The sequence below is a fragment of the Cavia porcellus genome, unplaced genomic scaffold (assembly GCF_034190915.1).
Source record: "Cavia porcellus strain 051 isolate PalLab524CR breed Dunkin Hartley unplaced genomic scaffold, mCavPor4.1 scaffold_15, whole genome shotgun sequence".
Taxonomy (NCBI): Eukaryota; Metazoa; Chordata; class Mammalia; order Rodentia; family Caviidae; genus Cavia; species Cavia porcellus.
Genome location: NW_026947498.1, coordinates 54,228,865 through 54,350,760, shown reverse-complemented (window position 1 = coordinate 54,350,760; position 121,896 = coordinate 54,228,865). Strand labels below are relative to the sequence as shown.

The 121,896-nt window shown below is 37.0% G+C and overlaps 1 protein-coding gene, 2 long non-coding RNA genes and 1 other non-coding gene across 6 annotated transcripts; 2 read left to right on the top strand and 2 right to left on the bottom strand.

Moving 5' to 3' along the window:
* Nucleotides 1-6,818: 6,818 nt before the first annotated feature.
* On the bottom strand, nucleotides 6,819-9,933 carry LOC134470485 (uncharacterized). Of its 2 annotated transcripts, none has more exons than XR_010039410.1 (2): nucleotides 9,800-9,933; nucleotides 6,819-9,111 (listed from the first exon to the last, which is right to left on the bottom strand). It is a non-coding gene; the product is annotated as an uncharacterized LOC134470485 (long non-coding RNA). The 2 variants fall into 2 exon arrangements; XR_010039411.1 differs by lacking the exon at nucleotides 9,800-9,933 and adding an exon at nucleotides 9,225-9,748.
* On the top strand, nucleotides 9,882-78,429 carry Ift57 (intraflagellar transport 57). 2 transcript variants are annotated; one of them, XM_003469255.5, is made up of 11 exons: nucleotides 9,885-10,238; nucleotides 12,894-13,056; nucleotides 14,355-14,473; nucleotides 17,062-17,152; nucleotides 23,254-23,322; nucleotides 35,482-35,604; nucleotides 72,967-73,038; nucleotides 73,873-74,004; nucleotides 75,311-75,373; nucleotides 77,007-77,073; nucleotides 78,037-78,429. In XM_003469255.5, the coding sequence occupies exons 1-11, from the start codon at nucleotides 10,027-10,029 to the stop codon at nucleotides 78,213-78,215; spliced, it is 1,290 nt and encodes a 429-aa protein (XP_003469303.1). In that variant the 5' UTR covers nucleotides 9,885-10,026; the 3' UTR covers nucleotides 78,216-78,429. The 2 variants fall into 2 exon arrangements, with proteins under 2 accessions (XP_063080974.1, XP_003469303.1); XM_063224904.1 differs by lacking the exon at nucleotides 75,311-75,373 and having other exon boundaries at nucleotides 9,882-10,238.
* On the top strand, nucleotides 51,541-51,642 carry LOC111756668 (small nucleolar RNA U13). Its single transcript, XR_002791090.1, has one exon. It is a non-coding gene; the product is annotated as a small nucleolar RNA U13 (small nucleolar RNA).
* On the bottom strand, nucleotides 66,170-76,508 carry LOC134470484 (uncharacterized). Its single transcript, XR_010039409.1, has 3 exons — nucleotides 76,149-76,508; nucleotides 71,635-71,774; nucleotides 66,170-66,668 (listed from the first exon to the last, which is right to left on the bottom strand). It is a non-coding gene; the product is annotated as an uncharacterized LOC134470484 (long non-coding RNA).
* Nucleotides 78,430-121,896: the final 43,467 nt, after the last annotated feature.

Below are 121,896 nucleotides of genomic sequence, written 5' to 3'. Positions count from 1 at the left end.
ACAAAAATATTTTCACAGGAATAAGGATAAGCCCAAAGAGTCACTGCCATCAATTTGAAGTTTGAAATCTGGAAATGGACTCAACAAGTATAAACACTTCACAATGATAGAAAAAGAATGAGCTGGCAGATGGCTAGCTATTTTTTCACAATTATGGAATTAAGGGAAACCTTCCCTCTCTAGTTTGTAGACAGACATAGAGAAGAGTTTCCCTTCTTCATGAGCACTTAGCAACCACACAGTCCATGTACACTTAATTGTTCACTTTTCCTTAGAAAATTACTTCACCTGAAGGTGCTGGGGAGAAAAAAATTCTTATGGAGAGATTATGAGTACTCCTCTGAAGTCCGTTGTTACAATTATTTTTAAAAATTACATACTGGGTATATATCTCAAACAAAAGACCTAGGGAAAATGAGAAGTTGTTACAAAGTTCTACTTTATGGTTTTGGTTGAGGACTATTTTGCAGAGTTCTTTAGGAATGCACACAAAAATTCTTAGCAGTGGGGCGTATTGTTTCTAGAGTCTGGAAATATCTGACTAGATATGGAAGAGCTCTTATTAAAGTTTCTAGGCAAACAGAGTCAACTCATGCCATGCACTTGTAAGCCAAAACTTAAAAGACATCACCACACACTGGACACAATGGACGGAAGCAATCATTTTTGCTTGGAAGTTTGGCTCTCAAGGCAAGCAAGCTGCCTCCAGCACATGCTTCTCTTCCTAATTTCCTCTCCCTAATTCTTCCTGACCCTTTGGGTCCTGGGAGTGTAGGGGCACAATTATATGACTAGTAAAGGAACAGTTATAGACTAACAAACTTACAGACATTTTACAGCAAGTTAAAAATCAAGTAATAGTCTCTGCCTATACTCCTGCTGCCTGTCACGTAAACATCCTGCCAAATTCAGTCAGCCTTGACTGTCTGGGTGCAGCTGCTTTTCTTCTGATAATGCGCTGGGCCAATTTGACTATTCTGAGAGTATGTTTCCCTTAATTAAGAAAATATATTGCTTCTAACTGTCTTCAAGGACTTTGATAGGGGCAAAGTAACCCAGTCAAAAATACTCTATATTCTGCTTTCTCTACTTGAATTCCCTCTCCTCCTCCCAGGATGTTGCTATGCTATGACAAACAATTACTTTTAAGCAAATATATTTAGAGTTAGTTTTCCTGACAATATATGACTTAATTTAATCCATGTAAACAATCATGTAACACATTGTACTTCCTCTTTAAACTATATTTAAACTAGATTGAAAGGTGAGTCTTGGCCAGTGATTGGAGTTAGTTCCACTAGGCCATTAGCATAATGAAGAGTTGTAGTTCTTCTAATTCCTCAGTGCAGAGTCTTGCCTTCAGTTTGATGTTGGTTTTTCTGCAACAAGAGGAAAATAATGTGCCTGAGAAACATAGTATCAAGAATATGAGGTGCAAAGGAAGAATACTCTGTTGTTTTGTGGAGAGATGCAGGAAAGGAAGTCTAGAGAACTTTTGTTCAAAATTAACTCTGCTTCTGAACCTACTATCATACCTATTTGGTTGGAGAGATCAAGCACATGAATCTTTGTACTAACCAAGACCAGTGCTTACAGTGTTTAACAGATTATTTGCATGCAAATGTTTGCTGTGAAAAAAGAAAGCATAGAAAATTATTCTCTTCCATTGTTAAAGAGCAAAACAATGACTCTTAGACCTATTTGTTTGGGGCTTTCACAACTATATCTTCAAAATAAAAAATAAAACATCTTATTATCAAATTTTATTACAGCCAGGCATGGTGGCACATACCTGTAAACCTAGCACTGGGGAGGCTGAGGCAGGAGAATCTCTGTGAAGTCAAGGCCAGTATGGGCTATACAGTCAGTTCCAATCCAGCCAAACTATATACAAGAGGCTATGTCTCAAAAAAAAAAAAAAAAAAAGATTTTTAAAAATATAAAATAAAACAAAAATTCCACTAAACATAAGGGCATAATAGATTGCATTTTCTGTTCATGAAGTAAAATATGTAAGTAAGGAGTAAGGCTTCTTCACTATAAAGGGGAAACAAAATGAAGTCGTTTGGATTTAACATTTCATTGCTGTGAAATGGTTCAGGCAATAGGTTCCAAAAGCTCAAGACAAGGTGTCAACATCTATCTGTGAAACAGGCAATCAGAAAGTCTGGCATACTGAGCAATTTGCTGAGAGTTGTATCTTAAAGGTATGTGGTAATTTCACCAGAGGTAGCAGCTAGCAGATTTTGTTTTTATTAATCTCTAGAGAGTCTCATTAAGAGAGCTTTCTCCTATGGCATTTATTGTTTACTCTGACTTAAATTTAACTTTTCCTTAGGCGCAAAATGCTGTCTCAGATCGTAAAATAAACTGAATCTCTTTAAATCTAGTCCTTGAAAAATGAACCAATTTCTATTTAACCTTCAAACCTCTGGCAGACCCTTCTTGTTAGTACCCAAAATGTGTCAAATCAAAGTACCAGTAGTCTATGTGATGGAATAAAAGCTTTATCAGAAAGTCAGATCTAATGTTTCAATACTGGTAGAGAGTTACTTATGTGTCATTTTCCCAGTCTCTAACAGTTCATGCAGTTTATACCTATGGCAGCTTTACTTGCTTCCTTTTATTTTTTAATCTACATCTAACTACTTTGGAACACAATCCAAATAAAGAAATTCAGAATCGCTGCATTGTCATGTCAGCTACTGTAATGAAAGTTGCTGAAGCCTGTCCAGCTCTCCTTTCACTAGGCGGAGGCACCCATCTTCTAGCTGTCATGAATAGTTTATGTTCAGTGTTCACAACTGCATCCTCTTCAGAACATTCTCTTGGCCACAAGAGCCTCCTCGCCACAGATGTGTAGAGAAGCTTATAGCTTCCAGTGTGTTAGACAGGGATAGGAAAGCCAGCTTTTTGCCTCCATTTTTACAACTTAGAAAACACTGCATGGTACCAGTAACTAAAACTTCCCCCATTATAATTGCCATCTATCTTGCTTTAGGGCCATCTTTCACTTATCTAAAATGTCTGCTAATTTCATTTTTATTTTCCTATAATCCCTTTACTGTATTACTGCCAAAATACTGGAATGTAAATCTGAGCATATCCTCACCTCCCCAACACATATACCCACTTGAACTCCTTATATAATCATCCCTGTTTCCTGTATTGCAAAGGCTATAAACTCAAGACAGGTTCACACATGCGCTTGATTTTTCTCCCGAGAAAATTAGATCATGAAGCAAATCAAAGCCTTGAAATACATGCATTACAGAAGGACAGTGTTTATCTACCTTGAGAGTCATAGTTAACCGATACACATCACTATAACTCCACTGGGGATAGAAAAAATGGGAAAATGAAGTAAACTCAGAGAAAAAAGTTACAAAACCACTTCCTTTTCTAAGGTAGAGATAGTTATAGCAACTTAGGAGCTAGTGTGTCCCATGGGTGTTGTGGGCGAGAATCTCTTCTATATTTGGCCAGGGAGATCTTGATATATTCATCACAGGCTGCAATGACAAATGTTTCCCAGACTGAGTATATTCTGAAAGCTATAACCCTAAATACAACAGTAATGAAAGTTAATTCTGCAGTAGTGATAGCTACATTAAAGAAAAATTTGTGCATATTTGATATTTAAGTATCTGAGTTTTGAAGATTTGATTTATTTGGTGGAACAGGCTGATTGTGCTTCCAGTTTATAATGTATAATTATCTTAATCTGTTCTGTGCTGCCATAACAGAATCCCCAAACTGGGTAATGCATAGCAAGCAGAGATTTATTTTTTATGCTTCTAGAGGATGGGACCAAGGTCTGGAAGGATTTTCATGCTGCATCATCCTATGGGGAAGACAGAGGGGAAAGAGCACACTTAAAACCACGACATTGAACCGTGAAAGTCATTGAATAACTCAGATTTAGGAGATTTATCATTATCTCCAAAAGTGTCAGAAGACATTAAAACAAACAGTAATTTTATGAGCAATTTATAACCTGCATAAGAATTTAAATTGTAAATCCCCCCTTGTACTCAATTGACTATAACAAATTTACATTAATAAATTGAGTAAAATTTGAATATGGAACTAAAAATTAAGATCAAAGCTTCTCAACCAGATGCAGTAATATACACCTATAATTCTAGCTTAGGAAGGCAGGGCAAGAAGATTACAAGTTCAGTGCCAGCAGGGGTAACTTTTTTTAGACCTTGTCTAAAAAAACAAAAAAGGACTGAAGATGGAGCTCAGTGGCACGTTGCTCACATAGCACGCACAGGCCCCGAGGTTCCATCACCAGTACCATGGTTGGGAAAAGGACTTGTCAATTTAGAACCTTAAATCATTAACAATTCAAATATTTTTAATGACTAAAATAGCCCCTGGAAATTTTCACCCATGAAAGCATTAGGATCTTACATTAACAAACAATGCCAAATTCAGATATTACAAAATTGGAATACATAGCGAAACTAGGTTTCACTCCTGCATACATAGCAAAAATTTCCTCTCCTTGATGGTGAGTTTTCTAGTTACCCATAGTACACACACACACACACACACACACACACACACACACATTACAAGCCTGGCCCTTTTAACATCATTTGCAATTTAAACTCATGCAACATAAGTTTATTAGAACAGTAACTCTGAACCAAGTTATTTACCCCCAAGGCCTAGAAACATTTTTGGTCTAAAGAACGATGCTTTTGGCTTCTAATAGGAGGAGGTCAAGGATACAGATAAACATCCTGCGATGCATTGATCAGCCTCCCTATGCATAAGTGACAAGGAATTCTCCAACCTAAAATATCAGTGGTGCTGAGTCTGAGGAACTCTGACCTAGAAGAACACCTAAAATCCTCTAGCATGGCACAAAAGCTTTATGATGGTCTGTTTGTGCAAATCGTTAGAGGACTCATCCCCTGGCACTGCACGGGTCACAACAATCTTCTTTCTTCACTGCTTACTATATAAGCCTACTTTGTACCTCATCTCCTAACTTTTCATGAAGTTGTTATTTCCTTTAAAATCTTTGTTACTTTCTCTAACATTAATCCTCCCTGGGGACTCCAAAGGAAGGAAAAGGAGACTTGGCAGAAAATCGGTGATGAGAGGGAAGTGAGGGGAACGGATACAGTCAAAGTAGGTTATATGCATAGAAACTCTTTACTATGCTCAATTTCTATGCATTCAAAATTGTAAGAGAAGAAGAACCCTTCCTCCTGGAGGTTAGAGATACTATAATTTGTTTTCTTCTAAGTATACTATAAATATTTCATAATTATGTTTTCAGTCCATCTGGAATTCATGTGGTGGGAATCAAATGTAATTTCACTGCCATATGGATAGCACACAGCTTTAATACCATTTAGTGAACAGTTAATGTCTTTCCATTAATGGGTACTATCGATGTTGCCATATATTGAATTTTTATATAAACACTTACCTCTTTTCAGATTATTTCCTATTTACATTATTAAGACACACTTTCATTAGAAATCTATATATTGGGGCTGGGGGTTTAGCTCAGCGGCATAAGCACCTGCCTTGAAAGCAGGCAGTTGTGAGTTCGATCCCCAATACCGATTAAAAAAAAAAAAAAAAAAAAGAAATCTATGTGCTATCATGACCCCTTCCTTATTTTTCCTCACAATTTACTCTTATGTATTACTTTTACAATCAGCCTTCTTGGAATTGTAGTTGAAATTATGCTGAGTTTATAAATTAGGAAAAGGTATGATTTTCCTATTTGTAAAAATTATATCTCTGTATAGAAGTTTAACAGTTACTTTATAAAGACAGGTAGATTTATTCCTGGGTACTACATGTTGTTTGCTTATTGTTTCCTTTTTTTATATCTTCAGTAACTTTTAATTAGTTTGGATATGATACATGGCAAACTTGTTGAGCTTCTTTAATATCTCTAAATATCCCTGAAATGTTTTATGAATCATGTCACCTATAATAGTTTATCTCTCTGCAATATTTACTTTGCTTGCTTTGTCCCGGTGCACTGACTCTGATCTCTTGTATAATGTTAAAGGTGGATGTTTTCACCTTGCTTTAAAAGGGATCCCTCTAATGTTTTGCATTTTCCTTTTTATTTTGTAGAATTGTATCAAATACTTTTTATTAGATTGAAGGGGTTAATATCCCCATCCAGAATATACTGCTATGGCATACTGCTTGTTTTGAGCTGATAGCACTTGAAAAATAGCAGATGCAGAAGTGACCCTTTCTGAACATGCTCTTTCTACCTGAAAAAGGTCATAAAATTTCCCTTTTGATTCAGAGAGATGCCTTCCAGTATCAGAAAAAAGTAGCGTTTGTATCATGAACACTAGGAGTTGCTGCTGAAATGAGTCTATACAAGTCGACCTATTAAAATAATCCTTGTTATTGCATTAGCATCAAGCATATATTTCCTTATCATTTTTCTACAATTTGTTACCCTTAGAAGTTTAAACATCTTTTCCTTTATATTTCTCTAAACCTGTACTATTCTCTGAATTTATAAATTGTTATGGAGGCTTTTCTGGTTTTATTTTTCCTATGAAGTGTTTTATTTACACATGAAATATTAAATAAATGTTATGTGTTTTATGTTATTAAACTATAACAATAATTCTCAAACCTAGCCCCAGAACTGAAGAGACTAAAAGATTTTTAACTATAAGCTTCAAGGAAGTTTTCTTTTAACTAGGTTTTTCCAAGTTTTTAACATCTCATATGGATAATGCTTGGCCATTCACTGCACAAAGCAGGTATTTTTGCTTGTTTTCTGTTGCTATAACAGAACACTCAAGGCAGGGTAATTTATAAAGAAAAGTTTATTGGGACTTATGATTCTGATGGCTGGGAAATCCAACAGCATGGCCCTGGCATCTTCCCAGGTTCTGGTGAGGACCTCATCTTGTATTGGCTCATGACAGAAAGCAGGAAAGTGGACATATGTGGAAAAAAATTAGCCAAATTTCTACTATCGATAACCTTATTCTTATAAGAAAAATCCATTAATAATTCATGAAAGCTTTGCCCCATCTTCCATATACTCAGATCATATCATCTGACACTCCCAAGCTTCAACATGAGTTTTGGTAGAAACTGACTATACCCAGATGATTGTATCAGTTTATCCTTTAAATCTGCTCAATCTTCTCTTATATTTGGAGATGCAGCTCCTAGAAAGTCTTCCTCTATCTCTAGCTTTGCCCCCCCCCCGCTTTACTCCCAGTAATGCTAAGCACCTTTCCAGAAAATCCATTTAGCCTAAGTCAGCTTTGATTGAGATTCTATTTAATTTTCAGAGATTATCTTGTTTATAGAAAAACCTTAGGGTCTTAAAAACCACCAAACCACTTCAATAATTTTGCCTGTGGTTTGCAAAAAATAAAAGGGGCTCAGCTAGGAAGTGTCAATACAGTATTGCCATGGACAAACTAGGAGTCTTTGCAGAAAGTACGAATATGCCTCAATATTTCATGTGCTTCGAGCTCTAGCTAACTCTTCAAACAATGAATGAACTAGTTCTGCATAAAAATACCATTGCAAATGTATTCCAACGTGGCCAAGTTGTTGAGGCAACTAGAAAAGGATTTAAGTTTGCAACCTCACACATGAAAGAAACTACTTCCACTAAGGAAAAGATCTTTTGGTGTGTTACCAACTGTTATGGCATGTATCTAGATGTTCTCCAAAGCCTCATGTACTCATAGTTGAGTCTTTTCAGATGTGGCTGGATCTAGAGTATGTGATGCTGGGATTGATTCATGATGCAATGCTAGGATTAAAGATGCTGGGAATAAGGGTGTGCAATTACTGTATTAGTCCACTGATTCGTTTGGCACCTGCTCTAAGCTGGGTAGTGTAGATAGAATATAAAAGGAATAGAAAGAAGCTACTATTGCCATTTTGTTACTAGCTTGCTTGCTTTGCTGCCTTCTGCTCCATATGAGCTGTTTCTCTTCTGTGATTCCTGTCTGCAATGCCACCCTGACTTGGAACCAGCCAACTATGGACTGAAACCTCTACAAACTATGAGCTAAATGACCCTTTTCCTCTTTAACTTTCTGTGCCAAGTATTTTGTCTCCACAGTGAAAAAAGTAACTATGAGAGCAACTGTTATGGATAAACAAAGAATCAGCGAAAATTATTTATAAGGCATAGGCCTTATAAAAATGAATGACATGCCGGTGTTCTTTTCTAGTATTTTTTTTCTTTCCTGTGTGAAAATACACAATGTTGAACAGCTGGCTTTTCTTTTTTTTTCATTCTCTTTGTGACAGAGTTTCTAGGGACACTTTATTCTTTGGTCCTCTTTTCTTCTTCCCACTTAAAGGCAAAAATCTCTTTAGACTGCTTCCAAGCCAGGATGAATCAGTATTGTATCTATGAAGAAAATAGCTAGATTCTTGGAGAAGTTTTATTTTCCTTGAAGTCAAAGTACATACATTGCTGGAAGGTTTCCTGTCAGTCAAAAAGCAGTGTTTGACTATTTCTGTGTGTTATATAACTTTCTGAAAATGTCAGAGTGTCTTATGTGGGCTGCAGGAACAGCCACCATCCTTGGTGTAACCAATCCAATTCTTAAATCTGAGAGCCTTTGAGAGTATTTAAAAGCCACGGGTGGCCTGACAGTTAATCAAGTATCTGAAAATATATGTCTAAATTTTCTTTTGTTTTCAATCTTAAAACACATCTGTCTTGTACTCTGCATTTTTTCAGTCTGATATTTCTATTAATATCAGAAACAAGTTACGGGTAATTTAAATGAAAAATGTGCTGCAGAATTTTCTAAAAAAAACAGATTTACAGGTACATTTCAAAATTCCAATTATGCCAACTATGTCTCTTTATAATCTTCAGAGGCAGATTATTAAAAGAGTTCAGAGATCCTCTAAAAGTCACATTATAAACACAATCATATGTTCAACATTTTTCCTTAATCTAGCTTCTTCCAGAAACACTCAGGAACCTACCATTTGTTTTATTTATTATCTGGCTGTTAGAAAAACTGCTTGATGCACAAGTCTTCTGAAAACCGTATAATTGGTTCGCATCTGTGGTCTGTTAGGTTCACTTTCTTGCATTTTCTAGGTCAACAGCTGCAGAATACAGAAATTGTCATTAGTTACACCCAAAGGTAAAGCACAGATAAAGTTCTTGTAAAATAGTCTCTTAGTTGCTTTGGAGAAAGTACTTCAAAACTTTGTCATACCCAAAGGACTTGAAACAGCTTAAGCAGCAGGATGGAAGCTTTGTATTCTTGTTTTTGAAGTAGCACAAAGCCTTCCTAACACTTCAGTTTCTTGAGCATAGTGTGTCTTGTCCCCTATTCTCTCACAACCAAGTACAGTGCTTTTTAACACTGGGGCAATAATAGGCACTGTAATAATGCACAAACCGTATATTGTGAAATACAGCATTACCTAATTAACGGTTAATTTCTTTTTAAAATTTTGTTGGGAAGTTTTAAGGTAAAGTAAAACTAATGATACCGATTATCACTACAATTACAAAACCTTTAGATTTTGAGAAAATAGAAGGACTCAGTGGGCTAGCTTCGGGCCCTATGCAGGGCACCTTCGCTTCCCTTTAACCTTCTATTAACTGCTACCAGCTGGGCAGATATCTGCTCAGTTCTCTGGTTAGCGGGGTTCAGCGTGCCTCCTGCTAGCCTAGTACAGCCGGGCAGTCAACGAGTCTGCTGCCACCCAACCAACTCAGTGAAAGCCGCAGCAGTTTGGCGGCAGGCCACGCCTCTAAAGGGGCGGTGCTGTACCGCAGTCCTACCCTTAAGCGGAGGAGCAAAAAAAAGCGGGCTGGAGTGACGTCACGAAGGTCGCCTGCTCTGATTAGAGGGCCTGTGGAAGCAAGCTGAAGGGCTGGCGGCAGGCGGGGTCTAGTTTCCCTGGTGACTGGTTTCCCGGCGGTCGCTTGGTAACGGGTTGCGGCGGCGTAGGCCGCAGGGCTCTCAAGGCTCCGAGCCACGGAGCCCGCCTCTTGCGGTCCCTGCTGCCATGGCGGCCGCCGCAGCCGTGGTCCCGCCGAGCGGCTTGGAGGATGGTGTGTCTCGGTCTCGCGGCGAGGGGGCCGGGGAGGCGGTGGTGGAGCGCGGGCCCGGCGCGGCCTACCACATGTTCGTAGTGATGGAGGACTTGGTGGAGAAGCTGAAGCTGCTCCGCTACGAGGAGGGACTCCTCCGGAAGAACAACCTGAAGCCCCCGTCCAGGTGGGTGCCCACGTCCCCTGCGCCCAGTGCTGGCCGGGCCCTGGGGAGACGCCGAGCGCGGATTAGCAAACCCTGGCCTCCATCTTCCGTGGCTGGGAAGGCGCTTCGCTGGCAACTCTGCACGGAGTGCCGTGGAGCGCGTGGAGCACGGCTTGGGTCATTTTGTAGAGAAAGTAAACAAGTCTCGAACGGCAGGGCAGACAGTACTGGAAAACAGCCCGCCTACTCTAAAACACGCAAAACACAAACTATGTTGTAAAGATAATAAAAATACCCGTTGCAGAAAACGCAGTAAAACACAAGAAACTGTAGAAAATTAACACCATGCTCCATACTCTCTTCTGTAGGGCTGAATGCAATAATCACTTATATGGGTTTCTGAGGTCCTTGCCCACCCCCACCCCACCAACCCCGGTGCAACGCACCTTCACTGGACATAGTCCCCACCGCGGGCAGCCATGGCACCTGGGACCTCGCTGAGGATCGCCTTGTAGGCACCCTGTGCACTGATTGTGTGAACGACCTCTCTACAGTAACAGCACTCTCAGCAATGGAGAAGTAGAGAAGGCAAATGAGATGACAAAGTTGGAATGGGCTTCTTATAATAGGACAAAGTGGCAGCACTTTGTTGATAGGGGAGAAAAGTTGACAATATTGTAAAGCACGTTGGTTGCCTACTGCGTTAGTGTAGTTGCTGAGGTGATGGACTGCTAGCACTTATTCTTGAAATCACTGTAGCCAGGTCAGTAAGTTTTATTGCTTCCTGTAGATACTAAAGTTTCTTTCACTGTCATAGCTACATTGTTTAATTTATTCTGCCAGAGACAATATTAAGAATCTAGAATACTTTCTTTTAATGTTTACAGGTGGGTTCAGATAATTTTCTTGGCAATTTTGGTCGCATTGCTTTGCTCTGTTCTAATAATTTTAATTGAAAGGTATGTAGGCTTTTTGTGACCTGTACATATTCCATAATAGAAGAAAAGTTACAAGAAGAAGTAGTTCAGCTTGATTGATGATAGAAAAGTTAGAATGAGGATTATTACTTCAAATGAATTGATCATAATATAGACAAGCTCACTTTTTATGTTAATAAAATATATTTTTTCCAAATACATATGTCAAAAACTTTAAGGTTACTGTACTCTTTTCTCAGGGGTTGAAAATGATACTTTTAAGTCTTGGGTTTGTGTGGAGATACCCTACCTAATCTTTTGGTTCTCTTGACTGTGATCATCAGACAGTTTCAGCCTCACTTGGGAATTTAGAAATGAAATTCCTCAGGCCTTTCCCAGGTGTACCTTTTCAGAAATTCGGGGGGGTGGGGCAGCAGTTTGTTTTTTTATCAAACCTTTTGGGTGATTGGGATGTACCATAATGTTTGAGAACTACTGTCTTAGGTCTTCAATATCAGCATCCATTCCTCTGTCCTTGGGAAGTTAGTTGATAGTGAAAAAAATGAATTGTTGGTGGTTGGTGGGTGCCTTGAAAGAGTTGTAAGTATATACCTAGAGAGGGACTTAATGAACTTTTTTTTTTTTTTTTTTTTGGTGTTGGGAATTGAACTTAAGACCTCACGCTTGCCACGCAAGTACTTATGCCACTGAGCTAAAGCCCCAGCATGAATTTTCCTCTTTACAGCATTTTGTTGTCTTCTAGAATGTTTACTCTTATTCTGAAGGAAAAAGTTTGAACAAGAAGTGTAGAGCACTGATTCTTATGGAAGTGGTTTACTAGCAATGTGTATCAAAAACAAAAGTGATAACTATACAAAATAAGATCTTTTATCAAACTGACGAATATTATTGCTAACAAATTTTATTTCTATTACATCTTATTATAAATCACACTGATACTCCAGGCTGTCTCCAGCAGAGCAGGGGGTTTAGCAGAACTTAAGAGTTACTCATCAGACTGGGAATGTGAAAGGGTTCCTTATCCTGACTGTACACTATACCCATGTAGGAAATTTATGAAATCTGCCTGTACTGGGGTTCTACTACCACAAGTAGTAGATTGATGAAATCAATGGATTTCATCCATTGATGAAAGAAGTAGCAGTTTGTCCAGGTAGCATTATTATTATTGTTGTTGTTGTTGGTACCAGAGATTGAACTCACAACCTCATGCTTGCCAGACAGGTACATATAGGTAACATTATTTTTATAAGCTAGTGAGTTATTTTGAATATGCAACCAAGATAAAAGCATCTGTCTAACATAGCAGAAAGGGATGTTAGAAACATTAAAAATGCATACTGAATAATCTTCAAGATCATTTTTAAACTCTGAGATTACTATAATTCCAAGTTATTATTTTCAGAGGGTACTTACTTATGAACTATTACTTACATAAGTGATTTTGGAAAAAGTTTCATATGCTGTATCTTCTAATATGCACTACATTTCCTGAGTATCAGGCTTTTGATTTAATATTTAGCATACAGTAGTAATTGTTCTCCTCCCGTTGATTCAAAACTTTAATGTGAGTGCTGTACATTACTGGAAACTTCAAAGAGTGAATGATCAGTGTCTTTTGGTTTGAAGTCCATGGTTGGAGGATGATTCTTTAGCAATTTTAGACTTGACTCCAGTAGTCACCATAGACTTGTTTGCATTATTTCACATTGCCCCATTCTCCCTTATTTTGAAACAGACACTATTTTGCTCTCCCTACCAACCCTGGAGAACAATTCTACATGTTTTGCACTCTTGCTGCTTGGCTGATTAACAAAGCAGGACGTCCCTTTGAGCAGCCTCAAGAGTATGATGATCCTAATGCAACAATATCTAACATATTATCAGAGCTTCGGTCATTTGTAAGTACAATCACTTTTTTCTACATGTTCTCAACGTATAAATTTTAATATTGGCAATTCAATAACAAATGATAGCCTTTTAGATGACTCTTTGTGTGTCTGTGTATACATGCGTGTGTGTATCTCTGAATTTGTTTGCTGATAAAATGCCACTTCTGAAATACTTTCTATAGGCCAAAGTATTAATACTTTTCTTAATTTTGGTAAGCCTCAGAGGTGAATTTATGGGTAACTAATATGGTAGTTAGTTCTTTTTTTTAAAAGAATGGTAAAGACTGATGTTGATACATTTTGTATTTTGAAAGAGAACTTTGACTTAATAGACCATGATAGCAGTTGTACTTTTCATTCTGACTTTTCCTAGAGAAAAGTAATAAGATGTATTAGTAATTTTTGATAAGTGATTCACTGTGTCCCTCACATAGTTGTTTAAATGATACAAGGGGGCCTGGGGATTTAGCTCAGTGGCATAAGCGCCTGCCTGGTAAGCATGAAGTCGTAAGTTCGATCCCCAGTATAAATAAATAAATAAATGATACAAAGGGTGATCGAATGAACATTACATTTTAAAAATTTACTATAATTAAAGGCATATTGCTATTAATCCCCTCAAAATATTCCCTCTTTCTTCATTCTTGCCACTTTGTGAAATAGTTCTCAAAGTCTTTCATGTCTTTACGAAGTGTGTTAAAAAATACAGCGAATGCTGCTGCCAAGAGCCATCAGCAATCTTGTAAGACCTTTCCTGTGTGTCCTCATCCTCCTGATTCATAGTATCTGGCACTCTGTGACTTCTGGATCTTCCCAAATAAAAGGTAAACATTTTGAATCGGTTCAAGACAGCAGTGCAGCCACAGCAGTGCAACTAAAGATGCTGATGAAAGAGGACCTCAGAAACTGCTTGGGATGAATCTGGTTGAAGTGGAGTTTGGCGGGGAGTAGTTTGAAGGGGACTGCTGACAGTTGTCTTTTACTGAAATAAATTTTTTAATAGTAAGCATTCACTGTAGTTTTTAATCATACCTCATATGTTACTGAGCTAATGGTTTTTATTGATTTTTTTATCCCAACATCTGGTGCTATGATAGAACTAGCTTTTAATTTGGTACTTTTAACAATGAAATGCCTTTATTCTGGTTTTTTAATGTGTCGATGGATTAAAAAGACTTAGATGAATTCCTAAGAATGTAATTAAAGCTATTTTAAGTTATCTGAAAAAGGCATGCATTCATCAGTTCTTTGCTTTAAATATTTTGATGCTTAGAGGATAACTATTTTGTTCGTCTTTTGTTTTTCAGGGGAGAACTGCAGATTTTCCCCCTTCAAAATTAAAGTCAGGTTATGGAGAGCATGTATGCTATGTTCTTGATTGTTTAGCTGAAGAGGCATTAAAATATATTGGTTTCACCTGGAAAAGGTAACTGTTACCTACCCTGACAATAGTGATCACATTTGTATCGCATTTTTCTTGCAGGTACAGAGCTGTTCAATTAAAATGGTAAAAATTGGCTGTTCTAAGCTGAAAATGCCACAGGTGATTAAGAAAAGTTAATAGAGACATCATTGGAATAACTGTCTTCAAAAGCAGTTGTGAAATAATGTTAGATACTCCTTTGCCCCTTCTTTTGCAAAAATCACAACTATTAAAGGTTCAATGAGAGTATGTATCATTATCAAATTTAGGAAAACATTCTTAAAGTCTCTCTGCATATATTTATATACACAAGCATGGTTCATTGATGGAGGTAACTGATAGTTCCAGATTTAAGAAAATTAACATAGAATTTTAAGGGATTTCTCTTTTTTCTTAGTGACGACATAATACTGAAGAAGCCAGGTGATATGGTTCATTAGTTGTTTCTCTAACTTTATAAAGTTCTTTATGATTATATGTATTTGTCCTATGGAATTAAAAGCTTTATTTATGTCTGGTTTTCTTGCTACAAACCCTGCAGTTGTAGGTAGTAGACCACATATTTCATCATACATGATCAAATGCCATAAATTTAGAGCATATAAATGAGCAAATAATATAAACTTCCCATTTATATACATATAGTTAGAAAATATATGAATTCCATCATTTAAAAATTAGTATTTTTGATAGGTTAGAATGTGGAAGACACTGTGAGTAAAATGGTCAAGCAGTAATTTTTGAATTAGAAATAACTTATGTAGAAAGTGCTGTGTGATATTACCTGATGATATTTTAATATCTATTCAGCTATATCATCTCACCTACTTCCTTTTAATAAGCAATTGTAAAAACTTCGAATTAGGTTATTAGGTTGAACCATAGGAAGATATTGGTGTTCATCTATTTTTAAACTAAAACATGGCAACTTCATTTGTGTAGCCCAAGCATTTCCATTTAGAGCAACGTAAGAATGACTAATGATCTATGGTACTTCTTTATTAGATTTCAAGAAAAGGTGAGTTATGAGATGTGCTGCTCTGTTGATCATTTTTTTCAAATAGCTAAATATATATAGCCTAATACATTCTGACTTCCCCAGGAGTTAGTAGTGTTTCAACCACTCTTTCAGTTGCGCTTTGTTTGTTTCTCGCCACATCTTACTCCTCCAAACATTTTTTTTTCTTTTGTGGTACAGAGAATGAACTCACAACCTCACGCTTGCCAGTAAGCTATATTTTCAACCCAGCACATGTTATTCCTGATCTATCCATTGTGACTTGGATAATTTATTAGAACTATATACGTGGGGAAGAATAAAGGAAGAAAGTCAACAAGCAAATACATTAGCAGAAATTTGACAATATCTCAGTTATATAATTACATAGAAGTTATATACTTATCTAATTATACATAATAATTTTTATATCTAAATGTAACAAACATCCTAGAAGAACATTGCTCTTGAGGTATTATCTAATTTTAATTAGTGAAAACTTAGAAAATTTATTTTTTAAGAAGATTGGTTCACAGGGCTTTTGTTCCTTAACAGTGTGTTAATTTTGACAACATATTTAAGGTATGGATTTTCAAAATAAGTTGCCATAAATAAACCCAAATGCATTTGGGTGTTTTTAGTATGAGAAATATGTGGCATTGATCTTTATGGAGAAATGATTATTCAGTAATTAATGTTGGACCACTAATTAGTTCTTGGAAATAAGAATAAAACTCATTTTGTATATAAAAATAAACATCAGAATGAGCAAAGATGTAAAAGTGAAAATAAAACTATAGAAGACCAGATGGGTGCAGGGAGTGTGGTGTGAAGGAAAGATATATAATATGTATGATGTTAAATCAAAGATCTGCACAAGAACAAGTTGCCAAGTCTATCTAATAAAAATCATAGTAGTCTCAATTGCCAAGATTATAAATAATTAAACTATGGAGGATATTTTTACTATAGGTCAAGCAAAGTATTAATTTTCTTAATTTATGAGAAGCCAAAGGATAAAACATTGAATTTATAGAAATGGGGCACCGTTCTTCACTATTGTTGGGAATTAACTTAAGGAAACATTTTAGAAGCCAATTTTGACATTATGTAGCAAAACAGTAACATGTGCAAAGTTGTTGATCCAGCCATTCCATTTGTATAAATGTATTCTAAATGATACACATAAAGATAAATGCACAAAGACAATCCTGGCAATGTTGTTTAGCAAAAAACTGGAAGCAGACTCAATGTTTAGCATAGACTCCCGGTTTAAGCAGGGTACTGCTGTGGAAAGGAGTATAGTGCAGGTGGGTAAAAACATGAGAAAGATGTCTGTTTATTTAAATGTGTTATATTTATAAGTGAGGAAGGTAGGTTGGATGACACTGTGATGGTATCTCATTTTCATAAATGTATTTTTTAGATTTGGAGATAAACATTTTTACTCTTTTACACAGCAAGTTTCTGAAAGGATAAATGAAACATTTAACTGCGATTATAGAAGGAAAGCAAAAAAGACTGGATCCTATTCTTTCCATTGTCCTTTTGTATGACTTTTTTTGAGCTCTCATATTAAGTCTAATTATTTTAGACCATCATACCCAGTGGAAGAAGTAGAAGAAGAAACTGTTCCAGAAGATGATGCAGAATTAACATTAAATAAACTGGATGAAGAATTTGTGGTATGTGTGTTGCTGAACTTTCTGTTCATTTTCACCTTTGAGTTCTCTCCTTTAATTCTTTCTCATATTTCCATTTTCTGGAATTTATTTTATTTAATTGTTTCTAGAGGAGTAAAGCTTTTAAGCACCATGCCAAGTAGCAGTGGTTTTTAGATCTTTGGTTAAGTTCCTGTTCCTGTTCTGTAGTGAGTTTTAACAGAAGTTCTTAAACTGTAGAAGGACATATGTATCAGTAATGATATAAGTAAATATTTTATCACAGCCTCTTGGGATCTTGAATAGTTTTTAACTAACAAAGAATTTATTTATTTATTTTTTAAGAGCAGAAATATTTATTGAGAGAAAGAAAGCTGCTATCTGAGGAACAGAAGGGGTCCCGAGTGGGTTGCCAAAGATCCTGTAGTTTCTAGGGATTTTTATAGAATAAAACCATGCGGTGAGGCGGGTCTAAAGTGAGGAAAACTGGCAGCTCGCAAGGCGGATGGGCATGAGGTGGGACAGAACTGTGGCCAACCAATAAGATTAATTGTTCAGGTAAAATTGACCAAATCGGGACAAATGGGGAAGCGAGTCACATAGCAAGCAAGCATTCTTTATAAATCAGTGGCTCTATAGAGGGTTGAGATGGTGACTATTGGCTTCTCAAGGTGATCCAGATTTAATCCCTAAGGATTATACTTGAGGATGTGTTTGCATTTGTTTTGCCCTCTGTCCCAAGCTCTGGCCCATAGCAAAAGGTGTGTGTCTCCTCCAAGGTTACCAGACATCTGGTCCTCTGTGCCAGCTTTTTTGAGGGCCTGGCCCTGTCTGACTGCCTATAATATTTCTAACTATCTCAGCTGCCTGTAACATTCCCCTTCTGAAGAAATATCCCAAACTGCCGTGAGGGAAAAATGGGTGATGACCGATTTAGCTTTTTCAGGCTGAAAGGGGGCGTAGTTGTTGATTGGCAGTCAGAGATATTCTCCAGAGCGTCTATCTAAAGGGCCTGGATAGACACCAGGCAGTTTCATCTTGGTGGCTGTACAGCTTTAAGTCAGTGAAACATGCTTCTGGACCATCATTGTTCTAGGCGGAGTAGATTTGCAGGTTTGTTGATACTTTTGATACTCCTGCCTTGTAACCGTGTGAATCCTAATGTACATCTTCCTATCCATCCAGGGGCTGGCCAGGGCCACAAATTGGTCCCACAAGACCAGTGAGTGCCACTGGGGGCTTCCCATCTAATCTCAGGGTGATTGAACCAGTGTGTTGCAAACCAGTTATTAGCTGTAAACATGGTTCAAGGGTGTCCATCCCAAGTACTTAGTGGGGTCAGGCCAGTGAGAATAGGAGTGATTCCTCTGTTCCCAACATAAGGGGGCCTTTCTACTGAGATGTCCTATAGTGGGGGCTAACCATAGATACTCATCCCATATTTGAAAATAGCCATCTTTATGTCTGTGGTTGTTGGCACTCACAATAGGACCCTTTCGTTTGTTTAATAAGGGCCTCACTAGTGCTTGTAGAGAGGCTTCAGTGGCCTTGTTAGAAAAGGTTCAATTGTGTCCTGGATCATTAAGACTATAATTTATAGCCACTCTTACTTTATAATGGTGGGCTAAGCTTTGAGTTATTGAACTTTCTCGTATCTCATTAATATAGTCCTGTAATTTATTCCAATAATCACCCTGAAGTGGGGATACCCACCAGGGAAGTCCTGATGTCCTGGACAAGGGAAGTACAGCAGGAAGTTTGTTTGATTGTAATGATTCTGCATCTTCCTGCGCCTGCCTTAGAAAGGAACTGTGTCTTCCTTTAAGTGGGGAAGGGAATAGTAGAAGGGCTAACAGTAGCATCACTTATCTGAAGACTTTGTTTTTTTCTTGAATTGGAATCTTAAGTCTTCTATGGGTGCAGGAGTGTGTAGATGCTTGAATTGGAATCTTAAGTCTTCTATGGGTGCAGGAGTGTGTAGATGGTTGTTCACCTCCAGTTACAAAGAATTTAGAACAGAAGGATAGAATTTAGGATTAATACATTCCACCTCATAAAAATACTATTCATGTCTAAGGAATTCCTTTATGCTTTTCAAATTAGAATGAAATTTTTAAAATGCTTTTAAATAGCCAACAGTATTTAAGTTGTTTAGCAGAATTTAAGTTGTTTATCTTCTATGTCTAACATTTCATCCATGAAGCTAAATAATGACCTGTCTACAACAGATTCATCAAGTAGTTAGGTTGATAAAGAATCTTCTTTTTCAAGATATTCTTTCTCAGAAATAGATTTATAATTCTTTCTCAGAACTAGAAATAAATTTATATTTTTTCTCAGAACTAGTAATAGATTGTAATGTTGTAGAAAATATACTTGTATACAGAATAGTAAAAAAAAAAACAGCTTTCATATTTTGCTGTCATAAACCAATTAAAGTTTTTTGTGATTTTTCTAAATCAACAGATTGTAAATATACTCTGTTTCAGCTTAAAGTTAATATATGCACAAAGGCGTTAATCACTGGATTAATTCTAATATCAAATGATAAAAAACATTCATTAAACTGTATCCAAATAGAATATTATATAACCATTAAAAGTATACAAAGACACATTACTGGCATGAGTGATGATTTATACTATGTGATGACTGAGAAAAAGATAAATTTTATGTCACCCCAAAAGTATAAAACATGTAAAAGAATTCAGTATGTTAAATTAGTTTTAAGTGGGTAAAATATGGATAATTCCTCTCAATAGTTCTTCAGAATTTTAACATCCATGTAAGTATTTGTTGTGTGTGTGTGTGTGCTGGGAACTGAACCCAGGTTTTCTAGGCAAGTGGTCTACCACCAAGCTGTATCCCCAGCCCTCTAACATGTGTTTTATCAGCAATATAAACAACAAAGATGACTGTGCTACTAGCAGAAGGAAAGCAACCACTGTAAAATTAGCCCATTTAAAAAATAATGTTTTAAAGTAATAAACCTTAAAAGTCAAGAGAAAATGTATCTGTCCATTCTGCATGTGTTTCAGGAGCATGGTCACACACCTGGCCTAAGGCCCTGGTGATGCAGCAAGTACACTAACTCTAAGGCCTGAAGGACCTTTGCGTGATCAGGGAACTGAGAGGGAGGGTGTCTTAAGGGAAACTCTGTACTCTCTGAGGGAGAAACCATTTCTAGTTTAGCTCATTGTTATGTCTCCAAGTTATTGTGTAGGGTCTAGTGTATAGCAGATTTTCATTAGTTAACCATAAAACCAGTCGGCACCTTGCTGTTTAAAACTTACAGCTAATTGTTTTCCTAAGAATTCTTTAAAAGCATTATTAGATGAATAATTTTAGAGAAACAAATTAGAAGCAGCCTCTTCACACTTCTTTTTTCACCAACCATGAGGTAACTATCATAAGAACACAGTAAAGACCTTTCTTGGAGTTACATTTCCTTGGGTCATGTCTCTTGGCTTTTTTTCTTTCCTCTCTTCCTTATTATATTATTCTGCAAGCTCATCTTTTATATCTCTCATCCTTTTTGAGAAGGAAGCTGGTTCAGTACTGAAAGGTTTTTAATATTAATCCTGTTGCCAGAGTTAGGTGGCTGAAAGATGGTGAAAGTCATTTCTGATAGTCAAAATTCTGCTGTAATCGTTTAGAAACTAGAAACTTTAATTTTTATATTGACCAAAATAAGATAGGACACATTGATAATTTTTTTTGAAAGTACTGGTCACAGAATATTCTCACTTGCTATAAGTAATCATATCCATAGTAATTAGGTAGTAAGAGAATTGATAAGGCGCAGATTAGTCGAAGAAATGGTAGGAAATTGTTGTGTCTTCTGAAATCCTGAGATTAGAGAAACTTTTAAAATAAATTAGAATTCTAAGCCAGGTTATAGTTGAAGTTCCTTTAAATAATCTCTTAATATTCAGTGAGTTAAATCTTTTTTGTATGTATTGCTCTGGGTTCTCCAGAGAAATAGAACCAAGAGAGGATGCATACACGCACATCTTTATAGAGATAATTGTGAAGAATTGACTCCTGTGGTTATGGAGGCTGAATAATCTCAAGATCTGCGCTTAGCAAGGTACTAACCCAAGAGACCTGGTAGTATAGTACCAGTTAGAATCTGAAAAACAGAAATAGGAGAGCCACGCTGATGTTGTAAATTCAATTTGAGCCTAAAAGAGAAGACTTATGTCTTAGTTCAAAGATAAGCAGAAATGTAAATTATCTCATAGCCTTTTGTTCTAATCTTTACCTTCAATAGATTGGAGGAGTCCTGTCCATATGCAGAAGGACAGTAGTCTACTACAGAAATCTATCATCCACAAGTACCCTCAGACACATCCTGCATAATATTTATCTAAATATCTAGGTATTCCATGCCCAAATTGACACAGAGTTAGTGATCACATACCCACCCATTTCAGTTTGGCACCCGTACACCTCTTCTTAAATCATACTTGATTTTTCAAGTAATGACAATAGTAAAGTCATAACTCTACCTAATTTGATATAGTTATCCTGCATACAACAGATAATGTGCTATCCTCCAAAAGAGGTGGCAAAGACCTTGAATGATATTCTTCTTGACATCTTATAACTTAAATACCATGCTATAAAATAAAATACTTAAACATGACATAATTATATTTGAAAACTATATTAAATAATATTAAGTATTATGGAATAATCATATTCAGTACTTCTCATTTTGCATGATAAACTAACATGCTTAAAAATTAATTATGGGGGCCAAGGGTTTAGCCCAGCGGCGTAAGTGCCTGCTTGGCAAGCACAAGGTCTTGAGTTCAATCCCTGGAACAACAACAAAAAAAAAAAATTGTGACAATTATATTAAATATGTAATGTGACATAACATTAAATATGGTAATCATAAGTACATCTCGTTTTGCATGATAAAGCCATGAAAGAAGAAAACCAAAGTGTTTACATACAAATATATTCATAACAAAATAAAATGAGGAAATAAGAGTGGCAGTGCAACTCTTATTTATAAATAACTCCCTTCTTTCACTATCCATTCCATATTGTCTTTGCCTTTAGCAGGCACCACAGCTCATTGTGCTTCTGTTGGCTGGGGAGACCCAAAGCCTCTTTCCTGAAAGGTAAAGGGTTTGGATCTGAAGTAGTCCTACGTAGGCTGAGTTGTTATAGTTTCCCATTGACCTAATCACAGGGAATGGAAATACCAAGAAACGTTGTACAGTACTACAAGTGAACATGCTTAACAACAAACACTCATTTGTTGGTTGTTTTTTTGCCTGATCTTATGACTAGAGGACCAAACTTTATGCAATATTCTTAATAAATATTTTACCTACCTTGCCAATTATTACCACAAAAGCATTTGAAGAAAAAGGAAAGTTCATGTTTGCATCTACATGCTTGTAGGAATTACTCAGCCTCCATATTTACTATATATTAGGCAGATGATTTCTTCTCAAAGGATCATTTCTTATCCAAACCCCCGCTGCACATTCAGTTGGTCTAATATCAGGGCCAGCATGGAATCCATCTGAACTCCCTTTTAAATAGATTTAAAGGCCAAAGACCATAAACTAAGTAGTATTGGTAACCATTATTTTACCATAATTGTTTACCATATTTTACCGTAACCAGTATTTTACCATATTAAGTTTGAGCATGAAAGACCTATAAAGAGTATGCATCAATGTGATTAGTCCCTGGAGCAAATGGGTCCTTTGTGTCCGGTAGTCTTGTCCATTTCAGTCATGTTACTCAAAATTTCCATAAATGATTTCCACTGTCTGTTTCAGATGTGCAACTGGGAGCTGTTTTCTCCTATTTTTATCTTTATCCACAGTTAGGCATTATGGCTCCTTTCCTTCACTTCCCTTCTTTCTTCAGTGACCCCCCCCCAAAAAAAAGTCCTTAAATGACACCATCAAAACTTGAAAGAACAAATGAACTACTGTTAATGACTCTATTTATGCATTTGTTTATTTGACTTTTGAGTACATTTTGTTGAATTAGTCTTTACATCAAGTTTAGTATAGCTTCATATATTATGTATGTGAAAGCTCGAAATATATCTTTTATACTTTCATAATTTCAATTTTTTTAATTTTCCTAAGGAAGAGGAGACAGACAATGAAGAAAACTTTATTGATCTGAACATTTTAAAGGCACAGACGTATCACTTGGTAAGTTTCATTGGCTACACACAGGACCGACAATATAGCCAAATGGAAATTTAAAGGAATAAAAGGCATTGTTAGATTCTATTTTATGTATTATTTGAAAAATAGCTCTGAAAATTGTTTTCTTTTGTTGAAAATGTTGTGATTATAACAATTAAAAAATCCAGAGGGGGAGAAGCAGCCTCTTGTCTATAGCATTAAAATCAACACAATGCTTCTCATTCAAACCGAAAATAATTAATTTGCATGATAGCATTTTTTATTACAGAAAAACATAAATTATTCTATTTCAAGTTGTTTTCCATTAAAATAGGCCAGAATTGAATGATTTTGATTATAAAATAATACTTAAATTGTAATTCTTCTAAATAAAATGGATTATACTGACTGATGCAAAGTAGGAAGTCAGACATTATTTTAATACAGTTTTTTCCATGTTTTAAAATTATGAAATCCAATTGATAAAACAGTATTCCGAATGAGATACTTCAAATGTGTTGGATTCTTGAATTTTTGTATCATTTTTCAATAAAATATATACCTATGTGCCCTCAAAACCACATATGTAATGTATTATTTGTCCTTTGCTTAACTTTTTGGTCTGAATTCTCAAGTTTGAATCTAGTTTTGGTTTCCTATCATCAAGACTTCTTTGACCACCCTCCCCTAGGCTTATCATTTTATTTATTCACTGGCTTAGTACTAGTAATTTTCATTACCATTATTGGGAAGTGTGTGTGTGTGTGTGTGTGTGTGTGTGTGTGTCTGTCTATCTGTCTATTGTCCAGCTTGAAATACACCATAACATTGTGGCTGACTTGCCCCATGTATGACTTGGTTTTATTATTACTAAAATTCTTCTATTGAGCCAATATCTAAATTTCTTGTGCCTCATCTTCTTCATCTATAAAATGAAATGAAAATGTCACCCTTAAGATTTTTGAAGATTAAAAGAAATAATACATGTAAAGCATTATAACGGTATCTGTCACATACAAAGTGTTCAGTACATATTAGCAGAAAACTAATACCTTTCCCATGTTCCCCTATCCAATCAGATTTGTAAACTTCAAAATGGAGACCGCTATCTCTTCATGTTTCTCGTAATACAAAATGCAGGATGTTGAATAAATACTTCTTGAATGAGGATATTTTTATTCATTAAAAATTACATCAGAATAATAATGTTAACATTTAAATTAAACAAGTAAACTCCAATTAAAACAATTTAACATTTGGAAATAATTTGGAGATAATTTTTGTAGTTTTTAAATTGCTTTAAAATATTTCTGATTTTGTGAGGTAATTGAGTAGATGTTAATTGCTTTTCTATAAATAAACAGTAAAATTTATAACCTTGAGTCAGTTTAATGTTTTATTTTATGTATTTTAATTGTTTACAGAGAGTCTTGCTATTTACTCCAGATGGCCTAGAACTCACTATGTAGCCCAGATTGGCCTCAAACTAATAACCGTGATCCTGTGTCAGCTTCTTTTAGAACTGGGATTACAGGTGTGCTTCACCACACTGGGCAGTTTAATCTTCTAAAAAACTAATAGATTATAGTACATAAATTTGAAATGTTTTTCTAAACTTCAAATCTGTTGTTTGTTTCTTTACCTCATAACAGGAATTCGTCAAGGTAGATATACGGCTTGATTTCCACCTTGAGTGAGATACAACTTAGTGTTGGTACCTATGTAATATATGTGTTAAAGTATGAGAAAAAAAAACTAGCAATGTAGCCACAGTTTTCTCAGAAAGAAACTGTTATTTTGTATTTAAATCTATTGACTACATAGAAATCTATGAAGCCTTTGGATTTCTCCAGGACAAAACAGTTTGAGTTTTGGAAAGAATCATAGTAACTTAATTGGTTTTTACGTTTCTCCCTGTTTCTGTTGGTCCTGATTTTAATTTGTCATCTCAAGTTGTTTGAGTAAGGGTTTTCCTCCTACATGTGCCTTTATCTTAAGTATTAAATACTGTGGACAAAAATTATACAGTATAGTGGTCCACCCTTTATTGTTAAGATTTTGTGTGGTTACATCTTCACAAGAAGAAGAAATTTGAACACCAGATGTTTGTGAATGGTCAACCATGAAGTACTAACGAAAGAGAAAAGCCTTTCATATTTTAAAAAATCTGGCAGGCTTACAGTATTGCCCACGAAAGCCATCTGCCCAAGACATCTGTGTCTGACTCCAGCTTGTGATGACTCATGCTACTTTTTCCTCAAGACAGAACTGTTCTATAGGTTGGTAACCTAGACTTAAGAGGTACTGTTTTATGCAGCAGTGGAACTGCAGATCAGAAGTTATACCACTTTGGTGAAGTTAAATATGAAATGTATTACTAGCATGAGAATGATAATTACTGTCCAGGAAACTAATATAATTGTATAAGTGACTATGCAATCCTAGCAATGTATGGATTGCATAAAACATTCCTTCTCTTTGGCTTTTTAAACAAAAGATACTTCTACATTTACTCAGTAACTACCCTTTCACTGAGATTTACTTTGACAAATTCTGGCATTATATTAATTATTGATCTGTTTATTGTCCATCTCAACCACTAGAATGTGATATCCAAACCAGAAGCTTTTTCCCTGCCTTTTTTTTCTCCTGTGCCTGGTGTATAGAAGCTTTCCAGTAATCAATAATATTTTTTGTTTTGTTTTATTTTTTGAAACAGTCTCACTGTGTAGGTCAGGTTGGCCTTGAATTCACTAGCCCAGGCAGGCCTCAGACTCAGCAGTCCTACCTCAGCCTCCTGTGTTAGGAGTGTTAGGATTATAGGAGTGTTAGGATTATAGGTATATGCCAGCTAATCAATAATATTTGAGAGTATAATCATTTGTATTTGCAATCTGAGAGTCAAAGTATAGTTTAATCTTCACAGAGAAAAGAACTTTACAATGCTTCCTCTTCCATGTATCACATAGGATATGAAGAGACAGGTCTATATACATTCCTTCCTTTCATTAAAGTGAAGTTTAGACCCTGGAAATTGTGTTTTTTAGTATCCCGATATTCTGAGAATTGCAGATATACAAGCATTTTTTCTGAGATGAGGTGAAATAAAGGTACAGAAAGTGCAAACAAAAGAAGTGTCACAGGTTATGCTCTCTGGAAGCAGAGGTGACAGATTTTGGGTTGAAGATATTTACTAGCAATAGATGCCTATGAAAGAAAGTGAGTAAAAGCAGCTTGGCACAAAGGGGGAAATCTAGCTCTGATGCAGGCCTGCCAAAAAGACTTAGCCAGCCAGTCTTGCAAGAGGCTCTGAGCAAATGTTTGCTGCTTGGCTCAGGCTCTGGAGGTAGGCTCTGCTGGGAAGAGCACATTTATAGGTGAAGTGGCTCTTTGCAGGTGAGACAAACGGAGGGAGCTGACTGCAGGAGGCTGTCTGCTGGCCGTGTTCCCTGCATCTGGGCAGCAAATCTTTCCTTCACAGAGGACCTGGCGACCCATTCTCTTTAATACCACAATGCACCTGAAACCCGTTACTGTGAATTTGAAGATTTTATACAGAGATGCTGTTTACCCATTGACTAAACTTTTAAATGACTACCTAAGGAGATTATGACAGAAGAGTAATGTTTCAGAGCACTGAAAAAAGAGAAGGCACTTCCTGTCAAAGAGAGTGCTTACAGTGATGAAATTGGTTTGTTTGGGAAGAAGATGCATTTCAGAACATTTATTTATCCAGAGATTTTAAAAATGTACTCTCTGCCATTCTTATTGCGTGATTTTCCCTGTAATTTCTCTATTTAAATTATGATTTTGCCAAAAATAAAACTTTTTAGCAAGCAACTACAATTAATGATGGAATGTGTCATCTTCCAAAATGTCATCTGTGGCTATTTGAACTTTGAGGTAGTCTCTTTTAGGAGGAATGAATGCTAGGCTGCAAAGGTAGTCCACAAAGTTCCGTGTTCTCTGTGTCTTTCTAATATTTGAATATCTGAGTATCTTAAAAGTCTGGAATTTTCAAAGTTACCCTTAGAGTAGGGGGAGAGCACTAGCGCTGATTAAAGATCCTAATAGGTTAGGGCTATAGTATAATGTTTGGAGCTGAGCAGAATGGAAGCAAAGGAGGCTGTGGTGGCAGTGCATTAGCCAGGTGTGCTGGTCATTTCTGTTTCTTTGTGAAGTGTGTCAATTGGGAAAAGTGCCCACACATTCGTGGTGGCTATACTGTATTATGAGTGGTTTTTGCAGCTCCCTCTCCATTGTGAAACTCAACAGAATCAGAGCAACTGTGTTGTGGCAGCATAATGCAGATGTGTCATTCTCTTCCACTGAAAAAAAGATGAGAGGGAGCTGTATGCTCTCTGAATTCTATTTTTAAATGCCCATCACTTCGTTCCTAAACATTTTTTCAAACATGCCATAGATACTATTCTTCCTTGAGATGCTAAATTTGAGGTTTTAGAAACCAAATCCTGAGCTATACAGCATAAAACCAAGTGTCTCAAAAGGCTTAAACACAATTGGTTTTTTAATTACTGAGCAAAAACTCATTGTACCAAGATTGAGAGACTCTTTAGCTTAAAAAGCAGAAACTGAAAGAAAGTAATAAGTGAACTTAGAATGAAAGCATCATTTCAGTTTTAGAATGTCATTTAGATGTGTCTACACTCTGGTCACCAAATAAGGGAAGTAGGGGGAACTTCTTTCATAAATACCTTAAACACTAAGTTTTCTGCACTTTAAATATAATTTACACCTTCTTTCTGCACGAAAATGTGCTTTCTGAGTCATAAAATCTAGAAAAAACTGTTTCACAACATAGTTTGCTCCATAGATTACCACTGGCTCTGACTCTTGCTTGAGGAAAGTGCTTTTCCTTCTCTTTCCCTGGAGTACTTGCCCAGTAGACCAGAGGCCTGGGTTCTGAGAGGAGTCTAGGTTCCCAGGAGGAATTACTAAAGTGCCTCACATTTGAGTGTGACAGGACACATTATAACTGAGCAAATGCCTTTATTTCTCTGTAACTAATCTGCACCACCTCCATCAATTTTATATCTGCAGTTGAATAGGAAATGTGGGCAGGAAAAATTACTGCAGTCATACCGGGTCTAAGAGACAGTGCCACTTGATCTTTAGTGTAGCTTTTGAATCCACATTTGCAATAAAAGATAACTTATTTCCATCTTGGTTTCACTGGATTTAGCAAGGAATAGGAAGCAAGGGCTTTGAAGGACTCTTAAGACCTTCAAGATAGGCACTACAACCTCAGTTAAATCCTAGCTGAGTGTCACAGGCACATGATCACAATAAGTTAATTAGCCTCTCTGTGACTCTACTTTCTTATCTATAACATGGGGGTACAATTCTTCCCAGGCTCATTCTAAGGTTAATATATTCTAACCTGTGAGACATCACCTGCTGTAGTGCTGTTATATAGAGTATACACTTTATGCATTCTTTATTTTGTATAATTTTCACCTTTCCTAGAGAATGGAATTCATTACAAACATTCTTATGTGTATAGAAAGAAGCCTTAATCCCTCAATATTGAAAGTTCTTTGATTGCCACCAGTATTTTTGAGTAAGAAGCTTACACAGGATGCAGGTTATCAAGAAGCTTGCATTTCCATGTAAATTAGGAGGCCTGGTGATGTCATAGTTTTATTTTCATAATCTATCCCAGGGATTATTACTGAAGGACCATTAGACAAATTTTCTGTCATACAAGATTTCTTCTGTAGAAATGACTGAGTGAAATATGAAAAGTAATAAATCTATGTACATTATGAAATGGTTTTTTTCACGTTATCATTTGAGAAGTGACATTCTGCAAAACAATAGGTTATAGTTCCTGAATCAACAGTAATAGAAGATTTTTGGTTAGTTTGATTTTGAGAATCAAACTCAGGACCTTGTACTTGTCTGGTAGGCAACAGCAGATATTTATTACATAATTAAGTGTATTAGATCGATACCCAGAATGTGTACATATCTTCAGTCCTCTCTAACCCACATTCTTTGACTCTTTCTGCCTCTCATAGCCCCTCATTGCCACCCACCCTGGCAGTGTTAGGGCTTTTAGTCTCATTTTCATCCAGCACAGGTAGGTAATCACCGTGCCCTCTGTATGCTGCCTTTGAAGTGTATGTAATACTCATCCCTTTGGCTGCCTTTCAAGGTCAGATTCTTTGATTGCTATCTTAACAGTAATGCTCTAGACGTGCATAGGTCTTTCATCCTTCAGAGCCCACCTCCACCCTTTTCCAAATACTATTTTAGCTTACTCCTCCCTCTGATTTACTAACACAGGACTTTCATCAGCTTATTCTGAATTCAGTAACTTTTGAGGTTTTTTAGTGCTTTGAGATTCATTTGCATAGATTAAAAAACAAAAAGTTTGGTCAGGTTTTTTCCAGATCCTTAGTAATTTGAAAACTGTCCAACTTGGTTTTCTTCCAACAAACCCTGTAATTCCTTTTAGAGCCCCCTCATAGGCTTCCAAACATCCTGTGAGCACATCTCCTGTCACATTCTTCTCTTTTCTTTACCTTTTATCTAAAACACCATCTCACTGTCTCTCTGGCTGTTAAATGTTCAAAAGTTCAACTTTAATTCTGCCTTCTCAGTGGGAACCTTCCCTTATCACACCAGTCCTGTTTAATTCTACAGACCAGAAATTTACTACCCCAAAATATATATGAAACATGAGTGGATGCTTTTGCATGAAGATTTTGTTTTAGTCATTCTTAGACTAGAGCTGTATGTGGCGTGTCATGGGCACTGAATAAATATGTATGGGATGAATAAATGAAGCCATTGTACTTGCCTCTTCTCTGGCTTGGAGGGGAAAAAAACGATCAATTTCCTTGACCTAGATTTAAGATTTCTCGTGATATATTTAACTCTCTTTCACTCTCCAAAACTCACCTTTTTAAGCCCCAAGTGTCTCGTCTTGTGATTTTCGTAAGCTACATTCATTCTGATTTCAATATTTTGGCTTATGCTATTTTCCTCATTATAAACATTGACTTGTCTGTTTTTTGCCTTTCTATAGATACATTTATGAAACTGAATTTAATCATATTATTGCATTAAAACATGCTTCTTTCTGTTATTCAAACTATTTACCATTTGTACAGCTAGTTTTTGAAAGTTAAACTTGTTTTATCTAATTGAAAACATTTATTCTTTTTAAAAGTGATAAATGTTCCTTTTTAAAAAAAAAAACACAAAAAAGAGTACAAGGAAAAATGTAAGAATGTCTCCAAATCTGAGAATTGTGATATAAACTTTGTATCCCTTCATTGGTAACTATTTTGAGATTGTATAAAGTGCTAAGTACTGGAAACTAGTACTGTTCCTGTTAACTCACCTCGAAAACTTCCTAATGTTGTATACTATTAATACAAGGTTTTCTAAGTCTGACAAAGAGTGATACTGACATAGAAATAGATTCATAAATAAGTTGAGACCATGAAATAATTAAAATATGTGGAGATAGTAATATATGAAGAGTGCTAATCAGTGAGGAAAACTGAACTCTTCAATTAAATGGTGGTGATATGAAGGCTGGTAAAAAATCTGGGGCTCCTTCGTCATATATTATGCCTAAATAAATTCCATATAGATCAATATTTTTTAAAAAATAGACACAAGATAGTAAAACCATGAGTAACAAGTGTTACATTCGTGGATAGAATTATGTGTAGAAATGCATGACAAAACTAAAAACATAAAAATGCTAATAAATTTATATTCTGTATGACAGATGAAGGAATGAGAGCATATATATAGCAGTGTGCTTTGGAGCTGGTGCTCTAGAGTCATGCTGTCCAGAGCTGTGACTTTCTTATGATATGAGATTGGACAATTTAGCTATCTGTCCTGTAGCTGAAGTTTTAAGACTGCCTGATTCATAGTGTTATTACTGGCACTTAACCTTTGTGTGAAACAATCTAATGCCATTTTTGGTGTATACCTAATAGTGATAACAACTACTAAAATATATTGGTTATTTAGTATATACCATATATCATGCAAATCTTTCTAATATATCATCTCATAAGCCTTATGGAAACCTTTCTAATACAGAAGGTTCTATTATTGCCCTCATTATATAGATAGAGACCCTGAAATTTAGAAAGTTTTAGTAACTTGGCCAATAGCTAGGAAATGGTAGAGGTGGAATTTGGCAGATTTAAGAGTCACCTTTTTAACATATATATATATATATATATATATATATATATATATATATATGTTAAAACTCACAAGCCAACTTAACTCTCTTCATTAAGTCTTGGGGTTACTTAATCTTCATATTTAATAATACTTTCAAGTTCATCTTAGGAAGTCTATGACTTAAACATTTCAAAAGAACTTGGGTACTGCTATAGATATGAGATTGCCATATAAATTTATATACACATCTATTATATCTAAGTAACTTACATTTATATGTACATTTTATATACACACACATACAGAATGTACTCTTCCTTTACATATGTAATCATCCTCAGTATTACCTGCTGGAACAAGATTCTGAGCATAATTTTAAAACATTGTATGTTTGATCCTTGAATTGACTTTGATGGCTGACTCACTATTTGAACCCAAGGTTACTTTCTGGGATTGGTTGGAATATTATCTCCAGTTCTTCCTTTGACAGTCTTAGAATCAGTTCTTATCAGTTTATTATGTAAGACCAAATTTTATTCCTGTTAACTCACCTCAAAAACTTCCTAACGTTGTAAACTCTTTGCAGGAAGGTATTAAATCCCTTTATCTTTCCAAGCCAAGCACGGTACCTGGATTCTTACCTTGAATATTGTAGAAGCTTAACAAATAGCTTATTGGTTAAATTAATTAATTAAAAATGAACCTACTAGATATGTCTTACTGAGCTTCAGCAGCAGTAACTGAAAAGTCCAATTTCCCAAAAGCCATGCTTAATCTTAGTTAATGTTGTTTTGTAGAGAAAATTTGTCAGGATGATATAAAAATTTAATTAAGTGGAAATAGCAGTTTATTTCTCTTTTCCTAATAACCCCACATAAAATGCCATTTATTAAATGGATAAACAATTCTGGCTTTCTCAAAGTACCATAACCAAAGCATAATACTGAGTTTTTAAATGATTTGTATTTCATATATAGAGCTTTCTTAGTTAATGTTTCCAGTTAATAGGCATTAAGAAATTTTGAGTGAGGAACAAAATTATGAAATCGATGTGCAAGCCTGAAAGTAGAGACTGCCGAGTTGGAATAAGTTAATACTCTTCTATGAATCCTAACGCCACTTTGCCCTTTCTTCATTTAGTAACTAGGCCATTTTCACCAATATTTTAAATATGGCCTATGATTCAATGAAACTTTTTGAGTTCCTACATTAAATCATTTTAGAGCATGGGAAATAGGAGTTAGCAAATCATTGCTAAATCATTACCAAATAATATGCTGGTAAGGGTAAATGCAACTTAACTGAAAAGCCCAACATAAAAACAAGTAGCTTATGCACTGAGCTGTCATAATGTAGCATTTGAGCTTTTTGTACCCTACTAACTCAAATCCTGGGTCGTATCACACAGGGCAACTGCAAACACATTTTCCCTTGTGCAAAATGAGAGACTCATGCTTTTGCCTGTGTAAAAACTGAGTACACCAACAATTGAACAGTCCTGCCTCTAGGCCTAATGTCTTATGTGTAAATGGAGCCCTTTGGGCCTTGTTCCCTGCTGTTGAAGTGTAATTTCTTGTAAGAGGAGGAAACAAGAAATGGAAATAAGGGGTAGATCAGATATCACTAGCTCTGGTACTTAATAGTACTTAGTTTCAACTCATCTAAATTGTGGCTCCAAAAACCAAACTTATTTTTAAATCAGTATCCAAGACATCTACATTGTGTTAAGAACCACACAAAACTTCTGTTGAGAGGGCAGACTGGTTTAACCCTGGCTCTGTGAGATTGGGACGGGGACAGCCCATGTCCTGATAGGAGCAAGCTGGTGCACATCCATATATGGCCCAATTTTCAAGGTTCATATGTTTACATATATGCATATATTATTGGCAGTGGATGAAGCCTATCACTACCCGCTGTAGTCTTCCCTGCTTGACGCAGAAACTGAACCACTTGTAATTGGGCCTTCTGTCGGTACCAGGTGTGCCAGTGAGCATGTACATGGCCTGACTCTTCAATTATAGATGCCAGTGTGGATGCGTATGAAGCAGAACCTTTCCCATTGTTTTAGGTTCCAATAGAGAAACCCAGTGCTTCCTTTCCTACCATCACACGTGTTTTCATGTCCACTTCATGAATGTTATAATGTCCTCCCCAGCTACATTGCTCTTGTGTTGTTCTGGATTCACCTTGTATAGAAGTGCACAGCTTTCTGTGAAGTACTCAAGACAATTCAGTGTTTCTATATTTAAATGAGTGCTTTAATGCCTAAAATAGACACTTGAACTTTTTTCATTTATATTTTCCACACTTTGGCATAAATTAGTGGTTTCCCTCCTTTATACTTCAATATTTTTCCTAAATGGAATGTCATTTTAAAAACTCAGATCACATAAAGTATAAAACATGTTAATTTTATCTATCCTCAAGTACTATGGTTAGAAATAGATGGTCACTTGAATTTCTGAACAAAAGACAATATATATGCTCCCTTAGATGGGTCTTTAAGGCCTGCTAATATGAGCTAGAACATAGGGAAGTCCTGGTGTCACTGCTGCCCCAGAATCTCAGTCTGGGGTGAATTCAGTTGCTAAAAAGCTCGATCTCCCACCAAAAACACAAATCCCAACATATGTTTAATCTAGTTTTAATTCTCTAACATATGTTAGGCTGAGTTGGAAAGATTAACCTAATTCATTTAAGAAACATTTTAATGATTTTAATGTTTAAATTTGCATTGAGAAATACACACTGAAGTTTACATGGCCTTTTATTTTTTTAATTTTGTATTATGCAATATTTCAAACATAATTAGAAGAGGATAATGACTACTTACACATTATTGGCTGGTATCAGTAGTTATTAATATTTTGTCAGTTATGTTTTATTCAAAGTCTTGCCTCTTTTCCCCATAGTATTTTAAATTTCCAACATCATGTCAATCCATCTGTAATTAATTATTCAGCACTTAATTCTACCTTATAAGGCCTTTTTTACCATACCCTTCATTACATGTCATACCTTAAAATTAATAATTTCCTAATATCTAATACTCCCCATCTTTCCCTTTCCTTGATTGTCTCAGAAATATTTTTTTACAAAATATTCAAATTAAAATTCATGTAAGGCTCATGCATTGTATTTGGCTGTTTATGTCGCTTGGGTTTCTTTTTCTCTATATAAATATTTATATATTTTTCTTTAGATTTGCTTATAGCTCATCAAGGGGATTTCAAGGGAAAAATTGCTATCAAAATGAATGCTTTAGGCCTTGTGTTTAAATCATTAACTTGTACATTCTCTACATTTTTGGATCCATACATGTTTACATATTTAATGCTGAAAATGAAAGGCTGGGAGAAATAGGGGGAAGAAGATACTCTGTTTGTGACTTAAAAACAATCATGAAGTGATTTCATTACTCAAGGGCAGAAACAAAAATAGACATTTTGCCCCCATCCTATTTGAGTTCAAGTATGTCGATATTAAATTACTTTTTAAAGCTATATTGCAATGTGGCCTAACCAAAATATCACTTTATAAATACAAAATTTGTACATAATGAAGCATTTGCTTCTGAGGTTTTATCTTGTCTTTCAAATTTTGAACTTCTTATTTCTGTATAATAAATTTGAATTGAACAGTACTTTCTTATGAAAATGGAGATTTATATTTTTCTGCTGTTAGTGATTAACGTGTCTAAATGGGATATCCATTTCATAGTATTTCCTTTAAATTCAGTCTCATAACTGAGAAGCATTTTCTTTTGTAAAATAGTTAAACCAAATATCTGTTTCTTTTTTAATGTTTATTTTACTCTTCTAACATGTAAGCGCATTATTTTCTTTCAACATGGGTAGGAGAACAGAAAGAATTTATACTACCACCACAGTTTTAACACTACCATCCTCAATGTAAATTGTGCAGTGCTGCTAAAATGCTTCAAGATTTTGCCGTTTCTTTTTATAAACTCTCAGTCTTGTGATATCTTTCCTTTCTTAGGACATGAACAATTCTGCCAAACAAGAAGATATTTTGGAATCTACAACAGATGCTGCGGAATGGAGTCTAGAAGTTGAACGTGTACTACCACAACTAAAAGTCACGATTAGGACTGACAATAAGGTATCAAAGAGGAAACACATTTTGTTTAAAAAAAAATTTAGAAGGCAGTTTTAGTGTGGGAGTACTCCAAATTACACAAATTGAAGAATGGCAGTGGTAAGCTTCAGTTTCCAGTGTTTTGTCTGGAATAGAGATGTTTTAAAATTGTTGAGTGAATAAATAATGTATTACAGTCCAAAACGTACAAAATAGCTCTTTCAAAGAAGGATTTGGAACACATCATGTTTACTATGATTGGAGGATATTTTCTCACTATGTTTAATGTATTTTCTTGCAAATCATACTTTGTTGAGATGAATAGGAATCCTATGACTATACCAATTGATTGGAGTTTAGAACTCTGGTAAATAGTAAAATCAAAGGCAACAAGTTGCCTTAGGTAATCTATTTAGCACATATGACTAAAGGTTGTATGTGAAGAAGACAATAAGAAGCCATATGCAGTAAGATTTAGGATTAAGCCAAATAAGCTAGCCTTTATATCAAATTTCTGCTTCCACTTTCACTTATAATTGTATAAATAATGACTTCAAGACAAGCAAATAGGTGACTAGACAATGCTGTTCTCATTAGTAGAATAATAACCCCTACAAAGATTTTCAAAACTGAAAATAAAGATTCTCATCCTTAGAGGATGGATATTAATCCTGGAATTATGGAAACAATATTCTGGAGAAGTTCATCACTCTGAAAAATGTGTTCTCTCTGACCCCAAAGGAGAAGACTTGTACTGATTAGTATTTTTAGACTGTCTTGAAAGCTAGTTCATTCTTAGCATATATTCCATGGCATATAAGACGTAGCCTATACCGAACAGTCTGAGATGAGGAGAAGGAAGAGGAGCAAAGAGTTCTTACTAGACTGTGAACAGCCATGCCACAAATTGTATCCAAGATGAGTGGACAAATCCTGCAGCCTGTTTACCGTTTATCTACCTGATCATTATGGACACAGCCATTATTTAGCTGTACTTGAGATTTATTCCTTTTTAAATCTCATATGTAAATACATATTAGTAAGAATTCGCTAGTTAGACCTCTGCTAGATGTTTCAATTTATTTAAAAAAGTGATTTACTTTGCCAAAAATATAATTCCTAACTCTTTACCTTTGTCAGAGCAAGTTCTGCTCATAAATTTAAAATCATTTGCTATTGTGATTCTTGTTAGAATAACATATTAAAATAATTCCTCAGTTGGGAACTCTCAAATACAGTTTAATCGCAGAAGGAAGCAAGTGCAATTCGTTTACTAGACACTAAATAACCTGTTAAAATCAGGCATCTCATTTAGAGTCTAGTAGGGATTTTTTTATTTCTGTTTTAACAGTTATTCATTTCTACATAATAGAGTAATTTAAGAAAGCATATACATGTAATTGAAAGCATATACTGCACTGTTTTTACAAAACTAAATATAAATCAGATTTTCTAAGAGACCTATATTGCAATAATTGAGATTCTGAGTTTATGGAGAGTCATGTTCTGATTTGGGGAAGAATTAACTAACGGAAAGTAGGACTCGTTCTCATGCCAGGCCATCAGCTTTAATCTTGTGAGGATATACTCTGCCAAAGGATTTACACAATCAAGTTTATGGGCAGTATTCCAGAGTACCAGAAAATGTTCTTTCTTTCAGTACTTTTTAGAGCATAATGATATCATTTTGAATTTAGATTTTTATGGTAAACATACTGATCTAAAGTCATAACTTTTAAGAATTCTTCTCCAGACCATTGTAAGTCTTTGTACAGGATTTTTGCAAACTTTTTTGAAAGCCTTTCAGGTGAGAAATGAAACCTTATTGTCAGTTCTTTATTCAGCTACTAAAAGAAAATAAAATAAGAGGATTACATATAAAAAATAAGGGGCTAATGAATAGAGAAATGAAAATAAAATAATCTGGTTACATATGAGGCTTCTTGTCATAGACCTACTATGTTCTTTCAGCAGAAGCCAATGTTACACCATAGTAAAACCTCATCCTACTTCAACTCCTGACTTAAAGTCCTTTACTTTTGACCAACACAATAATCTTTAACAGGCTTTGTAGAACATGTAAAAATTTCTACTTTGTGTTTTAGAGAGAAAAAAATAAATTTATCGTTTTGGGATGTTTTGCTGGTCACTGTTGAAAATGCTTTAAATAGTTTAGACACTGTGGGAGATAAACTATAAAGGTCCTTGTTATTTAAATACATACGAATTTCTTAAAAATGATTTTTCATTAGTAGTAAGTAAATCCTACATTTATTTGGCACTCAAGTTTTTTTTTTTTTTTTTTTTGCTTTTTTTCCCCACACCAACTCAGTTTATTTCTTCAGTGCTTCCTAACAGTAAATTACAATAAAGGATAATTTCCTTTCTTTTAACTTATTATAATATATATGCTTTGATAAGATCACATCATATAACAATACTTTATTTTGGATATACTCTACATATTGCAATCAAGTTTTTATTGCTAAACAAGCTTAGTTCTGTTGTCTGGTACCATTTGCTTCTGCTGCCAGTTTGGAAAGAATGTAAACTAATTTTAATATTAGTTTAAACAAAATAGAATTAGAAAGGCAAATATGTTGCCAAAAATACAAATAATATGCTGTACAACTGAAGATAAAAGAGTCTTTGTTATATGCTGATTTCAATGGACTATGTTAGTAATTCCCTTTGTAGTGCTGGTTATAAAGAATGTGCCTGTTGATTACTTCTAAGGTAATTTATACCCAGAGACCAGCTCAGATCTGCCCCAAATTGAAATAATATCTGGAGATGCAGTGAAAATTCTACGAAGAGAGTCAGTATAAAATGAGTTCATGCCACTTTAGTAAGTCCTCCATTATGACCAATTAGGTGAGACTGGAGAGTGAGTTCCTTAGACTGAGAGACTAAACTAAAATCCACATTGGTGCTACTAAAAATCACCTAAGAGGATTGTTAGTATAGTTTAATTCTACATTTTTTATTTGTTGTCCCACCTTCCTTATATTTTTTCTCAATTCTGTTACTCCTTTCTCAATTTTTATATTCTTCTTTATCATTTTTTAAGACAGTGTAATGCTCTGGTAAATTTAAAGCTAAACTAGATCAAATAACACCTGTGATTATGTTCAAATTAAGCCTAGACCTATATCTGGTTAAGAATTATCCTAACATCTGAATCTTTTTAAAATACAGTTTTGCCTTTCTTTAAGTATAAATAAAACTATATAGAACTAGTTTCATGAGTGAAGGGGTCAGGAAGGCTGCTGTGAGTTAGAAGGTAGTGATTGCCCATTTAGTCTATTCTGAGTCTCTGATTTGTTGAGCAAAGAAAATAAGCATATCCCACATATCTTCCTTTGATCTCAGGTTCACATTTACATGACTTATTTACTGTGTAAAAACTTACTGCAAGTTATTTTAATTCACTGTTCAACCTTTCCCTAATCTGTAAAATGCAACTAATTATATTACCTCTCAGAGTTGTGGAATTTCAATAGTATCTGACATGTAGTTAATATCTAGTAAATGCTGGCACCAAACTGCAGAGATGCATCCCAGCTGGTCCTGGAAGTTATGAACTCCAGCCATCCAGGCACGAGACCTGGGTGCCATACTCTGGGGATGCATCCTGGTTAGCTGCCCAGTTCCAGAGGTTTTAAACTCTACCCAACCAAGTGCAAAGCTCTAATGCCATAGTTCGAGGGTGAACCTCTGCTAACCACATGAGTTCTGAGGTTCTGAACTGCACTCAGCCAAGCACAAGGCCCTGCCACCATACTGCAAAGGTGCATCCTACCAAGCTGTGTTGATCCAAGCTCTGCCCAGCCCAGTGTCCCAGAGCAATCCACTGGGGTAGCACCCAGCCAGCCTCACAGGTTACAGAGCTGTGACCCTGCCCAGCCCAGAGCTCCATAACTGTCTATCAGGGAGTGACCAGCCTAGCTGACAGGTCCTAAAGATCTCAAGCTCTGCCCACCACACTGTAAGACTTCCATAGTTCTGGTATAAACCCTGGCTAGCTACATGGATATCAGAGGATTGAAATCCTGCCAAGTCTAGCATCCAGTGCAATCCATTGGAAGGGTGCTTGGCCAGCCACATAGGTCCCAGAGTAAAATGACAACACAGAAGAGCAAGATGCAGTCTCAGTCCTCCAACCCACCAAAAACAAACTGAGAAGATACTGAAAGAGAAGACATTAGAAATTGTACAACTGAACTTTCTGAAATGATAGCAATTGAAGTAAAGAAACAACTCCATGAGGCTATAGAGGAAATCAGATCAGAAATAATCTCCCAGGTTTAAAAAAAGAAATGACAAACATTATGAAAGAAATGTTGAGTATATCGAGACAACATATGGATTTTTTTTTAAAAAAAGAGCAGCATAAGAAAATAAAGGTAAACAATATTGAGTAAACAATAAAAGCCAGAATTAGAATGTATGAAACAGATTGAAAGGGATATTCAAGGAATTAAAAATTCCATTGAAAGCTGGCAGAACCACTTGAATGAAGCTGAAATAGATTGTCAGACCTTGAAGATAGGATGGAAGCTTATGATCACTAAAGAAAGATCTCTTAAAATAACAAGGAACCAGAAAACAGCAATTCAACAGCTGCAAAATGATGCAAAGAGAAATAACATAAGACTGATAGATGTTAATGAAAAAGCAGAGGTCAACACAAATGACATAAGACTATTTACAGAAAGAGTAAAGACAATTATCCAAGCATGGGAAAAGAACCTGATATCTAGATAAGTGAGGCATATACAGCCCCAATAAACCACAACCAAAATAAATCTGCACCCAGATATAATAATTAAGATCCCAGAAATTCAGCACAAGAACAGAATACTAAAAGCTGTCAGAGGGAAGAAACAGATCACCTATGAAGGAAAACCTGTCAGCATCACAGCAGACTTCACAACATAAACCTTTAAGTCAGAAACAGCTTGGAGTGAAGTATTTCAAGTCCTAAAAGAAAATAACTTCCAACCCAGATTGATGTACCCTGCAAAACTATCTTTCAAAATCGATGGAGAAATAGGATACTTCCATAACAGAACAACTTAAAGAAATTCATGACTACAAAATTCAGCACTACAAAATGTACTGAAAGATACTCTAGAAAGAGATAAAGATGACTACAGTTCAAAGAGCAATAGCAGAAGGAAACCATTAAGCGGGAAAACAGTATAACAGAAAAAAGGAGAGAACCAACAACAGAAAGATAACTCACTACGTATCAGTTGTATCCATCAATGTAAATGGGCCTCAACGCACTATCATAAACAAGCAGACTGGCAGAGTGGGTTAAGAAACAAAATCCAACAATATGCTGTATATATGAAACTCAAAAGGAAATCTATAGACTAAAAGTCAAAGGGTAGAAAACAATACTCCATGTGATAGGAACCCAGAAAAAAACAGGGGTAGCTATTCTATTTGCAAACAATGTGAACCTCAAACCAAGAATGATCAAAAGAGATAAAGAAGGTCACTGGTTAGGGGAAAACTTGAAGAGGAAGAAATTACAATCATAAATACATATGCACTGAATAAGGAAGCACTCAACTATGTAAGACAAATCTTTTTTTGTTGTTTTGTTTTAGCATGTGGGTGTGTGCTGTGTGGCTGTGAAGTGTGTCCCTAATAATGCATGCTGGAATCAGACCCACTTCCCCCGAATTCCAGTTAAGCCCCTCCCTGGCTCTGTGACCTTCTCCAAGTTGCTTAACATTGCATAGCACCTGGAAAATGTGGGTAATGAAAGTGACATCCTCCAAGTGGCTGGGAGGCTGACCTCTTGGTGCAGGCAAGGTGGGGCTGGGGGTACACTGCCCTGTCTGCCCCCTTCCCATAGTCTCACCTACCCCGGGAGGAGATCCAGGATGGTAGAAGCAGGGCAACCTGAAGTTGTGCCTGCAACACCTTGGAAGGGTGGAGCCAACCAAAAAAAAGAATTACAGATAATCTCCTTAATGAATATAGATGCAAAAATCCTTCATAAAATACTGGCCAATAAGATTATACACCATGATCAGGTGGGATTCATCCCAGTAATGCAGGGCTGGTTCCACATACACAAATCAGTAAACATAATACACCATATTAACAGAGCCAAAGACACAAATCACATGATAATCTCAGTAGATGTGAAAAAGCTTTTGATAACGTCCAACACTCATTCATAATAAAAATCTTATGAAAAATTGGAACTGATAGTCTTTACTTCAATCTGATAAAAGTCATATATGATAAATCAACAGCTGACATCTTACTAAGTGGACAAAAACTGAAAACTTTCAACTTAAAATCAAGAACCAGACAAGGATTCCATTATCACCAGTTCTGGAAACAGAAAAATTGTTCTGGAAACGGCAGACCAATGAGACATGAGAGATACATAGAAAAATAAGAAGTGAGATTATCATTATTTGTAGATGACATGATACTCTACACAGAATGTCCCCAAAACTCCATTGAAAGACTTCTAGGTGTAATAACCAAATTCAGTAATGTATTAGGATGCCAAGTCAACATTCAGAAATCAATAGCATTTCTGTACACAAACACCAAACTCACTGAAAAACAAGGGAAATCACACCCTTCACAATAGTCTCTAAAAAACTGATAATGTAGGAATTAATATAGCAAAGGCAATAAAGATCTATACAGTGAAAATTACAGTACTCTGAAAAAAATCGAACAGGATGTCAGAAAATGGAAAAATCCTTATTTATGGAGAATAAACATTGTGAAAATGGGTATTCTCCCAAAATTATTATACATATTTTATGCAATTCCAATCAAAATACCATTAGCATACCTCACAGATTTAAAGAAATCATTCCTAAAATTCATCTGAACTAGAAGAGATGTAGAATAGCAAAGACAATTCTGGACAACAAATGCAAGGCAGGAGGCATCACAATCCCTGATTTTTTTTTTTTGGGGGGGGGGTCTTTTTCCTTTTTATCGGTACCAGAGATCGAACTCACGACTGCCTGCTTGCAAGGCAGGTGCTTATGCCGCTGAGCTAAATCCCCAGCCCCAGAATCCCTGATTTGAAGTTACACTACAAAGCTATTGTGATAAAATTAGCATAGTACTGGAATAAAAACAGATCTGAAGATCAATGGAAAAGACTAGAAGATACTGCCACAACTACAGACACAGCCAGTCACCTTGTCTTCAACAAAAGGGCCAAACGTGTTCATTGGAAGAAAGCCTCTTTAATAAGTGGTGTTGGAAAAACTAGAGCTAACCCTATCACCAGGCACTAAAATAAAGTCAAAATGGATCAAAGATCTAAATATTAAAACAGAAACATTAAGTCTTCTGGAAGACATAGTAGGTAGAAATCTTGAAGATATAGTAATATGCAGAGGGTTCATGAACAAAAATCAAACTGCACAGGAAATACTTCCCAGAACAATAAGTAGGATCTTGCCTTACTAAAAACTTTGCATGTCAAAAGAAATCTCCTACAGAATGAAAAGAAAACCCATGAATTGGGAAAATATCTTAGTCAATTTTCTCTCAGAGGATTTCTATCTAGAACATATAAAGCATTTAAAAAAATCAGGTCCCCAATCTAAAAACGGGCATCTAAGATGAATACATACTTCTCAGATGAAGATAGATGAAAAAATGTTCAGCATCATTCGTCATTAGAGAAATGCAATTTAAAACAATGCCGAGATTCTATCTCCACAAAGAAAGGCCAAGATCAAGAAATCAACCAATAACAAATGCTGGAGGGGCTGGGGTGAAAATGGTGGGAGTGTAGATTGGTGCAACCAGTATGGGAATCAATCTGGAGGTTCCTCAGAAAGCTAGGATTAGAGGTCCCTTTTGACTCAGCTATCCCACTTCTGGACATTTTCCAGAAGAATTGAAAACATCATACCACAATAATATATGTACACCCATGTTTGTGACTTCAGAATTTGTAATAGCAAAGTCTTGGGAACAACCCAAGTACCCTTCAAATGAAGAATGCATAAAAAAGATGTGGTATTTTTATACAGTGGAATACTACTCAGCTATTATAGGTAAATGGATGTGACTTGAGACCATACTCATAAGTGAAATAAATCAAATTCACATGTGTAAATACCATATTATTTCCATAGTGTAAGAAAATGAAAGAACAAATAAGATCCAAAATCTACAATAAATATTGTGTAAGAGTAAGAAACTGCTCAAAGGGGAAAAGTAGGTGAGATGAGAGAAAGGAGGAAAAAAGGAAGAGAAAAAGAAAAAAGACATAAATTTGTGTATACCTATATACACATATTTACATGTGTGTGAATGTGTGTGTGTGTGAGAGAGAGAAAAATATAAGATGACTATACCACTAATTGTATTAGTTCTTATAAAATACTCTTAATACAGTTAATACTCGTATAATTAGATCAGTTTTGCATGTCTATATCTGATCATCTAAACAATCGTTTTGAGGATAAGAATATGCAATATAACATCCACTGTTAAATGCCTATTACCTTGTTTTGAAATCCTATACTGTTATTGTTTTGGGTTTGTTGCTATGTGCTTCTTTGGCTTTTTGTTTTTCTTTTCTGTGTCTTTTCTCTTAATACCTAGTAAAAGTTAAATATTGTCGTGTTCCCTTATTACTGTATTCTATTATAATGCTTTAATATTGTGTGCCTATATCAAAATTCAGGAAGAATTCATAAAATTTCTGCGGTAATGCTTCTATCATTTAAGGAACATTTATAAGCATCAGCTTTATGTGCTTAATGGGGCTGTAATCAGATTCATAGAACTATCACTTTGATAAATCTTTACAATTTTTCCCTAGTAAATGTATACATAATATAATAACTGAAATTTACCTATGTGTTAAGTACTGATCTTAGCATTTCGCTTGTATCAACTTACTTAATCCTTTCTTCTGCCCTGTGAAATGCAGGCACCTCTTACCACAAATGAGGAATCTGAAACCCAGAGACATCAAGGAACTTGTGTTTGCCTTACTTTCATAAGTGATACAGTGTTTGAGATGACATCTCAGGCTTTTGCCTAATCAACTTGAGACAGGATAGCAGATGATTAAAATTCAAACTTTGGACCTATGCTGTTTGTGTAAAACTGGCTATAGCATTAAATAGCTATTGAATTCTGAGGACAAGTTACTAAACTGCTCTGTACCTTAGTTTTCCCATTAGTAAAATGGAATTTATTAAAATATCTCTCACACTGAGTTTCTAAAGGATTAAATGACTGAATATATCTAAAGCACTTAGAATGGATTCAGAGGAATCACTTAGGATATATGACCTCATGTGTACTTTTATTTATACCGTGAGATTATGCCAGATCAAAGCATGTTATATAAATGTAGAAGTCCATCAAAATGAAACTTATTAATCTGTATAACCTATAAAAAGGGGGAAAATCAGTTCATAAGTATTTCCATACACTTAAAAATTATAAATAGTAACTTAAGTGGCTCTCTGTAGTTCTTGAAGGTTGCATCAGTACCCAGCTGATTGCCAGACAGAAGAACTGGCTGGGCCAAGCTAAGCAGGTTCGAATCAGACCAGTAGGCCTAGGAAGAAGCTGAAGGGGGAAGACAGAGTTACACCAGAGCCAGAGGCTAAAACCTGGGCAAGCATAAGAATCAGAAGGTCTGACAGCAGAAACCAATAGCAGGAAATTGATCGTATCGGTGAGTCAGTTTAGAGAAACAAGTGGTGATTGAAAGTAAAAGTCCCTCTGAAAGATAAGACAGGAAGCAGAGATGAAGAAGTAAGCAGGAAAATAGGCTTGGGAATTTTCTAACTCATTGCTACAGGGGTGTATAGTCAAATCAACCTGTAGGTGTTAGCCGCCATTATTTTTTATTTTAGTTTTTGTGAGTTCTCTTCCTGGGTACTTTATGGTAGATATTGAAGAATAATAGTTCCTCGTATGATTGAAAAACTTTTAATTATATACACATCTGTAGCATGTATTTTTATATTTTTAAGTGAGTCAGTTGGCAGTTGCTGAGTTAAATATAACAGTAGTTAAAACTGAGCTAACAAATAGTTCTATATGTCCATTATTGATGGAGAAATAAATTTTGATGAATAGTAATACAGGTTTTCATTTTCTATACTATTAGTTTTGAAAGTCTAAATAATACTATTTCTTAAGGGAAAGTATTCCATTTTCTTAAGTTTGCTTTATATTGTAAAAAGTAAACTTTCTTGAAAAAAATGGAGGCCATTCAAATGAGAATAAGCAAAGCTGTTGATCTGAAACTTGCCATAGGAAGGAAGTTAACCACATTTGGCAGAAACGCTAAGGAAAGAGAGAAATTTTTGAAAACTATGTTAGCAGAGCAAAGGGAAGGCTTCAGATATGTGCAGATATGCTTGGTAATCTGGACGTGGGCTAAACCAAAAGCAGAGGATCCTGTGTGATTGGTTGTCAGGACAGATATTTGGCTTTCTCTAAATGTTGATCCCAAGTTTGAAGTGGGTACCCAGCAAAGTCAGGGAAACTGGCCATTGGAGTGAGTTCTCAGTGTGAGGCCTGATGGCTACACAGGGGATGCTTTGGCTACTGGTACGAATCCACACTCTATGTTTGGATTCTCATTGACTGCTGTCCCTGTTTGTATAGTCAGTCTCTCAACTCTGTTCATGACCCAAAGGAAAGTGGCTTCTTAAAATCATTAATGCCATTAGCAAAATGTAGTAACAGAAGTATTTCTTTAGTTTTGTTTTTGTTTTTGTTTTACCACAGTAGAAGCCAAGTAAATATTAATATTTGTTCTTATTCCCAGAATTGAGCAAGAGCAGCAAGTGTGCAATCAGGCCTTAGTAGAGGCCCTTTCCCCAACTGTGTAGTGTTTACCCGAAAGGTTACATACTTTAATGATTCAATATTAGGCATTTACTGCCATGAACAAATGTTCTAACATTCTTTAATGCCTTGTAGATATTATAATTAAAATTTTGATTTATAACTGTTATGGCTATGTCTAGATGTTCCCCCAGAGTCATAGTGAGGCTTTTTCAGAGGCAGTTTGGTCTGGAGTATGTTATGCTAGGATCAATGCATGGTGTAATGCTAGGCTCAAGGGCGCTAAGGTTAAGGGTGTGAGTGCTACCTGCCCTAAGTAGTCTGGATAAGATACAAGGCATAGAAAGGACTGTGGTCATCCCTTGTTGCTTTGCTGCCTTTTGCCCACCGTAAATTGTTTCTCCTCTGCATGGCTGTCTACCCTGCCACTCTGCATTGTAGCCAATCAATTATGGACTGAAACCTCTACAAACTGTGAGCAAAATAAACCTTTCCTCCCTTCACTTGTGGGTGTTGGGTATTTTGTCTCAGCAATGAAGAAATTAAGATAATAGCTTAAATAGGTTTTTTCTAATTACAATTAAATATTTACTTGCTTTTTTTCTTAAGAGATAGGTAGCTATCCCCTTCATTCCACTGAAATACCCCTACTACTTATGTAAATCTTCAGGTTCATTACAAGGAATTTAGATACAGAAATTATTTTTTAACTTATTACAGCATGAGTTTCTAATTATACAAACCTTTTATTCATTGAATTGTTTTTTTTTTTTTTACTCCCTTTTCTGTTCTTCAGTGTCTGACTTTTTCAAATTGTAGCTGTAAAAAGAACGTTAAACTTTAAATTCAACTTCAAGTATTGGATTTTGTTTCAACATAAATAAACTACACAGGTGTTGCCCTGGGTAATTTACAGCAGGAATCCTTTTAGGAAAAGTCATTGTGCTAAGGATAAAATTATTGCAATAGTCCTGAGCCCTGGAGCTTTCCAGTGACTGTGAGAGCTGAAACCTAAGAGGAAGGAGTGAGGCCTCCCCTAATCAGCAGGTAGAATCCCAGTTCCATAAACCTTGAGGGACCCCAGGATTGCTCTATTAGATCTCAGTCTCTTTGAATTGGGAGGCAAATCATGCAGGTTAGGAGGGTAGGTTTTCTGTTATTACTGTTTGTCTTAGTTACTTTTTACTGGTTGCTGAGACAAAATACCTGAAGCCAAAAGTTGGGAAAGGAAAGGTTTATTTCTTACAGTTTTTGAAGGTTTCAGTCCACACTCAGTTGGCTCCCAGGAGGGCAGGCATGGCTGGGCTACCGTTCATTCATGGCGGCTGCAAACAGCAAACAGCAACCAGCAAAGAGAAAGACACACCTTCTTTCTGCCATTACATCACATCCTGGCTCCACCCCTAAGTGGGTGTAGCACTGACACCATCAATCCAAGCACTATACAATGAACTATCACAAATGAACAATGCAAACTCATGAGGCCTGGGGGACACAGACATAAACCATGACACTGTTTTAGACAAATCTATATCATGAAGAAATAGAGTAGTTCTCTCATTCCAGAGCACTAGAGAAAGTAACTCACATTGACCTTCAATGCAGTACACAATGTTAATAAAACTTAGCTTTTCTAAATATTTCTGACCCGCACAGATTTTAAAATTGTTGCAGTTTGGAAATAAAGAGCAATTCTTTATGATTTATTTTCTGGTTGTTGGATAAGATACAGTAATAGGATTCTTACATCTGTGAGCCAAAAGTTATAAAATATTTTGTGGGTTGGAATGCAGGCATATATTTTATGTATATAAAAACTATTAAAATAGTATTTTGCCTAATATTTGAATAACAGAGAAGCTACATTCCTAACACTTAGAGATTTTCTGATAAGAAGAGCTTCTGTCAAGAAATATTAATGTAACTTAAAGAAAAATATAAATCACCAAGTTTTAAAAATCAGCTGTTACAATTACCACTAACAAATGTAAATACAGGTGGCAATAAGTTGGTCTCCATGAGGCTCCATGCAGATATAATAGAGCCAATTACTGTCACAAATGTTTGTAATTGTATCTATTGCTGGGAGACAATAAACGCTTTTTAGTATAGCAGGGCCATAAATGTACATGCTGCTGTTGTTTAAACAAAATACAATTTTCAGCAAATTTATCCTTGAAACACCTGCTATAATCAAAAAGAGGTGAATGCTATTAAAAATAAACTGCCTAAATTAACTAGAAATACATACATTTTTAGAGCAGTCTGCATGATTACTCAATTGTCACATCATCTCAGAATGAGGGAAAATACTCACCATACACTTTTACAGCAAGCTTTCTTTAAAAGTGGCTATGCAAAACAGAACACTCATTTGGCTTGCCATGTATTTTTAAACAAGGTGTTATTTTGTGGATTTAAACTTATGTTTCCCAGGGTATCTGTTCTTTGCTTTCTTGCATGCCAGTCCTGGATAGATATCAGGGTTCTGGGAGAAGATACTGTGCTTAAAATTAATACTGTGAAAATAACAGCACAGGGTGGAGAAAAACTCCCCTCTCCTTAAGCAACCGAAGAAATTTTTAGATACTTCTGTCACAATTTTTTCAGCATTCAGGATATTCTTTGTTTAAAGATAGTTGATGATGCTTGCTATTTACCCTGAGTGTGATAAATGTTTCAACCAGATGGGGAAAGGTTTTGTTTATCACAAACTGAAACAGAAGAACAAATATTTTTGCTTTAGAGATTACTATCAGCTATAACTGAAGAGCACCAAGAGTGGTGACAGGTTGCCAGGAAATAACTGGTAAAGACTACATGTTTTGTGAACAGTGCAGAGGGAAGTAACTAGTGCTCCCTTACTGATATACCTTGAATAGACATTTGTGATTGAGAGCAGTGAATTAATACATATTGATTATAATTAAAATGTCTAGACTGCCTAAATATTTCATTATTGCAAAGTATGATTTAATGTTTCCTTTAAATTACTTAATATAACATATGAATTGAAGCAGAAAGCATTTGTCAGGGACCTTCGTACCAAATGGACTTTTTATTGACTCAACTCGATTTTTTCATTCAGACGTATTAGCATATATCTCACTGCCACTCTATTTTATTTAAAATTTTCTAATTACTGAACAAATGTATCCCAGTGGTATCTCGTTATATTTCATTCTATTTTCTTATATCAAAATAATAATTTAATATCTCTAATACGGAAGAGGCAACTGTTATTGCTTGTTTGCTTGCTTGCCCACTTGTTTTAGGAGAAGAGTTTTTAGTATCAGTGTGAGATCCAAGTTTTGATTCGTAGATTCTTAAAGATGAGAGGAATCTTCAGGACCTTGGTCCAGCTCTGCACAATGTCCTATAGTAATTAAATACTGATTTCTGATTTGACCTGTGAACGTCTGCCTTGCCAAATCTCTTCTCTGGCTTTATAACTTCTATAACCTAGAAACTCTCACAGAGAAGATATAAAAGGAATGGGAATGGAGTAATCATGAGCAGTATATCTGAATCAGCCTTTGAGAGCGCTTTAGTAAAAAATGGTTCGTGAAAATAGGTAAATATATAGAAAGCAAGAAGAAAAACATATTTCTAATACTCTTGATTATTTTCACACAAATGGCAGTAAGTGGACTACAGTGTTTTCCACGACATCTGCTGACATTTAGTGGTCTGTCTTGTCCCTGGAGTACCTGTTGGAAGACTCGCCCTGGGTGTCTGCAACCACTAGTAACAGTGAACCCTACATATACTTTGTTTCTTTCTGTACATTCATATCTATGATAAGGCTTAGTGTGTAATTTAGGAACAGTAAGAGATTAAGAACAACAACTATAATACATTAGAACAATTCTAGTCATATACTGTACCAAAAGTTAAGTGAACATGCTCTCATACTATTGTACAGTATTTACTCTTTTGGTGATATATGACAGCAACAATGACTATATGATGAGACAAACTAAGGTGAGTGATGTGGACATTAGGGTGTAGCATTAGGCTACTAAGATTACTTGACTCCGACAACTGTGATACTGACAGTCCTTCTCACACAGGATGGCTGCCAGATGACTAGCAAGCCACTAAATGGCCAGCAGGAGGACGCTGTATGCAGTGTGATTCTGCTGGACAGAGATGATTCTCATCCAGGCAGGATGGAAAGGAACAGCATGAGACTGCACCACACTATTCAGAATAGCACACAATTTACAATTTATGAATTGTTAACTTCTGGAATTTTTCATGAAATGTTTTCAGAGCTCAGTTAACCAGGAATAACTGAAGCAGAAAAGACTGCTGCTGACAGTGGCAGAAAAAATGTCATTTCTAAAAATGCACAAAAGTTACATTCTGTCACCACCTTTCAACCCAGTGAGTGTTTTACAGTATGAAACTAGTTCAATATCATGAAAAAATTACTTAATTGAATGGCAACCTCCTTTTTTTCTTCTTTTTCCCTCTCTCACCTACATGCACACAAATACATAACGCAACAAGGGGCAGTGGTTAATGTGAAATTCTGATAATGGGAACAAGAAGACATGGCAAATCTGCTTGTGTAAAGTGGTGAGAAGCAAATACAGATAATGTTCTCCCATTAGGGAAGAAAGTATCTCTGTGTAGGAGGTTACTCTGCTCATATCCTTGCAGAAGGCATAAGAGACTACTTCCAGAAATATTTTCTGTATTTAGACATGTCGATCTGTCAAACTTATCTTCCCATCTTTTCACTTGATCTGATTTCCTGCCATTAGATTTGCAAAGAATTCTATATTGATCATGGATAAGTTTTTGAATGTGCCATAGGAGCATCAGTATTCCACACTGAAATCCTGAAAGTGACTACTTTTGGACTGCATCTTGTCTCTGGCTCTTTGTGTCTCTGTTTCTGTCTTTCTCTATCTCTGTCTCTCTATGTCTCTCTGTTTCTGTGTCTCTGTCTCTCTCCCTGTCTCTCTGTTTCTGTGTCTCTGTCTCTCTCTCTGTCTCTCTCTGTCTCTGTCTCTCTCTCTCTCTCTCTCTCTCTCTCTCTCTCTCTCTCTCTCTCTCTCTCTCTGAGAAAGGGTGTCCAAATCCCCTTAGTAAGGACTTGCTGTGTACTTACATATGATCCTCAGGTTCATAAGCGTGATGATTGGGTGTTCATGCTCCATGCATGACATGTGCCTCCTTTGAACCTTATTAGGACATCGGCACATTACCCATCTGACATGAAAAAGAAAGAAAGAAAGTATGGTCAGCAGGCAGCCACCACCTGTCCCCCTTTTCCGTTGGCAGAGAGATACCTAACTCAGGGTATCATTCGTCCCTAAGCAGCTTGCATCTGGACATGTGTGTGAAATTTTCAGTTTGGAACCATGATAAAAATTAGTACTGTGAAAATTCTTCTTCTATATGCTTAAATTAATGTGTGTGTTTCTACTGAAATTTCTACCAGAAGTGAAATTACTAATAGTGTGTATATATGTCCAGCTTTATTAGGCTCTGCCACATAGTTTTTGACAGTGATTAAAAAATTTATATTCTTTCTAATACTGTGTGAAAGTTCCAATTGCTGTAGATCTTTATCAACATTTAGTATTTAATCATTCTTATTTCAGTCACTCAGGGTAGGTGTGTTGTCATATTTTACTGTGGGTTTCATTTGCATTTCCCTGCTGACTACTGAAGTTAAACTCCTTTTCTTGTTTATTTGGTATCTAAATATCTTTCACTATTTGACTCCTTGGGTTCTCTTTAGATTTGTAGTAATTCTTTACAACTAGATTCAAGTCCTTTTGTCATATATATATATTATATATAATATATATATAAAACATATGGAAAGTATCAACTATTTAGCTTCTTTTTTCTTTGCATAATATGACAAAAATTGGCTTAATGTTAATATATTCAAAATGATCTTTTTAGGAAGGAATCAGTGTAGCTAATAGCATATTTAAGAAGTCATTGTTTACTTCAGTGTTGCCCCCAAAATATTTTCCTGCTTACTTCTTGAAGCTTTATTGTTTGGCCTTTCACACTGAGATCTGCAATCCATCAAAATTGATTCTTATGTTTGGTGTGAGGTAGAACTCAACCTTTATTTTGTTTTTGTATGCATATGCAACTGAATAATTTATTGAAAATATTATTCTTTAAGTAGAACATTTTTTGTTGTAAGTCAAATGAGCACGTATGTGTAGGTCTGTATCTTACCTCCGTTACATTAATCTATTTGTTGTTATCTAATAATATAGAAAATGAAATCTTTTCATTTTATTTTGTTTCCTTGTTGCTGGTATATAAAAGTGCAATGCTTTTTTATATTTATGTCCATCTAACAAACTTAGTTATTCAATCCTAAGTGCTTTTTCTGCATTTACAATTATGTCACCTGCAGAAAACATCAGCCTTTCTTTATAAATATTATACCTTTTTATTTTTCCCAGTATATTGGTTAAGAACTATACTCTTATGCTAAGTAAAAGTGGCATTCACTGAAAGAAAGTTTTCAATATTTTGTTTTCACAATTAAGTATCATGCTGACTTTGTGACTTTTAAGCATCTTTTACTACATTGAGAAGGTTCTCTTTTGGTCATAATTTCCTGTTATGGTTTAGATCTGAAATATTCCTCAAAGTCTCATGTGTTTGGAAGTTAACTGGACCATGAGACACTGTATCATCAGTGAATTCATCCAATTATGATTACAGTAGCTGAATGTCCTGTTAGGAGGTGGGGCCTGAGTAGAGGTGGGGCATGTTACTGTCCCCAGCTCCTCCTCTCTCTCTCTGCTTCTTGGATGCCAAGCTCTTGCACTGTGCTGTTTCTGCCATGGAGCCAGCTGATTTTGGATGAACTCACTGAAAACTGTGAACCAAATAAACCTGTGACAAGAAAGTGATTAAGACATTTGCTGAGAATTTGTATCATGGAAAGATGTTAAAGTTTTTTTTAAATGACTTTTATTTGCTAAAATAATCATACAGTTAATTTCTTCCTATTTTCTCCCTGTTTTGGTGGACTATATTGATCAATTTTTAAAAATTTAGATATAATATTTATATACATGTATGAAATCTATTTTGATAATTTGATAAATGTATATAATGTGTAATAATCAAATTAAGAATAATTAACAGTTTCTTCTCTTTAAACATATGTCATTTTGGTTAGGAAACTTCAAACTCTACTTTTCAGTTTTTTTATAAAATATATATAATTTTTATAAACTGGTCACCCTACTTAATGCTACCATTGAATACTAGAATTTATTTAACTTATTTTGATACCCATTATCAATCCTCTTCATAATCCTTACTAGTCCTACATCCAGTGACTGTGGCTTACTTACTGTTTCTAATGAAATCAGCTTTATCTTCCACATGAGTGAGAACATATGGTATTTGACTTTCCGTGTGTAGCTTTTTTTCATTTTAACATAATACATCCCATTCCATCAGCATTGCTGCAAATGCCAGGATGTCATTCCTTTTAATAGCTGAATAATATTCTGCTGCATATATACAGTATACCACATTTTCTGCATCCAATGATGAACACCTAGTTGATTCAATATCTTGGCTATTGTGACTTCTGCACCAACAAACATGTAAGGGCAGATGTGTCTTCAATACTGACTTCATTTCTTTTGGATATATACCCAGAAATGAGATTGCTGGATCATAAGGTACAGTACAAGTAGTTCTATTTCTCGTTTTTTGAGGGACCTCTATATTGTTTCTTTATATTGTACTAGATACATTCCCACCAAGAGTAACTAAGAGTTTCCATTTCTCTGCCTTCTTCATCAGCATTTGTTATTTTTGTCTTTTCCTATAACAGGTTCTAACTGTAATGTGATAGATCCACTATAGTTAGTATTTTAAATACACACTGGAGGCCCATATATCGAAAGTGTGGTTACCAGCCTGTGAGCTGCTGAGAGAGTAGAATCTTTAAAAGGCAGGGCCTATTGGGAGGAAGTTAGGTCACCAGAGAGGACATGCCCTGGAAGAGGACACTGAGAACTGTGCCCTTTCCTCTCTCTCTTTCTGTGTGTGTGTCTGTCTCTGTCTCTCTGTCTCTCTCCATCTCTGTCTCTCTGTCTCTCTCTGTCTCTCTCCATCTCTGTCTCTCTCTGTCTCTCTCCATCTCTGTCTCTCTGTCTCTCTCTGTCTCTCTCCATCTCTGTCTCTCTCTGTCTCTCTCCATCTCTGTCTCTCTGTCTCTCTCTGTCTCTCTCCATCTCTGTCTCTCTCTGTCTCTCTCCATCTCTGTCTCTGTCTCTCTCTGTCTCTCTCCATCTCTGTCTCTCTCTGTCTCTCTGTCTCTCTCTGTCTCTCTCTCTATCTCTGTCTCTCTCTCTCTCTCTCTCTCTCTCTCTCTCTCTCTCTCTCTCTCTCTCTCTCTCTGCTTCCTGATCACAGTGAGGTGAGTGGCTTCCTCTGCTAAGTACCTGAGTGTTTTTGCCACAGGCCCCAAACCACTGAAACAGTGAGCTGTACTAAACCTTTCCTCCTTATAAGCTGAATCATCTCTAGTATTTGTTACAGAAATGGGACTCTGACTAGTACAATATCTTACTGTTCTTTCACTATGTGTCAGATGGAGAATGTCTCCTAAAGGCCTCATGGGCTCACAGGTGGGGCTTTTGGAAGGCACTTGAATCATGTTGGACTATGCAGCTGACGTGATGCTAAGAAATGGGGTCTAGGCTAAAGAGTCAGGTCACTGGGTGTGTGGCGCAGAAGGATGTCTCTCTCCCCCAGCTTCTCCCTTCTGTCTGCTTCCTTGTTGCTATGATTTAAGTAGCATTTCCTCCACTGTGCCCCTCTATCATGTCATTCTGCCTTGAAATCTGCTAATTGGTGATAAAACTGTGTCCAAAGGAACCTCTTTCTAGGAACTGTGAGTGTCACTTATTTTGTGCCAGCAATAAGAAAAGTGACTAACATCAAACACTTTTTCATATGTTATTTGTTATTTGTGTAATTTCTTTCAAGAAGTTATTTCGATCATTTGTCAGTTTTTTAATCAAGTACTTTGAGGTATGGTGTTGAATTTTTTAAGTACCTTATATATTATTGATATTAATCCTTTTCCAGGGCCAGGTGTGGTGGCTTATACCTATAATCCTAGCACTCTGGAAGCTGAGGCAGGAGGATTACTGCAAGTTTGAGGCCAGCCTGGGACCTAAAGTGAGCTCTAGGCCAGTCAGAACTGTATAGTGAAACCCTGTCTCAAAAAGAAAACAAAAATCCCTTTTCCAATGAATTTCCAATGTATGCAAATATTTTCTCCCTTCCTGTGGATTATTCTTTCACTCTGTTTCTTTCCTTTGTAGAAACTTCCTAGTTTGATATGACCCCATTTCTCTATTTCTGCTTTGTTGCCTGTGTTTCTAGGGTCTTACCCCAGAAATCAACCCTATACCAATGTCTGAAAGTTTTTTCCACTATTTTTGCTTAGAGCAGCTTCAGGTCTTTGATCCTAGGTCTTTGATCCCTTTTGAGTCCATTTGTTTTATAGGAAGAGAGGTAAGAGTCAAACTTCATTCTTCTGAACATGAATATTCAGTTTCCCCAACATATGTTTGTGGCACCTTTGTTACAGATCATTTGGTTGTCAATGTATAGATGTATTTCTGGGTTCTGGGTGGGGTTTTGTTGTTGTTTTCTTGGAAATTGAATCCTTAGAACAGTGAGCTACATTCCCAAGCCATTTCTTGCTTTGACACAGAGTCTTCCTAAGTTTGAGGCTGACCTCAGACTTCCTGTTCTCCTACCTCAACCCCTTAAAAAGCCGAGATTATAGGTGAAGTTATTAAGTTTTTATCTTTTTAAATCCTGTCATCCTACACACCAGGATAATTTGAGATCCTCCTTTCCCATTTGGTACTCCTTTATTTCTTTGTCTTGCCTAATTTCTCGGGCTAAGCCTTTCAGTACTGTGTTGAATAAGAGTTATAAAAGCAGATATCCTTGTCTTAGTCCACCTCTTAAAGGAGATACTTTCATCTTTACTCCTTTCATTATATTCGCTGTAGGTAAATCATAGATCGTGTTGAGGTGACTTCCTTCTGTAAATATTTGTTTTCTCATGAACGAATGTTGAGTTTTATTGACTCTCTTTTCTGCATCTGTTGAGATGATTATATGGCTTTTGTCCTTTATTCTATTGGTAGGATATAACTTTTGTTGATTTATATATGTCAATCATCTTGGCACCCCTGGGACAAATCTCACTTGGTATTAATGTATCTTTTTTATGGGTTTGGCCTGCTAATATTTTTGCATCATGGTTCTTCAGGGATATTGTAATTTTAATTTTTTGTTGTGCCCTTGTGTGGTTGTGGTGTCAGTAATGCTGATCTCATAGAATACCTTTTCTTTCTTACATGCAGATAGTACACTTTAATAATCTCCCCCAACCCCGTAACCTACCTTGCCCTACTCTCTACCTCTGTAATGACTTTTGACAAATTCTCTCCCTTTTGATTTTTGAAAGGAATAATTTTGGGAGAATTAATGTTAATTTAAAAGTTTGGTAAAATTTAGCAGTGAAACCATCCAGTGCTGGGCTTTTCTTTATTGGGAGACTTTTAATAACGAATTCATCATTTTGACCCATCATAGGTCTGTTCAGTTTGTCTGTATCTTCAAGATTAGAGTTTTGTCAGGTTATATGTGACCCACATTTATCCATTTCATCCCAGTTTCTTGGTGCATGTTTGTTCATATGGTCTCCAATAATCCTTTTTATTTGTGATATCTATGTCAATTTCTCCTTTATCTTCTGTGATTTTATTTATTTGGGTCTTTTTCCCTTTTTTCTTTATTAAATCTGACTTAAGATTTCTTAGTTTTCATATTATTTTTGAAAAATTAGGTTTTTTGTTAGTCTTTTGTAACTGTCTATTATACTTATTTATGCTCTGATATTTGTTATTTCTTTCCTTCTTTTAATCTGGGGCTTGATGTCTGTCCTAGTTACTTCACTCATGCATAGAACAAACTACCACATACCCCCAGTTTAAAAAGGAAAGATGTATTTTAACTAATGTCTCCATCCATAGTTGACTGGCTCCAAGGCAGGACAAAGCTCAGTGGCATGGCAGAGGGGAGCTGCTCACTGCATTACAGAGAGCAATCAGAGAGAGTCAGAGGAGTTAAAACTTTCTGGGTCATTCCACCATGACACACCTTTTCCAACCAGGTCTTCTTTACAGCAAGTCAGCTATACATGCTTATAATCCAATCACTACCCTAAGGTCATACCTGAGATCTATGAGTATTTGGGGTTGGGACTGGGGCAAGGGATATAACTAAGACAGATTTTGGTACCAGCAAAATGGGGATGTTGCTAGGATGCTACTGACTATGGGTTCCAGATGCCTTTGAACTGGTTCACAGGAAGAATTTGGAAAAATTAGGATATGCCATAGAATGCTGTAAGCTGAGCTAGGTGTAAGATTCTGGTCAGAACTCAGAAGACCAGAATGCTGATTTTAAAAAGAACAGGCTCATGAGGTTTCAATAGGGAACAAGGACTCCATTGGCACTTTAACTCTAGGCTATTGGTGTTACACTCTGACAGAAAATTGTTTATGTTTTGCTCATGTCCTGAGACTTTGTGGCACTGAGATTCAGTGCAGTGGACTAATTAATCTGGTGGGGGAAATTTCAAGGCAGCCCAACATTCAGACTGTTATGTAGATATTTTGCCCGGCTGCACACTGATAAAAGAAAATAACATAGCTTATTTATTAAAAAATGTTTTCAGGTTTGCTATTGAGAAAGAACCTCCAACAATAGAGCAGAAGAAAGCTTGGTTGCTAAAATGATTAGTATCAAAAAGAAGCCAAGTATGGTGAAACCTTGGTTTGTCAGAACAATTTCTTCTGCTCATAATCCAAGGCTCTTGTGTATCAAAACATCCAGAGAAGCAGTGAGAAAGAAAAGTGGTCATGTGACATTCAGCATGACCTACTACTTATATTGAAGACATCACATGTTTATCAAGTTAAAATGTCTTGAAATATATACTCATTTTTTTTAGGACACTTATAGACCAAGTTACTCACAATCCAAGGTTTGACTGTACAGTGATACTTGGTTCATGAACTTAATTTGTGCCACAGTTCTGGAAAAGATGGCTGTGTTCATATTTATGAGGAAAGATGGCTGCAGTTGTGTTCATCACCCAGTGAAGAATTCACAAGCAAAAACAAAATTTTGCCAAACACTTGTTTGCAAGCAAAGTTGTTTGTGAACAAAAATGTTTGTGAACCACTGTACTTCATATCAGGAAAATAGGAAAAGCACCTGTAGAGCATGTGAGGAACCAGGCTCAAAATTGCAAAGGTGAAAGACTTTGCCTTGAGAAGTGGCAGGGGCCCTGTGCTTCAAAGTGGCAGCTACCTAGGGAATTTGTCCCCCGGGATTCCATTCATAGTGCTCAATGATCCAGGCACTCAGAAAACTCGGTAGCTATGATGCACGAGAGCCCACCCAACTGCTGCTTTAGCTGGCAGCAGACCTTGGGATTATCTACATGCTGCTGGTTTTACAGGCATACATAATCAAGAATTGTGTGAGAGAAGCCTCCACCCAGATTTCTGAAGAAGGCTTGAGAGGCCTGGCAGCGTGCCCTCAGGTATCAGTGTGTCAAGCTGTGGGAATGAAGCCAAAAGTGCAGAGGAAACCCCAGAAAGTTGGAGAAGTTAGAAACATGGAACATGGCTGAGGGAAGCCACAAAGAGTAAGCAAAGCCAGCACAAGAGAAAAGCCATGAGAGCTGCAACCGCTGCAGTGCCGTGGGGAGGCACAGCAAAGCCTTTAGAAGTCATGTCTCTCTACAGCTTGCCTTAGATGCGGGATATGGAAATAAAGAATTTAATGTTTGCCCTGCTGAGTTTTGATACTGCTTTGTTTCATTGATTTCTACTATTTCACCCTATTTCTCCCTTTTGGAATGGAAATGTTTATCCTATGCCATTGTATATTAGAAGTATTTCCTTTTTATTTTTATAAGCGCTCATAGCTAAAAGGTTGCTTTGAGTTTCAGAGGAGACTTTCAGTTTGAACTTTTCAGCAATGCCAGAACTTCTAGGACTTTGGCAACTCTTGGAGATGGATTAAATGCGTTTTGCTTAAAGATATGTGCATGGAGGCTGGGGTGGAAAGTTACAGTTTATAGCTAGATGTGCACTGAAAGACTCATGCCTGCAGAGGTGAGGTTTTAGGGAGTGACTGGATGATAGGAACACTGTACTAATCAGTGAGTTATTCCACGGATGAGTCTCTAGCTAAATGTCATGTTTGGAAGTAGAATCTGGTCAGAAAAGGTGGGTCGCTGAGGGTGTAGCCCGGAAAGCTTTGTCTCCTACCCTGGCTCCTCTCTCCCGTTTCCTGGCTGTCATGAGATGCGCAGCTTTTTCTCTGCCATGCTTGAAGCCAGACTACTATGCGGTGAAATGTGAGCCAAAATAAACCTCTCTTTAAGTTTCAGGTGTCAAGGATTTTGTCCTAGCAATGAGGAAAGTGACTAAAACAAACTTTTCTGCTTCTGTAGTTCTTGAACTTTAATTCTTAGTTTTCTAAATTTCTAAATTTTTGTAGATATGTATTGCTATAAACTTCCTTTTTATCACTGCTTTGCTGTATCCTATAGATTTTGGTATGTTGTTGTTTCCATTTTCAGTTATTTCAAAAATTATTTGTTTCCTTTTGATTTCTTTGTTGATTCCTGGTAATAAAAAAAGCATGTTTACTTTTCATGTATCTGTACAATTTCTAAAGTTCAATTATGGTTAGACATAAACTATCATTTTGATGTTTTTAATTTACAAAGGCCTGTTTTGTGACCTAAAATGTAATTTGTCTTGGAGAACATTTCATGTGCTAATGAGAAAAATGAGTATTCTTCAACTCTTGCCTGAAATATTTGTACAGTATGCTACATTCGTGTAATCTATAATTTAGTTTAATTTCAGTGTTTCTTGGTATTTTCATCTGGATGAGTTGTTCATTGATGAAAGTTTGGGGTATTAAAGTCCCCAATTATAATTGTATTAGAGTCTGTCTCTTACAATATTTGCTTTATATAATTAGGTGCTCCAATATTAAATGCATATATCATTACAATTACTATTTCATTTTATTGAATTTCCTTTATTATTGTAGTGTGACCTTCTTCATTTCTCTTTTTCTTCTACATTTTTTAACTTAGTGTGTATTTTTCAAAGTGTAGCTACTCTTATTCACTTTTAGTTTCTGTTCACATAGAATATTTTTCTGTCCTTTCACTTTCGGTCGATCTTTAAATGTGAAATAAAATTGTAGTGAGTAGCCGTATAGCAGGGTCTTTTTTTTTTTTTTTTTTTTTGTCCACTCTTTCTAAATCTTAATTGAGGAAATTAATTCACTTACATAAGGGTCATTACTGCTAAGTAAGGACATATCTGCTACCATTTTGTTAACTTTTTTCTGGTTATTTTGTGTATCCTTTATTTCTTTCTCTCTTGTTCGTCTTTGTGGTTTGCTGATTTTTCTATACTATGCAGGTAAACTTTGATTCTTTTTCTGTTGTGTATCTGTTATCCTTATAAGTTTTATACTTTCCTGGCTTTTGATGATGGTAGTCATCAACCTTTTCCTTCTACATGTAGGACTACCTTCAAGCATAAACATTTCTTTAGTTTTTGCTTCTCTTGGGAAGTCTTTATTGTTCATTTCTGAAAGATAGCTTTGCCGATTTAGTATTTTTGGTTCCCAATTTGGTTTTTTTCTTCTTCATTCAGAACTGTTTAACCTTTTCTAGTCCTTGGCATTGAATTCAGGACTCTTCACTGAGCTGTGTACCTAGACATTTTTAATTTTTATCTTAACAAAGAGTATCTAAGCCCATCACTGCCACTGCCAAGTCACTAAGTTGCTCAGCCTGGGCTCAAACTTGTGAACCTGCTGCCACAGCTTCCAGGAGTGCTTGGATTTCAGGACTCATACATAATATTTATCTCCCTGTTCTTTCCTGCCTTGTAAGAATTCTGCCAAGATATCTGTTATCAGCCTATTAATATTCTTTCATATATAACTTTATATCTTTTTCTGCTCTTTTATATTTTTCATCAAATTTTGATTACTTGTACTCTGTGCCTCAGAGACCTCTTGTATTCAGACCTAATTGGGATCCTTTGTAGTTCTTAGACCTGAACATGCATGTCTTTCTCACGTTTGTAAGTTTTCAGCTATTATTTCATTAAATAAGTGTTCTATGTCTTTTCTCTTCTCCTTCTGCTACATCATCCATGTGAACATTTATTTGCTTAATAATGTCCTGTAACTCTTGCAATAGGCTTTTGTCACTCTTTCTCCTTTTCTTCTTCTTCTTCCTCTTTTTCTTCCTCTTCCTCTTCTTCCTCCTCCCCTCCTCCTCTTCTTTCCCCTCTCCCCCTACTGGGTTAATTCAAAGACATTCCTTAAAACTCAAATTTTCTTCTGCTTGATTTTTGTCTATTTTGGGGACTCTCAATTATATTTTTTATTTATTGAGTTTTCTTTTTTATGATCTCTATCTCTGCTAATTTTTCATTCAGATTATGAATTGTTTTCCTAATTTCACTAAATTGTCCATCTGTATTCTTTGTATTTCATTGAGTTCCCTTTAAATTCATTATTTTGTATTCCTTCTCAGGCAATTAATTGGATTTCCTTTTCTTTTAGAGTTCATCGCAAGAAAGTTTTTGTGTTCCTTTGGAGGAATCAGTACTTTCTATTGCTTACTTCCTGTGTTTGTACATTGAAATTTGTGCATTGAGCAGATCATTTGTCTCTATCTTAGATGCTTCTCATAGTAAAAGACTTTCTCTTAGCAGTGTATCCTAAGCTATCACTTATGTAGGATACATTGGCTTTGGCCGCAGAAAAGCATAGCAGTGTAGTGTCTGTATATATTCTTCACCTATAATTGATGTTAACAGTGCCAACAGGTATTTCAGTGGCCTAATCTGCAGGCATCTGTGATATCGCTCTACCCCTTGATTGTAGTTCTCTTAGGTAGGACAGATTTGTCAGAGACTCTTGGAGTAGTGGACAGCAGTGAAGCTGGGCTACCGATCAGTTTCTGAGGGATGCCCAAAGGTGAGATTGATCTGGTGGGCCCAGGCGGGGATGCTTGGGTGGGTTCAGTGGTATCCAACAGTATGTGAGGTCAAATGGGAGCCAGCCCACACTGACAGTGATGGGCAGGTACGAGCTTCCTAGGAAAAAGAACAAGTAGTTCATCAGTGAATGAAACCAACACAGGGAACAGGCTACACTGGTGGTCTTTGGCAGGGCACTTGTCAATGTTCACACTCTGCACAGGGGCCTTTGTGTGGCTGTCAATGGAGGGGTTGGGGCACAGTTACTTTCCAGGGCCTTTGCAGGCCAAGTTAGTCAGGACAGACTGTTCAGTTGCTTCTTGGTGCCAAGGGTAAGCAGAGTCTGCAGATCTTCTGTGCATACAGAGTAAAGACATGGCATGGTTGGACTTTTTCTCTGGAATATTGCAGTAGTATATGTCTTACTTTTCTTGCTAAGGCAAAATACCCAACATGCAAAGTTAAAGGATCAGTTTATTTCAGCTCACAATATGTAGAAGTTTCAGTCCATAGTTGGCTGGTTCCCAGGCAAGCTGGCATGGCATAGGGCCATCACAGAGGAGAATCCGTCCGTGGCATGGCAGGGTACGCAGAGGCAGCGAAACAGCAGCAGCAGCAGCAACAGAGCCTACCTTTCCCCTTTTTATCCCACGGAGGATGCAACCCTTTTGGGTGGTGCCAGCCCACCCAGGATAGCAGATCCATAATCCACACCCTTAATCCCAGCATCATACCCTCAATTGTAGTGTCACACTCTTAATCCATATTCATGCATCTTAATCCAGACACCTTCAAAACCCCCTCCCATGACAGCATGGAGTTTTAGAACATCTAGACACTGATGAAGCTGTCTGATTCTGAATGTTTTGTCATAAAAATTTATAAATAATTAATTCATAAATAGTATATATACTAAGAATATTTTAAATTCATCTACTATGATTAACATATAAATTTATTCTTCTAAAAATTCAAGCATTACAAGACATTTTAGCTTTCTGCTACTGTAACAGAAACCTGAGATAAGTTATAAAGATAAAGCATTTGTATCATCTTGTTTTGAAGTCCCATGAAGCTTTTGTTCTTCAGTCTCCGTCGGTTTATCATGTTGTATCTTATTGGATTTTATTATATGTGATAGTATAAACAAAAATTTTTATGGACAAGGAGATAATATGGAAACCATTGTTTTTCTGTTAGTTGGTTCTAAATACCCTGTAATACTTTCATTCTCTTGAATGGTTTTACATTGTCATATTGTGTCTGATGCTATAATATACAAAGTTACACTCAAATATTTCAAGGAAAAAGACACTATGGTAGCTACTGTTACGTTGGGTTATCTTGTGGTGAAACACTATGTGGCTTAAATTGTTCTGTTCTGACCTGTGTTATTATGTTGTTATGTCCTCTTTTATCTTAATCTCCTTCTTTCTTTTAATTTTTTTAATTAAAAAAAAGATAAAGCATTTGTTTTAGCTCCCAGTTTTGAAGGTTTCAGTCCACAGCTGGTTTGTCCCACTGTTTTGAGCATGTGGGTAATGGTTGGCAGAGCAACACAGCTCACCTGAGCTGGGACGTGAAGGACAGAAAGCGACATGAAAGAGACTAAGATCCTGCCATCCCTTGGAAAATGTGCCTCTATAGGCCCACAGACCTCCCACTGTGCCCTAACTTAAGGTTTCTCCCTTTAGTGCCCATCTTGAGCCAAGTCTCCACCATGTGGGCCTCGGGGGAACATTTAAGATCCAGACTCTGTAGAACAAATTAAATTAATGTTATCCCTTTATAATATTGGTTAGATTTTACTACAAAGAAATGGTGTTAATGGTACAGTTCTTGGAAGTTTGTGCTTTATTACAGGGCTACCTTGTGATCGTGGACCATCTACTTCAAAGTAGCTAAATTTTTTCTTCATCTTAGTAGAATTTTTAAAATAATTATATATGATGATTGTATCAGTTCTTAACACATGCTAATAAGTATTTTATGAATGTTAACATTGTAGTTATTATTAGATTTAAAAGGATCCTGGAATAGATATGACTCTTGAGGTACTACCCTATACCAGAGAAAGGAGTTAGGAAATATTTCTGACTAGCCAAAATAAATGTCACACAAAAAAGTACTGTACTGAAAGGCGTGTATTTTATTGTGGGAAAGTCCCATAAATCCTTCTTTAGAATTTACTGTTGTTTTATAGATAGTTCTAACAAGATTATCTAGATCATTCACTGTCACAGTGGTACATTAGAAACTGCAAGAGTTACTACTCTCTGTACTTTATCAAAAAAATCAAATAAAAAACATATTTAAATGCAGACTTTTAATGGGAAGTTATCAAAATTTCTTGTGCTTCTTAGTGAAATTGAGAGACAAAAAAAATGAATAAAGTTGCTTGATGCAATGGAAAGTCTATAAAAAAAGACTTTGATTGCTTACATTTAATGATGACAGCATAAAAATCAACCTCAGGTTATTACCCAGTGAGATACAAAATTTCTTCCCCATACTTTAGGTTGATCTTGAAAATTCTTGGAGAAAGTGAATTCTGAATTGAAACAAATTAATGAAAAAAAATGAGTTTTTTGCCTTATTTTAAATGGAACCTATTAGCCTATTAAAGCCATTATAAATATTTTATAGTCACTGAAATAAAATTATAACAACATTTAATTAAGATTTCATTGCTAATTATTCATAACACAATTAGAGGAGTGGTAGTAAGAATGAAGGAGAAAGGTAGTGTTGATGGCAGAACAGAAGTATCATTTTTGTAGTAGTGATTCCAGATATTGCAGAGTCCTGGGGCTCTGCTTTCTAAAGAAAGAACAAAAAGGATCTTGTAAATTCTTAGGATCAGCCGTGGTTTAGCATGGGTTTTCCTCAATCTCCTTTCTATCAGGAGTTTTTTAGCATTGTGCCTTTATATACATAAAGAAGCTCAAACTCACTTGTTTGTTTTTTAAAAGAATTTGACATGCTTTAAATTATAAATTAATAAAATTTATTACACAGATATACATTCTACTTACCACCCCTAGCTCATGATTTAATCTCTCTTTCCTTAGTATTTTCAGAAAACACTTTAAATACTGAGTTAGAGATCCAAAGAAACACAGTGTACATATGTACACAAAGGAAAGCAGCCAGGTGATACTCAGTTGAAGTAAAACACAGAGAACTACATAGTCCTCCTTATAGTCACCTTAACAGCGGCATTTTGGTTTCATGGTGTACTGTAAATCATTACCTGTGGGTATTTCAGGATTCTCCAGTTTCTGAAAAAGGGAGATATGTAATATAACTTACTGCTAAAGAATTTGGAGTGGCACAGGGAATTTGGCCAAAATAACTTTGATAATTATCCTTGAATAGAATTATAGATGAGATTTTCATAAGATTTTGAAAAAAGAACCAGAAAGTTAATCAGCTATTTATCATAGTAGTCTTCTGAACCCATAGAAATAGAAAATATGCAAGACTAGATAAAACTTCATCTTCAGTAGAGAGGAGAAAATGATGCTTCCTGGACATACTTTAGAGTACCTCAGAATAGGTGACCAGTAGACCCACATAGTCTCACTTGATAAGTAACAAAAAGAACTCGTAGCTTACCTTGTAAATTCTTTGGCAATTCATTTTATCACAAAGAAAAGCATTATGTAATAAGTGAAAACACACTGGTTTGGGAATGATTTCTATTTCCAGGTATGAGACATTGGGAAAGTTATTTAACCTAGCTACTTTTTGATTTTTGTCACTATAAAATATGTATATGTGGTCCGTTTTTCTATGTCATGAACAAGCCAGAAATCCCAATGGCTTACAGAAACAGAGGCACATTATCCTCACTGTGTCTGTTGAGATACGGTTCAGCAGCAACTTTTCTCCATCAGGGTTCCATGTTCCACCTTTGCGCCAGGCTGAAAGACCCTGAGCAAAACAAGTTCCTCACCATCGCTGAAGGAGAGGATGAGAGGTGGTAGACAGACACGTTGCGTAGGTAATTATCAGTGTCATTTTACTAACGAAAATCACAGTCCAAGCCAGCCTCAATTGAACAGGGAAGTACACCTCTCCCACAGCCAGTCAGCAAACCTCATAATGCTGTACAAGAGAGAAGAAGAAACTAAGAAAGGATGACAATATCTATTTACCTATCCAAACCTTTGTGAGTCTCAAATACGAAAACTTACATAAAAGTTTGTTGTAATTTAATGATGCTGTACTGCCATCAACTTTCTTTCTTTTTATTTTTTGTTATGGGGAATTGAACTCATGACCTCACATTTGCCCGGCAGGCACTGTGCCACTCAGCTATATCCCTAGCTCTACCAACAATTTTAAATAGTTCCTTTTAACATGCTCACAATGGGGCCATAATTCATATGTCTCATTGCTAGGCAGCACTAAACACCCTAAGTACGTGTGATGACTGTCCCATCTAGTGACATAAGACAGTCTCATCGAGCAGCTTGTACTACCCAATGCGACAGTCACCCGTGTATCGCTGTAAGTTGATGACAACTGGAATGTGTTAATGCTACTTGTTTCAGGAATCCAGGTAGCTTCACCTATCATCTTTCCGTTCTTTCTGCAACCATTGTAAAGCTTTTATCCAGTCTCAGTTGTAGTTTTTCAAAAGCTATGTATTTTGACTTTATATGTTTATGTTTTTAAATATCACAATTATAATCATTTTTATTTATTTTCCACAAAATAACTGTATAGAAGCCTTTCAGAGAAGCATCTATTCTCTTCAAGTTTTTTCCTGGTGATTAAAGTGGTAAATTAGAAAATTTTGGAAAGTTAAAGAAAAATTTTAAAGCACTCTCGTATTTAAGCCCCTATGTTAATGTCCTAAACACACAAATCATATTCATTACATACAAAAATTAAAATATTGTGTACAGAAATTTTAATTTTTAATGAATTGTACAGTGTTTTCTAGTTTCTTATATGCAGTTAAGCACATATTTTTGCTGATCATTAAAATTTTAGCATTTTAATATGTAAAATGTATATCATTAATATGTAACTCATATGTACTTTCAAAGCCCAGTAATAAAACACTACCTGACTTAAGAATTAGACCACTTCAGGCCTGCATGTTCCTCTGCTGCTATCCTTCCCCCCACAGTAACTACCATCCTCTAGTTTGTGTATTAAGTTTATGGCTTTTCCTTTTCACTATTTTTATATGTGTGTATATCTCCAAATAGTGTGTCACTGAGTTTTACTTGGTTTGAAGTTCTGTAAGAATGGTATCATACTGTAATACTTTTAGTACTGGAATGAATATTACATGTTAAGCTCTCCTTTATTAGCTACTTTTCTATTGGTTTACAAAGAATTACCAATTACCTGAGGTTATATTAGTCACTTTCTCATTACTAGGACAAGATACCTAATAGCCACAAACTAAAAGAGGAAAGGTTTATTTTAACTCAGTTTTAGTGAGTTTTAACTCACTCCGTTGTTTAGCCTGTTGTCCTCAATACAGAAATCACATGGTGGGAAGGCCAGAGGAGAAAAGGTGCTCACTTCATGGTGGCCAGGAAGCAGAGAGATAAGGAGGAGCTGCAGACCAGAATACACCATTCCTAGTTACAGCACGTGTGGTCCACCCCTTCTGACTAGATCGTATCTCTGAATGTGTGAGATAGTGAGGGGGAGACATTGCAGAGCTAAGCCATGACATTCTGCATGTGGGCCCCAGAAGGTCCATATCTATCTCATTATGCAAAATACATTTAGTCCATCTCTAAGATTTACCAAAGTCTTAACTGTTCTAATGTTGCTGAAGAGTTCAATTCCAAAGTCTCTTCTGAGACTCAAGAAAAACTGTTGGCTATGAGTCCCTATAAAAATAAAAATAAAGTTAAACATTTTAACATATAATGGAACACGATAAAAATTCCCATTATAAAAGGAAGGAATAGGAGAATAGACAGAAATCAGACCAAAGCAAGACCAAAATCCAGCAAAGAAAACATTAAATACAATAGCTCCATGTCCACCAACCAGGTCAGGTTGGTCGTGGTGAGACATGAGCTCCGAAGGGCTTGGAGAGCCCCACCTATATAACATTAGTTGCCCACATAGTGTCTGTCTTGGGTTGACTGTGGTCATTGTCTGCAGCTTTCCTCAGCACGCGTTCCATGTTCCTGACATCTCTAACTTTCTGACCTCTCCACTGCACTTTCATCTCAACTCTCAGCTCCAGGTGCTGCCTGAATTTCTGGCAGGGTCTGTGACCCTGCTATACATTTTCTCCAGATGTTTAAGGCCTTCTTTTGAAATCTGGAAGGAAGCCCCAGTTACCTCCTAACTTACATTTCATGTACCTGAAAAACTAGCATCATGTGAATCATGCTGAAGTTGTCTTCCAGTTTAAGCAATCAGCAGGTCCCCTTGCACCATGAATGCTGCAGCTTCTAGGTGCCTGAATGGCTGAACTCAGAGACATACTTCCCTGAGCAGTTCAAAATAAAGAGAAGTCCCAAGGACTCTCTTCTCAAGTGAAAAATTTATAGTTTTACACTCTTGTGCCTCCAGTCCCAGCCCTCTTGACCAACCTCTGCCTCCAAATATAAGCTTTTTGGGAAACATTTTAAATCTAAACTATTACATAAGTGAATAACTTCAAGAGGCAAGATTGTTGGTTTAATGAATAAGAATACTTTTAAGAATACATTTTTAATAACTGCACATTAAGACACATGTCCATCTAGAACATTTTACTGTAATAGATATTCAGATTTGCTGTCAGCTAATTATGTCACTACTAGCTAATGGGCTGTAAGAATTTGCCAATGGCTTATCAAACCTAACAAGTTCAAAACCAAATTCTTCAGTATTTCTGGTTTCCCTAAAATCTGTCCTGTTCTCATCACACTGCAGTGTTAACTCCTCTCTTCCTCGGGCCAGATATGTTTCAGTCTCTCTGCTTTCCACCTCTACTTCCTATACTCTATCCTCACACTTAGTATCCTATTAGTCTTCGTATCCTATTATTTTTGCCTCTATAATCCTGAATACGTGCCCTCCCTTCCATTCTTAGAAGCAATGTATTAGTTCAGCCCCTGTTCATCAGTGGGAAGTATGACACAGTGACACAACTTCCTAACTACTGTTCTGTCTTCAGTCTCTTGCTCATCTAGTAATTTCTTCTCTGTTACTTTCTCAAAACACAGACTTGACTCTCAAACTCAAAAGTATCAATAATGGTGGTACGGGTCAACTTTCTGTCACAGTGACAAAATACTTGAGAAAATTAAAGGAAGAAAGATTCCTTTTAGCTCATGGTTTCAGACCATGGTTGGCTGGCTACAGTGCTTTTCAGACTGTGGCAAGGCAGAAATTCGGCAGAAAGCCCTGGCAAGGAAAGCTGCTCATCTCATTGCAGCCAAGAAACAGAAAAGAGGCAGGCAGGGACCTGGAACTCTGACACAGTACCTGGTAAGCCCCCAAAGACACACCCATTTAGCTAGGTCCCGCCTCCTAACGTCCATCAGCTCCCAGGAGACCATCAGATTATGAGCCAGTCAGTGATTTAAACCCTTGATGAGGTTTGAGCCCATTATGACCCATTACGTCTGAGCACTGCTGTGCTGAGGACTGAGCACCTTCCACACATGAACCCTTGGAGACCATTCCAGATCCACACAGGTACAGTGCTCCATTTTCCATATCATAAAAGCCACAGTCCTCAGTTTTTGTAGACAACTAGTTGACCTAATTTAAACTGCCTCTCCAGTTTTTTTTCTTCATGATGCATTTTTTATGCTGCACCCCTATTTTAGTGAATTTAAACTATATGTTTTGTAGTATTTTCCTTGTTTGTGTTACTTCGTCAGCCTACAACACATTACTTCTCCTCTTTTCTGTCCTGTTGAAATGCTATTTATGCGTCAAGTTGCTCTAAAACTTCTAGCTCCTCAATAGAAATTTATGTCAGAGTAGCATAGTTACATGTAGATGAGTGAGACATGGATACTTTTATCGGAATGTTTTGAATATCAGTACCTGTAAAAATACATTTATATATAATCCTGGTAGATAAAAGAGATCACAAACTGAACACATCTCTGGAGCTTTTTTTTTGTCCTCACAGTCTGGGAAGTTTATGTTTGTAACCTCATGAAAACATTATTGGAATCCCAACAAGTTAATTGCAGTCTACCACCTCCAGTCAACCCATGGTGAGACTAGAAGACATATTTACAGCTATGAGCAGCCAAGGGGTCCTGAGTCCAGTCCAGATGAGGGGTCATGAAACAAAAGCCTTGACCCAAGACCTAGTCTAGAACTCATTAATTTGTGAAGAAGGGAGTAGCTCAAGGATGACTGATGGTGAGAGTGGCAGGAATTATGTAAGTAATGTGTGCTGAGCTAACTAGGTGGCCAGAAAGCACCTCTGCAATACGTAAAGAGAATGGTATGCAAAAAGGTAGCAATTAATGTTTGGGAGGCAGGTGCTTTAGTTCTGATGTGCTTTTTCTGCCTTGGGAAGTCATAGGCTCTTATCTTGATGCTTGAACCCAACTGACTTTCCTGGAACATTTGCTCTGCCATCCCACCATGCTCAATGTTTTAGAAAGGGAGGCCTAGACAAGGAAACAGCACTGTAGCTTGAGCTTCAAAGCTTACACATCAGTACCTCAGCCAGCCCTATTTACATTGCTTAGAGCAAATTGAAGGGAAACGGAAATAGCTTAGCCAATTCTGTGTATATCAGTACATGGAGATAAGGCCAAGTTTAGCTAAGGCGGAGGTAGATGCTCTCTATTAAAGGAGAGCCATTCCAGTGGTCCTCTGCAACATCCACCATAATATATGAACTACATATGAGTGTGTATCTATGTACAAGTGTATATCTCTGTATGTGTGTGTGGAGAGAGAGGCAAAGACAGAAACAGGTTGATAGGAAGAGAGAGAAAGCACAAATACTTGAGCTTGCTGTTCAATGAACCCTCTCAAATCCTTTGTGGAACCTGATGAGATGAGTACTTTTTGAAAAGAAAAATTAATGGTACTCATTAGGTTTATTTTCTCTCATAAAGAGGCTTACCTGTCCATATTTGGTCCAATTGTAGAAGGCCAACCAGTTATTCCTCCGTATTTTCCAGCATTGTTTGGATGAACTGGAAGGGCCTTTTTGCTTTGCCAAAGCTGTCTGGTCATAGTCACAAGTGGTGAACATCTTGTCAACTGTAAAATAAAAACGTTGCACTAAATGATTGTTAGGTGAGCTGTGATCTCTAAGATCCTTTCTAGCTCTTAGATTCTGAGATACTTTTTCTTGTGTGAGAAAAAAAAAAGTAGTTAAGGATAAAGGAAAGTGCTGATGTCTTCGCCACTCTAGCACCCTCACTAACATCAGGTAGCCAGTTGCCCTTCCCGTGACACTGAGCTGACAGTGTGTGCTGTGCGGGAATTTGTACATTTGACTTCACATACAGCGCTAGCTGCATGCTCTCAGGTGTGCCTCCTTCTGTTTGTTTGCTTTTCTGTGAAATAACAAGGTTGGTGCCATATGCTTTTGAGATTCTTTGTAGCTTCAGTGTATTATAATTTTATAATTAATGTTTGAATGTCACAATATTTTTATCATGTCATTACTGCTTCAAAAAAAACTATTAAGACATAGGTACAATGGAACTATTAAAATTTTTTTCTCTTCATAAAATTGTGTAGATAGCAAAGCGAACCATCAAGGTATGCAAGCAGATATGTGTGACTGAAAAATTCTCTGTTATTTCAATTTCCCATAATATTTCTCTTATGATGGGTATATCTTTAAAAGTTTTTACTTGTAGCTACATAAAAATGACTACAAATTTTAAACATCTTGCAAAGAATTAAAATACTGATACAGATTTCAAGTCCATCTAAAAGTAGTAGACAATTATTTCAGAGCATATGAAATCCAGTAATCATTGTAACTTTCCTTTTTTTTTTTTTAAGAAAAGACTTAAACACAAAGCTCCATTTTAATTTCCAAGGGACAAACTAATCATTGCCATATGATATTTGAGTCAAGAATACAGAGTTGAAAGTTGATTCTGGCAAACATAATTGTTACTGCTTAAATAAGTATTTCTTTCTAGCAATTAGAATTTTTTTCATTTTGATAGGTAGTCATAAATATTAACCACCAGCAAAACAGGAGCAGTTTATATTCAAATTATCACACATTACTCCATGAACACATAAAATAATTTACATTGATGTAGACCTTTTATCCTAAAGTGCTATGCACATATTTCTTTGTAATCTGATTGCAAGCTATATATAGGACTCTATCACCTGAAATAGAACAACAATGGGAGACACAAGAAATTGAGCAAGGAAGGAAATGTAGTATTTTTTACCTTGCTCCTGTGTGTGCTTATGCCAACAGGATTGGAGAATCCATGTTGACCAGATGCATCAGCACAAAAGTGGAATTGAATCTGCTCTAAAAGAAACCAAGGTATGTGAACAATTTAGGATGACATATTAAATAGATACATTCAGGCCAGGGATATAACTCAGTGGCACAGCGCCTCCCTGCCAAGTGCGAGGTCCTAAATTCGATTTCCAGTACCACAAACAAAAAATGCATAAAGAGATGTATTCATCTGTGGAACACCCACTATGGAAGACTAAAGGAAAACATGATACAGTCCTTGCCTTTCAGGAGCCTGTGGAGGACACTATATTGCATTTCACACACCTACTACTTAAACCAACTGCTAAAGAGAGCTAAATGATTCTTTTTAAAGCATATATTATGCATATATTTAATAGAGATTTTAGAAACATTTCATTACTTTTGAATTTAAAGGGATGAGAGAACACCAGGCCAACAACGCCTAGAACCTTTTCTCAGACTCTGCTGTGGCAGAAGTGATGCCACAAAAAAATCAAAGTTTGACTGAGAAGATATTGGTCTCAGGCTACAACTCCTGGCTTAGGGATCTACTTCTAACAAGAATATTGCATTTATCTTGAATTGTGAAGAAGTCATTTTATTCCCTTACCTACTTTGATTTAGAAATTTATATAGTTAATTATAGTCACATAAATTATAAATGCATAAAGACAAATGAGTTAACTGACCTATCAGGTCTTCTTTTATTTTAACATTCCACAAAGTATGATTAAAATATTTCTCAATGTAAATTCTTTTTGTTAGTAAAATTTGAAATTGTCTTTTCATGTGGTACATCATTTGTGGGAATGATTGAAAAATATTAACTCATTTTTAACTATTTTTGAAAAATATAGTCATGAATTATCTACTAAAATCCCATGGAATTTCTAGGGATATTTGGACAAACTCCAAAATGAAATTAGTAGAACTTTGGAGAAGATTGGCAGCCGAGAAAAGTACATCAACAATCAGCTTGAGCACTTGATTCAGGAGCACCGTGCAGCCCAAGCCCAGCTGAGTGAGGTAAGGTGGGAACGGTTTTGAGGATCCACTCCAGGGCCTGACTCTAATCCCTAAACTCAAAAGACTGTATTGGTGAGTTGTAAATGCTTTTCACAAACGGCAACTCATTGATTCTCTGCCCAGTTTAGGAAATCAAGTTAGAAATGAGGGCTTACCCCATTTTCTATGTAGTAGATATCCTCTAACAGCCTTTAAACATCTGTGGTTTAAATAAATACGGTATACATTGCTGGAGAACATGACTTAGAATGGGAACAGATATCAGGACACATCATTTTGTTCCAAGTCTGGTTGTTAATATACTGTAGGAGTAGGAGTAAGAAAGGTGTGCTCTTACGTGTGTCAAAAGGAAAAGACAGTGCTTGCCACAGTTGCTTACAGCACATAATAAGCAAAATGAAAACAAGGCAGGTGCAGAGACAGGCAGTTTAACTAAGGAAATGAGATAAATTTTTCATTCTTTCAAAGTTTTAGCATTTGGGCAACAGCCGTTACTAGCCCTGGAAAGCAGCAGTTCTCTGTCCTAGCAGCAGGGATCTAAGGGCTTTCCTTAAAGATTTACGCTCCCTATGTCCTGGTGTTAAGGAAGACTAGTTCAAAATACTTCCAAATGTCAGTGGCAGGTATGTATCTTTTTCTTTCAGCACACAAACTTAGAAGGAAGAAAAAGGGGAAATAAATTTGAGAGGCTTCTATACTTTCAGAAATTCTCAAAGCCCAGATAGAAAGTAGCTTTTACTTTTCTGTCATCTGTTTAATGTACTATTCTCTTATATAAACATCTATTCATAAATAGTTTTACTTTTAAAATGATGTTGTAAAATTCCCTGACTAAAGCCATAATGAAATATTAACATTAATATCAAACACTCAATTATTGGATTAGTACCCAAGAACATATTCTGTTTGATTGTACTGTCATACTCTTTGTTAATCCTTAATTGCTGAATCTGATGCTCTACTTTGATTTTTTTAGAAGTAATTTTTTCTCTGTAGCATGCAAATTAGGTTGACCAACGATTCTCCTAAACTGTTTAGGGATGGCTGAGGACAGTTATTGTTGTGAATGATGGCCATGAGAGTTACGCAGCCAGTAAGTGAAGGTTTTATAGTGCTTTAGTTTAAACACATGGCGCTAAAAGGGATAAAATAGCTACAGTTAAATGTCACTTTCACAAGTGAATTCACAAACAAGAAAGGGAGTTGTCATAAAATGATACGTAGAAATAGCAAACACAAAGAGATCATTTTAAGTAATTTGCTTCTGTTTTAGATTTGTCTTTAAACAAAGTGTTTTCCCTCTCAGGCAAGAGAACGGTACCAACAGGGAAATGGTGGGGTCACGGAGAGGACCAGGCTCCTGGCTGAGGTACACACCAGTGCCCTTGTCGTGCCCCTCATCTTTCAGCGGGGCCCCATCCATTCATAGCCATGGATGATTGAATGTTTATTGCAATAATTGCTTCCTCTAGCTTCAAATCAAAATCTCTAATTTCTTATCAATGAGTTGATTATCCTCTTCTTGTTTCCATAAGATGCCTGAAGTTATTATGTTAAATTCAACATCAAACTTGATCATTATTAGCACATAGATAGTATTTGTAATCCTTATTTTTCTATAATTATAATTAATATTTAGAAGAGTAGATAAAGCACTGACTAGGGAGTCTACAGCAAAGTTTAATGTTAGTATGCAAGATTTAAAATTTACTTTCAGTGATTATTGCTGATAACTTGTAGGTGGACCTGGATATATCACTCTACAATTAGAAGTGTCTCATAACCTCAATTCTGAGAGCTGCTAGAATATTTGCACATACAAGTTATTACATGTATTTCCATGATCTTGCAAGCTCGGTAAAACCTCAGAGTTAGCCTTTTTTTCCCCCAAAGGGCAGACAGAGAAAAATAAAAACTTTATAGAATGGTTACAAGCCAATTTGGAACTAAAATCCAAGATTATCTTTGTAATTTTCACAAACTTTGCTGTTTTGATAATGAAGAATTAAGCTTCCTTTATGGAGATTATTTCAGGAATAGTTATCTTAAAATACTCAACGTATAATATTAGAAATATTTAGACTCTAATCCTGTGATGCTTCCAGGCAAATAAAGCATTATGTAGTAGTAAAGTGCTCACTCACATTAGGTAAATTAGCACTTGAAGGGAGTCCAGGGATCCATTTAGTTCTCTTGGAGTAGATAGTTATTCCCAGTTGTAATGTTTCAGGTGCCTGAAAGAAATTAATTTGCTTTACTTGGATGAACACCTTATTTCCAGGAAAGGTCTTACTTACCAGTATGATAAAACTAAAACCTACTAAGTTATAATAATTATGGCCTACTCCTGGATTATGTCATTTTTTCCACTTTTAAAGATTATTTTTCTGTCTGTAATAATACAGTGCTACTGTAGAATTTTGCTAATAGAATCTGCAGTAATATAACTTTAACCTAAAGTATACTTGAGAACCCAAATGACTATGTAATATGCCTCTTAGAGTCTGGAGTTCATGGTTTGAGTAGAACAATAAAACCATATGTGTAACCATATGTTATAAACATTTTTATATGTCCTAGAAAGAAAAAGGTGGCATAATAGTAAGAAACATACCTAGAAAACCTTTAGAAATACCAATCTTTTAGGTTACTTATACTATTTTAATTAATAACTAATTGTTTAAACAATGAAATGGTAGATGCTGTGAGATGATTGCAGAGTTTGAATACTTCAGAATTTGAGTACCTAAAGCAACATGGTTTTACAACATGATAAAGCTAATGTGAAAGTAATTTGGTGAAGTTAAGCATAATGAGCATTCTCAGAAGATGAAAATCTTTGTGTATTTATATGCTTTATCCTGTTGGAATTATGTCCAGAATATTCCTAATGTTTTTATTTCCCTTTGATAACTAAATTAATTCTTCTTGATATGTCATTCAAAATCTTTGAAAGTTTATTAAAACTCAGAACTTACCATGAAACATGTTTTCAATGGAAGGTTACAGAAGAATTAGAAAAGGTGAAACAAGAAATGGAAGAAAAAGGCAGCAGCATGACTGATGGTGGTAAGTACATACTCTTAGGAGAAAAGTGAGCGGGAGAACATTAGCTCTGCAGGGGGCCAGCTGGAGGAAGCACTGTTACTAGTAAGTGGAGAGCTGGCTTTTTACAGTGATCTATTTGCTGCTTGTTTCAAGAGGGATGCACAGTACAGAAGTGATATGTGATAACTGATATGCCGTGTTTCCTATAAATCAGCTCAGAGTAGAAGTTTTTCACTATAATTTATAAGACTTAAAAAATTCAAACTATTGATTCAAAGGTAGCCTGAGAAGTAGTTAAGTATGTACTTTGTTCTGCCAATTTAAAAAAATAACATTTCATGTTCAAATGAGCTTCTTTTTTTTCCACTTTATGTACAAAAGGGCACTAAGTATGACTAAATGACATTAAGGCAATGATGTGATGACCTTTTTTAAATTTTTTTTAACTCCTTCCCAGAAGACCTAATTGGGCAGAGGTCAAGTAAAGAGGAATTAATAATCTTATAATAATTGTCCTCCATTATGAGCTAGTTATTTTGTCATGGGCTGGTAGAGATTGCTTAATGCTTTTATGTATCCCAGAAAGAGCTTCTAGAGTTCTGATATGTACTAATTGATTTTCATAAAGAAATATTTAGGTGCTTTTTTTATATTCTAATTGGTAATTCTTTCTTCCCCTTTCCCCCACTGTGTCCATTTTTCTGCAGCCAAATATTCTTGCCCATAAAATGATGCTGAACGCATCCTTAAATACCATTTAGCAACTCTTCCCCTAGAAGCGTTAGTAAGTTCAGCTTCAGTGCATCATCTCCCATCCTAAAAAGTGTCAGGTGTTTAAAATGCTACAAGAACACTTTGTGAATGTCTGTGCATTACTGACTGCGATTTCAACCTTGTTTTTGGCTTAAGACAAAGTGAGGAAAATATCATACAGTTCTATGATAACAAACATTTTTTTCATTCCATGCTGTTTTTGTTTTGCAGCTCCTTTGGTGAAGATTAAGCAGAGCTTAACAAAGCTGAAGCAAGAAATCATTCAGATGGACATTAGAATCGGTGTTGTAGAGCACACATTGCTGCAGTCCAAACTGAAGGAGAAGTCCAACATGACTAGGGACATGCATGCGACGATTATTCCAGAGTCAACACTAGGCTCTTATTAAAAACATGCTGCTTTCATGCTTCTGATTAGTTGGTTTTTATATCAAATTTTATTTAATGTTGCATAGACTCCCAAACATGTTTGTACATCCTTCAGCGTATTCAATGGGTATTTTGGGTATTACATACACATATTATATCATGGTGGTGATGACAGGCAAAGCTTTGCTTTGAATACAGTGTTTAATAAAGTAATTAAAAATTCTCATGTTCAAAGAGCTTTTCACTGATCATTGCCTGTCTCAGAAACTCCCTCCCGGAAGCTCATTCTTAGCCCTGCTGTGTAATCCTATGTATGTGGCCCATGCTTTCTGTGGGTGCTGCTGCTGTCACCCCTGTACTACTGATACAAGTTGTCCCCTTTGCTTTGGTCCACCTGTCTGGGATAGTAAAACTTCTGTGCCTGGAGGAACCGAGGAACCTAAACTTCTCTTGCCTCAGCTTTACAGTTACCGTAAATCACCAAATTTTTAGTGTTCAAAAAATTTCAGTATCCTCATTAACATTCAGCATTATTATTTCTCATGAGAAAAGCCCCTCATTAAAAGTTAGTTAATTTAGTCACATTTAATTGTACTCCTGGAATGAGCAAGAGTGAGTCCACGAATGTCTTGATACGACTGTACCAGCTGTGCTGGGGCCTTTGCATAGGTGCAGCCATGACAGTGCACATAAGATCTGCCCATGGCACTGGTGATATGAGTGAGGCATCATACTGTGCAACCCTTTAGGGCTGGGGATTTAGCTCAGTGGCATAAGTGCCTGCCTTGTAAGCAGGTAGTCGTGAGTTCCATCCCTGATACCGATAAAAACAAGACACACACACAAAAAAAAAAAATTCACTGTGCAACCCTTTAGAAACTGTCAAACATATTAGAGTACCAACTTTAGAAGAGGAGGAAACTAGTCGAATCAGAAGATAGTCCACTCTTGGATTTCTCTAGAGGAACAATCAATAGAAAAAAATATATAGAATTACATAAGGCAGTTTATTAGGTAGATCTAAGATCAGACGCAGGGAAGTTCACAGTGGTCTACTTAGGATGAAAGGTTCGATCCGCAGTATAAAAACAAAAATCCCCAAGGACCATCTGTGTTCTGGCGAGCTGGAAGATGCAGTAGTAGTTCAGCCCAAGAAGATGGAAGTGGCGAGCAGAGTGATGAAGGATGCGACACGAGTCCAAGCTCAAAGGCCTGGGAGCTCAACATAGTCAGCTGTGCTACCCTGCATTGAAAAACTAAAGAAACTGGAAACTCATACTCAAGATGATGGTACAGATGAGAGCTCTTTGAAAAGGAGCACGCTTTCTGTTTTTATACCATCCAGGCTATAAGCCTTTTTGGTTGACGGCAGCCACATACTCAGAACTGTACATTACAAATGTGCTAGTAATTCTTGGTCCACTCACATTGACGTACTATGACTGATGGTCATATCCACCTTATTTTGAAAAGGCAATGTGCAGCACTACCCAATCACTCTCCTTCCCCAGGCCCAAGTGTGACACTGTACTTACCAGCAGCACAGGCTGTACAGCTGACTTCCCTAAACTGGCTTTCAATTTTGTGAGTCTGGCTGAGGCACTGGACACATCTTCATGAAAGCATTTTCATGATAATGAACTGATGTAGTTTATTATCAGCGGCTATGGTTGAGCTCAGATACATGAGCTGTGATACCATGGGGCTCAGATATGAGATACTGTCTCCGCTGAGGCCTGCATCACTCCAGAGGAAAATTCCTGCCCAGAATTGGCTACAAAGCAGGTCACTCGTTTAAGGGCAACCTAAATCTGGCTGTTCCTGTCCCTTCCGCAAGAATGCTTTGTTCTCTGGGTTACAATCCTGCCAGCCTCTCCACTTGTCTACCACAGCCAGTTGCAACCCCCTCACCATTTTCCTCGAACAAATACCGAGGTGGTGGGTACCTCCTGGCCTTTTGTTCCCCAAGAACAACTGCTCGTCCCAGACGCCTGCTGCACCCTGTCTTGCTTGCTTCCCATCCTGCACCATAATAGGTGGCAAGAGATGGAGAAGTCACTGCAGGGGTCCTGGACAACCAGCACCACGGAAAGGTTGCTAATAGACAAATGTTGATGAAAATGTTTTATGCTTAGGACAAAAGTAATAAAATAATATTTTAATAATTTTATCCCTTGAATTTTATTTTTTCTTCACATTTTCTTTCTAGATATATTACCCCAATATTCCCACAAATCTTTTATTTTCCCTCAAACTGTGTAAGTTTAGGTAAGAAAATTGATGTATATAAACTGCTACCTAAGAATGGCAATCAATATAATGACACATAAGCCAGTTTACCTAATTTGTAAAGAAGAAAGAAAAAATCCATAGTGAGATAATGAGAAATATGAGAGTCTAACATTATCTTCATTCTTTATAGTCATTGGGAAGAACCTAACAGAAGTGAAACATAACTTTTGGTCCGGAGAGCTCATTTGCATAGGTATTCTCATGGCTGAGCAGTATTTTGATTAACTCAAGGCTGAGAGCTCTTGCAGGTAAATCAGAGCTTTCCTTAAGACTGTTTTTTTCTCAGAAGCAAAGTGCTCTGTTTTTTGCAAACACAAAGTCTAAGAACTCTTCAGTGTATGAGCAGCATATATTTGTTTTCTTCTCTGAAAGAATCCAATTTACTCAGGCTGACTGTAGGTCCCTTTTTCTAGTTCCACAGAATATTGTGCATACCTGGGATAAAGAATTTAAACTGCATAACAGGTTTTTTCCCCCTTCTGTCCTTCCTAAGGAATTGTGCTGCTTGAGAGTATGGAAAAAATCATTTTAAGTTCAATTCTTATAGCCACACACAGAAAGTGTCTAGTAAGTAGTTAGAAGGCGGACAGGTAAATGATTGGCATTGTGTCATTTCAGTATCTTCTAGCTCCTGTTTTATAGCATGAAGAATTTAATGGCTGTAAGCCTGTGTGTTTGGAATAATAATTAAAATTATAGTTTTTTCCTGTGGTATTTGGATTAGAATTGGAAAGATGAGTACTAACTCATTTTTCCTGCCTACCGTGTTTTCCTGAAAATGAGACCTAACTGGAATGAACTAACCAGATCCAGCCCCAGCTGGTCATTCCCATAGTGATGGGCCGCGTCACACAGTAGGTTGTGCCTCACTATTCTCTGGCTCTGGATACCCCGCGGTGGCAGGCAAGGCAAGGACAGGCTGATCGGGACTGGTCTTATTTTCAGGAAAATGCAGCATGTAAGCTTTTACAGTATATAAGTAAAACAACTATTAAGTCCAGATACAAACTTTTAAGTCCAGTTTTATCCTCTAAGAATACCCAAATGCAGTGGCAGCTCCTGGGAACTGTGTGCAGTACCTAGCACTTAGATCTTAGCATCTAAATTCTGGAAAGTGCCTGGTACCTAGAATAGAGCAGAGAGCACAAATGAGCCAAAAATGTCTTGCTCTCCCACAAAGCACCCAGAGAATAGTGGGGAAATGTTTAAAAGAGACAGCTGGGTACTGGGGTAATGAGCATCACAGCAGTCACAGTAACCCATTCAGATGTAAATAAAAGTAAGTGGAGAGATGAGAAAGGTTTTCTTTGAAATGATAGCTAATATTAAAAAAAAATACCAAGTTTAGAAATTCATAACCTGGCAGCACATTTTCATGCAAACAAATAATTATAAATTGTTTGAGTGAGAATCATCCATCCCTACTAAAAATAGTAGATGAAAGGTTAAGAAATGGTATTTCTATAGCCTCAAAGTGTGTAAGGTATTTCACAAAGACAAAAAATTATAACTCTTACAGTAAAGAAACCTAGCAAGACAGCACTTAACTAAATGATCAGGGTTAACGTGGCTAATAATTGGACAAATAGACCTCATACACATTCTGAAAAGGGCACAGGTTTATGAAGTTTCTGCTAAAAATGCATAACCTGGATTAATCTAATCATGGAACATCAGACAAATTCAAATTGAGAGATTTGTACAAATGACCTATTTTCTTCAGAAAATGATAAGGTCATGAAAAAACAAAGGCCAAGAAACTGCTCCAGAGTAAAGGAGACTAAAGAAACATGCCACCTAAATACAATGACAATTCCATATTGGACCCTGAGCCAGGTATTTTTTTTTCTTTTGCAATAGAGCATATTTTGACACTAATGGGGAACTGTGAATAAGGTCTACAGATTGGTTTATGGCATTTTAATTTTTTGATCTTGATACTTGTGCTGTGGTTACATAAGAATTTTCTATATTCTAACAAAAGTATTTGTACAGGGGTATCAAAAAGATAATTTAGTACATTTAGGAAGCAAAAATGTATGTTTACATTTGTTTATTCACACACACACAAAGAAAATGAATTTAAAAAATGTGGTATGAGTTAAATGCTAATTACCCTGATTTGATTAGTACAAGTTATGTGTGTTTTGAAGTATCATACCATTAATATGTACAGTTAACACTTTAAAAAACAATAAGAAATGCTCTTACTTTTAAATGATTTTCTATGCTATTTTTCAAGTTTTTGTTTTTGGGGTTTTGTTTTGTTTTTTTGTACCACTGTAATCAAACTCAGGACCTCACGCTTACCAGGCAGATGCTGTGCCACTGAGCTGTATCCCTAGCCCATTTTTCAGTTTTGTTTTTGTTTTTTTGTTTTTTTTTTTTTTTTTTTTTTACCAGAAAGTACCTAACATTGTGCTGAACACAAAATTAGTGTGATAATAAAGTTATTCTTTATAAATCTTACAAGTCACTAGAAAAAGAAAATGTGGCAAATTGTAAAAATACGGGAAATCTAGGGAAAAATATACAGATATTCATATATGTCAGCTTTTCAACAAATCTGTAATTATTTTTTTAAAGTTTTTAAAATGATGGTTCTTTGTGATGCTATGCTCTTGTGGAAAACAGCATCTCTCTGAATGAAAGAACAAACATTTGTTGAAAAATGGTCTGACCAGTCAGCCGTGGTGGCTCACACCTGTAACCCCAGCACTCGGGAGGCCAAGACAGGAGGATCCCTGTGAGTTGGAGACCAATCTGGGCTACAAGTGAGTTCAAGGCCATCCTGAACTGCAGAGTAAAACCCTGTCTCAAAAAAAAAATTTTTTAATGAAAAAAAAAGAAAAAATAGTCTGATCTTTTCAGTGAAGTGTTCTGTTGTTTTACGTTTTTGATTTTGTTTTTGTCTTGACATTATGCAGTCTAGGCTAGCTTTGAGTTCACAGTGATTGTTGCCTCAACCTCCCAAATGCCAAGATTACCTGCATGCACCATCATACCCAGCTCTCATCAGTGAAGTTCTATGACCCAGTATACAAAACTTGAACTTGCAATTTTACTGACTGAGAATAAGGTTCTGACAAATCTAAGAAAATTTCTTTCTACCTCTTTGACTTTTAAAGTCAACATTTCATATGAATTTTACATAAAATAAAATTCTCTTTAATCAGGAAAATTTGAAAAATGTTAAATTTTGTCTCCTTCAGAATATCCTATGTATATTATGACTCTAAAAGCAGTGACTGTTCCATTGTTTTATGTAAATATTTAATCTCATGTCTCTTTCACAAGAGCACATGAAGAATGCAATTTTAGGTACACAAATGTCTGAAAATCCTACAAGATTTGGGATCAGTTTCTAAACCTTTATTAGTGATTAAGTGAACATGGGTAAGAAGCAGAGACACATGTCATTATGATTCATAACTCTCCTGTGTGTATAGTTAACAAGTCTGCCATGCTCTTTGAGTATAATAGACTTAGAGGATTTATGATATTCTGTAGAGAATCTAGAGCTACAAGGTCAAATGATTTTTTATATAAATCAAAAAGATCTTGGGGAATAGTTCAATGGCACCATACATGCCTGGCATATAGGAGGCTGTGGACTGAATCCCACCACCTAATAATAGCAAGAATAAGTTTAAAGCAATCTGTATTATACCAATGCAGTTAGAGTGTTTGGCCCCAGGTGTGGTCCAACAACTATTCTCACAACTTCCTTGTCCTTTTAAAACTTAATAACCAAATGATGAAATCTAAACTTTATATTTAAAAAGGAAACCTGGCAGTTCAGAGTTAAAATGCTTTTGCAAACCTTTTTAAAGACTCTAATACACAGAGAGAAGAGAGCAAAGACCATGTTCACATTAGCATGTCTAAATCACACATCTCAAGCAGTATAGATCCATAATTGTATGCTTTTAACCAAGCACACAAAGTGCAAGTCTGTGATTGCTAACTCCCCCTGCCCCGTAGTCTTATTTTAGGTTTGCCATGTTCACCTATATTTTTTGCCATTGTAGAGCTAGGTACTGTTCAGACATTTCCAACTGGGCATCAGATTGTACTCTGCAGTCACCATTTGCCCTTTCTAGTCCTAAAATTGCATGAATTTAAGTCCTTATGCTCTACCATTGGCAATAACTTGTAATCAAGAGTCAACTCATAGCACCTCTAAAGAGCTAATTGTCATACATTCAGAAACTTTGAGAGACAGTTTAACTGTTGGTAGCTCAAAAACAGCCCATTACGAGAGTATTTACACCACAGAAGTAGGAAAACACTACAAATCAAGGCTTTAAAAAACACCCATAGAAAATAAAATAGGGAGTTAGCTTACTAGCACACCACCAATAACAAGTATAATAATGTTCCACAGACCAGAACCAAACACACTAAATCTGTAACAGGAAGTTCTACTGTATTTTAAGGTGGATTATGATAGTGCTAATTGAATTAGACCAGATTTTTAAACTGTTCTCAAAAATTATTAAATCTGCATAAAGTTATTCAGTGTGTCAAATGTGCATCTCCTGTATGATTTTATTGATATTACTTTCCTGCCTTCCTAACTGTCGTCCGTCCCTTTACTGCTTCTCAAATCAATAGGCTAGAGCGGCCCGGCTTCTTCCTACATGGCAGATTCAAAGATTATGCTCATACAACTGAAATAATGTAGAATGCACAAGTAGTCCAATTATTTAGCCATAAAAAAACTAATTTAGCTCACTGCATCATTGATCCATTTAATTGTACAGCGGCTTCCTATTGATAACAGGAAATGTCCCTGATCTGACCGTACTGAAAATGAAACTCACAACTATAAATTTCAGTGAAGATTCTACATTATACATAGGGGCTAAAAATCACATCCAGGGTTTAGTAGGTTTTTCTTAGTCTTGCTGACATATTTACCATGCACATGACCTGATGTCTCTTATGCTTTCTGAAATTCATTTGTCGTTAAATGTTACCCACTGTTTATGTTTCTGACCGGATGTTTTATTTCACACAGATATTGTGATAAAATTTAAGCCATCTATTCATTCTGTTCTTGAGGACCATTAGGCAGTCTACAAGCGTTATGGAGAGTGCTGCTGATTTCCACGGGCTACCTTCAGTCATGTTCCAGGTCTCTTGGTTTAGACAGCTGCTATGTAGGACACCTATGTGATGTAGTTGTGACACACATCTGCTGGGTAACTACTCTATTTTTGTAGTGTCAGGTGCTGAGGAAACCAAATATAAAAAAGGCGTAGTCTTTTCCTGCATGAGCTCATAGCCCAATGAGAAAGATACGTGTATATAAATAAAATGTTGTTGTGGTAGGTTTCATAAGAGGTAAGCAGTGTAGTATTGAAGCTGAGTGAGGAAGTAGTTCTAACTTCAAGGAAACAAAGAAGAATTCATAGAACTGGTCCTTGAAAGATGAGTAAAATTCTACCAGCAAAGACAAGGAAAGCACCAGTCCAGGCAGAGAGCATAATAAAAGTCATGAGGCGGAGAGGGGTGTCGTGGGACCGGGTGGCACGGAAGGATTAGAAGAACTCTGAGAGAACAAAAAACAAGGGAGGGTTTGAAGGGCAAGCTAAGGAGACAAAAGAAAAGTGGACGTATGATAATAAATCAGGAAACAGAACTATTTGCAGTTGCACTGTTGAGGAATGAATGTTGAGTTTAGTCTTCTAGAACTTTTCAGACGGAAAAAGAAGCATCAGGAAGATATTTCTGCTATGAGAACAGGTACAGTGATAGTAATAATTATAATATCACCCCCATGTGAGCCAGGAACTCTGCTAAGCACTTCATATCTAGTATCACATTTTAGTTTTCAGCTAAGGGAGGTATTAGTTCCACGTACAGGTATGAAACAGGTCTAGAGAAGCTACATGACATGCAAGTGACACACTATAGTGGTCCTGGGTTATGAGCCGGGTATGTCTGACCCATGATGTATTATGAAGCTAATACTGAGTCAAGTTGGTTATAATTTAAAATATTTTAAAATCATAATTATCCTTTATTATTATTTTTGAGGAACTTTATAGGTGTATTAAATTATCACAGTACCTTGAAGAAAAAAATCATGCCATTGATGAAGTTAGAATCCTCGCCTGTCTTGGCCTTACTTCTAAACATTGCTTCTTTGAGGATCAAGCCCTCAAAATATGAGGGGTTTTTTGTAGGGCTCCATTTTTGAATGATAACATTACATAATGCACAAAAGAACAAGACTTTGGGCCAGGAAGGAGACTCTACTTGCTTTGAACATTATTGAAAATAAGTATATTGGAAACATGCATGTGGGTACACTCAAATAGCCAGCTGCAAAAACCTTCCATCAAGAGAGGGCATGAGATCTCTTGTAATGAGATATAATAGGAACACTTAATCAGAAACTAACATGTAATATGAAAGGATGAACCAACCTTCCACGTCCTTAGACAATGCCAACAGAGCAAAGAACATGGCTGTCCAGGGATTTCATGATTTTGTTCAGGTCAGAATCAAGAAGTAGCAGTGCTAGAGGTTCAACCCAGGGATCAGAGCAGTCAGTAAAATAGGGGCTGGGGATTTAGCTCAGTGGCATAAGCACCTGCCTTGCAAGCAGCAGTTGTGAGTTCGATCCCTGGTACCGATAAGAAAAAAAAAGTCAGTAAAATAAGTGTTAAACTTTAGATAATACAGATCAAAGAAAATGAAACTAAGATAAAATGTTCCTATATCTTAGTCTAGACAAACAGGAAATGTGTAGGGATTTGGGGTGGAATCCTGCGGACCCAGAAGTGCAGTCTTGTTTCTGACCCCTTCGTTTAAGCAGATGCTGTTTAGTTCTAGTGTGACTTGGATTCTGGAGGGGACCTGAGTGACTGGTCTCAACACTTACCAGCTGATCATGAATAGTTAAGCCCCACCTGCCTGTGTGTACAGTTGGGTAGCTGAGAATTGGCAAGGGTTAATGCTGTTCTACATCTTAGGGCAGAAAAACTAGAGCCTTTACCTTGAAACCTAACCTCATGCTTGAGGTGGGTAAGATCCTTCAGAGGCAGTGAAATGCTGGGCATGGTGGTGCAGGCCACTCTCAAGAGGCTGAGACAGGAGGATTGCTGCCAATTAGAAACCTCCCTGGACTATATAGTGAGTTCAGAGCCACCCTGAACTATATAGTGAGATCCTGACTCAAAAAAAAAAAAAAAAGAAAAAGAGGTAGAAAATGAGAAGGAATTGGAAATGCTTACCCTCAGGGACTGGGCAGAGAATGAAAACTAACATGAATGCTTCAGATAAGTAAAGGCAAGTCAACAGAATGTGGCCTCTAATGTCTCCTTTCCCTTCTCTGTTGATTGCCTGTGTACTACATTTATTTTTAGTTTTGATTTGTAATTGAAGAAAACCTTTAAAAAGAAAATCCCTTATGGTAAAATGAAGGTAATGATACCTAGCTCATGGGAAAGCTGTGAGGATTAAATGGGATAATGTGTGTAGCTGAATCTATTAAGTGTTCAATGCAAGTTCATTCCCACCACCTCCAACACTGCTGCCTACCCTCCCACTTCTGAGGGTTACACGGTTTGGTTTATTAGTCCTTTGATCTTATCATCAAAACAGAAACAGGTTTGATTAAACTGGGTGTGGATGATTTCTATGTACAGTGAGAGAAAAGAAAAGAATCAAGCCTTTGGTTTTCAAATCAGCTTTTACAGGGTATTGAAGAGGTGCTCTTTGGCACCGTCCTTTTATGGGTGAGAAAATTGAGGTAATCAACTGAACAGAAGTGCCCTCTCCAAAATTTGATAGTTGTAGTCAGTACTCTGCCTGACATTTTCTTCCCTTTTGCCTAGCATTTGGGAGATTTTAGGGAGTTGCAAAAAGGAAGCTAGTCAATCATTCCTTACTACCTATCTAGCTCTGGAGCCAAGAAGATGCCAGAACCCCCTTCTATGAAGACTGTACTTTAGCTATTGTGTTTCAGCACTGACATTTTACAAGTGCAAAGGTGGTAATCATTTGCCTATTATCTTTCCTTCCCCCTTATTACAAGCAAATAGTGTTTGTGATGTTAGGGATAACCATTAGTTCGACTCCATGGACTCATCTTTCTTTTAATATGGCTTATGTATTTTATCTTAGAAACTCACGTACTCTTCAAAGCAGAGTTCCATTTTACACGTTAACTCCTTTATGGCTCGGAGCCCCCATAATGTGCATCAGGCTCCTAAGATCATCCAAAGGCAATGGGACTTTGACCTTGAGATCAAACACATGCTGTTAGGGCTCTGAGTTTCACATTTAAGCTCTCTGTCATTTTCTGCCTCATTCAGGGAACACAGAAATAATACCTTCAATACCTTCAGATACCAGTTCCGCTGAAAAGGTTTTCTTTGTTGTTATTATTACTGAAGTATGATATTGTACCTTATATTGTATATCTATATGTACAGAGTTTACATATACCTGTCCTTTATACCCATTTACATGCACTATTTTGATTTATTGCAGTAGAGAATTTAGATATGAACGGTCTATAGCCTAATTGAAGATAGAAAGCCAGAGCCTAAGTGTTCTGACTTTGTTTCCCAACATTTTAGTTTTCTTTACAATGTGAGAAGTACTATTTTAGAATTATTATTATTATGTTTAATGGCCCTTAGTCTACTGAACATGCCTATACATCCATTCCCACTGAAGATTCCCTTCCAGTCACAGAATGCGTAGGGTAGAAGTCATTATCCTGTTTTAATGTAAAGGAAACTGAGGCCCAGATGAAATGACCTCAAGCCATTCAGATGCTTAGTGTGGAGTCAGAGCAAAACAGACTCTTGGCTGGCAGGCCAAGACTCCTGTGAGAATCCACAAGAACTAAATGAACATTTCAAGTATATTTGTTGAAAGAATAAACTCTCAAGGTCTCTGGCAGTTAGTACCTAAGAAGATAAAGAAGAATATTAAAAATACATATGCACTCTAGTGACAGTGTCCAGTCTTAGCTGGAGCAAGAGCTCAAAACACCTGTCAAGGCCGTCTATAATGAGAAATGGCCATGATTTGAATGTTCTCCTTTATCTCGCTAAAACTGTATAACCCAAATTTTATCCAAGACTTCAGGCCTGAAGAGCTCAAACGGTGTTTTGTTATTAATATTCACCACCACACCCTTTACTGGTTTGGGCATGTTATTAGCTTCACTTTTCAGATGAAAATACAGCCTGAAAAGGATCATAGCATGTGTGTCTGGGCTCAGAATTCAGAGGCTGCCTCTTTTAGCACATCACCTATGTCTGATTTGACTTTACTTTCCTATCAGAAACAACACAGATAAACCAAGTGCTATGCTGTCATTTCAGCCCGAGTCTCCAGTGTCAGTGTCTGACCAAAATAATAAGATCAAAGCCCTAAGACTGCGATGAAAATGAAAGTCTGTGATGAAGCAAGATTGGCAAAAAAAGCTATTATGTATTGGCCTGGATTCTCAAATGTTGTTTGAAAAATATTAAAATCACAGATGTGTATTATTATATAATAGCATTAAGACCCAAACCTCCCAGTGCAACCAGCTTAGAGATCCAAGCAGCAGTCACCCAAGAACTAGACTTTCAATATTTTCCCTTTCTTATTTTTTTCTGGATACTGAGGTATAATCTAGCCTTTGTTTTGCTCTGAGCCAGGTCTTGCTAAGTTATCCAGTTGCTCAGGCTGGGCTGGAACCTGTGATCTACCTGCATCACATTTGATTCTATTGTAACCACTTTAGCATGATCATAAACATTCATGTAATAATTTCACAGCTTCAGATACTTTACTGTTTCCGTGAAATATGTTTTTAAAAAAAGCAGGTCACTGACACCTGACATGAACAACACCCACACCCACTGAAAAGGCTATAAAAAGTGTCATCCTGTGTGTCAGTGGTCATCTGATCAAGAATCTCATCACTGTCACCTGAAGCACTTGTGAAAGGGAATGGAGTTTCCAAAAACTCAAGTTGTATTTCCAAGAATTTTATCTCACCAATACAAAAATCACATGAAATTATTCATAGCAGTATATTTGTAATCACAAAACTTGGGAACAAACTGTTTATTAATAAGCACTTGGTTGAACAGATTGTGGCACAACTATGCAACTGACCATTCAGTTAAAAAAAAGACTGAACAGATTTTTATGCATCAATAAGAAAAATTCCAAGAATATATCAGTAAGTAAATTAAATAATGTACATAAACTCAAGTAGCCATAGGATGCTGCTATCATTCATAAACTATAAGATGGAAATTTTTCACATTTTTCACATACTGAGTATCTTCTACAATCCAGGGACAGTTATAGCTCATGAAGAGCTATAAAAAAGAAAACAGATGTCTTCAAGCCTTCAAGGAGCTTATTATCATTTTTTATTCCAGGGCACTTGTGTTTGAGGCCCCTTGACAAATGTCTTTCTTATTTGTAAGACATACACATATCTTGTGTATGTGCTCAGGCAGCTGCTGGAGTTAGAGAGAACTAAAAGACTGACTAGAATTCTAGAATGACTAGTCATTATCCCTCCCTCTAGTTTCAAGGCCTCTCCTCACATAGTAGTTTCCTAGGGCAGTTTGCAGTAAGACCATAAACTAAGTGTCCTCGTGCAATAGATTCTCTCACAGTTGTGGAGGATACAAGTCCAAAATCTAGGTGTCAGTAGGGTCGTGCTCCTCTGGACACCCTTGATAAGAATCCTTCCCAGCTTCTGGTAGCTTTCAGTAATTCTTGATGTTTCTTGGTTTGCAACTGCATTACTCTCACACTTGCCTCTAATATCACATGACCTCTGACATCACATGACCTGTGTGTCTGTCTGTCTTCATATAACTTTCTTATAAGGATACTTGACATTGGATTTTGAGTCCATCTATTCCATTCTGGCCTCATTATCAAAAACCCTAATTCCAAATAAGGAATTAAGATTAAATTAACTTACAAGGTTTGGGTGGGCAGAGATTTTAGAGTGACACTGTTGAACTCCTTTTCATGTGGTCTTTTCACGCGGGCACTCCATCAGAAAGAGAAAATATTCATAGGCAGCTCAAAGTTCTCAGAAGCACAAATACAGAAGCCACCTGGCCTTCTAAAGACTTACCAAGTTAGCAGAATGTGTCAAGCAATATTTTAGATGCTGAGATCACAGTGAAGGAAACACAGGCCCAATATCCCGTGTCTGACAACTTCCATAGACACAGTACCACTGAACTCTTTCTTAGAGTGAATTGTTTCTTGGAGTGAACGTGTTGTGATAGTGTGGAAAGAATAATGAACTACATCTGACACCTGGGCTCTCACTGCTATGAATTCCACACAGACTAAAAGACGATATAATTCAGTCATCTCCCTGAACCTCCGTTCCCTCATCTAATTAGTGAAGAGTTTGAACCAAACAGTCTAAGGTCCATCTAGATCTAGATGTCTCCTACATATAAACTACTTTTCCTTGGTAAAACAGTTTTTTAATTTTTATCCCCTTCATGAAGTTTTTAGAAATAGCTAATGCTTTAGGGAAGAGTAAGGAGGTGGTGAAAACTTTATAATTTTAAAACTTTATAAAAGGTAAGAAAAAGGTAAGAGGTTCCTGGACAGCTTGAAATTACCTCTTCCTTTTTCCCCAAATATTTGGACTCCAGAATTGTGACACTTTCTTAAATTATTAATACACATCTGCTCAAATTATAATTTGCATCTCAATTGACCCATTTGGCAGAAGTGACAGACAGCAAATTGTAATCTGGAACGACATCATATGATTTTTTAACATTGCTGTCTCTACCATACACCTGTTACAGAGAACGCCAGATGTTAGTCAACAGATGTTCCTGGGACTCATGAAGAAAAGCAAGTAACTACTCCTGTGTTCTTACCACTAAGAAATAGTGATACCTGGTAGCACACAGTACTGGAATGGCATGAGGATCAGCCCTCACGTGGCATACCTATGTTGCGTTAAGCAAGTCAGTAGACATGAGAATATAGGAGAGTATGTTTGGTTTTTAGTTTCTGCTTGTTTGTTGTCATTTTGTTTTGGGAATAAATGTTAACACTATTTTGAATAAAAGATATCTGTATGCCAGTGTTTCTTTCAAACTGTGATACAGAGATTATGTGCATCACATGAATTAAAATGCGGATTTCTAGACCAGTCTCAAAGAGTGAGAACAGTAGACTTGATAATCAGCCCACACTGAAAACATCTACTAGCGCCTCATGAACCCCATTACTCCCTGTTCTTTCTTCTAGGCAGTTTGGATTTCAGGTCAGGTCTTCACAAATTCTATTCTGGCTAGAATTCAAGAATTAGCACAGCCATCAGTGCTCTGTCCATTACCAAGTACACCAACTTCTCATTCCCCATTACTGTCAAAAAGGCTGTAGGGACGCAAAATCCAAGGGCAAAGCAAAAAACAGAACCTGAAGAATCGTTCCAAACAATTAGACCTTGTCATGGAGCAGCTAACTGTGGAAGGAGAAATACAGGGCTATGTAGGAAGGCCGTGGAAAGGCTCAGCAGCCTGCATCAATCAGGTGGTTCTCACCACCATGCAGTGGGGCCAACTTTCAAGACATAGCGATGGCTAACAGCAGATCATGCCCTTATGGACTGCCACTGATAAAATTAAGAAGGTTACATGAGATATTTTGAATATATTTAAAACTTTACAATAGAAGAGTGAGATTAAAAAAAAAATGAGTGAGATCTTGAGCCAGAAAAAATTCCCTTATCTTAAAATTTAATGTGGCCTATTACCCAAAACATGGTTAAGCTTTTACCACTGAATCTGTAATCCAAGTATGTCTCAATGGTCTGTGTGGAATACAGACCATGGGAAAATCAGGCCCTTGCCTGTGTGGAGTGTCTAATTCACTGGGAAAGAAAGTCACTGAGTAAATAATCATGTAAACAACAGCAAAATTAAAAGCTGTACTGTCTTATTACAAAGAGATTCGTGGTGCCGTAAGGGTATAATGGAAAAACTTGATCAAGTCTGGAAAGAGGACCAGAAAAGAAAACACAGAACTGACATGTAATCTAAGAACTAAAAGATGGAATTAATGAGACTCAAGGGCTGAGAGCATTTCAGACAGAAGAAATAAGGTGTGTAAAATTCTTGCAGTGGAATAAAAATGTACAAATATAAGAAGCCATGTGGGCCTGGGTGTAAAAGGCAAGGGGTGGGTCCCGGATGCATCTGGTTTCTCCAGCAGAGACCAGACTTTGCAGGACCTTACTCTAAGTGCATTGCTGTCTAAGAACAATGAGAATCACTAGAAAAGAGAAGCAGAGGTTTGTAGGTTCAGAGTTGTATTTAGAGAAGATCTCTCCTATGGCTGTGTAAAGGGCAGAAGAAGAGGACCAATCTGGATTCGAGACCAGTCAGGGTCCTTGATGAGTAATTTTATGTGTCAATTTGACTGGATCAAGAGATAACCGGACAGTTGGTAAGACATTATTTCTGAGTGTGTCTGGGAGGATGTTTCTGGAAGGCGTCAACACTAGAGTTGGTAAACTGAATAACGAAGAAGATTGTCCTCATGTGTGAGCACTGTCTTATCCAATCCACCAAAGGGCCAACAGAACAAAGGCAGGGGAAAGGTAAATCCGCTCTGCTTGAGTTAGGAGACCCATCCTTTCCTGCCTCTCAGACTTCTGGATTCCTGGTGCTCAGGCCTTTGTGCCACTGACTTTCCAGAGCCTTCATTTTGCAGACAGCAGAATGTGGGACCTAACCTGCATCACTGCATAAGCCAATCCCTAGAAATGACACCTCTTTACCCCCATTTCTATCTGAGACAGTGTCTTGCTAAGCAGTTCACATTGACCTTGAACTCACTATATAGCAGGCTGGCCTGGAACTCACAGTGATCTTCCTGCCTCAGCCTCGCCTGTGCTAGAATTACAGGAGTCCACACATTCACCTTCATCCTGCATCTGTATGTATCCTATTGGTTCTGATTCTCTGGAGAACGCTTACTAACTTAGAAGTCAGTGAAACTGGTTTGGATGAGAGATAAAATTTGGATGAGGTGACGGCTGTGGAGATGAAGAGTAGAAGGCTGCGTTGATGTTAGAGGTATCAAGGACATGACTTAGTAATGGACCAGACACACAGGGAATGTGAGGCATGAGCCAGTTCCGACGTACAGACATTTGGCTCACACCATCAAATGAAAGATGGTTTCCTTCACTGATAGAGGAACATTTACGAAGACTGGGTTTAAAAGGAAAAATACTTACATCCACTTTAGGATGCAGTCAGTTTGAAGTGTTTCTAAGACATTTAAGTGGAGATTTTTGGTAGGCAACTGAAGTTAAATGTCATTGAAGCTTTGGTGGCAATTGGACTCATAAATGTGAGTGAGATCACGTCCAGATCACCTTATAAACCAATAGCAATGTAAGCAATTGGTTCAGAGCAGGGATCCCAAAATGAAACTGCCTGAATTTCCAGCCCACGCTTATAAATTTTCATAACTGTACAACCATGAAGAAATTATTCAACTATCCTAAACAAATTTTTCCTATATGTAAAACAAAGATAATAATATTCCCTACCTCATAATGTTATTGAAAGTATTAAATGACATATTTAATCTCAGACCTTTAGCAAATTTTTCGGCATACTGTAGCCACTCCGTTAACCACTCAATAAATTATTGCAGAGAGTATACACAATAGGTGAGCAGAGGGAGAAACTTGAAGAAATCAATGCTCTGCAGCCAGGTAAAGAAGGATGAAGAACACTCAAGCTTCAGGGTGAATCTTATTGATCAAATATACACTCCAGGGAAACCTGTCAGTAGCTGCATCTAGACCTCCCAGGGTGGTTAGTTCCCCTCAAGTCAGGCAGCAAAGGCAATTCCAAGAGTTGCTGAAGTTACTCAAAGACCTGATCCAAGGGATCGAGGATGATGTTAAACAGGAGACTGTGAAGTAGAATCAAGATCAACCTGTAAAACAGGTTGGTAGCAAGTCAGAAACCACAGATAAAGAAGTTGGGAAATAACCACTAACAGATGCCTGCTGGAACATTCCACTGAGGTAGGTGGACAGGATCGGAGGAGGCACAGGATTTGAAAATATTCTTAAATCCACATGCCTTCTGCTCAGAATCACCTACCCTATAAGCATTTAATTTTTTCTATATATAAGAAATGAAATAGGAAAAGTTTTAGCTCTTCTAGCTAGTTCAAAACTTTAAAAATAGCTTACCTCAAAGAGTTAAAAATAGAACTACTATGCTATCTAGAAATCCCACCACTGGATGTATATCAAAAGGATGTGGAGTCAATATGTCAAAGAGACACCAGCAATCTCAGGTTCGATGCAGTATTATTCATAATAGTCAAGAAATGGAAGCAATCTACATGTCCATCAACTGAGGAGTAAATACAGAGAAAGTGGTTCTTGCACACAGTGAAATAGTCTTTACCCATAAAAATGAGCCAGTCCCGTCATTTGAGACAGTGTGGTGGAGCAGGATTTTATTACACTAAGTGAAATAAGTCAAGCACAGCTGGACAAATATCACAGGACCGCCTTCTTTTGTACGCTGTAAGACAGTTGATCTCATAGAAGTTGACAGAAGAATAGTGGTTAACAGAGACTGCAGACACTGTGTGCTGAGGGGACTTTGAGGAAAGAGGATCAAGAGGTATTGTGAGAGACAGGAACAAAAGTCCTGATGTGCTGTTTGCACAGTATGGTAAATATAGGTAACAATAATGTACTATATTTTTTTAAAGCTGGGAAAAAGATTTTGGGACTGGGGATTTAGCTCAGCCTGGCAAACACAAGGTCATGCATTCAATCTCTAGTACAAAAAAAAAAAAAGATTTTGAGATTTTTCACCATTAAGAAATGGTAAATGTTTGTAATACCAGCAGTCAGGAGGCTGACGCAGGAGGATTGCCATAAGTTCAAGGCCAGCCTGAACTATATAGTAAGACCCTCTCGCATAATAAAAAAGACAGACAGAAGAAAAAAAGAAAGAAAGAAAGAAATGGTAAATGTTTGAGGGCATAGATATATTTAATCTGATTTAAGTGTTATGTAATAAATATGTATCAAAGATTATATACCATCCCATTAATATATAACAAGTAAAAATAAAATTTTAGAATAGCTTAGTTGTATAAGTTTAGTCATGACTATGAAATTTTGATACTTATTCACTATTAATGTGTTATCATCAGAAGTATACACTTTTATTCTGTTACTATTTTTGTTTAAGAAGAAACATATCAGACAATCAGTAATTGCTTTGTCTAATGATCAACTGACAGTACATTCAAAATGTTTGAAAAAATCTTTATTGATACATTGATAGTGGTGCTAAGAATAACAATTCATCATCATTGTCTGATAACAAGTGAATCTGGTCAAATATAGCTACATTATGAAAAAAGTTATATATGTAAATATGAGAGAGTATGAGGTGGCAAGAAAACTTAATTAAAAACAAATGTGGATCGCTTCTCAGCCTTTTGGCTCAGATCAAGTATAAAAACAAATTTGGACTAAGACCATATGTAAATAGAATTTACATTATGAAAGAAAGTATTTATATTGACTTGTGCTCCCAAAAGTCCATTCTCATTATTGTGATAGCTTTTATTTTTCCCATTAGACTGATGAATTGCTGAAGAAAGAAAAAGTGAATTCATCTCCACAAGTGAAAATCATTTCACTGCCCATGAATTTCTTTTGGTCTAGCTCCAATGCTAAACAGTCACAGGCTGAATATCAAGTGTTCTCTAGGCTAGACAAACATGGATTGCTTGTTCAATGGAAGAGACACTATTTCCTGGAACTCCACACACATTTTGAAAACTATTTAAATAGACTATACCTAACTCTACCTTCTTTTCCCCCTGAGTAGCCATGTTGTTCTGAAAGGTCTTCAGACTGACTTTGTCTGTTTACTTATTGATTGATGATTTACCACTGTGCCAACAACGTTACAGCCTTAGGGATCATTTTCAAATGTAGCTTTTTTATTTCCTTAATTAGGACACTGTGATACAGTAAATGCAGGCAGATACTGAAAAGTAGTTCAATCCTTAGGACTGCAAAAAAGGAGAAAAGAAGGAAGGAAAGAAAGAAGGGAGGAAAAAGAAAGGAAGAAAGAGAAAGGGATGTAGGGGGCCAAAAGCAGCTCACATTCTGCACATACTCATACACATGCTACAGTCATATTGTGTCTCTATCTCCAGTCTCCTTAATGCTCTGTATTTCTTCAGAAATCTTTGGTGTCTGTTGGAATTTGGGACTAAGATAAAAATTACTCATCCAATTCTTACCTTCCAGTTTCATTCAGTGAAGAACTTCGCAACAGGAAAAAGCAGAGGATCAAATCACAGTCTCAGCTTTACCAGCAGTAAAGTGAGATTGGATAGCACTGCATGTTCCAAGCACAGTATCAGCTGGAGGGGGTGGGCCAGAGAGGAAAGGCTCTTTGTTAACCTGCCCAGGAAATACAACAGGACCGTCTTGCTATCTGCTCCGTGCCTACACCCCCAGTGAATCATGGCTTGTCACCACCTCGAAGTAGAGAAGAAAGCACGAGAGATTTAGTTGTGTTCACCAGTGGCAAGCAGACCACGTGGAATCTTATGACAGTTATACATAAAAATAGGCAGCAAATGATTAAATTTTTAAAAGTGTTTTACAGTAGAAGACACATTTATTCCTTCTCAAAAATACTTCGTCTCACTTGGAACACACGCCATCATTTTTGGTTCTTTCTGAAGCAGTTCTAAAAGTTCTTTCTTGTGAGTATCTTTTTGAGATATCAGAAACATGAATAATCCCGATCAGGGCCACGCAACAGAAAGACAGGCTTGTCCAATCATGATGCTGTGTCCTCACTGACTGTGGCACCATGCAACTTCTGGATCCTCCACAAAGTCAAAATCCCCATAAAGGGTAAACATTTTGAGCATATTCAGTGAAGCCTCAATAATGTAACCAAAAGCAGCATACATCTATTAGGAGCACTTGGGGGAGATGACCTATCAACATTGAACTTTTTCCAGTAAAGAAATATGACTAAGGTGTGGAGCTTTCCTTGGTCTCACCCTTTTAGGAAAAAAATCCCCCCCTCTCTGCCAAGAAAAGGGTGTAAGTGGTGGAAGGCAGGGCTCCAGCACCTCTTCTAAGAGTCACTGACAATCCAGGCTGGGTATGGGAACATTAACGTATTTTGTCAGTAAGAATAATACACAGACTTTAGCTTTTCCTTTTCATATCAAGCATTTACAGATAGGTGACCCAGAAACCTAAAGATGAAAACGACTTTATTGATATAAATTTTAATTTTTAATGTTCATCATTTTGGTGATTATTAACCTTTTTTTCAATTGGAAGCAAAAGATTTCTGGAGACGGCTAATTCAGTCTCTCTGAAAAGTTGATATAGCTTTTTTGTAAATGTGTTTTGCTTCACAAACAATAGTGCTATGATGGAATGCTTAGTCCACAAGGCTGTGAGTAAATGATTAAATCACACACCTGTTAAATTGTGTCCTGCACGTAATTAAAGGGTTGTGTTGAGAGTTTTCTTTTAAAAGCAAAATGTTGCTTGTCTCTATTTGCTGATTCTGAACAATTTTTAAATGTAATGCCTTGTATATTTCCCCTTTTAGTAAAGCTCAAAGGACTTCATAGTGTTCACACATATGAATGCTAAACGTACTTATCCTTTCCATCAATTTGAGTTGCAAATGTAAACATTGTACTTTGCCATAGAAGCAAATTAAATAGTTAGCATTTTGATCCTTCCCTAGGTTATAGGGTAACTCAAGACACAGAGGTAGGAGTCACAGAATGTGAAATGGTACCTGAAGTGCTGCACTCATCTACAGGTACCTTCTGGAAGGGCATAAGATGTGCTGAATGCTGGAGGAACTGACCAACATATGGAAGCTTTTGACGCAGTTGAGGAATATCTATATATTCTGGCTAAAATCTACAGGTCAAGAATTTAGTCGCTCTGTCCACTACTCCAGGCCAATCACAGAAAAAATCATGCTAAGTTTTTAAAAATTAGCAAGCTGATGGTAAGATAGTTTCTAGGTTCTTGATCATTTCTTATAGTTTTAAAAAGTGTCCTCATCTCGAGTAGAAAAAGATGAGTGAATACATTACATTACATTGTTATCTAAACTAAACAATCATTACAATACTAATTTTTACCTATGTTGTACTTATCTAGCAAAATATGCTAGATAATAGTACATGCATTGAAGAAAGACTATTTAATTTCAAATTCATACTCCATATTCTAGCTGTTTGTCATTGATCAAACTACTTAGTTAACCTGAATTTTTTAACCAAAAATTTGTCATAAAATTATTATGGAGGATGGCTTTTGGGGAAATTAACTGAATATATATTACTATATATATATATAATATATATATTATATATATAATTACTCAGATTGAAATCAAAGTGTTGAAATTAAGCGCTTTTTACCAGGTTTGACCACTTCATGTACAACCTATTTGTTGATTCACTTGGTTCATATATATCTATCCGTAGCAGCATCTAAAAATGTTCCTTAACTTGAAGTATCATAAACAAAAAGAAAGCGAGAGAAATAAAACAATGGAAAAGAAAGAAAGAAAGGAGGAGAAAAGAGAAACAAAAGCAGGGATGAGAATGGAAACCGGTGGCCGCATCCCTGAGAGGTATACACAGCTGTTGTATAGTTACATTACTAAGCTATCTGTTATGCACGGAGTGGTTCTGATACAAATCCATAATTCTTCCTTCCTACGAACTCAGGAAGACTCCCCCTGGGAAACGCTAATAATAAATAGTCTGGAATTAGGATAAACTTTCTTTTCCTTATTATATTAATTCAGCTAAGCCTTTCCTTCATGCTCTGAAAGATTAAGATCTTGGCCACTCACACCCTCAGCATCCTCTCCTTCACTTCCTGTAAGAGCCCTTAGCACCGTGTGGCTCAGGAGGGTGTCACGTCCTGCAGTACACGGAGCAAAATACTAGCTGCTACTCACCTTGGAGTGCCACTGAAATACTTCTGTTTCATATTTTTGTTGCCCACAAGCATTCTTTCTCTTTCTTCTCTGAACATTTTTGCATCATCACTGTGGAGACAAGAGTTTATTTTTCCTTTTGTTTTTATCCTCTGCTCCTTTTGCTGAAATTTCTAGGAAGGGTGAATTTCCTTCCTGGACAAAACATAGATGTCAGGACATTTTCTGCATAATTTCTGTACATTACTGGTACCTATGATTACAGTGGCTTAAGGCTATTAAATTTGCTGCTCTTCACATCCAATGTTCAGTGAGCTTCTAAAGCACTTAGAGGGATATTGAAATCTGTTATCTTCAAGTGGTATTTGCAGAGGTTGATCAGCAGGAATTTCTAGGCTTAGAAAATAACTAAGTAGGAGGCATCCACAGAAGCCATCTGGTCTTCAAATACTGCCTTTCTTCCCCTTGCACTGTCACTGTTTTATAATTCCTGAAACCCTCAGCATTGTTCAGTCATTCTTTCACTCAGTGATATTTATTGAGGTCCTCCAAGTGTTTAATCAAGGAGCTGGGTGGTGGGAATTATTTTAACGGTATGTGCATATAAATATACATAAGGCACTTCACACAGAGATCACAGTTGACAATTAAACAAGTGATCACTATGATGGGTGCCAAGTGTCACAGCAGGAAAAACTCACTGAGGAACTCAAATGGGAACGCCTAACTCATGAGGGTGGAGGAGGGCAGAAGAAGCTTCCTGGCGGAAATGATATTTTTAACAATCCAATCACGGCATTCTTCTGAATCAAGTCATTTGCTTCTCCTTGTTAAAATGTAAACTACTTACCACTTACCCAGAAGACTAGCATTTTTAGACCAGAAGAACTTTAGCTATATTAGCATGGATTAATGTCCACTAGCAGAGACCCTGAGGAAATAAATATAAAATCATTAAATCTTAGATGTCTGTAAGAGAGATTAAACACAGGATCTGCTTGAAGACAAGGAGATTTTTCTGTAGGGTTTCTTTGTCTGCGGTGAATTAGGGTGCCCATGGACAAAGATAGGACTTAGGGCCAATACACTGAGACAAGACGCAAATTACAGCAATGATTTCACCTTTGTTTCAATTTTGGCTAAAGCGTGCTCCACTTGTGCTAGTCCTTAAAACTCCCACTCATCAGGGAAAACACCTCGACTTGGCGTCTCCATAGTGAAAATGAAGAGTCAGAGCAAAACAAAATCAGGTGCTATGTCTAAAGTAGTTATGCACCAAGACAAGTTTAGTAGAAAAAATTTACCTCCTGTTGCCCTACAGATTTTATTTGTGACTTCTCCTTATGCGTAAGTCATTTATAAGTGTGTGGTTAGAAATCTCAGTGTGAAAATCAGCCATCCACTGTTTGACATGAATATGTGCCAGCACCTACACTCCTTATACCAGTTCAGAAGTGCCAATAAATGACTCCTATTTATTATCTAGACAAGCTTTCAACTAAAAATCACTGCAATGTAATTATACAGGCATTTTGAGATGTAATGCAAACTTCTAACCCTAATCGCAACCTGTGTCCTTTTAAAATCCAATTCTGAATACTTATCAAATGATTGACTAGAAAGGTGCCCTCTGCCAAGCAAGCACCAGAAGGTACTTCCTTGGAAAAATGAAGAGTTCAGTACTCATCCATCATTAAAAATTTTGCCTCTACTTCCCTTTTGGCTGTGAGAGATGCTGTGACTCCATGAGCCTCTCTCTGTTCCTGTAGTAGTTTGTGTGCACATTTGCAGATGTACATGTGTGCACAGACACATATTTATGCTGGGAGTGAAGAGGAGGTTTGATATAGAGTTGCCACTTGGGGGACGTCTTTTCCTTATGTCCCAATGTGGAAAAGTAAAAATAAATCATGCTCTACGAAAATAATCACAAAATTTGAATAACACTTTAAAGCTTAAAGAGCATTTTTTACTTTATCCCAACAAAAGCACTATGAAGAAAGTAGATTAGTTACAGACATTCTCCTGCTATCAACTTTCAACCTTTGTTTTCACGGATGAAAACAAAGTTCTCTGTGAGACTGCACTTCACAGACCAGTGAAGATGTTGGATGATTGTGCTGCATTTTGAATGATTAAAAACTGCATAGTTTGCCCAGTGCATTTTGCTGCATTCGTGATGCTTTCTTGACAAGTTACTCTAAGCATTATTAATCATATCAGATATTGTAAGTCTAAGAGCAGCGCAAATGTTAAAACTTCCTCAATTACCATGAAAACCGAAGAGATGATTAAAAATTAAATGAGTAAAATTTAAAAGAGTAAAAATTATTCTGAGGGCCGAAGAACAAATCAAGGAACATAGAAAGGAGCTGTTCCTGTTATCAATGGACAAACATCACAGAGGACGGAAGAGGATGACAATGAGAATCTTTTGGGGGCATGCATGCAGCTAGACACTGGATGAGGAGGAGACTCCTGTTTATCCCAGGGAGGACTAAGCACCACAGAAGTACCCCGGAATGCTTGGGAGAGCCCTAGCAGGATACTTGTCTGCCTTTACAAAGTCCAAGTAAAGAGAAGTGAGAAAGATTTGGTAGGAAAACATTATTCATTTATTCGAAAAGCAGATTTTGAGTGCCTCCTGTAAGCCAGGCATTATTCATTCTGTCTCCTGAATATACATGGCACAGAACATCAGCCTTAAGTAAAAGTTTTGAGAAATTGATTCCCAGTCTTTCTGGGACGTGCATTTGGGGACTCACAACCTGATTATAAGTAGAGGAGCTGCTGTGTCCTCTGATGAGGAGACAGTGCTATGAAGGGCTTAAAAGACTTAGACCAAATAGTCAGATGTGGAATGAAAATTCAGTTAGGGCTGCTGACTTCAAAAGAGTGCTCCCACCTAATATATCATGATTCTTTACAGTTTGGATGATCCAAGAACCTAACCCCAAATTTCATTTCTTTAGTTCTTGAAAACAAATAATAGGCACTATCAGCTAAAATCCACATATACAACTTTTACTTTTTGCATATGATGAAGAGGTACTTTCTGGTAACCTACAAAATATTTACTAAGAACTACTAAAATACGATATTGTGATCTACAATTAACGCATCATTAGGGTTTACCAGGATTTAATTCTATATTTCTACTAGAAATTGCATAGCATCAAATGACTACTAAGTTTGATATGTGACTCAATTAGATATGATACACAGCAAATATATTGGAGTGTTTAGAATGTTTAGTAAATATACTGTACATTTTGGGTGAGCTGGAGATATATGCAACTTGTGTCATTCTTACATTTAAATATAATTGATTATTAATGTAATTTTAAAGTTTTCATTTAGTTTGTGGCAAGTTTTAGGGTTAATCTTATAGAATATAATAGCTTAATAGTATTCTGGTTTAAACTATTTCAGGTATCCACTGAAACTCAAAATACATTGTTTTTAGTAAAACAAGTACATGTAGAATCTGCCCTCAACCAATGAATGTACTCAAAAATTGAGGTCCTCGGGTGGAAACTACTTAAAAAGTGTTTTATTTCCTGATGTGTAGGAGGCATCCCCACCTCCAAGTTCTTCTAGCGTGGAAATCAGTGCCTGAAACAACAACCATACTGCAAATATGAGGAAATCAGCAACAGGATCACAGGTTCAAACCCTGACAGTTGTTCAATTACAAATTTCTTTTTATGAGAGTCAATGAGTATTCAGTTTTGTTATCAGACAAGAGTATTCAGTTTTGTTAAGGTCCAAAGTCATCTCCACTGATACATATGTGTAGGCACATGGGAATGTCAGTGGTAACTTTTGCATAGAGTATTATTTATTACATTATTTTTAGGAAAAAGGTGTTCTGGGTCCAAATAAATTTATAATTTTTAAAAGTAGAAACGTAAGTCTTTTGATTGATAAATAAGTCCAAGTGATAATTTTCACTGAGTCTCCCCCAAGCTCACATACTTGCTAGCCCTCACACAAACATTTGTGTACACACACACACACACACACACACACACACACACCTGCTCAAAGACCTATATTTGTCCCTATTATGTAGTGCTGGAATGATAAATTGGTTTCATCTGAAATGCCAACATTGATAGATGGGTAGTGCCTGTCTGTTTCACTATGTGAAGAAGGATAACTTTGAAGCAGACAACACAACTCTTAAGGAAAAGTGTTGTGATCAATTGGCCAAGGTCGCCATGGATATGAAAAATGGAATGGTGGCACCTGTGCTTTTGTAAGAGTTGACCTGATGAAGCATATCAAATTTCAATTGCTCAGCCCAGTGTAATCCTTCTGTTCTCTTAACCCTGCAGGTAGTAATTCAGTGATTTCAAACTGGGACACTTAGTCTCTATGTAAGCCGCAGTTTACTACATAGAAAGTCAGAATATAGTAAATAAAACAATATCCTTCTAGAGTATTTAAGTTGAAATTGAAGAAGAAATATCGCATCTTAAGAAAAAATTTAATATATGCCGTGCTACCATGAAGGTACATCTCCTGTGCCTGCCTTCAAGAAAGGACTCACTCAACTGTAAAAAAGCAGAGTAAGCTGAGAGCCTGTAACCATGGTGACTGGAGAAAAACCCCACCCCCCTCAATTTTCAAAACAAAGTCTTGTGCTTCCTAGTAGACCTAGAAGCTAGGCCTGGTGGGGACTCATGGTTTGGCCATTTCTATCCAGCTCAACACTCAGCATCATGGGCAGTCTTTGTTCTCGGGTCTAAGACTCTGTTGAATCTGTACCATAATCTGAGGCATTCTTTTTTCGTTTTTTTTGTTTTTATCGGTACTAGGGATTGAACTCACAACTGCCTGCTTGCAAGGCAGGCGCTTATGCCGCTGAGCTAAATCCCCAGCCCCTAATCTGAGGCCTTCTTACCTTGACTCTGCTTCCCTTCCACACAAGTGCCAGATCAGGACCCTTGTCGCATGCTGCTTTTACCTCCCACAGGTATGACCTCCCTCTTCTTCATGTACTCCATCTCCACTGGGGTATGTCCTTCCTAAAGAATCCAAACTGATACACATATGCTACAGTTTGGGTCTAGGGTGCCCCCCCAAAGGCCATGTTAAAGCTTTGGTCCTATCCCACAGCACTATTGGAAGACAGCAGAAACTTTAAGAAGTGGGATCTACTGGGAGGCATTAATGTCACCAGAGGCATGTCCTGAAAGGAGAATGTGGGGTGCTGACCTTTCTCTTTGCTTCTGGCCACCATAAGGTGAGCAACTTCCATCTTACCACAGTGAAGGGGCAAAACTGCCATGAACAAAAACCTTCAAAATAGCCAAAATCTTCCATCTTTTAAAGTTGATCATCTCAGGTATTTTGTTATCTGAATAGTAGGAAGCTGACTAACATGCCTATTATGAATACTCCTGGTTAAATTTATAAAGTATTTACATTAAATATGCAACATATCAAAAGAGATAGAGTGACAGGGAAAATGAAACTTTGGCATCAGAAGGTGCTGATTAAAATACTGTGCTTTAAAACTAGTACCCTTGGGGCTGGGGATTTAGCTCAGCGGCATAAGCGCCTGCCTTGCAAGCAGGCAGTCGTGAGTTCAATCCCTGGTACCGATAAAAAGGAAAAAGACCAAAAAAATAAAATAAAATAAAACTAGTACCCTCATGTTTGAAGTGAGGATAAAAATGGTGACTTTTGATGAAACATATAAGAATAAGTGATATAATATCCATGAACTTGATTTCTAAACTATCAAGTTCTGCATATTGAGTTATCACTATCATTATTACTTTTATTTCAAGTAATTTGAAATATCAGTTACCATTACTTTACCAACACTTACCAGCCTTTACCATGACACTGATGTTAATCTAAGAAGCAGGGGCATCAAAGTTTCTGCTTTAGTGAAGCTTACATTTTCCAAATTAACCAGGTAAATATGAATTTTATTGAAAATCTATTAATAAAGTCAAGAGAGTCCGCTATCACAGGCAGCCATTTCCCTGGCTGGTTCAACTCTAGCAGTGTGGACTCTTTCCAAAATTTGTCTCTGTTTGTCTCCTGCACAACTGCATTGCCTTCCTTTGGCTTTCCCCAGCTGCATGCTGGGATACTGCGACTGACTACAAGCCCTGTGTGGTAACTTCATCCACACACAGCTTAGCCCGCCAAGCTACTGGCGTTACAGCTGTGTTTCCCTCCTGGCTTTTCTTTCCTTCCTGACCCAGCTCTCCTTTCTCTGAACACTTGCGCCATCTCAGCCCATTGCTTCTCTCTTCTTCTGTCTTCCTTTCCTCCCTGTGCTGCCTCCTTTGGTGAAAGACATTGCCTCTGCTTCTCCAGGAGCCACTGCGGTCTACCTGGAAGAGCACACTTCTAGCAGCAATTACAGGGAGATAAACCGCCCAGGAAACAAGATCTCCGAGCCTAACGTTTTCTGAAAACAGAGCCACAGAAAGCCACTCAGATTTACTCAGACTTCAGCATGGTAGAGAAAGATACAGCCACGCATTGTGAGCTGTGGTCAGGGCCATCCACTGACCACAGTGTGGCTGTACCAAGTACAAAAAGCTAAATCCCTGCATAAAAGAACCTTCTAATGACTACTACATGCATTGTTCATAACATTTAAATGGGTTTGTCCTTGTCCTAATATCTAATGGCCTGTAGAACAGTGGCTATCACTTTATTAAAATCATATTGTACAATTAGAAGTAAATATATGTCCATGTATTTATGGAAACATGTATATTTATACACCCAAAAATATTTGCTTTCCTGAAATAGAAGTTTCACAAAACAATACTTACTCTTAGTATACAGGACCCAAAAATTTTATTTCATTTAACCTTTTCTTTTCTTTTCTTTTTTAGAGGAGGAGAGATACTGAGCTTGAATCCAGGGCTTTCCCACTGAACTACATTCCCCAGTCTTAATTTTATTTTTCATTTTGAGACATGGGCTTGCCAGTCTTGCCAAGCTGCCCAGCCTGGGCTTGAATTTATGATCCCTCTGCCTTGGCTTTGCAGAATGCTGAGATTACAGGCATTCACCACTGTGCCTGAAATCTATCCTATCTTAATAACTTTTGTAAAGTGCTAGTTTTGACCTAGGGATTTTTAATCTTTTTTTCGTATGTACCTTTCTATCCAACATAGTAAAGACTATGGACCCCTTGTTAGAGAAATGTTTTTAAATGCATAAAACAAAACTCACAGTATTAGAAAGGAAATCAATTATATTGAAGTCTAGTCCTATTGCTGAGTCTCTAGGGGTGGGCAGTGCCCACAGGCCCCAAGTTAAAAACCCCTGCATGACTAAATTGATTTCTCCAACTGACTGCTGAGTGATAGCCTACAGTTTGGAAAAAAATAACTGTAGATAAAGCCAGGGAACACTTCGGTGTAATTAAATATTTCAGATGCCTACTAACCTGTCATGGTATTTAACACTCTCTTTTCCTTCCCTTTCTCCAGGCTTCTCCTATCCAGTCACCCACACACATGCACCAGCATCTGTACACAGACACACACACATACACATGCTCACAAAATGCAGGCATGCCCATTAAAACACATGCAGATTTTAAGTCATATATCTGGAATGAACCAGGCACTAGAGCCCAGGGTATAGCCCCTCCTGGTCCCTAGTCCTGCTCCTAGATTTCTCTTCTACCCCAGCTCTGCTGGCTCTCAGAGTGACTTCAGTGGCTCATTATCTCTTAGGACATTGCTCACTAGCCTGGCATTCTTGGTTTCTTTCATGGCATCATGAACTGATAGGTACACTGTGCTCCAGAATAATGGTGGAGAATAGTGGTGGCATAGCCCAGAGCCCATGACCTTTATTTTGTTAGGCTTCAGTGAACCTTCTGTGCAGGTGTTTCCTTTTGATAGGCAGCTTCTGCCTCCCACAACAAGGCAGTTATTTCATGTGTCACGCCCAGCCCGCAGCTGGAGCTCTAACTTGGCTCATAATGGTCAAACTGAACCTGCTTTATCTCCAACATGGTGCAGCTTAGCCACCAAGAGCTGGGAGGAAATGGAGTTACTGCCACAACTGAATTATGCAGGTGCTTTTCTGAAAGGATTGCTGTTGCAATTTCCTGCTGCCATAGCAAATGTCCACAGTGAACTGTTTGCTCCTTTGCATGTAGGATGATGATAACTATCTGAACTGATTCCATGCACCAGCAACACATCTTGTGAGGCTTGTGATAGACTTATCTGTTTCCCCCTCAAAAGGTTGGAGTTCTAGCCCCCAGGGTCTCAGAATGTGATCTTATTTGGAGAAAGGATATATATACAAGTAATCTAATTAAAATGAGTTTACTAAAGTGTCTGATCCAATAAGACATACTGTTATATTGTTAAAAAGGTGAGTTTTGGGCACAGAGACAGACATATAGATGGAAGAAAACACGAAAAGACACATTGTAAAAAGAGCCACTTATAAGCTTAGGACTGAGGCCTCAGAAGAAACCAACCCTGCTGACACCTTGGGACTTCTGCTTTGCAGACTGTGAGAAAGGGAGATCAGCAAGGGGGCCTGTGTCATCCATTCCTGAGGGTTAATTGGGGAGCAGAATGCTATCCCTCCTCTGTGTGGCCACCTGGCAGCCTAGAATTTTGAGTAACACAGAAGAGGGCTGATCACCCCTGAATGCTAAAACTGTACCACTCTAACGGATTCAGGCTTTGTGTGGTCAGCTCTCTGTGTTGCCAAAAAATTTGCACACTCCCATGAACAAAGCAGGAAACAGAGGAGGAAGAAACATTACATTCATTTCCCCACTGGGGCTGAGCAATGCAGACTGCTCTAGAATTTATTTTTATCAGCAGTGTTCGCAAGCCCAAATATAAATATTTTTTACCATACTCAACTTCAAAATTTTTGAAATACATTTTCTGGGTTTTATCCTAATGGCCAGTGAGTTATAAGTTGCTCACAGTCAACTTTTTTTTATTATGCTTTACAGTTATAATTGTATAGGTAAAGTAGGGCTTTGGCTGTGCCACATCCTATATGTATGAGGACACTGAAACCCTGCAAAGGGACAAGGCTTGCACAAGGTCATACAACAGAGAGGATTAGACCAGGGTCTCGGGTCACAGATTCTGCCCCTCCTCCAGCATTCCCTGGCTTCTAAGGTACATCTTACTACTAAAAGTAAAACTTTTTTCTGCCAGCATCTTACCATTCTTCCTACATGCAAAGATTTGGAAGTTGAAAGATCACAAAAACCTCATTAAAATACCCAAAGAATTAAGAAAACAGATGATGACAATCTTTATTTCAAAATACATGTTTTTTGTGAAAACAGTTTTTTGTGTCATCAAGTACACAAAGGAACTTTTCTATTTTTCCCTTTCTGGTGTTCTAATTGTGCCCGGGATCTCCTTTTTAAATGCACTTGAAATATTTATTTCTTTTTGTACATCAATTATACTTTAATGCTTCTTTTACAGTCAGTGAAATTTTAAAACCTTTGTTTCATTTTAACGCTTTGTCCTTCTCCTTTATCATATTTCACTTTCTTGTCATATTCAATGAATTATACAATTAATTACTTTTTCATCTTCCAATTAGTTTGCTGTTGTTTAGGCTACAGTTTTCTTATGGGTTACAAAACATTTATTTCACACAATGGTGCCGTTGCTTTTATTATTCTTCATGTCTCAGAGAAAAGACTAAGAAACAAATAATAGGCTTTTATTTATAGTCACTGGAAGACTATCTTGAAGGTCACTACAAGCCTCGGCCATTGTGGCTTCCATCTTGGATGTGCTGGGCCAAGAGGCATGGAATAGTCAGGGGCTTCAAAACCATCAAGTTTGATCCCTGCATTTTTGAGTTAAAAGACTGAGATACATAGACCCTCCAGAGCAATGTAATAGCTAGTGTCAGACCCAGAATGAAACTTCAGGTCTCTGTCCCCAACCCATTCTCTTTTCCTCTGCCTCATACAACCCAGGCATTCTTCCTGAATTCCCAAAGTTTATTGTAAGCTACTGTTGTAATCCACCTGTGTTTATCTCAGAAATATAGACAAAAAAAAGAAGGTCAGAGTTCCTGGCTGCACTTAATAATTTGCGGAATCTAGTAGATTAGGTTTTGAGTTATTTTAATTTCCACTTTCTTTCATGTATTGCAATCAAAAAACTGCCAGCAGGATCCTCCACATGGCCTCCTGAGGGTAAGGAGATGGCACTCGGTGTCAGACATAGGCAGGTTACAGTATTAACCTGCTTCCATTTTCCTGTATTTAAAATAAAAATTCTGGTGAATTTTTTGAGGATTGCGTAATATAATACACAGTTACCAATAAGTAAATACTACTCAATTGTGGTATACTTATATGGAAATGTAAGAGTAATTTATGCAATTGCAACAACTTGCTGAATAGGGTCATAGAAATCATCTCAGGTTGTAATTTTGGAAATCTGAACTCCAATTCAGGGAACAACATCACCTGGAAAAAACAGTTTCACCTCTCTGCGTCTCAATTTCTTAATTAGCATCTCTAATACTAAAACCCTCCATGAGCGAGAGAAACTCTACAAAGCAAAATTTAACCAATTCACAATCAGATAAGCCCATGTCTACCCAAAAGAAGATGAGTCCCTGCCGAGCATGATTGTCCTCTCTGTGTCACTTCCATGAGAAAAACAGTGGCTGGGCCATTACTCTGAAGCATCCTGTCCCCAAGGCAGGAGTTATCCATTCTTGCCTTCATAGGAGCCACCTGCCCAAGTTTACTGGAGAAGAGAGCAGATGAACAATGAATATCACAGCAATTAGATTTGGCAATTAGGCAGGCAATTAGTTCTGCAGCATGTAGAATGGGAGGAGAAAGTACATCAGCACTGAGAGGTGACAGGGAAATATGAGTAGGACTCAGGTTGCAGTGACACCCAGGTGAAAAGACATACCTTAGAGTCCAGGCCTCCCACTGCCACGACAAAGAAGGATGCTGTCCAGAGGCCCTGGGAACAGCTGCTTTAGTCAAAGCGACTTTCAGCCCTGATCTAATAGATCTTTCGAGGATGTTTTAAGTTTCTAGTGTTCACTGCAGGCTAATGATCTCACTGGTTTCTCACAAAAATCTGGTCTACAGTGTTGAATAATAGACCACTACTTTCCAGGGGACTGTCTTCTCTTGGCTGAAAATATATATGTTTTGTTTTCAAAGCTTTAGTAGTGCTTCTCTAGGGACACACCACCTCTCTGTTTTTCTTGGCATAGGTGGGAGGCAGATTGATATAAGGGGATTTAGGGATAAAACAGTGCTTTACAGTCAAAGACCTGGATCTGGAATCCAGCTCCGCTACTTGCCTTTTACTTTCCTCACTGTTAAAATGAGAATAACAAGAGGTTTCAATAGCATTTGCCCAAGAATAAATTAATTTCACTTTTTTAGTGGAGTGTGCTGATACTAAAAAATCATTTGTTTTTGTCTGAATTTCAGATTTACCCTGGCATTGTTTATTTTTATTTGCTAAACCTGGCAAACTTTGATGATGATTATAATATCCACCTCAGAACACTGGGAAAATTAAACCAACACCATATTTAAAACCCCTAACATAGTGCACAACCAGGAAGTTGAGGAATAATTAGAGTCCCTTACTTCTCACTCCCTCCGCCATTATCATCTGAAAAGTTAGACACGTTCTCCTGAGCCCATAGGTAGTAGGGTTAGGGTAGTGCCAGTAGCAGTGGACTGGTTTTGATCCCAAACAAGGAGAAAGCTTTTCTAATGAGTTGCCTCAGGGAAGTAGTTCTAGCCTTCCTGAAGGCCTCTTGAGGATAGGAATTAATCATCAGAGAAAAGGCTAGACATGACCTTCTCTAACTGTACCCTGGAATCCTGACCCGGTAGTTCAGGTTGCTTTTGTCATGCCTAAGAACCAGGAACAGCTACCCTAATCTTTGTGTAATCAAGGAGCACAGGGATGAAGAAAACAGTAAGCACGGCCACCATTTGCCTGATGCATTGATGGTGATTCCTAGGCAAAGTCAGAGGTGGAAACCAGTGCTGGATGCTGAGTTGGTGTTCCGATGACCCATCTAAACAAAGGCACCTTCAGATTTCATGAGACAGAATGCCTATACAATTATGAAAGCCCTCTTTAAGAAAAAAATTGCAGAAATTACAAATACAAAATTACACAAGAAAATGAATATTTACTTAGAATGAGAAATGATATCAAGATAAATTACAGGAGTGCTAGAGAATTAAATCCCTTTCTTTAGAGATCTCAATCAGCGATTTACCAGAAATGCTGACAGAGAAATGTTTCCTGATTGTAACCCAGCTTCCTTTCTCCACCTGGGACTCTTATAACACACAGCAACCCAAGCACTCCTGGGTCCCTGCACATGAAGTAATCTATAATTTATACCACATTAGTTTTGTGATATACCATATCTGCTCTTGCACCTACCTGAATACTTCTCCAGCCATGGTTATTATATAAGCAATGTTGTAAGCATATTAGTGGAAAACAAAAGAATTTAGGTGGGGAGGGAACACTTACAATTCATCACTTTACCCAACCATCTGCTTCTTTTTTCCATATTACTTTTCCAGTCATGTTCATATATGCTGGGTTTTTTGCTGCTAAATAGAAAGTCACAAGCTGCATTATTTATAAACAATGAGAGTTACTGTTCTAGAGGCCGGACATTCTAAGAACATGGTGCCAGCATCTAGCAACTGTCTTTATGCTGCGTCATACCATTGCAGCAGGATGAGAAAGCACATTCAAGACCTAGATAGAGCCAAGGAGAGCAAGACAGCAAATGAGAGCTGGACTTTCCCTTATGTTAGGAGCCCATTCCCAAGATAACTATTCTGTTCCCACAATAGGAGTAATTATGCCTTTATAAGAATGGAGCTTTCATGGCCTAATCACCTCTTAAAGTTTCCAACTGCTACAAAGGCAATTAACTTTTACCATGTGTCTTGAAAGGAACTTTAAAGCCATGGCATATAATACGGATGTAATTTCATATGCTTTTCTGCTTAACATGCCATCTTCGCTGTGGTTGTTCATTGTCTTCATCAACATGGTATTTCAAGGCTGCATGATAATCCACTAGTCTGTCATTGTTAGCAATTCATATTGTGCAAGCAAGAATTGAGAACTGAATTTTAGTTTAACTATGGACAGTTCTAACCTCCAGAAAAAAAAAAAATGTTTTCAAAAGAAAGACCCTAGCAATGTTGTAATTCGCAGAGGTATAAATAATCTGTCATTTAAAGAGAAAAATCAGTCAAACCAATTATTAGGTGTGGGCAGATAGAGAAACTATCAGCAGGTTAGGTTTCTACTTTTCAACCAATTCCTTTAGTTAAGCAGTTGGAAATTCAGTGAGAACTGACTAGGATAAATGGAGATTGCCATGCGACCGGGTACTAGAGTGGACTTTTTTTCCTAAAGAGTATTTCCTAATGGAAAGAATTCCTACTAGTCCCACCAAGCCAATTCTATGGCAATAATTTAATTATGCCAATTAGAATGCAAATTATTCCATAAGCTCTATAGAGGACTGTCTCTCAGAGAAACTTCTGAACAAAACATCTCAATAGTGCTCAATAGCTTTCCCCTTGGCTAGAACCTCGGAGTTGAGTACAATATGATTCATAACCTCAGGAACAGTTGCTGTGGGTGGACACACATCACTCATATCTCCCTTAGAAGCCTCAGACTACACCCGCTTACCTTTTACTTCCTCAGCATCTTAGCGGGGTGCAGCAACCAAACTGCCCTGTGCTGTTTTGACTGTTCGTAACTCCAGCACTAAATCTTAAGCAATAGAGATGTGGTAAAAGCATCAAAATCTCCCACTCTAAATTCTGTGAGTGTCACATCAGGCAGCCAGAGTTTGAAGTGTCTTTTTTGTGGCTAGCAACTGTCTCCGTGCCCACTCAGTTTATAAGGTGATTATGGCTCATCACCACTCACTCAGAACATTAGACCAAGACGGATAAAAGCTACTCAAATTATGGCTGGTTATTTTTAGACTGAACTTTCGTATTAATGGGAATGACTCATCTTATTTGGGGATCCCTCATATGTCAAAAATGGTTGCAAAATTCACCTCTTTGCATTTCTCCTGTTTTCGTATTAAGGGCAGAAAGGGAATCTTAGAGTAAAGGCCAGAAGATGGGCTTATTCTGCAGGATCATAGAGGTGACGCCTCTCCTGTGAAGTGGTGATGTCAAGGCCAAGACTCTCCCCAGTCCTCAACCTGAAACATCCTCTCAAACTGTTTTAGTGGCTCCTCTGCCATGCAGTGGAAGGCACAGTTTAGAAAGCAACTACAAAAAATTAACTTGACATGGTCTCCTCGTATCAATCCTCCTTCTGTATCCCTGACTCACCTGGTGTCCCACTAATGGTCAAGATCAAAGGGCTTCTGCTTGCCAAAGACAAAAATGTGTCTATTTATTTTTTCCTTTTAATTTTATAAAAGCCAGCATCTTTGTGAACCAAAAACAGAGAATGACATTCTGACCAGCCAATTTTCTCACTGATGCTTTTGTAAAATGAAATTTTCTTTGCTTCCTATTTTTGTGCTGTCTTCTAGTGTTGCTGGCACGGGTACCAATCATTCTTGGCACTTCTGTAGTGCTTTTCATCCAAAGACTTTAAAGTGTTCTACAGCAGGATTTCATCCTCACAGCAGGGCGGGGAGGAAGGTCAGCTCTGTTATGCCTGGTGAGCAGATAGGATATTGAGAGGTGGCATGGTGACTTAAATACATGCCCTGCAAGATGCAGGCACAGGAGCGGGGTGAGAGCCCAAGCTTCCGAAGTTCTAACTCAGTCTGTTGTTAACTTGCTCCACTCAGTGTGGTCTCTCCTTGTCAGGGCTGAACATTTGGCACAGCACACCATAATATGAACAGCTTGTTAAGTGTCTGACCTCAAGGCAGAAGTGGAAACCCAAACAAAGAGACGTGCTCTGCAGTTCTTGAGAATCTGGGTAGGAGTTAGGGATTAGATCGGCAGGACAGCACTTGCCCTGGATTTGATTTCTGGTAACTACTGGGGTGGAGGAGGGAAGGGAAAAGAAAAGAAGGGAAGGAAAGAAGGAAGAAAAAAAGAAGGAAGAAAGAAAGGAAGGAAGGGAAGAAAGAAAGGAGGGAGGAAGGAAGGAAGGAAGGATGGAAGGAAGGAAGGAACTTGGACACATAATCCTAAAAAGTTGGTGCAAATCTACTGGGTGAAGAATTGCTACCAGATTTCAATACTTAAAAATATCATAGTATTGGCAAGGAAGCCCAGCAACAGGAATCTTACATTCTGCCATTGGAAATGTAATTAGTACAACCTCTGGGAAAAACAACTTAGCAATAACTTGTAGAATTTGTCATGCACACACTTCTTCCCAGCAATTCTACTCCTGCTTGTATACTCTACAGAAATTCCTAGACAGAATACATACAATTATATCATGAAATAAAACATTCAGTGGTGAAAATGATTGAACTGTATCTTTCCATAAAATATGGATAATGTTTATAATTAGTACTTGGTGAGAAAAGCAAGAGAGAAGATACCAAAGATGAATTTTGTAAAGCTCAAAAATTCAAAAACTAAACATATGTTCAGAAGCACAAACATATACATGATAATGCTAGCTTTTTTTTTTTAAGCAAGGAGATGACAAAGACAAATCAGGATGAAAGTTCTACCACAGAAAACATAGGACTCTAGGTTAGGGAGGGACATATTATTTGGTACATTCTAGGCCTTATGTTGGGTGGTAGATTCATAAAATACTATTTATTACTCTTTATAATTACATGTGTGTGACACATATTCTCTTCAAGTATTAGAGACTAATTTAAAGCAGTGAAGATGAATCAAAAGTATGAAAACAAGAAGCTTTTAAAGAAAAGCAGAGTCCTTCACCCAGGTTGTATGTGCATATGTGCCCAGGGTTTAACATAATGCTGGAAGCCCAGAAACAACAAAGTTTTGAAGGTCAATATTCTTAAAAGATGTATCAAAATATAAACCAAAAAAAGTATTTGAAACAAGTATAACATAAAAAGAATCATTACTGATAATTGTGACTAGTTTACAAAATAAGAAGTCATATTAAAACTATAAAATCTGAAAAAAACGAAGAAACAACTTTAAGAAAATTCAAATGAGAAAGACATGAAAGATTTCCAACTTCATTTGTAAGCAAAGAAATGCAGAGTACTTAGGAAAACTTTCTTTTTATGAGATGGGTGAAGATTACGGCAACTTTCTTTCTGTAAGATTGGTGAAGACTGAGAATACTCTGTGCTGGCGGGAGTTGGGCAAAGTAGACATTGATACTACTGAGGTATAACCTTTCCAGAAGCCTTTTTTGTTTGTTTGTTTGTTTTGGTGGCCTCAGGAATTGAATCCAGAGCCTGAAGGATAGTCTCAGCCCTTTTTAAAAAATGCTGCTTTGTTTTGTTTTGTTCTTGTTTGAGATGAGTATCATTAAGTCACCAAATTGCTCAATCTGGTCTCAAACTTGCAGTCCTCTTGCCTCAGTTTCTCAGAGTTCTGGGATTCAGACATGCATACTTGGCTTCAAAAGCATTTCAGAGACAGGATCCAGTAGCTTTAACTAAGTCTCTAAATTTTACCCAGTAAAGTCCTGGAAACTTTTCCAAAAAATAATCCAAGAAACTGAAAGATGTTCATAACAGGCACTATTTTAACAGCAAAAATTAGCCTAGATGTGGAATAATAGGAGAATGGTAAATAAACTATAGAATATCCACAATGGAAATATTGTACATACTAGCAATTGTGTTTTCAAGAGTTGTTCAATGATATTGGAAAATGCATTCATGTTAAGTGAAAATCAACATACACAATTGTTCTACTACATAGCCTTAAATTTATAAAATATATGTATATACATGTACACAAAGAAAAATTCATGGAAAATGTTGAAAAGTTTAAATAGTGCTCATTGCTTTATAAGTTCATATGTAATTTTTAGTTGTTAGTTTTTTTCTTTTTCCATAGATTCTATAAGCAATATTCTAGTTTAAAAATCATGTGAGTATATTTTGAAATAATAAGTATCTACCATAGAGGGGCAAACATTTCCTAGAACTAATGGGGCTGAGCTATGGCCATTATAGGGTGACAAGCTGTCCCAGTTTGCTCAGGATCCTCCTTGTTTGGGCAAAGAAAGTTCCATGTACAGGAAAACTCTCAGCTCTGGGAGAAATCAAGACAATTGCTCACTTTACCTTTCCCCTGAAAATCTCATGGGAATGGAAAGATTTCCACCCTCTTGATAATTTCCTTAGTCTCCCTATAGAAATGGCTACCGTGACCTTGGAGCTTTGGGAAGATTTCTAGATAAATCATGTCTTAAAAAGCTTGTTGAAAACAGAACAGATTGTGTAAAGACTAAATAGGCTGATTTAGCTTGGTTTGTACGATATCTGAATATGCATTCGAATAGGTCAGGGAACAAGAATTAGCTCTTGTCTTAGGGAAGAGGAGTCTATTTATCTCTCATTTTGTTCTTTGTGCTGTACAATTTCTTTCAGTTTGCAGACTGGAAGTGGCAGGTATCTAAAGTTGCCAGAGGACACCTGAGCACTGAGGACTGCAGCTTAGAAGAGTAAAACAAGTTCCTCAGGTTAAGACTTAAATCCACAGAAAGAACCAAGATTCCAGTAAGACTGGCTCTACCTACACAATGCCTTTCATACAGGGTCAGGACAAATCCTCTCTGCCACTGAATTTCCAAGAAGTTCTTCTTCTTTGTTGTTCAGGAAAGCATCTTGAAAAGGTGATAGATTACAGTGTGAGGATGGCTAACAGCAATTGCTGTGTCACTGAGAAGCGTGGCCAATGGGAGATAGAAAGGTGTCAGGAAATTAGAAATGTCTGACGTGGAGGACAGCCTTTTCCAACTCCCAGTAGTGTGAGTACCATGGGGCAGTCATGGACCCACTGCATCTCGGTGTCCACACTCTGTACCTTGTCACCCACCTCATAGTGTTGTGAGGACTGCATATGTTAAGTGGCAGGAAGAGTTTGGAACAGTGCTCACAGGTGTATGTATACCCAGGAGGCTCAGTAGGGAGTGCTCCTAAATCCAGTCACGGGGACCTGAGGAAAAAGAACCCAAATTGAGAAGGGCAAAAGGTTTGCTTGTGATGAAGTCTTGACAGAGTGTCAGTGGGGCCCCTCTGACCTGTCATAGGTTGTGTAAGAGACAAGCCTTCAGACCAGTGTGGTCATTTGGAAGAGGCCATCTAGAGGGTGCAGTGGGAGTCTAGTGTGGAAGCCGTGAGAATCACCTCTCAGGTCTCCTCTCCCTGGCCTGGACCAGCGTTTCATCTAAGTAGCTGCTCTAGTCTGTGGCAGAGCTAGCAGTCACACAGGTCCCTCCTAAGAGGCGGGGAGCTGCCCTTGTAGGTGATTTTATCTGGAGACAACTCTTACAGAGCCTCGCTAAACCTTCCTTAGACAGCGGTCTAGGATTCTTCATTGAGCCTTATTTCCCCATCTAGTTAGAATCAGCCTTCTCTGGCTTCCTTTAAATTGGTGGTGAAGCTCATTATGTACTTCCCCAATCTCCCTTAAGGAACACGTGTTAAGGTTTGGTTTTCAAAATTCTCTTTACTTTTATTTTTTGAACCATGTAAAGCTTTACATGGTCCAAGAGCTAAAAGTAAGGAAACAAACTAAACCGAGAATATTCACATAATTCAGGAGCCCATCCAGAAAGGCAAGAAAGCAAGAGGCAGGGATTGTTCAAGGAGACCAAAGAAGCCCCGCCTCTCAATACTTTACAGGGAAAATAACAAATAGAGCCAATGTGAACAATTGTTGATCTAAGTTAAAGATATACTACTACTTTTTTAATTGTTTTGTAGATTTTGAAAGTTTTGGAAGACACAGATTTGGAGGAGGTAAGGAATATTTACTTGTCACAGTGTTGAGCACTTGGATTCTTATTTATCTAGGAACACTTTAAGACAAGAAGACACCAACAGGGCCTGAAGGGGAGGCAACAAGTCTAACAAAGAACCTGCATCCTAATTTCTTTAAAGTAAAGGAGGAGGCAGTAGAGGGAGATCTCTGGATTTTAATATAAAGCACAGTTTCATTGTCAGTGAAAATCTACATAAAAGCATTAAGTACATAATTTGTGAGCATTAGAAAGGAAAGGAATGATCAGTCAGAGACAGCATATGTTCATTAAGAATAGGTCAAATATGCCTCTTTTTCTCCCAGTAGGAAACATCAAAGATGAAATATAATTTAATTACACAGGGTATTTGATGGCGTTGGTCATACTGGCTTTGTGACTAAAACAGGCAAAGATAGCTGAATTATTATCTAAGCATTTCCTTCACTCTTCATTTCTTGTTTTGTCCACTCATATATTCAGTCAGTAACACAGCACTCATTAAGATTAACGAGTACATTAATGTCAACTTGGACCTACAGAATTTCAGAAGATGTTTCTGAAATGTAGCCTAAGATCAAAAGTCTCAGAATCACATATGGTGCTTGTTAAAAATGCACATTCCCGGAGTCATATCCCAGACATACTGAATCAAATTTCTGGAAATGTTTTTTGGAGATCAGTACATTTAACAAATTTCTGAGATGGTTTGTTGGCACACTCAAGTTTAAGAACCACTGTTAAAGCTAATTCTCTTCCTTCCTAAAATTATAAGCATTTTAATCAGTAAATTGGGTGAACTCCAATATAAGCTTGGCCTATTAAATTTATAGATGACTGAAAGTTGGAGCTAATAAACTGTAATTCAGAATGAAACTTAAATCAAAAGACCTTGGAAAAGGAGAATGATGGAATGAAATTAACAATATACAACTTAATAGGGTTAAGTGTTCAATTTTGCATCTAAGTTCAAAGAATCAACTACTTAAATATAAGGTAGGAAAGCTGTAGAGTGACAATGGTTCATTTAAAAAAGATTTAAAGTTCAGTGAGAGTCAGAAATGGGGTCTTTTTCTAAAATGGAAGAAAACTAACGAATTTTAGGATACATTAACCTACAGAAACCTAAATTAGGGAAAGGCACAGCAAGGTTGTTCTCAACACTTTTTGCATTGGCAAAGCACATCTAGTTTTAAACATTCAAATACCTACATTACAGTTTAGATGTTTGGTATCTCCAAGAGCCATGTGCCCCCAGCATGGTCCTATTAGGAGGCTGTGGAATCCTTGGAAACCAGACTTTCGTGGGAGGGCCCTAGGTCACTGGGGGTGTACCTAAGGGGATTGTGGGACCTGAGCTTTGCTTGTCTTCTGCTTCCTGACACAAGAGGCAGGTTTTGTCCACCACATGTACTGTGATCATGTGCCACCATTACCACAGGCCCAAAGCACTGCAACCTATCAGTCTTGAAATGGAACTTTCAGAATAAACCTTTTATTTCTGTAGAGTAATTGTCTGGAGTATTTTGTCATGGTGACAGAGAGTTGACTGGCACAACCTATTTTTTAAAAAAATACAGAGTACGTCTAAGGGAAGGTTACTGGGTATAAAATGTTTTAAGCACACATCATATGAAGAAGTAATGAGGAATAGACTATGTTTCATACAGAAAAGCAAAAACTTCAGTGTAGTGATCTCTGACTTTATGGTATTGAAAAACTGTTGTGTTGGAAAAGAAATAGACTTTGTCTATATGGTTCCACAGGAAAGACTTGAGAACACTGGAGGAAACTTAAAGGAAAATTAAAGTTACTTTTGGTTTTACACAAGAAATAATTTTCTAAGAACTAGAGAGTTCTCTGGTTACTCCTCTGAAATACTGAGCAGTTGGGTAATATACTGTTACACAAATTGTGAAGAGGATTCCAGTCAGTCACCATATTCTTCCCAAAAATCATGTTGAAATTTAATCCTTATGCATCAAGATAAACAGTCTTTTCCCTCTAATCTCACATTGCAATAAACACAAAGGTCTTCTGTGACCTAAAAAGGCACGGGAATTTCTCACCAGCAAGGAAGCAATCAGTTCTGTAGCAGTGGACAACAGCTGGTCCACTCTAATCCAGCTGGTCACCCTTAATCCAATTTAACTCTCACTGCATCTACCTGGAAATAGCATAAGAACCCACAGACTACCTGGAAATAGTGTCAGTTCCCAACATTGCTCACCCTTTGGGTATCAATCACAAGCCCTCAATTGCTTTACCTGTATTTCTGACTTTCAAGGTCCTACAACTTCCTTCTCAGGTTTGATTAATTTGCTTGAGTGACTCACAGAATTCAAAGAATCACTTACTTACATTTCAGATTTATTTTAGGATACAGACGAAAAGATGAGCAGGCTGAGCAGTGTGGAAAGAGGCATTGAGGCTCC

Excerpts from the sequence above, each read along its gene's own strand:
- Ift57 (XM_003469255.5), top strand. The coding sequence starts at position 10,027 with ATGGCGGCCGCCGCAGCCGTGGTCCCGCCGAGCGGCTTGGAGGATGGT. Across the intron at positions 17,153-23,253 it reads AACTGGATGAAGAATTTGTG|GAAGAGGAGACAGACAATGA; the intron begins GTATGTGTGTTG and ends AATTTTCCTAAG. Across the intron at positions 35,605-72,966 it reads CGATTAGGACTGACAATAAG|GATTGGAGAATCCATGTTGA; the intron begins GTATCAAAGAGG and ends TTATGCCAACAG.